The sequence below is a fragment of the Triturus cristatus genome, chromosome 5_2 (genome assembly GCF_964204655.1).
Source record: "Triturus cristatus chromosome 5_2, aTriCri1.1, whole genome shotgun sequence".
Classification (NCBI taxonomy): domain Eukaryota; kingdom Metazoa; phylum Chordata; class Amphibia; order Caudata; family Salamandridae; genus Triturus; species Triturus cristatus.
In genome coordinates, this window is record NC_140588.1 from 811,639,293 (window position 1) to 811,783,471 (window position 144,179).

The following is a 144,179-nucleotide window of genomic DNA, read 5'->3' on the forward strand; positions in this document are numbered from 1 at the left end:
GTCATTTGTACCATGTCTAGAGGTAAAGGGTGCTTTCAATTATATATCTAAGAAGTTTCTCGTTGTTTCTTTTCATCGAGAGGAATGCCACATGCAAGAAGCTGCCCTGAGCTGGGGTGCTCGTTGAACCCCGACTCCAGGCCTGTGTGCAGCCTTTGCCATTGCTGGACACGGAAGAGACTCGTTCCACTTACAACAATGGGGCTTTATGCGGAACATCCCCTGATATGTGCTGCTAACCTCCGTTCTACGTGTCACGATGGCAGTGTGTGGGCAGTGAGTGGCTGTTAATGCGTTAGGCCGGTGATGGAGTCTCCTGGCGGCGGTTCATGCGGTGCTTGGCGGGGGGAGGGCGGCAGGGGCAGGAAGGGTCAGGTGATGTTGGCCGCAATCGCTTGCTGCGGGGCCGGGGTAGGTTTTTTTTTAATTCAACAGCGTCCATTTGGCCGCTGGTGCATATTATATGATCCTCCTGCCCTGAGACAGTCTAAATCCAGCGTGTAATCTCTACAAGATTCACCATTAATATAAATTAAAACTTAAAAATCATGAATCATGGAATGATGGAATGACGTCTCGGAGCATGAAGTTGCTACGCACACACTAATAGAGAAGAACCATAGCATATATACCTTATTACTCATGAAATGGTTAACTGTTCGAACAAAGGACAGGCACTAGAAGATATTAAAACTCACACTTCCTTTAACGGGGGGGGGGGGCTTTGTTTGGGCAGCAATCTGTAAAGAACAAATGTATTTAAGAAATACTGCAAGTGCAGCATCGTAAAAACACTGATAACCCCGAACGAACCATCTGAGAGTACATTTTCATTCGGTCCCAAGATTTCTCAGAAGTTTAAATCCGGCTGTAGCCAGGTGGGATGAATAAAACGCGCGGATAACTGGTCAACATCACAAAGCTTGAATTGTAGCCATCTGGGACGTAAAGAGGAGCTAGCTATGTTTCTATTACGCGTTGGGCGCTCAATATATCGGGGAGAGGGGTATTTTAGTGTTGTGCATCGGATGGATAATTCCCGCTTTCAATAATATAGTGGTATTCCTAGAAAAAACAAACCGTTGGTAGAGAATCTTCAAGGTGAAAAAATGTGGGCTGCGGCCTGGCTAGTACATTTAAATGAGACATCCATAAGAAAAGCCAGTGCCTCTGGCGGTAGCTTTCAGTTGAACAGAGCTTCTCCGACACCTTGTTCGGTACAATGCCTTCCCATCTCCCCCCTCTTTTGTTACGGGACATGCCATTTAAACCCCATTCACAGGTGTGAAATGGGGTTAACAGGCCATTAAAAAGCACAAAAAGCAGATCACGAGCGGCAGGAAAGGGGGTAGAGAAACTGTTTGCCACAGATTAGGCGAAAAGCGGCGGTTCTGCATACCAATACGCCGGCCCTGCTTACTGAACACCGGAAATGGGAAGCGATAACTCGGCCAACCAGAATTAAATATGAAAGCGCGAGTGCTCCTGCCTGAAGCCAGCGCGCAGAAACCCTCTCTGGCCCGGGCTTCACGGCACCTGAGCGTCCGCACTAGATAGCAGGTCACAGAAAAAAAGTACTGTTTTATCCTGCAGGTAGTGGTTGATGTTTATCCAGTAAGGACACCTGGATGGTCAAATCTGGGTGAATAGGGGAGGTAGGTGTCACAATCAGAAAGTATATAGTGTTTTTGACACTTAGAGCAATGACATCACACGAGTGTCACTTACACAAGTTTTATGATTTGTTTCCATAAGTTACGAAGAGAAATCACGCAGGATGGGATACCATGGGCACTAAATTATACAGCCATCCCCTGACCGGAATTAATAGCAGCGACTCATTGGGGTGGAATAGGTCCCAGGGGCCCGGTTTCAGTATACCCGCTGCATTAGAGGAGAGGACGAGGCATAACGACCAGAGCTGCTGACCTTGGAACTGCGGACCCAGGTTCGAGGCTCGCGTCGGCTCAACGTCCTGTGATTCTGTCTAAATCGCTTAATCTCCTCGTGTCTGCAAAAAACAGCAACATGTCTTTTTGTAATGTACCTGGTGCTCACATGAAGCGCCCCAATACATTCGGGACCAGTTCGCGCTGTATAAAACTGCTAAAATTATATGTATATATAAATATATTAGTAGCTACGCCCATCGTTGGATGGGTTTATGCCCACTGAGCTCCTAAAGAAGCCACGATACATTTGACTATATTCGCTTTTATTTACTATAGATATATACATGATTTGCTGCAACGTAAAGAAATAACACTTCTAGGCACTGTGTCGACTCCCGGGATGTTGGAATATTTCACTAGTTTCTCTTTATCACTGCCGGTAAACAACATCATTTTCATCCATTATATATCAGGAACCTTATAATGAAAAACGACTCATATGCCCCTTTTTAAAACGTTGACTGGAGGAACAACTGTGTCCCAACTACGCTGGAGATGATTGGCGGGCTGGCAGAACTCGCTCGCGGTGCATTGTGGGCCTGGTGTTTTCTCTGGCTGCCTTTATTTCTCCTTCCAGTCATGCTGCAGACCCTCCTCTTGCAAAGACTGTGTGGGAGCTGGAGTCGAGATACATTCCCAGGGCCCTTATCCTTCCAGTCCGATAACCGCCCTTACCCCTTGAAAGATCCCATACCACAATTGACACACTTTATGTCCCTTAGGAACAAGTATCCTATTCCAAATGGTAAACGGCCACCACGGCAACAAGTCCTTACTTTCTCTATTTTGTTGCACAGGCATTTGCTATCTTCTCGGCAAAATCACATTTTCCCAATGACTACTCTTGTGCAGGGTTCGGGGGCGCTACATTACCACAGAGCTACTTTCATTCAAACACATTTTTACTGTCACCGATCAAGGTATGGAAAAGAGCAGGATGCCACACCTTTTGACCGCAATCTCCTGTTTCTTTGGTGATATTGCTGCACACAACTCAGGGGTGGGTATGAAGGTTATAAAGAATCCATTGTTACCCAGAATAAGGCCAGCACCTACAGTTCCTGCTTTGGACAGTGCAGTGCGGTTATTTTTAAAGGTCATTACCACAGAGGTCTGTGTGGAAGTTGCCATTTGGAGTTATTTTTGCGTCTAACTCTCCCATGACTGCTCTTCATGAAACTCTATGGCTGTTTGGCTACGGTGGTCATGGGTTTCTTTCAAGCAATACAAACACTGCGTGCTCTGTTCTCAACAAGGGCCCACCAAAATAAAATCAAAAGTTTGACCTTTGGCTGCCAGTAGTAGCCCAAAATCCCTTGGTTGTCTGGTGGGCCACAGAACGGAAGGAGGCCTTTCAGTCTGTTTGCAGGATTCCCTACCTCGCCCAGTCAGACCTTTGTTTTGTTAGAGGCTACTATGCGTGGCCATTTTTATAAGTATTCATTTCACATGTGCAAGTTTAATTTGCCACACATTCTTAGAGTAATTATTTGTTAGTTCTCTACTGGTTTTCATGAAATCATGGCAAAAAAGAAAAATGCCAACAATTTTCCAAAGTTTTTCCAAGGTGTGGCCAGAGGGTTAGTCATGGGTGCCAAGTTGCTCATTAGCATTGGCTCTCGTTATTAGCCCTTACAGTCTGTAAGTCAGGTAGGTAGATATATTGTCGTATGGCTTTTAATTCCTCAAGTAATACTGTGCATTGGTTGGACAACATAAACGTTGTACTGGTGCAAGACTGATTTTGAGCACCCCTCAGGATGTGGTGACCTATAATCCTGGTAGCTAACAGTGCACCATCTGCACCTCTAACCTACAGGGTAGCAAATGTGTGCGTAACCTCAGAACATGACAACCCTGATCTCTAAGGCAATTGTGGTAACAAATCTAGAACCCTTTCGCTCTGTTACTTATGCATACCCAAAGAGTTCCCCAAGAAATACACAACATGCAGTTTCAATATTTATTGAAGCACTCTGATCCTTGAGCAAAATACATGTGCTGCAATGATTAATACAAGGAAACAGAATAATATTAATAGCATTACGAGAATGGTGAAAAAGATGAACAAATCAACCATTTCGCAGATTACATAAAAATTATATGCTTGCACCGAAGTACTCTAATAGAGTGTACTACTACCTAGCACCTTATACCATATTGTGTCTCAGTTGAGTGGATCTGCCAAATCCCTGGGCGAGTGGTCTAACTCCCCATTACCTGTGGGTAAGTGTCAGCAAGCTTCCCGTCTTGTTGTAGGGTAGGACAGCATTCCTTGCATGTGGTGACAGGAATCAGCTGAGCTGGAATTCCAGCATAGACCAAGCTCTCAGTGCCAGTGAAATACTCCTCTGAATAAATAAAGGTTTGATGTCATATATATAATAACATTTGCCATATTACCATGTGAAAATTCCAGTCAGGCCTCTATTGTTCATTTTATTATGGTAGTTAAGTCGCTGAGCAGTCAAAAAACAAATAACATCTTGCATGCTGAATTTAGCCCTTGCACAAAATGTTCAAGGTGTCTTGATAGAATGCCTACAAAATGGTGTTGTAAGCAAACTGAGTTAGAAGAATGCTATCCTATATGTGCACGCAAATGAATGTGTATCAAATGTAATTGTGTTTATGGAGAGAAGGCAACTTAAGAATGTGTGCATGTAAAATGGCGATTTTTTAACTGGGCCTAATAATTCCACAAGACAATGTTGTACAGTTTAATATTTATGATTACCAAAGACTGCACCTACCTGCGCACAAGAGGACAGGTACCCACACATTTGACCTTTCTCCACTTCCAACCTAACAAAAAATCTTGAATTACTTAAAGAGAAGAAAACTGAAGAGAGCAGAGGTAAGGAACAGCAACGGCTATCCAGGTAGGGTGAACAAGGATGCTGAATTTGTGGAGGTAGACCCATTTTTTTCACAACCTGTGCCAGCAAAATTCAGTAAATGGAGCCTGTGTCCCAGTTTAAAGAGAGGATTGACTAATAACAGAGAGTGGCTTATTTTCATGTGTCCAATGCAAGCAGCTGCCTCATATTACATTTCTTTCCAAAGCGACACAAGGCCATGCAAATTAGACGTGCATGACTTTGTAAATATTACTGAAGCCTTTGCGCTGTCCTTGCCTCTGCTTGCATGATGCATGGACAACACAAAGGTTTCATGAATATCGGCCCCAGACTACAGTTCCAAAGTCGGCATCTCCGGCTGTAATGCCACATCTTCTCCCATATCACGTTCATGTGTTGCATTCTGTGGTTGAAGCAAAATTGTGGTCCTATCACTCTGGAATATCCCTTTTTCGTTTTTAAAATTTGCTTAATCCTAAATCAAGAGCAAGCACCATCATCTTCCTGTGTTTCAGCCTCCAACTTTTGTTAAAACTGCAAAGTTTGTGAACAATCTAAGTAAAAATATATAAAGAAGTGGTTTAGGTAAAAACAATTACCGCTATGTGTGTGCTCATTCATGCAGGCACTTGACTAACATTCCATACCAATGGTGAAAAGCGTGCTATAGAATTGCAGCATAACAAAAAAACTAGCAAAGTATAAATGGTTTATGTAACAGAACAAGTGGAGCCACATATGTGCTCGTCCATGGAAGCAGTTGACAGTATTGACATATCCAATACCTTCAGGGCTACCTGTATTAACTGTTCAAATCACTTTTCTCTCCACAGTTTAAACATCAAAATTATTTTATATTCTATTTTGATGCTATATATAGTATACCTAACTTACTTTTCACAATGGTGTACAAAGATTGAGGTGTCAAAGGGTAGGGAGGTGATCCACAAAGAACAGTGAGATGTGGTGGTCTGTAGTGGGCCAGGGATGAAAGTACATGGGCTTCAGATTATGGGACTGATTTAGAACTCAGCGGACTGGTTACTCCATCACAACGGTGATGGATATTTCATCTACCAACGTCCAAATCCCCTAGGATATAATGGGATTTAGATTTTGTCAGACAGGATATCCATCATCATTGTGACGGAGAAACGCATCAGCCTAGTTCTAAATTAGGCCCTATATGTATACCCGATCAGTGAAGTATTTATAGCTTTTTAATTTTTCTTGCAATCAGAATGCACAGGGAACTGTAGTTGAAGGAGATGCCATGGTGAAGAGCATAAAGCTTTGAACATAACAAAAATCTTGAACTAGGGCCTTTTGGACTGTGCACGTAGCCTGTGAACCTGATTAAAATGTGGCCCTATTTAAATGTCACTCCCTCTCAGCCTGATGAAATCTGACTGCTTTTTTTTTGTAGAAAAACACTGGGTCCTAATAATTGCAATCACTAAAAAATTTATATACAGGAAGTAAAGTGCCCCCCCCAAAAAAATCAAGATACAAGGTATACATAAAAAGTCAGAGGTTCACATTGTTCTAGTGTTCCAGCTACATAAAGAACTCTCTTGGAGCTAGATGTAGGTGGCTAAATACCGGTCAGTAACGCTGAATTCGCTAAATTTCTGCGTTACCGACCGATATTTAGCCATGTACAATGTAGGTAACAACAAACGCCATCGCAAATAAGGAATCGGTAAAAATAAGGGAAACCAGTTACCGATTCCTTAATTAGCGATTAGCAGACACCGAAACCCCCAAATACCGAATCGCTAAATAAGAAATCGTTAAATATCCCAAATCGATGTACCAAAAATCGGTAATACCGAAATTTCGGTATTTAGGAGTCCCTAATTACCACTGACTCAAAGCAGGTGGTAATCGGTGCACTGCATTTAAACAGCCCCAAAATGCAACAGTGTGAACACAATGGTGGCCCTCTATGTAATTGCAAGGCGGCTACATTTGCAAGCGCAGGACTGAGGATCTGGAGACAGGAGGAGCGCGTGTACAGACTGCTTGTTACACTGTTCCAACTGACTGAGGCTGAAATCCATGAGAGGTACAGGATAGACCCCCAAACCATCCTAGACCTGATACGGGACCTGCACCCACTCCTGGAGCATCAGACACCAAGGGCACACGCTATACCAACACATGTTCAGCACCTACTTGCATCAGGTAGTTACCAAGGGGTGATAGCTGTGGCAGGTGGGGTGTCCCAGAGTTGCCCGTCCCATTTCTTTAACACTTTCCTGGATGCCATGATGCAAAGAATGCATCACTACATACGCTTCCCCAGCACACAGGCAGAACCTCAGAAAACAAAAATGGATTTTTACCAAAAGGCACAGTTCCCACATGTTATAGGGTGCATCGATGGGACACACATACCAATCTGCCCACCTGCAGCTATATACATATACCGTAACCGAAAATCTACACATTCCATCAACGTGCAGGTTATATGCGATGCGGACCACATCATCACTGACATTGTAGCCAAATTTCCAGGGAGTACCCATGACTCCTACATATTCAGGAACAGTGGGATCTACACACGTCTGGCTGGGGGTGAATTTGGAGAAGGATGCCTGCTAGGTAAATCAATGTGACACAACCTGATGTATACCTCGAATGTATGTGTTAGTGACTGTTATTAATGGCACTTCCTTTCCCACTTAGGTGATAGCGCATATACCTTGCGGGCATTTATCCTGACTCCATACGTCAACCCATGCACCCCATATGAGAGAAGATACAATGTGGCACATAAATCTACACGCAACATTGTGGAGCGCACATTCGGACTCTTAAAAAGCAGGTTCCGCTGCCTCCACAAAAGTGGAGGTGCATGTCAGTACTGCCCCATCATCTGCTGTAGAATAATAGCAACGTGTGCCATGCTGCATAACCTTGCCACAAAGAAAGGAACAGCAGTGGAACTAACTGACCTTGAGGATGAGGGTGAGGATTGTCCACAGCCAGAGCACAGCGCAGCAGGTGTGGCAGCAGCACCAGATGGGAGACACAGACAGGCTGAAATCACACACAACTATTTCTGAGTAAGTAAGGAGACACAGCCAATTACTGTAAGTGAGTGACGGTGTTTAATTAGCATAGCACACAGACACAACATGAAGGGCTTAACATGCCAGGTCAAAATGAAATGCAGATTACAAAGGCGAAATGGGTTACATCACCCATATCGCAATACCATGTGATGGCTGGTATTACTTCCTGCACCCACGCGCTGCACTGCTGCATTCCTTGGGCACACTGTCCTCACTGGCAGTCTGTCCTGTGGCAGCGTTGTGACATTCGCTGCGCCTCCTGGACTCTGTTATAGGGGGCGAGAAGCTACTGCGGCTAGCAGCCTCTTCACTATCCCCCATCACCTGCACCTGTAGTAGCTACCTGGTTTATCTGTAGCACTTCGAGTGCACTGGTCACTGTGACCAGCCCCCTTGCCACATCACGGTTGCAGTGGGCCATCTCCTCCTGCATGACCACCGAGCACCTGCAGAGCAGAGAGGTGGCAGTGGAGAGGCGGTTCACTGCCTTAGTGTAGGTATCCAGTTTATGCCTCTCCCTGCGCCTCGCCAAATGGTCCTCATCCATTTTGCTTGCTGCAAAGCAGCCCTACTGCCTCGGACATGTCCCTCATGCCCTCAGCCACAGTATTGTTCATGCTACTGAGGCCCTTCTCGATTCGCAGCATGTTCCCATTCATTTGTACCATCTGCCCCTGGACTGACCTTATCGCTTTGCCTTGCAGGCGCTGCACCTTGAGCATGTTCCCCTCAAGACTGGCAAATATACTCTGATCCTCACCCTGTGAAGCTGGACTGGATGCCCTTGCCCTGAGGTGTCTGGCACCTGTCTGGCACCTGTGTGGGCACGTTCGGTGGGGGACTGTGTGACTGCACCGTTGGCATCCTCTGCCACCGTGGACTGTTGGCCTCCCATGCTGTCCTCCTTGGACACCTGCATGCCTCCTAGCTCTCAGTGCTGGTGGCGGTGATGGTGGTGGCAGTGGTGACGCTGGTGATGGTGGTGGTGATGGTGGTGGTGGTGGTGGTGGGGTAGTGTGCTCTGCAGGCGACAGGACCTCCTCCTTCTGTGTCCTCTCTCTCCTGGGTGCCTTTCCTGTGCTCCCCTCTGCAGCCCTGCGCGATGGCTCGCCTGTGGAGACAGAATGTACATTTGCTCACTTATCTGGCAGCATTTGCGCAATAATAAATTTCATGACTGCCAATCAAACTGACTGTCCTCCGCTTGCTAATTGCTGATGTGTGTCACATGCCTTTGAGTTCAGTGGACTGATTGTCATGACATGTGTTACTTCTGACTAAATCTCCCATAATGCATTGCTGGTTTTCAGTAAAACATGTACTGAGTGGGATTCATACGGCCTCATTGGGGATTGGTGTTAGGGAGTGGGGGACACAGCATGCTGTGCATGCATCTTACCTTGTCTGTTGCCAGCTCTGGCTGAGCTGTCTGCATCCCCAATCCCACTCACACTCTCTGGCTGGATGGTGGACTCCACCAGGAGCTCAAGGGCAGTTGGTGCATGTGCTGTGTTTCTCCCTTCACCTGTCAGGCTGCCTCGCCTTTGCAAGCTTCCTGAGGTAATACCAGCATTTTTTGAGGTCTTCAATGGAGCGCTGGGTTACTCCAAGGGCATTGATCCTTTCCTGGATGACCAGCCATATCTTTCTTTTCTGAGATTCAGGCACGTGGAGAGAATGCTCTCCAAAACGTTTGGCATGGTCCTTTGTGACCTCCTCAATAAGGACCTCAAGCTCCCTCTCACTAAATGTATGCTTCCTCTTGCGTTCACCTGCCTGCTTTGCCCTCTCCTGGTTGTCCATATCTGCTCTGTTGTCTCAGAAAAAAGTTGGAAGAGTTGCTCCTGAGTTGTTTGCTGTGCTCCCTGCCTCTCAAACAGCTTCAGGCTCAGTGCACCTTCATGTGTGTGGCCACTTCCTGTTTGTGAGGTAATGAGGAAGCACAGGATTGGCTGATTCGAAATGTACCAATTTTGGGAAATACCGATTCGCTAATTACCAAATCGGTGTTAAGGAATCGGTGATACAGTTTCAGTAATGCGGAATCGGTATTTTTTTGCCATTTTTTACTGAATCGCCGATTATTACCGATTCGGTAATTATTAATGATTTTTTACCTACATCGGAGATACAGAGTTCTTCATAGCGAATCGGTAAAATTCGCTATTAAGAACTCGGTATTTAGGAATTACCTACATCTGGCCCAAAGTTACGTCAGGAAAATAATTACCAAAATACCGAATTCTCTATGACTGGCTAACAGGAGAATAACTGAAAGCAATACACTTTTTTATTTAAGCTGTAAATCTACCAAGTAACTCACTGTCAAAATAAGTAAGTGGCTGACAGGGTAAGAAGACAGGAATCTATTCGGAGAACTATGATGTCCATGCCGATGTCCTATGAAGGTCTTGGTGTACAAGGGAAGAAGTGGCTGCTTACCTCATGTCTGGGATCATTTATCAATAGTCTTCAATGCCCCAAGAGAGAGTTCTATGTCAGAATATCAAGTTGAAAAAAGGAGAACATACAAAAATATTGAGTGTGCGATACTGACTATCACTATATTGCAAATGTAAGGATAGATAGGTAAGTAAATATTTGCTACTCCTAACCTATAATCTATTTATCAGGAAGATATATATCATCAAAATATGTAGCTGTGGAGTTAAAAAAATAAATCTATGCTTAGCTTTATGTAAACTTAGTTTGATAATAATTGCAGTTCACAAAATACACTTTTAATTCCACTACAACCTTAATAGTCCCAGTAGTGACAACACAGGTTTAAATACACTGAAGCCCAGTCTTGGAGTAAGTCAAGTGCCAAACATCCTCATCTACTGGTACTGCACTGCTCTCCAGAAATCAAGACAATCTGTAACATTAAATCCCATTGTAAATATTGTAAAATAAAATAAATTATGTATACATCAAAAATTTATATTCATAACTTTTTAAAGTAAAAAAAAAACAAAAATAGAATTACTTCTAAATTGTATCATTAATTTAATAACACTAACATTAATTTAAATTAGTTAGATTTAAACTAAATGAAAATGTTAAATTAGTTTACAAAGTCTAAAAATGAATAAAATTAATCAAAATGTAACCTGTAATCAGTTTTGTCATGCATGAAATAAAAATGAAGGTGATGTTGGTTGGTTTAAAGAATTGTTCAAAAAGAATATTTAAAAAATGAATGAATATATTAAAATTAATCTACAAATTGAAAAAACCTTAATTTTAAAGGGTAGAGTGTTATATATTTTTCTTTCAGCAGTCCAAGGTTAACAATTTTTAAAATTGTTTTGCATTTGTATTATATATTCAATTAATTGTATTTATTAAAACAAAGTAAGAAATAAAATGTATTAAATTTTCCTATATTTAATGTAGGGAGATATCCACCCTGGGAGGAGAGATCTCAGCAAGCAGAAGGAAAACTACTAAAAATAACTTTACACAGTTAAATTCAGATCTAGGAATCAGCACCCCTTCATTTGATGTGATGAAAATGACACCAAAATTAAAATCTCAACTTGGAAATGGGGAATATCAAAAGACTGGAGAGTTACACCTAAGTTAGGATTAGATCCACCCTTGAATAGATCTAAACACACGAGCAAACTTAACCTTTGTGAATCAGGTCACTATATTCTAAGGTGTTTCCCCTACTTGAACCCATCAAATAGTTACCACCAATCTGAAGCCTGAACAAATCTGCTGAGCTAAATGCAGTCCCCTTATGCCAATATATTACACACAAATGGCCATTGTTTGCTTTCACTCGCATGCCTCTGGCCTCAAGAATTATCTAGCTGCTGCCCATCACATGGAGGATGAATATTTAATCAGATATATTGAGGTCTAACTTACAACACACAAAATCAAGGGAAACATAGAACAGACGTGAGTTGTTATGTTATGTTATTGCAATTTATACAGCTCACAAATACTCTTGGGTGCCTTGACACTAGCTGAACTGGAGCTTAAAACCAGTACGCTCTAATTATTTAACAAAAATCCTAGTTATTAAAAATCCATGTTTCAAGTTCTTTCCTGTAGCAAGGAATGGATGGCCCTGATATGAGATAGGATGCTGTTCCATAGTTTTGTAGTATCAGTAACAAAACGTCTTCCACCCCATTTTGACTTCCTAACTCTGGGAATTGTAAGAGTATTAGATCCCAGAGAGCAAAGGGGTTTGTTGGGAACATACCACTGGAGAATGTGTCTCAGAAATTGAGGACCTATGTTGTGTAGATGTTTATGCACACAGAGGTTTAAATTTTACATGACTTCGCTCAGAAAGCCAGTGAAGCTTTGGGATTCCAAGAGAAATAGCATGGAATTTAGGCAGTTTTAACACTAATCTGGCAGCAGCATTTTGTAATGTTTTGAGCCTGTCGATGTGTTGTTCCTGAAGATTTAAGTAGAGGCCACTGCAATAGTCTTACTTTGATAGAACTAATGCTGTGACCACCTTAATTAAGGAGTTGATAGGGATGTATTGAATTTTTTTAATCATCCAGAGTAAACGAGGCAGATTATAATAATGCCGAAAACCTGCGCACCATAGTTTAACTTATTGTCAACATAAAAATCGAGATTCTTTGCTTTTAATACGGGAGTGGGAAAGGAGCCAATCTCATTTGAACACTAAAAAGGAGACCAGGCGGGGTACAGGTTGCCAAATATTACCACCTCAGTTTTCCCTGAGTTGAGAGTTAAACATCCAGGAACTGACTGATATCATACAGTCCTGCAATTGCATGGGAAATGTAGGGTCATTATTGAAAGCAGACACTACCTATTGAGTGTCATTGCATTGGAGGTAAGTGCAAAGTTGTATCTTTTTACCAAAGAAGTCAAATCCGTGGGACTAAGAGAGGATCCCTGAGGGACCCTGCAATTTAAGCTAAAAGCAGAGGACTCATAGTAGCACAAGGCCACTGATTGATTCCTGTTTGAGCGAAAGGAGGTCAAAAGGGCCAAAGCCTTGCCTTTTACTCATAGTTCAAATAAACAGTTGATCAAGATTTTAGGTTCAATGGTATCAAAGGTTGTGGATAGGTTGAGGAGGACAAAGGCAGCAGCGCCCCCCATGTCTACGGTGGCTCCTATTTCCTCTAGAACCTTCGTTCCTATTGGTCTTGGATCATAAATGCCTGATCAAAAGCTATGTTTTCACAAAGACTGTCACCCAATTGAAACCCAACCTCATCACCAATTCCCTGATCTGAAATATCCTTCAAATGCAAGGCCAAATGCTGGCTTAAATAATAACATCCAATAATAAAAAACCCATACAATAGCCTATTTTGAAAACCTAAGAATTAATTTCCTTACATCCACAAACTGCCTATGCCTACATGCATATTATAAATCATGACCCCTGTCTTACATGTGCACTAAGAAAACTGACCAACAAGTTTTTATAACTGATGAAAAGTGACCTTCCCGCTACAGAGGGAATTATCAATATATTTGTGGAATATCAATGTGTGGTCCCTATGGGGCTAAGAAAGACCAGCTAAAAAATGCTTCAAGTTTCCCAGGAAATCTGATGGAAGAGCTGACCCTACAATATTTGATTCATAAAAAAAAGACACTCATGTCCTTCATACATCTAACAATATATGTCTAATGTATCTCCACATTATGACTTCCTATACACGTAAGTACAATTTTATCCATTTAATTAATGGCCCACCCTTTGACAGAAGAAACCATTGTCAGGGTTTCATAAATTGATCCTCCTGACATCTAGTTAAATACCGATCCAAGAAAAAAGAAGGGTCTGGACAGCGTGAATATGTGCATGGTGCAGAACAATGTTATCCTACTAAGGCATGCACTAATGGAATCTATCCACAACCCTTTGTAGTGTGTGACTGGGACTATGGACTGTATCCATAGTTTTTTTGCTCACCATGCCATTCCAGTTTGAACCCAGCCATATGCAAATCAGTCTTGACCCTGTGCCTCCTGGGAACAGTCCAGCCCGAACTGCCAAGCCAGGTCCTCCCTGTACTGGAAACAAGCATCCTATCACCGGTTTCGGGGTTTCACCCCTCTTCAGCCAGGATAGCTTAATTCCAGTGGCATGGAGAGCACGGGACCCATGTCTGGGCATACCCGTCCAACTCGGGGTGACAAATGCAAAAACAACAGTTTATGGACAGAATGCAGAACAATGTCATACATTCACCCCAGTACAGAGATCTGGGCCTGGATCCATCGTTTTTTTTGCTCACCATGCCATTCCAATTTGAACCCAGCCATAAGCAAATCAGTCTTGACCCTGTGCCTCATGAGAACAGTCCAGCCCGAACTGCCAAGCCAGGTCCTCCCTGTACTGGAAACAAGCATCCTAGGACCGGTTTCGGGGTTTCACCCCTCTTCAGCCAGGATAATTTGATTCCAGTGGCATGCAGAGCACAGGACTTACGTCTGAGCGAACCCGTCATACTCGAGGTGACAAATGCAAAAACATCAGTTGATGTACAGAATGCAGAACAATGTCATACATTCACGCCAGTACAGAGATCTGGGCCTGGAGCCATCGTTTTTTGTTTTTTTTTGCTCATCATGCCATTCCAGTTTGAACCTAGCCATATGCAAATCAGTCTTGACCCTGTGCCTCATGGAAACAGTCCAGCCTGGACTGCCAAGCCAAGTGCTCCCTGGTATGCCCAGACGTGGGTCCTGGGCTCACTGTGCCACTGGAATAAAACTATCCTGGCTGAAGAGGGGTGAAACCCCGAAAGCGGTCCTAGGATGTTCGGGCTGGACTGTTCCCATGAGGCACACGGTCAAGACTAGGCCTGAGCGTAGTTCGCGAAGTAGCACTTCGCGAAGCTACGCAAAGTGAAGTTCGCACTACGCGAGCTACGCGTAGCACTTCGCGAACTGCGTAGTACCTTGTTCGCACTGTGCCAGATGTCGTTTTCAATGATTGCACAGTGCGGACAAGCAACCGGCACTGTGCAATCATTGAAAATGGCATCTTGCACAGTGCGAGCTGTAGTTTTCTGCTGCTCGAGTAGATTTTTACTCGAGATTCAGCTTTCTCAACGCGAACTGGTAGTTTCTCATCGCGAGCGGTCGCGAGCATACGCGACCACTCGCAATGAGAAACCTGACCTCCTCGCGTTGGGAATCTCGCTGGAGGTTTATTTTCCATGCTCGCGATCGCCAACTTGAAGTTGCTGATCGCGAACAAGGAAAAAGTCTCGCCGGGATGTCATTTTGCTTGCTCGCGAACGCCAACTTGATGTTGAGGACCGCGAGCAAGCAAAAAATGATCGCAGCACTACGCAACACTACGCTACGCGTGTTCGCACTGTGCTACGTGCAGTTCGCGTAGTGCGAAGTAGCGCGAACTTCGCAAACTACGCGAGCGTAGCGTAGTGCTTCGCCCAGGCTTAGTCAAGACTGATTTGCATATGGCCAGGTCTAAACTGGGGTGGCATGGTGAGCAAAAGAATTATGGTTTTAACCCAGATATCTTGACTGGGGGTGAATGTTTTGATTTGTTCTGCATTCCGTCCATCAATTGTGTGTCTTTTAGTTTTAGACTACAGGCATTTGAACACATGCACAAAAACATTTGCAGTACAAAATGCACACAGTGCCGCATTCATGACTAATATTGTGCGGACGAAATTCAAAACAACATTAGATATATCAAATGGATTCTTCTGCCAAAATATAGTGCTTGAAAGCACACATTTGACTGCATTTTCATAGCTCGGATCTCACCTCCAATTCTGTAGACTGCCCCAAGGGTACCTGAATAGCCCCGGGTGGTTCTCAGCAAGAGTAACAAAGTTACTTCAAAATTGTGATGAGGAGGCATTGTTCTATGCAGATAATATGTATCTGACAGATGATGAGCTATTGAATCACTTGCACAGGGTGAACAACAAAATATTGGGGTTTTGCACTGTGGGCTACACATTTAATCTTTAAAAAATCGAAAATTGCCATCCTTAATGTCCTATTTTTGGGTTATGAGTTATCAAGTGAAGGGAAAAGCCTGGTGGCTAATTTTTTTAGAAACATGTGCACTGCTCCAACCTCCAAAAACTCAGAGAGGATTACAGTCCTTTTTAGGATTTCTACATTTTGGCAGAACGTACATTTGGGATTTTGCAGAAAAAGTGAAACTTTTTTATGAACTAATTAGACCTGATTTTTCAGTTCGACATTGGACACTGGAACACACAGAAATGTTCTGTTCAATACAAGCTGATATGATAGCTTCCAAACACTTACACACACGTGTAAACACCATCAATTTGGTGATCTATGTAGTCATGGGTCAATCAGGATACACTTACCTAACCTTCAAAGAAGGCAAAACTGTACGCATTGCAAACAAATCACATTTGTATAGAAGCATGGAGATGCTGAAAAAATTCTGAAAGCAGTACAGACTGCTGTAGTGAGAGAAAGAGCACTAGCTCATGGGGAACATATAATTATAGTGACTCCGGTGCCAAGCTAAGAGGCTGTTACTAAAGCAAGCATTCCAAACGCAAAAGCACTGCATCAGTGATGGATACAATGGGCTAATTCTCTCACTGCAACAGATGAAGACTATAAAATTTGTTTCTACACTGAAAACACAAGCACTTCTGTAGTACGAACAAGAATATACTCTCCCAAATGAAATAATGCCTCTAAATCATTATGAATATATCATTTACACTGATGGATCTGCCCAGCCTGCCGTAGGAAGTAAACAGCAATACACCACAGCATGTGCGATTGTAAAGGGACATATGCAGGACGGCAAGTTCTGTCCTAGCGATACACAGATGCAGTCTCTAGGAGACTGCACAACACAGCTGGCAGGACTAAAAGCCCTGATACTGTCACTAAAAAATACGGATCGAGAATTCCCCACACTCATTTTGTGTGATTCGTTTTATTGTACCCAGTCGTATAATGAATATCTTCACTATTGGGGCCAAAATGGGGTTTGAGATTCCAAGGGTTGCACAATAAAGCACAAGTTGCTTTGGGAACTGGTGGCAGAGCTGAAACCAGGGTTGCCACAGGCTCATGTAATTTACACATTGAGTCATCAGCGTGTTTGCGTACGCGTTGAAGGGAATTCACTGGCATAAGAAGCCGCCAAGGGGACAGTGCGAACTACTGCCGTTGCTGCATTCATTCATTCTAGTATGAGAATAGAGGGACAGATAATGATAGCTGTAGACAGCTCAGCCTTGCCAAAAGGTTTTCCACTCAAGTGCTCCTACAAGTTAGATGCACAAAACATTCCATATGCTCAAATTCCAGGAGTGGGGGATAGAGTAATACCAAACATGGATCATAGATTAGGTTTAATTCTAGCTGCACACATGGGTCTGGGTTCAGCACATGAAGGTATCTCTGCAACTGTTTCATTACTGAAGCAGCGTTACTGCTGTTCAGGACTTGCTAAACAGACCAAGGGTTATGTCCTTAAGTGTGACATCTGCCAGCAGATGAAGGGTTCTACTGTAGCACTTGTGTAAACCCTTTGGCAGACCCCACTGACCTCAAGAACTTCAGACCAATCTACCTACTTCCCTACCTGGCAACATTAATTGAAATAGCTGTCAACAGCCAACTCGCCACCTTCAGCGACGAGAACAACATCCATAACTCCTCCCAATCAGGCTTCAGGAAGAACCACAGCACAGAGATCACCCTCATGGGCTATGGTAGCCTTCTGATGATTCTCTGTGAAGGCTTATGAGCCGCACAACCACCCTGCCCTCCCCCCAGTGTTTGAGACCCTTCCGGGTGTGTAGCTGCGCTTAACAAACCCCGATTAATTCATTAATAGCACGTCCACTAGAAACACCATTACTGATATCGGACAGACCTCTCGCATGTGTCTATTTGGACCACTGTGGACCCCTAGAATCTGATGGGACTTACAGTTACATCCTGCTGGCAGTGGATTCATGCTCTATTTTTCTGTGGGTTTGGCCTCAGCGCTCGAAGCCAGGGGAAGTTTGGGTGTTGCATTGCAGTACTCCTCTCCATATCATCCTGAGGGAAATTCAATTGTGGAGAGTTAAAACCGGGATTTAAAGAAATCCTTAACAGCAAGGGTAAGATGCTCGGGTGGCAGTTGGGTCAATCACCTATATGGGGTCCAGAGGGAACTTAATAACACGCCAAGAAGTGCCCTGGGGGTCGTACTCCATTCGAAGTCCTGTTTAGGATTAGAATGTTGGTACCTGACCTCGACTGTGGCAGCACAGTGGAGCATTTGACATCAATGATCATTTGCCTGTTTTACATGAACTCAATGAATTCCGGCCATTACAAAGCAACATCTAAGTAAAATACACCACCACTAGGGAAGTGAAACCTGTACCAGCAAGACCTGACTGGATCCCAAAGATTGAGGACCGAGTCAGAGAAAAGATTGTGGACCCAAAAACATTTGGGCCATCTTACAGAGCGTCTGTCCTGGCTGTCGAAGGATCCAGAACAGTACTTCTTACGCCTCTTCCCGGCAAGAAAGAAAAAAGATTTGTCTCAATTGTTCTGATCATACCACACTATGGAGTTGATTATGATGTAATTTGGAAGGCCTCCAGAAGGGATTCAGAAGCACCAAATCCGATTTGCAGCGTATGTTTCTGATCGAATCGTCCCCTGTTCCGAATGACCAAGTATGAGGCGAGGAAGGCGTCCGCACTGACCAAATCAGTTCCATAAACGAATCAGTGAGTCCAACTCATTCGGAGCCGATTCGTTCAGCTCAATGGGGCCAGCTTCCAAACGAGCGAGTACGATGCCCAATTCAGTCAGCCGTACCGACCCGGTTTTATTGACATGAAACGGCTGTGGGATTCCCACTTCGGGGGACTGGCACTCGGGGCCCTCCAAATCGGTCACAGGGGGGTACCTCTTGGATCCACCTTTCTATGCATGCACTGTATGGTGAGCAGCATGTGGTGCCCACCCCAGGGTGCCCACTTTTCCCCACCCACCCCTTTTTGCAATGGGAGATGTGTACGCATTCAGTACACAGGCTCCCATTGAGTTCAAGTGAGTCTGACCGAAACAACTCAGTAACTATACGGACACATCGAAATTGGTTGTTTGAAATCACAAAGCGCCATTAGTTCGGAAAGCTTTCCCGAACCGAGTTTTTCAGAGGGCTTTCCTTACGCCATTGTAATCGGGCCCTAAGTGGCCAATACTGAATATTAGACTGCATGGGCTTTTGGGTAGCATTAGATCTCCCCTCGCTACCATACAGGAAGTTCAGACAGAAAACTAACAATGTTTGAATATTCTACTCCAAGAAGTGAAGGAGTAAAGAACAATGGAATGAAACTTGTACTTATTGATATTGAATGACTTCCATTTCATAGGCGGGGATGGGCACTGACACGCCGCCGAGTATGGCGGTCGTACCGGTCAACTGAAGCCAGCGGAGAGGCGGGGCTGCCCCATGCACAAGAGTGATGTAACGCCCCTCGCCTCCCTTGTCTCAATCTTTCATTGGCTGTCGGGCGCGTGACCCGGAGGTGGCTGTTAGCGCTTCCGGGTCATGCGTTTTGAAAACGCCGGCAGAGCCGGTTGGAACCGGCTGCAGGCAAAATTGGCCTTAAAAAGCTGTGGAGCGGCAGGAGTGGTCTCTTTCTCCACCGCTCCACAGCCCAACCAGCAAGCCAAGGCCTCGATCGGAGGTCCCAATGAATTTTAGAAGAAGGGCAGCGAGCATTTGGACTGGGAGCTTCTACATCAGCGGGCCCTTCGGGCTGGGAACCGCGTGGGTTAGAGTTGACTCACCCGACCACGCTGTGTCACGTGGGAGTGGCTCCAGCCCGGGAGGCCCAGGTGAGAGGGGGCATGTGGGGGGGAAGTCATTTCTTCCAAGGGAACAGACTAAGCTGTACAACCAGATCTGAGGAGTGTCCCCGCTTATGTCTGCGATGTTAGCCTCCCCGGTGCCTCAAAAAACAGAGAGGGTCCTGATGTGAGGCAACGGGTCATAGGGTAGCGCTCTTACACCTTTGGGTCGATATTGCTCTATATAAATTTAAAGATCAGCAATGCAGGTGATGAAAGGTGGTATGTTTTTGGGTAAGAGATATGTGGTATTTACAGCGGGAGGCTGTTTTTGTCTGCATGACCGGTGGGGATCAATTAACGTAGGACTGCAGATCCTCTCATTGAACGGACTGGAGCATTTAGCCTTGAGGTCTGCCAATGTCTTTAATTCACTAGAAGAGCCAGTGCTAGATTATAGCACCACCTGGAAGACCTCGACGGTGTGGCCACGAAAACAGAGGCCAGATTTCTCGTTGGCAGACATCTCTCTGGGTTTCTCCTGATGCTGCACCATTAGGTTAGGGGTTGGGCGGTGAATCTAGGTAGCAGTATATAAAAGCATTTTTTCATGCCAGCAAACTTGTGAGAAGTTCAGCTAGGTGAAGTTTGCGAAGTATCCCAGTTTAGATTGACTTGCACCTTGAGGATGCTCTTTTTCTGCTTATTTGCTGTCTAATGTTCACTACATTGACAGATAATGTTCCTTTTCATCAAACTCAAAATAAGCCAATTGTGCAACAAGATTGGTGACTCCGCTGTAGGTGAACCAGGGTGAAGTGGGACCAAGGTGTAGAGGGGCACCAGTAATGGAGGCCTAGCGTGTGGTGTTCCCTTTTGGTCAGGGGGTGGGGGGTCGAGCAGCCAAGGGGCTCCTTCCACCACATGATGTGGGGGGGGCATTGCACAGGGATGAGGACAGAGGCATGTGCAGCGGCCGTTAAAAAGGGGGCATGGAGGGTCAGGCAGACGGTCTTGTTAGCGACCGGCAGACCCTGGACGCAAAATGAATGTGGACTCATGTATAGTTCCGATGGGTTAGATGGGGGTCCGATTGTTGTAAGTATTACGTCTGCTTCACATGCTGTAAGGTGTGTAACGTGTGGTTGATCCGCTCGGCATGGATTTACTGTGCACGACTCGCAAACAGGTTATTTTGTTTCCTGTGCGATTCTGAGGGAATCCCTTAAGAACATTAGCATAATGGCTTTGCGAAGGACAGCAGGATGTTTGGAGCTACGCGCTCGAGCAAGAGTCAGTATGATTATTGAGCGAGGTCCTTAAGAGCGATGGCATAATGGCGCGGCTAAAGGACAGCTGGAATTTTGAAGCATTGTTGGATCACACCAGTGTGTCTTTCTATTGCTTATCACACTCGCTTCATTTGTCACTACAGCAATTTCATAAGCATGGGTTTGTTACTTGGGCTTTCTGGCAGCTTTTCTAAGGTTCAACTCTAAGAGGGACTCTGCGAAGGACAGGAAGACTTTTGGAGCTACGAGATCGAGCAAGACTCAGTGTGATTTCTGAGCGAGGTCCTTTAGAGCGACGGCATAATGGCGCAGCTAAAGGACAGCTGGAATTTTGAAGCATTGTTGGAAAGGATCACACCAGTGTGTCTTTCTATTGCTTATCACACTCGCTTCATTTGTCACTACGGCAATTAAAAAACAAAATTGTGCACAAAGATAAGCACTGCGAGGGAACCGAAGGCCATGATGGCAGCCAGCACTCCCTACTCTGTCTGTTATTAGTGTATCATTGAAATAAAACGATGGACAAAGAATCTTGTTGTATGATATATATCGGGTCAGCATAAAATGGACCAGGTTTATTGCCAAATATGGCGTGTGAATTAATTCACTCTCCGTAGGGCTACAAAAATAGTTAAAATAATTCTTCCTATAAGGTTTAGGGGTAGTTCTAGCTGAGGCACGCTTTTTTAGCCCTACTGCGCCATGCTAATGCATGCATTAGTGTGCTGATCTTAAATAACCTCTTTATGGCTGAGAAGGAATCTTTAATGTCACCACCCCTGCATCAAATCAAAGTGCACTATATGGGCAAACATGGTTTATCAGGGAGAGCCTTCTTGCACATAGCACTTGAGCGTGATGCGCCCTCGCTTGGTTATCACTCTCCACCGTGACATCTTGCAGCTTCAAGAAGAGGCTGGCATGGGTTCCAGGACTGTTGAGAAGTTTACAGTAGGGTAAACTGTTGGATCAAAAAAGGGAAGGGGCAAAAAGTAGGTCTGACTTTGGCCCAATTCCGTCTGCTATTTCCCTCTGTATAGTACGCTGAAGCTGACTCTCCTCCAAGGTAGAACTGGTGCAAAGAGAGTGGTAGTCTCTGTAGGGTGAAATATAATTTCTAGGAGATCGCACTGAAACTTTACTCAGTGTATAGAAAGCATTGATATATGCCATCTTCCATGCATTTATGGTACAGTGGGGTAACAAATTAAAAAACAATTTTCCAAATCCAGGTATATACATGTCATTCATTGTAAAGATAGAATTACTTTTATCGTCTGGGAATGCTGTTTAGGTGACGACAAGGTTACTTCACGGAAAGAAACACTCAGCCTCCTCGCCGTACTATCGTGTTTATATCGTCGAAGTTTGGTGTATTTTATGTTATCCAAGGCCACTTACCTCATGGAGGCAGTCTAGATTCTACCACAACCCAATATAATTATACTATGTATAACTTTAGGGGCTTCATATAGCACAGCCTTCACTTGGAGAACCAGTGGGGTACTATATAGCAAAAAAAATATTCTGTTCCAAAGGGCAAATGAAACGTGTCATGTTCTATGTTCAATAAGACGGTGTCAGGAAACACAAATCAGGAAGTGGAGAGCAGTTGTACAGCAGAATAAGATGCAGAGAATTGCCCACTGCAAATGTCCTCTTTGCAAACTAGCAATTTGAATCCAATCAAGAGGCTGCATGCGTGGGCCGTTTAAGGCAGTGCTCCTTGCAGGCTGCACGGCCGGAGTGATGCTGCGGATCGGACATTAGTGTCAATGTGGTTTCCTTTTTCACATAAATCAACGAAGCTGGAGGCCAACTGGTTTTACGCACTCCCCCAAAGAGCGGCACAACCCTGTGGGAGTGTTCGGGGCTCCAAATAATTTTGTGTGCCATCTACAGCTGAAGGTTACTTGAGTTATACTCCCTGATGGGGATTCCCAGATTGCCTTTTTCCGCAGCCTGGGGCAGACCAGCTGCTGTGCAGGATGGTAGTGTAGTTGAATCCTGCTAATTGCTGGGATTTGCTCGATTTTTTCCAGGGGAATCGTGGCGCTCCTGCACAAGCAGGCAGGCCTGGGGCCAAAGTGAGGGGTTGCCAGGTTAGGGGCTCCTGTCTATGAGTTGGTGTGCCATTGAGGTGGCAAGGATTGGTCAGCTGTGCCAGAAGTACGCAGTGGCTGACCTCACTGCCACACACCCATACACGTGGGCGCGAGCTAAACATAGGCCCTTGGCCACCCGTGTCGGGGAGGTGCGTAGGAGGTGTCTGAAGGAGTTATCCTAGCAGGCAGTCAGGCCCCTGGCACAAGGACTAGCAAGGGATAGGTGCGGGGGTAGGGAAGTTCTGCTTCCGGTGGGCATGTTCTAGCGTTCTAGTTTCTGATCCCTTATCTACTCCAGCCCATAAATACCAGATGCTGCGTTCGCGCAACGGACGTGCGCAACGGACGCGCTCAGCGGGCGCGCCGGCGGCGCGCCTACAGCGCGCCTAAGGCAAGCCCGTCTGCGCCCGTCCGCGCCATGGGCGCGCCAGGGGCCAGTTATGCTGCCGGTTCAGGGCTGGAGGAGAAGGGAGGTAAGAGATTTTTTTTTTTTTTAAATATTTTTTTTACCTTTTTTTCCCCCTTTATTACAGGGCATGATCACCATAAGATACATAAGAAAAACAGAGTACTGCATAAATTCAATTTAACGGCTACAGCCAGTTATATAATAATAATGATTTAAACTAAGCAAACAATCATTCCACCCGGATTTTACATTAACATCCTTAGGGAATGAGCAAAGAGGACACCAAACTCAATAAGACAAAAGTTCAAATAATATCGTACCAACAATTTCTAATTTTCCTTCCACTTAATAATGGGATCCCAAATTTGTAATCCTAACTTTCTTCCCCTTTTGCCCTTCCTTGCATATATCTCCTTCTCCAGGTTATAAACTGAAAGTAGTCTGGCCAACCATTGATAGACCGTAGGTGGAGATCGTTCCAGCCAGGCCGAGGCAATACAAATTCGTAGAACAGCCATAGCCACGAACAAAAAGAAGCATGTTGGATCCCCTGCACCATCCGTATCTATCCCCAGCAGTATTATCAATGGGGTGAGAATAATCTTACTACCCAACAGTCTCCCTAAGAATATCTCTATGGCCCTGTGGAGCGGGGATAAATGCGGACAGGTAGCAAAGACATGTATTATGTCTGCCTCGGAACTATCACACCTGGGGCAAGTGGTTCCGGTCGTCCCTCCCCACTGCGCTATCCTAAATGGTGTATAGTATAGTGAGTAAATAGTTTTGTAATGTTGGGCCTGAAGTGTCGCTGAGCATAGTACTTTCTGTGCTAGTTCTAATGACAATAAAAAGCACTCCTGGCCCACTCCGAGTTTTTCGGCCCACTTATTTTGATATTTCAGGAGATCGTCTTCTTTATCCGCCATTAATTCAGCGTAAAGGCTTTTAATCGTACAGCTCACCCTACCCCGGATGATTTCCAAAACGTTATTATTCCCGAACCCGGCAGGTCCACCCTTCTTAGTTTTTAGAAAACTCCTAACTTGTAAGTATTTAAAAAAGCTTCTAGTTCAGGGCTGGAGGAGAAGGGAGGTAAGAAATTTAGTAGAAGCCAATTGATGGCTTTGAACACCGCTAGCTGTAATGGTGGTAAGAATTGGGCAGTGCTCCAGAATCTTTCCACGACCTATCCTGCCTGCAATTTCTGCCTAGGCAAGAAGGAAGACCTTCCTATTGTGTACCCTGAACGAGGAACTATTATTCAGGCTGCCCTCATTAATTCACGGTCTATGGTGAAAGATGCCCTTGATATTTTCGAACTTCTATCTGATGAGGGCCTGGACCTTTTATTTATTACCGAGACATGGCTTAATGATTTGTGTGCCCCTTCGATTGAACAGTCCATTCCGCTTGGGTTTAAAATCGCAAGACTGGATTGGACGTTTGGGAGAGGAGGTGGAATTGCTGTAGTATTTAGGGACACCTGGACCTTCTCCGGGGAATCCTCAGTGGGACTTGCAGAAGGAGAAGCCTTTGACTTTTCTATTGTTTTGTCCCCCCACTTCACCTTAGGTGGCACGTTGGTTTATCGCCCTCCGGGCCCCCCAGGTGGTTTTCTCAAGGCCCTAGATCAGGGATACTCATAGTACGGCCCGCGGGCCGCCCGCGGGCCGCCAGCGGCCCGGCAAGCCTTCCTTGGCGGCCCGCGGACCTTGCAGACATCGTACCTGTGCAAGCACCGCCGGTTGCAGCAGCGTGGAGCTATGGGGGCCGGGACGGGTGATTCTTTTAAAAGCCATTCACTTGTTAATAAGGCTTTGTTGTATTTCACCTCTTCTTAGCGCCCCTGCATCTCCCCTCTGAATGAGTGGAGATGCAGGGGCGCTAAGAAGAGATGAAATACAACAAAGCCTCATTAACAAGTGAATGGTCTTTAAAAGACCTGTGAAGTACTTGGGTGCAACGGCTGTGTGCGTTCCAGGGAAGCTGACTCAGCGCTGGGTGAGGTGACGGACAGGGGGCGGGGGGGGGGGGAAATGGTAAAAGACTTTTGTCCTATTTCAGCTCGTCATGGATGGAAGTTGCTAATAATCGTAAACCTAAGACTTATTTGTTAAAATGGCAAAAGGCTCTGTAGCCTTATTTTAATCCCAGCCTTATTTTAAGCTTCTACACATCGAATTATATTTTTCATGACATGTTTAATTTTCTTTTCAAAGGAAAAACAAGGTGTTCATTGAGAAAAGTGAATGCTAGAATTGCTACATGTTGCGCAGGTTGAAAAATTGAGTATAAATAGAGTGTTACCTATAGAGCAGGACAGACTGTTTCGTTAATTAGATAAAAGAGATATAAGCCTGATGTTGTGTACACATTAAATATATTGCACGTACAGTATCACAAGTCTCGTTACTGTTTAATTCAGGTAGTCCGTGATCTTTAGATATTTTCCATCTCTGTTGCCTCGATAACAAACCCATCATCGTAAGGTAGACACAAATGGCTCACCGCTGTCATCTCGCGGTGACTCCTCTTTTTCAAACAAGGTGTTGCAACTCCCTCCGTGATTTGTGGCTGCACTTTGAACCCTGAAGGTTACCTACTGAGGGCAAACAAGCCCTCGCTGAACAAATGGATAATGCTATGGGAGCTCCAAGGACTCCTTCATCTTTACAGGCCGATGTCCAAGGGATTCCTTCATATTCTTTTGGAAATTGATAAGAAAACTAATAGAAAAGTGGAGACAGAGAGGGAGGGGGACAAACGCAGTGAGTGAGGCAGAGGGAGAGAGAGAGAGATAGAGGAAGAGAGGGAGGAAGACAGGGAGAGTGATAGAGGGAGGGAGGGAGACAGAGCTAGATAGATAGATAGATAGATAGATAGATAGATAGATAGATAGATAGATAGATAGATAGATAGATAGATAGATAGATAGATAGATAGATAGATAGATAGATAGATAGATAGATAGATAGATAGATAGATAGATAGATAGATAGATAGAGATGTGTGAATGCCGGGTCTGGTGGCTCAGTGGACGAAGGCGTCTGCTGCAGGGGCCTGTGTTCAACCTCATGGTCACAGTTTTTTTGCTCTAGCCCCGCCCCCTCCCCCACTGACCCCGCCCCCACCGGTGCGGCCCTCGGCCTCAAACCACACTGTAAATTTGGCCCCCGAGAGAAAGTTTGTGGGTACCCCTGCCCTAGATGATGTGATCATTCCCCACGCTTTGCGTTTTCCCAGGCTCCTTCTTCTGGGTGATTTTAGTATTCATCTTGATAGTTTGGATGCCCCGGGCCCCAGGGAGCTCAATGACTTGTTTGATTTGGCGCACTTTACTCAGTGGATTAAATCGCCTACGCACCAAGGGGGTCATCTGATTGACTTGGTATGCTCTAATTTTGATTTATTAGCTTTGGATCCTCTGCCGATCACGTGGTCCACTATTTGCTGTATTTTTCTTGGTCGATAGGAACATTTTCACCCCGCTCTCATCCTGCCCATAATTTACAGTCTTGCAGGATTGATATTCCGGCCCTCTCAAAGACGGTGACACTGACTGAGCTTCCGTCTTCCAACGTCCTAGAGGATGCAATTGCCGGTGGCATTAAGACAGTGTCTAAAGCCCCCCCCACCTGTCGGCCTAGGGCTACCCTGCCCAATCCATGGTATTCAACCTCTCTTAGAGCTCTTAAATTGTCCTGTAAGGCATTGGAGCGGGTTTGGCGCCGAGACTATTACCCTTTGGCTAAAGCTACCCTACGCAAAGCCCAGAGGGTTTACTATGCAGCTATCCGTGCGGCTAAAAGTAGTTTTTATGCCGCCCGTATTGCTAAAGTTAGGAATAACAGCAAAGAGATGTTCTCGATTGTTAGTAGCTTTTTATCCCCTGTTTCTGAACAAACTCCCCTTCCATCCACACTGGAATGGTGTGAGGAACTGTCTTCTTTTTTTATTGAAAAGATCCAAGTGATCCAAGACAGTTTTGGCCTGGACCCCCCATCTCTGACTGATTCCCCCCTTCTGACTTCGTCGGCCCCCTCCTTTCCTTTCATTAAGTTTATACATGTAGAGGAAACTGACACCTTGGCTATTTTAAAATCTCTTAAATCTGGGTCCCCTTCCGACCCTGCTCTGGCCAGGGTGCTAGCCGGTGTTGCTGAGGTGATCTCTCTGGAGGTAAATAGAATTATAAATCTATCCCTGCAGACCTCCACGGTTCCAAGTAGCTGGAAGCAGGCTAAACTCCTACCGCTTTTGAAAAAATCCTCTCTTGATCCCACCAAACTAACCAGCTATCGCCCCCATTTCTCTTCTTCCAGCTATGGCAAAAATTTGTGAGAAGGTGGCTTTTCGGGAACTAGAAGCTTTCGTGGAATCTTCTGGCCTTCTTCACCCTGCACAGTCTGGGTTTAGGTCATCCTACAGTACCGAGACTGCATTGGTAGAAGTGGCAGAAGCTATACGGGAGTACCTTGATGCGGGCGGCAGAGCAGCCTTGGTTTTACTCGATCTTTCTGCCGCCTTCGATACGGTTGTTCATCGGCTACTCCTATCTACTGTGTCCAACATCGGTATTGGTGGTCCTGCTTGGGATTTGATAAAATCTTTCCTAGAGGATCGGTCCCAGCAGGTTTGGATGCCTCCCTTTTCCTCTACGGTGAGGAAGGTATCTACGGGTGTCCCGCAGGGCTCCAGCTTAAGTCCTCTGCTTTTTAATATTTACCTTACACCCCTGATCTTTCTGGCAGAGGAGCTGGGTGCCAAAATAATTGCCTACGCGGATGACACGCAACTTCTTTTCACATGGAAGGATTCAGATCTGTCAACTGTGGCTGTGCAGAACTGTCTTTCGGCAGTTTTTAGGTGGCTGGCTTCTGCCCAGCTGAAATGTAATGAAGAAAAATCTGAGGTTCTCTTGTATGGCCAATTTCCATCTAACTTTAGAGAATCTCTGTGGCCACCTGACTTTCCCCGTCCGATTTCGGAGGGTGTTCCTGTGAAAAATCTGGGGGTTTGGTTTGCAGAAGATCTACGGTTTACCCACCAAATGAATAAACTGGTTGGACTGTGCTTCGGCATTCTTAAGTCCCTGAGAAAGGTTCTGCCGCTGCTGCCTCAGTCAGCTAAGGAAACGGTGCTTCGTGCCCTTATCCTTGCTCGGCTCGACTATGCAATTGCTCTGTATCTGGGGATTCCAAGATATCTACTTAATAAATTGCAGACTATACAGAATGCTGCTGCCAGACTCCTGTTTAACATCTCAGGTAGACTTAGCGTTAAAAAACAACTTAGCGATTTGCACTGGCTGCCGGTTTTCCAAAGAGAGCAATTTAAAGCCCTGACTTTGGCGCACAGAGCACTGCATAATAGGGGCCCTCTTTATATTCAAAAGCGGTTTTCTTTCTATGCCCCAAATAGAGTGCTGCGGTCCGCCTTCTTGCGACGGCTGGCGATTTCTCGCTTTCGCAGGGCTCGCTTGGGTGGCCAGTCTCTTTCAGTTAAAACAGCCATCGCTTGGAATGCCCTGCCTCTGAAACTCCGAGTCATTCAAGATCTTAGGCTTTTTAAAAAACTATTGAAAACTTTTCTATTCTCAGGTGTGCTCTAATGGTTTTCCTACAGGGTTTTGCTGTCAGCCTCCGCGCCAGGACACTCTCGAGTATTAGTGCACGTTATAAGCATTGTATAACATAACATAACATAACATGTTGGGACAACCCCCGCACAAAACGCTGTGATGTAGTAAACTTGCCATGTCAACACATGCCAAGGAGGGTGCAGGGGGTGGGGAAGTTCAGCTTCCGGTAGACATTTTGGGCCAACCCCGCACATGTGCAGTGTCCGGTGCCCTGCGCAAGGCCCTCCAGTAGGCGGATGGGCTCACATCATCACATAATCAACTTTTGGACGGCTTTCAGTCTCCTGGTCCTGTCACACAGGAGAGAAGCCCATGGGGTGTTCAGTTTCTTGCTCATATTTTGAGAAATTTGGTTCTTGGTTGGAGTAGGTTTGGAAAAGTGATGGAACACCGAGCGGTGGGCATTACTTAGACGATTTCCTGTTCTTGGGGGCTCCGCGCTCACCAGAATAATGTTGTTCACCCGTGCGAAAGTTGGGCGTCACCCTTGTCGAAAGACAAGACATTGAGGCCATTCACAGAATACGAATTTCTGGTTATCGCAATGGATGCTGTAAATGGGGTATCTTGCCTCCCCTTGGTGAAGATGGAGGTTTTCACTGGGGAATTGCAGGATTGTTTGAGGAAGGAGAAAGGGACCTTACACCAGCCCCTACAGGCAGTGGGCAATCGGACTTTGCTGTGACATAAGCCATAGCAGGGGTTTAACAGGTGAGCGCAGTACAAAGGATTGGTTGGGGTCCTCTGCTTGCTACAAGCGCCATGTGCGCGCTGCGTGCTCCGAGGGAGTGCTACTCTGTATTGCTGAACTGTCAGCATCTAACATTTCTCCATGTCCTGTGCTGCGGGAAGCGGGGCGGCAGCTGGTAGCAGGCAGAGGTATTTATTTGCTCACCTGTTGATAAATATGCAATTTTCATGTTGGTAATGGTAGCCTGTTTGTTGGTTTGTTGCAGTTGCCACATACTGTTCTGCAGGAAGGAAGATTATGAAAGCGTACTCACCATGGGATCCCGCCATGGGCTGGGTACCCGCCTGGGGGGCAGAAGGAAACGGATGTATAGATTGTTGATCATTTCTTATGGTGAACAGTTTTTAACACATGTTTTTGTTGCAAGCGACCATACACCGGGCACGGCAGGCAGGTCGTAGTATTTCTTTGGGTCCTCAATCATTCAGTAAAAAGGGGATCAATAAACGTCTTGAAAATGTTTTCACACCCCATCATTGCAAACGATCGAACATGGGGGCAAAATGGGCTGCAGTTTTTTCTGCAAGATGGGGTACATCTTTGCAGATTGGAAAATGTAATATTCTTAGAGAATCTTTGGTAGTGGGGACACGGAGCAGGACATGACCTTTCTAAAGGCAGCGGGGGAGGTCAGATAGATGTGCAATTATACTGGCCTGTGGCGGTAAGATCATGATTTGTGAGCATAGTTTGCGGTCCTTAGCAGGCATCACCAATGTCAAATGGGGACGCCAGAGGGGGGGACAGATGGTCTCTCATGGAACTCCAGGGGCAGTTACAACCGGTAGGCTGGAAGGGTGCGGGGGAGGGGAGTTACGCTTCCAGTAGGCTGGTTGGCCACCCCGCACATGCACAAGGGCGCAAGTAAGCTACGTATAACTGCATGGGCCCCTTATGGAGATAACATTGAGGGCGTAGGGGGTGCCAGGGGTGTGAGGTATCCTCCTGGATAACTGGCCCCCCCTGCACAAGGTCAATCCGGTAAGAGTTTGGGACCTAGCTTGATCTGGATCTGGGGCCAGTCATTGACCTTGCCATAGGCTCAAACAAGGATACGCAGAGAGATAATGGTATGTTGTTGAACAATTAGCTTTTGATAGGAATGGCTATGTATTAGAAACAAGTTAAGGGTAGCCAAATGACATCCTGTGCCTATCAATGTGATGGACTGGACTTTCTGCGTATTATGTACATAATGGAAATATATTAATGTTTTATTATTGTTATGTAATAAATACGGCCAGGGTTTACAACCCTTAATCCAAGCTGGTGTTGTTGAAATTGTTTGCCATGAGGTAAGAGGGGCAGTAAGCTGCGTTGGAGCTGGGAAAAAGAGACCCCAACCCCAAGGGTATGGAGATATGGGAGGAGGTGTAAGAGGCCGTTCCTGACCATATTCAAAGGCGGGGACAGACTGGGACACGCCACCGAGTATGGCGGTCATGCCGGTCCCCCGTAGCCGGTGTGGAGGTGGGGCTGCGCCGCGCACAAGAGTGACATGGCGCCCCTCGCCTCCCTTGCCTCAATCATTCATTGGCTATCATGCGCATGACCCGGGGCGGCTGTTAGCGCTTCCGGGTAATCCGTCGTGAAAACGCCAGCAGAGCCTGTTGGAACCGGCAGCAGGTGAAATTGGCCCTAAAAGGCTGTGGAGCGGTCTCTTTCCCTGCCGCTCCACAGCCCAACCAGCAAGCCAGGGCCTTGATCGGAGGTCCCAATGAATTTTACCCACCCACCATCCCCTGAGGCATAAGTTTGGGGAATGTTTTTAGTTATGTACTTTACTTCTGTTAAATAAAGAATTGTTTGTTATTAACAGGTTTTCATTTTCAGGAAGAAAATTTGTCATATTATATATATGCTATTCCTTGGTCAGTGGTAAGGTCATGATTGGTGAGCATAGTTTGCGGTCCTTAGCAAGCATCACCATTGTCAAATGGTGACACCCGAGGGTGTAGAGATGGTCTCTCATGGAACTCCATTGGCAGCTACAACCAGTAGGCTGGAAGGGTGCGGGGGAGGGGAGTTCCGCTTCCAATAGGCTGGTTGGCCACCCTGCATGCCCACAAGGGCACAAGTAAGCTACGCATAACTGCATGGGCCCCTTATGGAGATAACGTTGAGGGCCTATGGGGTGCCCGGGGTGTGAGGTATCCTCCTGGGTAAATGGGCCCCCTGCGCAATGTCACCCTGGTAGGAGTTTGGGACCTCGCTTGATCTGGATCGTAGAGTATTATAAATGGGGTAGCCCGTAGGACCACTGGAACCAGGTAAATAATGGTACAAGAAAAATGGTCACAGTAGCTAGCTGATTATAGATTCATGTACGTGGAATTTAATTCACAACCATTAAATAATTCAAAACGTCACAGCAAAAAAATGATTAACTGTGATTTAATATTGCATCATAGAAAATAGAATTAATCAAAACATATGAATATGACCATTTTTCTTGTACCTTGATCTGGATCTTGGGCCAGTCATTGACCTTGCCGTAGGCTCAAACAAGGAAACGCAGAAAGATAATGTTATGTTGTTGAACAATTAGCTTATGATAGGAATGGCTATGTATTAAAAATAGTTTAAGGGTAGCCAAATAACATCATGTACCTATCAATGTGATGGACCGGACTTTCTGTGTATCATGTACATAATGTAAATATATTAATGTTTGATTATTGTTATTTAATAAATACGACGGGGTTTACGACCCTTATTTCAAGCTGGTGTTGAAGTTGTTTGCCTTGGGGGAAGAGGAGTGGTAAGCTGCGTTGGAGCTGGGAAAAACGGCACCCAACCCCTAGGGTATGCAGATATGGGAGGAGGGGGACTCGGCCGTACCTGACCATACTACAAATGACACACAGATCTCAATTCACCGACATCTTTGTGAACATGTCTTGGACGGAGACATCTGCCGGTTCTACAAAACCTAGTTACATAAAGGGTAAACCCAATGGCACTGGGACCTGGGTATTGTACACTACAGTAAGGGATGGTCCCAGTAAGTACTATTTACACAGGAAAATAATATAAAGAAAAACTAACAAAACATCAAAAGACAATACATACAAAGATTTAACTGAGTAGTGTTATTTAATCACACCCTCATTTTCACAATTGTTATGCAGAATACACTTATTATTATTAACAATGTGCCCAGAAAGGAAGGACAAGGGTAAGTGGAAATTGGTGAACTGTGTGGGGATATAGTGTTGTGGAAGGACAAAAGAATTGGTGCAATTCAATGATTCGTATTCAACGTACAAGGTGGGCTTATTATTGAGCCACTGTAACATAAGAAATTTCATAGTTAACATTGGCCAAGCTGTTTGGTAAAACACAGTACAGAAATATCCGTTGTTTTAAAGTTGGCGTAAAGAGAAGTGTCGACGTTTCGACCCCAGAGATGTGTAGGTAAATGTTCCTCAGGACTGTGTGGGGGGATTTGGGCACCTAAGGTACAATTTAAAACGTGTTAGGGATGGTAGTCTCCACAGAGACAGAGAGACTTAAAAACATAAAACTAATGGAAAAAGAGGTCCTCTAATTTACCCTAAAAGACCAAATCATGAAGAAAACAGGCACTGTGGCTCATTGAAAGGAGAGCATGGTAACTGCATCTGCAAAAGTAAGATGTTGTTCGTCTATGAGTCTCTTGCATGAATGCAGAATGGGCAACATACCTATAATTCAACAGGTATTATCTAAGGTAGTGGCACTTTATACACTTACACTTGTAAGAAACAATCTAGCATGCATGGTAATGGACAACAAACTTACAATTAAACAGGTATTATCTAAGGTAGAGGCAAATTATACACTTACACTTATTAGAAACAATCTGAACATGTCCCATCCGGGCCATATGATTCATAACAGCCGTGACCACCAGCTGGGGCCAATGTATAAAGAATATACTAATAACAACCAAGGATCAAAGTACACCATCCAAAATTACACATGACCGTGTCACAACCCAAACCTGTAAGCGGTGGAGATCAGCCATCTCATAATAGGTCAACATATGGTACCGCAATTACCTGGTCTACTCCCAAAACGTGTGTCCCACGAGGGCACTGTAAGAATCCAATAATACAATGAGTTGATTTAAGAAGATAAAATAGTTTATTCCAGGAATAAGGATCCCATCCACAAGTAGCCTGTCTTCAGGATAACATCAAGGCTCCAACTGACCCCACATCTTAGTCACACAATAACATTCAGAATCACCTGGCAACAAGTATGGAACTCTAAGATAAGCAGGATGCTGCAGGCACTCAATCTGGGAAAAGAGGGAAATTGTATGTAAAATCTGCCGCGATATGCGCAGTACGAAAATACCACGATTGCAGAGAAATAAACTCACCACTCCTCGGTGGTCTGGAATGAGTCAGGGAACAAATACGTCATATGTGACCGGACCTGGAAAAGTAACCGCATGCTACAGGTTACAAAATTGGCATGTGATGTTAAAAACCCTAGCCAAATCTAACCAGACTAGGGAGCACACCGCTCTATGTTCTTACCGCTAAAAAGCTGGCTGTTCACCGGAACGGGAAAATCGGGAGACAGGCAACTCTCCTGGCTTGTATAGATGAAATGGTGCGAGTGTCACGTCACCGTGTGGGCGTCACGCTAGTGGGAGCTGCATGCTGGGAACGCCATCATTGCGTGGTCGTCAGGGGCATAAAAATAAACGATGGACTCAGTGTGTTGTAAGTAAATCGGGCGCTAAGGTTTTATGAAAGCCAACAATGAAAGATAAAATGACTCATTATATGGGTATGCAGGAACAACATTAAGTAGTTCAAAACGAGGAGAAAGGATCTGGGGGAAACGTCATAGCTCTAAAATGTATAAAGGGCCATACCCAGAAACTTACTCATCAGTATTTGTTCATAAAATGACTCGTTGTATGGGTATGCAGGTATAACATTAAGTAGTTCAAAACGAGGAGAAAGGATCTGGGAGAACGTCATAGCTCTAAAATGTATAAAGGGCCATATCCAGAAACTTACTCAACAGTATTTGTTCATATTTCACATACAGTACGTTTAAGCATGAAAACACATCAAGTAGCAAATTAAGACATTAATATATGTATTCACACCACAGTTACATTATCTTACAACTTGGTTGTTGTACATAAATCAATCAAAGAGATCGAAAATGTAGCAAGTGGGTTACATATTGTCACAAATCGATTGTATGTACCAGGTAGTTAAACAGTAAGAGTGGGCTGTGAATAGCGTCAGTGCAATTGAGTGTGTTTCCAAATGTAATATATCACATAAATATGCCCCGGGCTCATTGGGGAATAGGGAAAGCCTGAAAGATGTTTATACACTGCTCTGCCCTCATGTAAGACATGCTAGCTGGGCATAGCTAGAGTCTTGTTCGTTGAGTCCATGAGTAATAGAGTCAAGACATGTCATCCATTTGCCCTCTCTTATGTTAAGGATCAGTCCCATGTTACCCCCTCTGGGGCCCATGGTCACTTTCTCAAACACAACCCACTCAATTTCCTCAGGTCCATGGTTTTTCATTCTGAAATGGTCCACCATAGGTGCCCCTTGAACACCACATCTTATTCTACTGCAATGTTGCAGTATTCGTGCTTTGATATTTTGTTGGGTTTGGCCCACATATATGAGTCCGCATGGGCACTTTATGCAATAAATTACGTTGCTAGTGTTGCAATTGGTGAATGACTCCAGATCAATGATATTCTGTCTATGCACAAATCTCTTTGTTGGAATGGTCATTTGACACGCTTTACATTGTCCGCACTTAAAATGGCCAAGTGTTACTGGTAGATTCCAAAGGGTCTGTAAGGAAGGTGTTGTAGGACTCTCAAGAAAGGAACGAACCACATGGTCTTTTCCACTCTTCGCCTTCTTGAAAGAGTGTATTGGGGGGTTTGGTTGTTCAATATCATCAGATATCAGATTCCAATGTCTATTGATTATCTTTCGAATGGCATTACTCTGGGTGCAATATGTAGTCATGCAGATCATCCTCTGAAGGCTGGTGTCACTCCTATCCTTTACAGTCAATAGATCTTCTTGTGGGCTAAACCAAGCCCACTTTCTTGCTTTTTTAATTAGTCGTTTTGGGTAGACGTTTGCTCAAATCATCAGATTCCATCATGTAGTCGTCTTTTCTCGAGCAATTCCTGCGAATCCGTAGGAATTGTCCCACAGGTAAATTGTCTCTTAGACCACGGGGTGGTGGCTATTGTAGCGTAAGAGTGAGTTCCGCTCTGCTGGTTTTTGGTAAAGAGTAGTATGTAATCTGTTCTCATCTTGGAAGATGGTAATATCAAGAAAATCGATTCGTTTGGAATCAGACTGCATCGCAAATTGAATATCTTGATTTTGTAAGTTGAGCCAGATGTGGAATGCATCAAGCTCAGCATTGGTACCTGTCCACAGCAAAAAACGTTGTGATCATGTTGTGATGTGGGTTATTTGTATTGAGGACGTAAGTTCTTTCAAAGTCATCCATAAAGATGATGGCCAGATCTGGGGCGAATGCTGTCCCCATAGCCACTCCCTTTGTCTGTAAATAGAAGCTCCCTTGGAAGAAAAAGAAATTCTTCATCATGGCAATAGAGAGTAGAGCCACTAAAAAGTCCATTGGTACTGTCATTGGTGCTGGTCGTCAGTCAAGTGCGTGCCGAATAACTTCAAGGGCTGCCATCTGGGGAATGCTGGTGTAAAGTGATATGATATCACATGTTAACAACAATTGTTGGTCAGAATCAAAAGGAATTTGTTCAACCAGATGGATCGTCTGGAGGGTGTCCCTCAAGTAGGTCTCTGTAGTTTCCGCTATGGGCTTCAAGAAAAAAATCAATATATCTGCAAAGAGGTTCTAGCATAGAACCGCAACAAGAAACAATGAGCCTTTCTGGTGGATTGGTCATGTTTTTAAGGATCTTTGGCAAAGTGTATATGGTGGGGAGCAGAGGGTCTTTCTGATTCAAGTATAGAAATTCATGGTTGCTTAGGAAACCGTGTTTTTTACCTTCTGTAGTCAGAGTCAGGATCTCCAAAGGTATGGAGATATGGGAGGAGGGGGATTCGGCAGCACCTGACCATACTACAAATGACACACAGATCTCAATTCAGCCTAACACCAACCTCTATGTGAACATGTCTCGGACGGAGACATCTGCCGGTTCTACAAAACCTGCTTAGCTACCAAAAGATAGATTGAACTGCGTCTGGCTACTTCATTGGTTTTGATGCTTTCTCTTTGGATCCAAGTGAATTCATGTTACCACCACCGCCTGTTACTCATAAATAACAAATAAGTGATTTCTGCCTTTGGCTGAAAAAGACTTCCCTTGTTTCTCCCTTGCTACAGCTCTCGATTGCTGTAGGTCCTCTGTTCCTAATCCCCTGTATAGGTGTAGTGACTGTTTTTTTCCTGCTCCTGAATGGTGCAATACTTCTTAGAACGCTCTGCAGTACAACATGTGAACTTGGTCCTGAAGCAGCATGCATCATCACACTGTGAGAGACCTGTCCTTAGTGAACATTACAGCAGTTCCAGTTCCTGAAGGAATAGTTTGGGGGCAGGGTTTCATTTAATGTATATGGTCCAACTGAACTTTTAAAAATACAACACTTCTTTAAAATTTCATTAAGTGATAGCATCACCTTCAGTACTTTCTCTGATGATTGGGACTTTGAAACTAAATACCATGCTTTCTGATTTAGAACAATCTGCTGCATTTTCCAGCCATGAATTTTATGATGATATCTCAAATTTTGACACCATGTTTTGTTACCAACACTAGGTCCATCATTTATTGCACAAAGCAAGTATCCCACGTAAAGTTTTCTCAATGGGAACATTGTCTAACACCAGTGAAAGGTAGTTCAGCTACATTTGCACAAAAGTTTGCTTATTTTTCTGGGATTAATACATCAGACCCGACCACTTTTTATTACAAGTTTGCACCTACAACTGCACAGAAAAATATGCTCACTAACACAAAACAAATATGCTCAGTTTCCTCTCTTTTCCAGCTGTCTGTTCAGGGTTTCAACTTTTGGAAAGACACTATAGAAACAACATCTGTCTGGGGAACAAAAGCTTGGCAGGTACAGGGAACTGAGGCCTTGTTTAGAGCTAACCTCATACCACATCAGATAATATTCCTGAACAACACAGTGCAACAGACTTCCTGTCATGGGTTAGCCAAGATCAAGGACTATAACACAACACAAAATCCCTCGCTTTGAGTAATGGCAAAATTATACACTACATAATGAGGACACATTAGATGACATTCTACATGATGATTTGTACAATTCATCTGACCCCAATTGGAAGGGATGGTTGGTTTGGCCTATTGACACAAATAAGTGTCAGTCAAGATTGAAGGGTAACACCAAAGGGTTTAGTGCCCTTAGGCATGACCAGCATTATGTACAAACTGAACACTCGGGTGGTGACACATTTTAGTGTTGGGAAGTTGTGCCTAAAGTGGCTAAGACCCTCAACACAGGCCAGGTGAAACAACACTTACTCTCAGATGAAATGGATTTCAGGGATTTCTTGTTAGGTCCCCAGAAGCCATGTCAGAAACACTTATTATACGCTATTTACAAAGAGGTTTGGAAAATCTCTCAACAGGAAGCTGCTGAGAGACTATGTGAAATTGATAGGATTAACCTAAAAAAGGCACTGGCAGTGGTTGACAATGGTATGACGACATTATCATCCAGGATTTATTCACTGGGCAACATTGTGTCTTCTGCAATAGATATAATGGAAGAGGATTTGTCTATATTACAACATGGACAACCGCAATTGCGCTCCATTTATTATTGAGCTGGATGCTACATTCATTGCGTTCTGGTCACATGCCCTGGTGATATATCAACAGTACAACTCTGTTTTCTGTATATAACCTAAAAGAAAGACAGACGACAATGGCACGTAGAGATGCAAGGTATACAATGCTGCACATTGAAAAATTGGACCATTTACCTTTTACTTTGACTGAGTCACCTTCCACAGAATGGTTAATCCATGGCCATATTACTCTGCCGGTCATGACATTCCAATTTCAATACTGTCTACAAAATCACCTGGTAGGCAGGTATGAAGCATTGGGACAGGGAAACATACATGAGTCCTTTGGTTTGCTGTACAGATTTAGATTTAGATGAAGATTTCCTTAGCAGTTCAGACTGTGAGAGTTTTTTAAGTGGGTCTATAAATTGTCAGGATATTTTGCCTCACAGAGTCTGTAATGCTACAATTGCAAACCTATCATGTCACTTGAAAAGATACCCATCTGCCGTGATTCATCTGGTGTTCCAACTGCTCTAGAATGGGAGCAATTTGATGTTGAATGATCAAGGTTGTTGTTGCTGTGAACGCATGGTACTCCATCTGGGTGCACCTCGGCTTCAGGAGCTAAGCAACCATTGGTTCATATCGTTCAGATCAATCTAGGTTGACTGCATCTTGCCTGTGCTCCGCTGCCTATTCTGCAGATACAAATGCATGTTGGACATATGTCTAAAACTTCCATCACATGTGCCAACGGATGATGATGTACTACTGGATCCCTTAAAGGCCCATGTATTGCAGTGTCCACAGTGTAATTCCATGTTGATGACGGCATTCTTAGAGCCTCCACGAAATGCTTTAGCTCCTGGTGGGCCGAACATCAGCTCTACAAAAAAAAACACAGGTGCCGAGTGTTCCTCAGAGGCTGCTGCAGGAACTGAAGATGATCACCTTTGCTCCATTGACCTGATACAAGAGGTGTTAAAGGATCCGTCTGTGAATGCAAGCGACAGTGATGTTGCGTCTCCCACACAGGACACATAAACATTTCGCTCTCCATGTGCTTGGAACGATTCAGCTTTTTTTGCAAAACAAGCCAAATTGAAATTCAAAAACATTTTTTTGCTTTAATTTTTCTCTCTTGCTCTCACTGGGCACCATGGCTTTCGATGTGCTCAGTTGGTGTAACAGTATATTGACTATTGTGGGGGACTTATAGAGCTTTTTAAATTTCTAACACAATTTTTTACATATACCTATGTTTTTAGATGTATTTACACTGATTTTATTTAACAATGTTTTATGCTTTTTAGACAAGCATATTTTAGCATCAGTTTACCGTTGACGACCTTCGGATGAGGAGTGGTTGTTATGACCCCCAATTTACCCCAATATAGGCCTAGCTAGCAATACGACCTTTCTACCTAGATTTGTTCTACCTTGCTCTACATAACGGTTCTGGCACTGACCTTTTACCTGGTTATGTGCTGAATAAATGCTGATCAGTTTTCTCTGAAACTGGCCTCATTTATTATGCATGAGGATTCCTAGTATCATATCTTAATCCCCTGCCCAGGACGTACACAGTAGAATTACAATCTTCTGCATAATAACTCTTTTCAAAAGTCATAGCTAACGTCATCCTTTGATGACAGGTCCACTATACATAATGGCAAGCCATTTTATATCTTGGTAGAACCCCTCAGGGTATTTTGTGGGTATAAAATAACCACATATTCGCTGAGGAACCAGAGGAGAAGCTTCCATGCAGACACTAGGCGCTGAGGTCCCGGCCTGCAGAAGCTCCAAAACGCAGTGGTCTGACATCCCTTGCAGGGTGTCCAGCTCAAGGCCAAGACGGGGTCCTTCTTTCTGTCCCATCAGGTAATGGGGTTGGCTCTTTCCTAGGGGATTCCTGGCTTTACACCTACATACATATTAGGTGCACTTAGGTAGGAGTTGCATCTTAGAAGTACGCTCGATTACTGCCATTTATCAATATGCCTGCATATATTTACTGCTTTATCACCATGGTAGAATACTACCTTTTATTTACTCTGTCTGTGCTTGTAATCTTATAAATCTGTTTTTGTCTATTGATTGTATCAGCAAACATGTTTTGTACTAGAATGACGCTGTTTCTATAAATGCTTAATGAAAATGTCCCATCATTTATTCTGTATATTTCTCTGAGACAAAGTGAGCACGATTTACTGAGCAAAAGGTACTGTACTGCTTCCACGTTCCCTGAAGCATAAAGGGTTGTCATGTTCGATAGTTGCCAGAAACTATTTGCTCCTTGGTAAAATTTGGGGGTTCATGGTGGCACTGTGAGCTGCGTGATCTAAAGGCTAACACATCCTTTGGGGTTGTCTGGAATCAGTCTGGATACCAATCCCTTAGTTTATGTTGTCTAAACGTACAAATCCTATGTATTATTAGGAACTACACAACAATGACCTCACATAATACATCACTCATGACATCATTGGTGACATCTCAAATCACAACACTGATGACATCATCAGTGATAGTGAGTGTTTAAAAAAGTTTATGAGTGTTAAATATGTATACCAAGGTGTATTGGTGAATCAGTAGGTGTATGAGTGCCTGTATGGATGACTCAGTGGGTGCGTGACTGACTGTATAAATGAGTGATTAGGTGTCTCAGAGAATGTATGGATGAGTGACTAGGTTGTGTGAATGTCTGTATCATTTAGTCACTTGGTGTCTAAGTGACTGTATGGGATAGTGAGTGGGTACATGAGTAGCTGTATGGGTGATTGATTGGTTGTTTGGGTAGCTGTATGAGTGTATGAGTATCTGTGTGGGCAGGTGAGGGGGTGTGTGACTACCTGCATGGATGAGTGAATGGGTGAGTCAGTGCATGTATGGGTTAGTGAGGGCATCTGTGAGAGGCTGTATGGGTGACTGAGCATCTGTATGGCTGTGTCCATGAGTGAATGGTTGTGTCAGTGGTATACGGTGAGTAGCTGCCTATGTGAAAAGCAGCATAGGTTAGTGTTGGAGCACATGAGTGACTGCACGGGTGAGTGAGTGATCGTGAGAGTGGCTTTATGGGTTAGTGAGTATGTGTTAGTATCTGTATGAATGAGTGAGTTGGTGTGTGTATAACTGTATAGGTGAGTAAGTGGCTGTGTGATTGACTCTATGGGTGAGTCAGCAGGTGTGTGAGTAGCTCTATGGGTGACTGACAGTGTGTGAGTGGCTGTGTAGTTGTATGAGTGGATATATCAGTGGCTGTATTAGTGAGTGAGTTCGTGTGTGAGTGGCTGTATGGGTGACTGAGTCGATGTATGTATAGACCTACGAATCAGTGAGTTGGTATCTAATTACTGGTATGGGTGTGCCAATGGTTAAGAGAATGGTAGTGTGGAAGTTGGACTTGGTGTATGAAAGGTTATATTGATGTGTGAGTGGGTGTCTCAGAGATTTTGTGAATTATATCATCAGTGATGTCATTTGAGATGTCATCAGTGATGTCACGAGTGATGTCACTGACCATGTCATGAGTGATGTAATATGTGAAGTCATAAGCAGTGTATTATGGGGGCGTGAGGTATAGTTAGCTCAGCTAACTATAACTGATGAATTTCTTTGGCTTTGTACAAGTGAAATGTTAGTCTAACTATAATATCTCAGTTTTTTGTGAATTTCTAAGAATTGTTTCAAATTCTATTTCCTAACTATAACATTCCTATAACCTTTGTTTTTTCAGTGAATTTCTAACATTGGCAAGTAACAAATCCACATGTGAACCCAACTTGTGTGCACCAAACTAATTTGCAGAGATACTACCCAAACATATGGAGTAAATCTCAAAAGGAAAATAATGGAACAAATCGAGGAGATTGATTAACCCCTTCAGCGCGGCGCGGATTTCCGCGCCACGCTGAAGATTCCGTGCGCGGGCGGGGCCATGACGGAACGGTTCCGTCATAAGCACAGCCCAACCGACGTGCATGACGGAACCGTTCCGTCAAGCGCGTCGAAGGGGTTAACAAACCTTCATCCAAAAAGATGTAATGTTAGGACAAAGAAAAAAGGAATGTAAATATGTGCCAGGAGTATTTGTGCAGGTCCAACAATCAGGGGATAGATCGGGACTGTATTTGGAGATAGAAAATGGGGTTAAACATAACCTCTGATAGAAGTAATATAGAGTTCCGTGTGTGTACAGAAAAAGTGTGCTGCAAATCCGATTCCCATAAAAGTTCAACCTTACTCTTAGGGCGATTAGGAAGAGAAAAATGTAGATATGGGAAGCCCAAACATACGGGGAGGTAGATAGCGGATCTAATGAAGGAGAAGAAGATCAAGAAAGAAGAGTGTACTGTTGAGTGAAGAGCGTTCTTAAAGATTCGTACTGAAGAGAGGAGGTAGCGGGCAGGCAAAATTTTATTTGGACTTCCTGAGAGGAAAGAAAATGCATGCCTCGAAACAAATGTTTAACTTGGACTTTCCCTTTAGCGAACCAATCCTTCCAGAAAATAGTACGGTTTGAAAGTTTAATGGATGTATTATGCCATACAGAAGAATCTAGGAACACTTGCAGAGATGATAGAGATTTGGTAAGGACTCGGTAAATGGTCGATATAAATTGTGAAATGGTTGGGGACTTAAACGAACGAGGGGAATGCGAAAAATTAGCAAGCAAAGAAAAAGTAAGAGGTGAATAAAGGAGTCCTCCAGTCTATGCTAAACTGATATAAATGGTGCTTCCAAGGGAGAAAGATATGGTTAAACTTGACGTATTAGAAAAGAAGAGTGGTACTGTCAGAAGTTTGGAAAATTAACACCACCCCTTAGGTGCAGATAAAGAGGACAAAGAGATGCAGGCTTTCCCATTATTCCATTGGAGTTTACTTAGAGTACTATTAAGAGTTACAAAGAATGTTAATGGAAGCCTCAATGGTAACATGGACAAATAGAAGTTAATAACAGGGAGCACCATCATTTTAATTGTGTCCAACCTACCTCACCAAGATAGATATAAGGGTGACCATTTCCCTGACATATGAAGCCCTTTCAATAAATCATCCTCCAAGTTAAGTAGAACCTTTTTGGCGATTGAAGAGGAGTATTTTACCCCCAAACAAGTAATGTAATTGGTGTTCCATTTGAAACCTGTATCTGCGAACATGTTTTTTAAACAATATTTGTTTAGTGGGATAACTTCAGATTTTGTAATCTGACAAGATGGTGTATAAAGATAAGATGTCAGTAAAAGCAGGTAGAGAGACAAGAGGATCAGAGACATATAACAAAATGTCATCAGCATAAACTGTGAATTTGATTTCAATGGATTTGTGAATAAAACCCCGGAATAAGGAAAAGTGTCTTAAAGCATGATAAAAAGGTTCAAGGGATAATATAAAAAGTAAAGGAGAAAGAGGGAAACCTTGATGGGTGCCCCTTTGAAGAGTAAAATATGAGGATTTGGATAAATTAACACAAGCATTTGCAATGCAAATAGGTCTTGCATTTGTGAGTTAGAGCTATTGACATTGTAAATGGCAATGTTTTTTACCTACACGTTTTATTTTTGGAGTGAATGTATGTAGTGTGCAATCCCTTGGAAAGGTCCTGCACTTCGTAATAAATATATTGGAAAAGACGCAAAGTGTGGATTGTGTCAACAATTGCTTGGCACGTAGCTCATGGGTGAAGTGTCCCCACACATGCACACCATGGTGCTTTACTAATGTGAAACTCATTAATAAAAGTAGTGCTTACAGACTAACCAACGCGATCGGGATTGGAGCACGTGAATCCGAATCCCGGCTTCTCTTTCATTTTCTAGACTCTTTGACTCACTCTCCTGCGTCTTGGTTATCCCCCCAAAACTGGGAGGCAATGAAGTTTGCCAAGGGGGCGGGGTTGCAGGGGGGCTTCGTGGGTACATGAAAATGTCTTCATTGCCTAGTTGTCAAAGGTCGCTCAGTGCTATTAGTTAAAAGTGTGCAGTTTTCATTAAGATATTAAGAGTACTTTACTCGCATCTATGAGAAAATCGACATTAACTAAACAAAATGCCAGAATGCGTGTCAGTTTTCACAGTGTTTTAGACAGTACTGGTTTCTTAGTTTCATTGCGTTCATTTTTGTATTTACTCTTTTACACAGCATCCAAAGTAGGTTACCTAACCCCAAAGCACAGAGTTGTTAAATGACCCATAGAAGGGAGTGGTTTACAGTTGAGCAAATGTGTTCAAATGTAATTTTGGTAGTGCCATGGAATGATCGGCCAATGAGGTACTCGATGAGCAGGTATTTAACTACATGTTCAAAATGTACAGTATTGTGGCTGTTGTTTGTTTGTACACAACCAGCTCTCTGAATGTGTTTATTAACATAGAGCTTCATCTACCAGACAGTTCTCACAGAGAGGCGACTAAAGCACAGAACAAAATGTATTCATTTATCCTGAGTGTGAAGGCACCCGGAAGGCTTAGGTGCCTGCCTGGAGAGGCTAGGGATCCCAGCGCTTCTACAGACTCTGCCATGCTCCTCTTCACCAGCAGGGCACAGCTCAGAATCTGCCGCTTGTGCTAAGAATAGGTGAGGGGGATGAGGTTGGGGCATGAGGGAGTTGCCGGCAGATTTCCAGGTAATTGAAAGTGATGATTCTGACGTGAGGCAATGGAGACTGACTTTGTCTGTTTTTCTGCACCAGTCTACTTCTCTACCATCTACCTGTGCTCACTGTCATGTATCCATTCACCTCTCTTTGTTAGAAGTGCGCGAGCCAATATATTAATTAACAGGTATAGCCAGCTGGAGACGAGCCAAGTGTATACGAGCAAGTGGGCGAGCCTTGAAAATGATTGGCATGTTAATCATACAGTAAACATGATGTAAATGTGTCATAATGTCTCTTCAGAATTCAAAAAAGTGCATTTCTTTAGCGCGTCACCTCAGTACACAAGATTATAGCACTGAATTGAGAGGAAGTTATTAAAAGTGCTTGTTTTAAGCATGAGTTAAAACACTGCTGCTCCTCCCGCCTGACAACAATGTCATTTGTGAACTAAGCGGCGTCAGTTGCCATGCATACCCCGAATGTTGCCTAGAGTCTTATTATATTTAGAGTAACAATAAAATCTAGTTAATTAAACACGAGAAGTGTTTGTACAGCACACATCTTGAACTCGCATATTTCAAGGAGGCAATAATAAAGATGAAAATGGAAGTGCCGGCAGGCAAGAAAACATGAACAGGAGTGGGGGGATAAGGGGAGGGTGAGAAGTCATAGACTGAGGGAGGGGGCGGTGGGGTGGAGAGACAGGGAAGAAAATAGTGTTAGGAGTAAAGGGGCCAATAGCTGTGGAAGGATACAAATGATGAATGAGGAGGGACTAAAAAGCCTCAAACCATTTGGAAGGCAGCATTTAAGACAAAAGCCAATGGGCAGAGAGTGGGCGGAGCTTCTACGAAGCGTCCACACTACAGTATATACTGCATGCCTCAGTATATACTGCATGTCTCACAAAGTGATTGGAGCGCATTCGCGCTACAACGCTAGGCGAGACCTAAAAGAAAATAGTGTCAGGAGTAAAGTGGCCAATAGCCATGGAAGGATACAAATGATGAATAAATAGGGACTAAGAAGCCTCAAACAGCAAAAAACTGCATGCCTTGCAAAGCGATGGTAGCACATTCGCACAGCAACGCTAGGCGAAACCTAAAAAACAGAGGTAGTTGGAGAGGAGTAGAGCAAACTTATAAAATACATAATAACATGGCCAAAACCATGCCATTTAAGTGCCTGCATAATAAAAAGCCAGTGAAGGCGATCACAGGCTTTTTCAGAATCTAGGGAGATGGCTGCTAATGGGATGAACTCCTAGAAGCAAGATGAATGATATTGAAAAAGGTTCTGGAATTATCAGCCAAAGTTCTACCCCTAACAAAACCGGTCTGTTCGGAACCGATCAGGTCTGGAATTACCTGGTTACTGCGAAGGGACAACACTTAAGCAACCATTTTGCAGTCTAGATTTATTAGAGAACTAGGGCGAAAGTTGGCACAAGATGAAAGGTCTTTATCCTTCTTTGGAATTAATCAGATCATAGCTTCTAGAAAAGTCCCACGGGCCTCGTTATGAGAAATCAACTGCTGAAAGATAGATAGGAGATGTGCGAGAAGATCTGTGAAAAGCAGAAATAAAATTCTGCAGTAAAGTCATCAGGGCCAGGAGCCTAATCTTTAGGTAGCTGAGCTAAAGCTAACTTAATCTAGGAAAGGGGCAGATCTTGATCCAAAAAGGAACAATCAGGAGAAGGAAAGGAACGACGAGGTAGAGAATCGAGAAACAAATCCAAGGTGATGTCTGAGGGAGAGGACTCAGGGGTATATAAACTCTTATGAAATTCTGTGAAGCATTGTAATATCTCTTCATCTTTAAAAAGATTGATACCTTTATTATTAACTATTTCGGATTTTTGAGATTTGACTTTCAAGTAGTTTGCTCGCAATTTACCAGATCTATTGCATCCACTGTAGAATTTAGAGTTGATCTTTAGTAACGTCCCAGAGGCTTCCTCCGTCAATTTCCTAATAAAATTTTATTTAACCTAAACGAGCTGTTTAAGAGTAACTTCATTATTAGAAGAATAGTATGCATGCTCAAGTTGCCTAACAAAGATAATAAGGAAGAGGATTCCTTAAGAAGTTTTTTCTTCTTGACAGCCACGTAATCAATGATAAAACCTATGGCTGTCGCTCAAAATCATCCCAGACAGTATGGAATAGTATGTCTGGGCTGTTGTTGGTAAGAAACAATTCTTATAGAAAACCTTTGAAGCGCTCTATAAAGATAGGACCTTTAAGTATATAATTGTTAAAGCTCCATCTATGGGGTTTAGAGTGTTCAGATGACAAATCTCAATCAATAAAAACAGGCGCATGGGAGAGAGAGAAAACGTTGTTTATTTAGACCATAGTCTTTAAACAATACATAAAACACTTTTGGGATCCTAATATTGGTGACAGTATGAATTCAATGATAAATATATAAATAAATCAACATGCATTAAAAAAAAAAGTAACACCCTCAGGCAATCATAGTTCATTTAACACAATTTACAAAAGTCTAAATCCATAAAATTCTCATTAGTGGAAGGTCGCTAAAAACATTTAAGATCAATGCCCCTCCTTTAATTTCTCCCTTACAAAGTCTTTTGTTGCTTTCAAAAATGTTCCCAATGCGATTGTAATGTCTAGAGATGGCATATCCATAAGTAAACAAACTGCTTGGGCGTGTGAACTAACCTTGTATTTTAAAAATATTGGACGTAAAATCAGGCGCATGGTCAGATATAAGTATGGTTCCAATTTCGACATGAATTAGGTTATTGAGAAAATGAGGAGTCAAAAACTGTAATCAATTTGAGATTTGGAATCGTGTGTGGCAGAGTAAAAGGTGAATTCCAAACTATCTGGGTTATATATCCTCCATGCATCTACCAAACCTCTTGAATGGGCAGTGTTTGTAAAAGGTTTTTGAATTTTATTTGGGATATATCTAGAGGTAGATTTCCTGTCAATGAAAGGACCCACAGCCTGATTACAGTCTCCACCCACCAAGAGATTGGAGTTAGAACCGGAATGAAAGATATGCAACATGGACTGCCAAAACTGTGCATCTATTCCAGTGGGACTATAAATGTTAAGGAGGGAAAGAGGGATACCATTTAATGACGAGGTGAAGAAGACGCCATTTATCATCAGCATCCCTGTCCTCCTTTTGTACAGTTAAGGAAAGGGACTTATGAAAAAGTGTCACCCCTCGGTTCTTTCTTTCCCTAGCTGGGGAGCAATACACATGCCCCACCCAGTGCTTTTTAAGAGCACTAATATCATTTTCATTAAGCTGGGTTTCTTGTAACATGACCTTACATTGTAATCTCGATAAATGAGTAAGTACTCTTTGTTTCTTAATGGGTTTACGCAAACCCTTCACATTCCAAGACACAATACGAACATTATTAGTCATAATGAGAAGGGAAGAACATTAGGAGTAACCATGAGCATTCTAAAATTGATGACAGTATGAATTCAGCATGCAAAAATATTAAGCCAACATGGAAAACAAGCATTGGCATAGCCAATAGGTCTTGCCTTTGGGACCTTATAAGTGTTTAGCCATGCAACACTTGATGTTGTTGCACCAAGGATATTGTACTGGATAACTAAACACTTATGAGGTCCCAAAGGGGAGACCTATTGGCTATAAGAGGTAGAGAGAGGTAGAGAGAGGTAGAGAGGGCAACCCCAAACAGGAGTCAGACCAAAAGACTACAAAGCAAGCAGCAACATACCTGTGCTGCCTCCTGTTTTCAAGGCCTGTCACTACTCTGAGTTTGTGGCATAGGTAGCCTGGGAGGTTCTGCTGGTCTCTGCGAACGTCACTCTCTGTGGGAGGTTACTGGCCTCTGACTTCCACACAGAGCCTTAGAAGGTCCTGGTTCTTGCGACGCCCCCTTGTAGGGTACAGAGGTACTGGCGTTGCCCCTGTGCCACCCGTCTTGCCTCTGTACGTACATAGATAGATATAGTCACTGTCAGGAAATGTAACCAATGTCGGTCCTCCATACCACACGAACACCTTCACAAGTGAGGAGGTCTATGTTTTTATACAGACTGCGGACTCTCCCCGAAACTCTTCTCCGTGAATTTACTGTGCCTGATTTCTGGCCAATGTGCTCAAAGGTTTAAATTGGATTTTGCACACACGAGGTGCAAGGCGGTATTTGTCGCGTGTGGTCATTTCATGAAAAGAAAATTGATCTGCTAAGTTTTTTTTTATGAGAATGCAACAAATTCAGTCTTTTTTTTCAACTGGGGAAGGACTAGGTACGCGGTAGAGTTGTGCGGTCCCCGGTCACGGAGCTGCCGAAGATCAATGAATTGATGGTCAGATCACAGGATGCGAGAGCTCCTACTTGTCGAAGTGAAATAGTGAAACAAAGTGAGGGGTACATCGCTCGTTGTGTGGTGGTTTAAGATTCATTCCGATACCAGCAACACAGTCAAAGAAGAAATGGACTACACAAACAAATGAACATATAAGTACAGGGTCAATACATAAAACCCAACTTTCTTTTTGTCGCTATCATTTTATCTATCTATAATTTTGAATGTTTGCAAATAGATAGATGGTGACAGAGTAGAGCTATAGCGGCACAAATACATTACATGAGAGAAAAGGGACAGGTGCGTGGACAGCGTACAGACAGATAAAGTGATATCGGACTTATATGCAGAACTCTTGGGTTACATGTGAATGCAGATAAACGGACTGTCACATGGATCAATGGACTTTAGACAAGCAGATACACGTGTAGACAGTCACACAAATCACTGGAAAGGCAGACAAGTATACATGGGTAGACAAACATAACTGAGTAGAGGAATGGATAGACCGACGGACAGTTGGATAGACGGGCAGGCAAACAATTAGACGGATAACGTAGTAAACAGTGAGACAAGTAAACACCCATACAGATAAAGTTGCAAACGTTGAGATACCCGGCAGGTAAACAGAAGAGGAGAAAGAAACACAAAAAACAAATAAACGACAGACAGGTACATGAAAAGATTGGTAGTTGAAAGACTGAACAAACTGACAGGCAGAATAAACAACAGGAAGATAAAGGGAAAGACACAAAAGAAGCAGACAGACAGAAAAATTAAATCAGAGAGACGCTAATAGATAAAGCTGCGGTATCATGGCTACCCCCATGACTCGACCCCTTTTCTTATGGCACTTGTTGCTCCCCAGTTTATGGGTCCTCGGAGTACATCTCGTCCAGTTCCAGCACAGTTCTACCCACCCTCGGGTAGAAAGAGTGAGTGAGGCATTGTAAAATATTAGGGAGCCGCCATCCCATGACAGCACTGGGGAGAAAAAGTGGGTGAAGCGTGAAGGAGTGAAATATTTTGCATAAGACATATTGATCTAATTCAGGGTTTGAAAGGACAGCGCAAGAGAAAGAGACAGAACAGCAGCAGCCTGCTGATATAGAAAAAATTGTAAAGTTTACGGAGCCGCTGAAAAGAAATCGGTGAATTATCGAATACTTTCAGCATGAGGTGGCAGCTGGGAGGCATCGTGTTCAGTAAAGTGTTGGGCATGTGGGGCCGATAGTAAAAGTATTGTATTATTTGTATCACGGATTTGTGGGAACTGGGCAGCAGGGAAGGAAACTAAAAAGGGCCCAAGCCTCCTGGAGATGCCAGCTGTGCGCGCCACACCACGCTCCATTCTTAATGACATGGTTGCCAAGTGACTCGACTTCACTATTGAATATGTCGCCGTCGTTTGTGCCCATGTGGTTCCTTGTGTGACTGGAAACTCTGTGCTCTTCAGGGAATGGCACAGAAGCATTCTGTTTTATTTTTAGTCCTGCCTGGGAGCTCGGATTGACTTTTACTGTGCGTAAAGAGCCCGAGCTATTATTATGCAGAGCAGGCCCCGTCAGGGATGCCGATACCTGCCGCTGCACCTTTGTGCGTGCGCCAACGAGGCGGGCTACAAGAGAACCTGGCAGAAAAACTCGACATAGGCATTTTGGTCACCTTAGCCTTTTTTCAAGGTGTTGTGGGCGCATCGTCAAATACACTATGAACGCTGGCGAAATTCAGTGCTTTAAGTATAATCTTCGGGGCTTTTGAGTTGGCACTTCTGACTGGGTCAGAATGGGACTGAAAGTAGGCCAGGGCACTAAAGTAAAGGCAGGATAGACGAGAGACCTGGGAAAAAGTAGGAATCTGCAAGCGGCAAAGCGGCTGTTATTCCAACATGCAGAGAAGCCCAGGAGTTGTGCGCGCATGCGCGCGCAGTCTGCTCTTTTTTGAAGCACTGCACTTGTGCTTGTGGCATGCCCCATGCTCTCTCCCGCAAGCTGGATGCCGCCACAAGCACGAGTGTGTGCTTCCAAAAAGGGCAGAACGACGGCTAAAGGTCCTCCTAGGCAGCGCCTGCGCGCTGTGTATGCGAGACCTAAAAATGTGCAAAAGAGGGGAGAGAAGAACTACAATTCAAAGAATAAAGAATGAGAAAAAAGACCAAGGAAAGAGCAGTAAAAGAAAGAGGAAAGAGAAGAAGGTGTGAATGATAGAAAAAGAGAAGTTGACAGGAAGCCAAGAGACTTCAGTCAAAGTAGACAAAGTACACTTCCATTGTGAAGGAAACAACATGAAGAGGTAGGGAAATGCAAAAAGGAAGACAGACAGCAGAGTCAGCGAAGTCAAAGAGAAATGACGAAGACCACTAAAAAGGTCAATGAATATGAATAGAATAAGGAGCAGCAGTTATGAAGAGTAAGCAGAGTTGAGCCTAATAGATAAATGGTACATAAGACAAACATAAGAAATGTGCATATTTAATGAAGGAAGTAACACTTACCAACATATGAAGTGGAACTATAAGCACTAGGACTAGGAAGGGAGGCACTGGGAGGAAGGAAAATCAAGGAGAGATATCTTTGCTAGACAAGAGACATCTGTAAAAGAGGAACCACAGAATTATTAGGTAGAAGCAGCCTGAGAAGGCAGACAAGCAACAACCACAGATTAAACAAGAGAATAGAGACAATAGCAATCAGTTCCTGTAAATTGAAGAAATGTTATGAGAATACAAACTAAAACATGTTAAGAGAGTCCATATTCAGGATTTCCCAAAGTCCATGTCTTTACCTTTGTGGTGAAAAATAAACTGTCTTAAATCCTCTGGGCAGTCAATTGAGTAGGTCCTTTCTTTGTAACTGACTTAAAAAAAAACAAGGATGCTCTAGACCATATCAGGCATTCATGGAACGAAGAGCAGGATGTAAGGAAAGGAACTCCTTACGACAGGCGGCAGTAGCATGAGCCACATCCTAAGAAAAGAAATCTCTCTGGCCAGACCATAGCATTTGCTTTCTCCGCTTAGCCGCGGAAAGAACCATCAACAAGTCAATATATTACAAAAAGAGGACAATTATCCCTCTGGAGCCACTGGCTGGCGATGCAGAGGAAGACCCTCCAAGTTTGGGTCCAATGCGGTGCCCACGTTGCAGGTTAAGATTAGTACCTTCCTTAAGGCAAACTATTTTAGGAATATGAATTTTAAGAAAGGCAAGCATGTCAGATCCCTCCTCCCCTTCAGGAATACTATAAATTCTAAGGTTATTGCATCTGTTGCGATTCTCCAAGTCCTCCATTCGTTGTTTAAGAAGAACTATTTCTTTGGTCATAGCATCAACTTTAGGGAACACGTCCTGAACATCACTGATCTTTTGCTCCTTCACAGAAACTCTAGACTCTGAGGGCCATATTATCAAGGAACATCAATAACATTATCGCCGCTTTAGTGGCAGGAAACTGCTGCTAAAGCGGCGATAAGGGGCTTGATAATATGCCCTTGTGAATTCCCATAGAAGCCCAGGTTCTGGTGTGTTATCGCCGTTCCTTGATAATATGGCCCCAAATTAGACAATTTCTCCTCTAGTCTCTGAAGAGTAGTATTGGTGTTGATAACAAAAAGTTTCAAAAGTTTTCTTTCCTCCATGAGGTCATCCAGTGTTATGGGTAATGGAGATTTTGTGAGAGAACGAGGCTCCTTCTTTTGGCGTTTTGAGGCAGCAATAGTGGAGTCTTTGCGATGGAGGACATGTTTGCAGAAGCACCCTTTTGACTGGAAGAGGAAGGAGGTTCCATGGAGAGAAAAGAAAAGATAAGGCACGTAATGCACCACAGCCTCAAAGATCACCCAGAGATGAGGTGCGCACTTTAATTCAAAAAGCTCCAGGGGAAATCCAAATTCTGATGAGAATTCATCTGGGAACCAGTCTAGCAACTCTTGTGAAAAAACAATGAATTTAAAAATAGGTGAGAGGCAGAAAAAAGCAAAAGAAGCCCATGAAAAATCACCATTGGTAAACCAATAAATCTGAAATGATTTTAAGTCAACAAAAAGGGTTAATTTGACTAGTGTTCTGCCAAACAGTAGGTAAAACCTATTCTAAATATGTTTAAGGCGTGCCATAATAACCAGAATTGCGCGTCAGCACATGCAGGAGCCGTTCACTGCCACATTCCGCGGTCTAGAACATGGCGGCCTCAATTGTCAATTCTGAAGAGACCGTGGTGTGGGGGATCGAAAAATTGCTTAGTTGAAGCAAAAAAAGAAAGCTACCTGTGCCCCCGTGTCCGCGAGTTCAGAGCCTCAAATCCATGTTGCATAGAGACATGTGCTGCAGCCCTGAGTAAATTGAATGACTCCATAGGTACTGGATGGGTGATAGGTTCACTACAATGGTACTCCCTGCATAACTAGATAAGTGCAGGAGTAGTGCCTGAGTGTTTGAATGAGTGGATTGGTTGTGCCTCAGTATTTCGATGAGTGCATGGGCTGTAAGTGGATGTTTGAATAAGTGCATGGGTTGTGCCTGGTTGTTTGAATGACCGCATAGGTGCAGCTTTGGTGATTATATAGGTAAATGATTAGTTCCTTGATAACTGGATGAATGCATGGGTAGTGCCTGCATGTTTCAGTGACTACATAATTAGTGCCAGCATGATTGGAAGAGTGCACGTGTAGTGCCTTTCTGATTGAATACGTGCATGGATAGTGTATGAGTGATTCGATGACTGCCTGAGTAGTGGCTGGGTGATTGGATGAGTGCCTGAGTATTGCCTGGATGGCTGTGAAAATTGCTGTTAGGTACATAACAGTTGAGACTATATCTGTGCCTCATTGTTTAAGTCCTTCTGTCAGTATCAAACTACCTGTTTTAGTGTATCCATCCTTTTCTAATGAGCTGTGTGTGAGTGAAATCTAGATATCACACTAGATATATAATAGGATACATGGCTCTCTAGGAGCATACAATGCTCTGTTACCTGGGGGCATATTATCAAAGGGCGACGATAATAATATCACCGCTTTAGAGCCCGTTTTCGGGCGCAAAACAGCGATAATATTATCGCATTATCATCAAGGGCACGCTAGCGCCTGATTCCTTGATGTATCGCCCCTTTTTCACACGCCTCGCATCGATAATGAGATGCAAAAGCGGCGTGGCTGTGAAAAGCAACATGGGATAATATCGCGAAGGAAGCTTCGCGATATTATCAAGGAGGGTTAGCAATAAATAAAATCACGTTAAGTATGCCTTAACTCAGGAATTTAACGTCTGTTAAATTCCTGACTAAGGCATACCTAACATGGGGGTGGATTGTGTGGCTAAGACCACAGGCCCTATCATCTTGGATATCACCGTTTTCCACCATGGAAAACTGCGATATCCCACCTATCTCTGGAATTTTATTGCCCCGGCGATGCGCGTTGTAGGTAACGCGCTAACCGGGCGATAAATTCCAGAGATAGCCGGCGATAAATATGCAAGCGCTAAGTGCGCTTTGCGATATTTATTGCCGGCCCTTGTTAATATGCCCCTCAGTGTGCACACGCATGGGTACGTTTCTAAAACTGAAAACAACATTTCTCACTTTTTCAAAGCGCAATACCTAATTTCTCAAATATTTCTTGTGTAATTAAAACATATATTCAGCATTTCTCAAAGAAAGGTTAAGCTAGCACAAGAACACTCAAGAGACATTCTGCACCATTCACCCTCCTGAATTTTAAACACAGCATAGTTAAAGAAATTCACCACCCTAACATGTACATGAACTTTTCAACTGCTTTAAAGAACATAGTTCACTATGTAAACATATATGTGATTTCATAATAGATTTACACCTTCAGGCCATCTTTCCAAAACTATATAGTTCTCTACAACTTTGAGTAAACACAAGAGTCTCCTCGTACATATAACAATCTGCAACCAGAAAAACCATATCTCACCATCTAAACATATGCAAACCGGTCATATAGGTTAAAAAACACCTTGACAAACACTTCCTAAAACATACCTAAGTAGTATTACTATTTTATAATTCAAATACAGGCTCAGAACAACATCTTATCTTTTATTCATGACTGCACTACTCCTGTTTAATAATGTTATCTTGAAATTATCTTGAACACATACACTGCCAGGTACAGTTCCTCTGATATATATTTTTTATATCACTGTGATGTTCTTTTAAAAATCAAACTCCCATATACATCTTCCTTTCTAATGTACATTTTTTAAATAATTAAAAAGTTATGTATATACCAGTGAATTGAGTTTGTGGATTATATTGCTCTTTTTGGATAGTTTTGGCACTGTTAAGATTTGTAAAAACTAAGCACAAGAATGGTACACCACTTTCATGCAAAGCAACTATAAAATGGCAACCTCTTCAACTTTCCACTCTATGATCATGAGAAAGGCAGCAAATGAAATCATGCCTTTCATTTTAGACTACTCTATCTCCACTTCTGAATGGTTAGCATCTGCTAACCCTTTCCCTCTCTTTGAAAATGAAGTTCCTGTCTCTGAGTGTTCGCATAAAAAAATCGGGAGTCCAAACCTATATTTAGCTTTAGTTGTTTAAAATTTAAATACTGTACAACAGTTCATTGCGTAGTCCTGAGTTAGAAATTAAAGTTTATCAATACTTAAACTGTGTCATAACTCCTCAACTTAGAAAAAAATGTTCTGTCTCTTTAATATCCTTCACCCCAATACACTCTTAGATCAGTGTATCTAGAAACCCAGCAGAACCAATAGGTCACATGTTCACATCACTTTTCAGAAGCAACATGCTACCCCCAAATGAGATACAGCAGGTGTGGTTTATTCAGCGCATTCAAAACCATATCTATGTCCGTATTACATTTCTTGTTTTACACAACAGCCAATAATAGGACTTCTTCCTAATGCATCCAACATGCTACCTAGTTTTATTCACCTATATGCTGGCAGCATCCAATGAAATATATCTTTAAAAAAAAGAAAACTCATCCACTTTAACTGCTTTTCATTTGGAAAACTACCTCATTCAGCTCTAGCCTTCTCCTGACTACTATTGCTCCTTCACTTCAAAATGCCTAGAGTGTGGATTGTTGGCCACAGCTATGTCTATTGGGCTAAAGAGGCAACAAAAAAGATGTATTGACAGGGATTTGGGTTTGCTAAATGTGTAGATTACTTGGTTTGTCCAGAGAGGGTTAAAGTTTCATCAGTTGCAGGATTTGGTTAAAACCATTGTGTATTGCGGAGCTCCTCACCTCATGATTGTACACTGTGGTGGCAATGACCTAGGCATATTGACTGGGGTAGGGCTGTAAATCCTGCTGCAGGATACCTTTGCTGAATTGATGTTGCTTTTCCCTCACACTGCCATGGTGTACTGTAATATATGGTACACAAAGGGAGTCACTGTTACTTGTAGTGGATGAAAGAGGAAGAATCTTTTTTCGTGTGCTACTCTATCTGTGGGGGACAGTGTGTCCTCTTCATAATGCCCCCACGCACCCCGAAGGATATCATGATTCATCATTTGGGCTTTGCTCCTCATCGGGCCAGCACTGCAGAGACAGGGAGAGGCACGTAGGTGGATCAGCCCTGCTACTACGGGAGAACCTTCCCGAGTACCCTCACTGATCTCATGAGGTCCTGGCTCTAATATAAGGGGAAACGCTACTCCCTTCTACAAACTTGGTGGCACTGGTTAGTTCAGGCCACCACTGATACTAAAATTGACCTTCCTTTGGTCCTGAAGAAGTGCTTTGGATCTCCTTCTGAGGCCACATACAGCGCGAAACATGTTGACCGTTATATATGTCCATTAGGGATATATACCCAGCTACAGAGGGACATTATATCCCCATAGAGCAGCACTACACACTTTGTTTTAACAATGACAGAGGGATCACCCTAATAAATAGTACCCACTCTCCCTCCAGTCATTTTTTAACGCACCACTTTAGACTTCACTGCTACTTATACCCACGCACCCAAACAGCTTCTCATCAAAAGATCTCTGATAAAGAGATCCTTCGGGGGACCTGTGGGGCATTGCAGCACCAGCTCGACGAGGAGCAAAGCCCAAATGATGAAGCATGACATCCTTTGGGGTGTGTGAAGGCATTATGATGAGGACACACTGTCCCCCACAGATAGAGTAGCACACTAAAAAAAGTTTCTTCCCCTTTCATCCTCTACAAGGAACAGTGACTCCCTTTGTGTACTAGTTACTTTTCAGGAGCAAGGGTCACTGGACCTAATAATCAGCTCCTAGTGTCCCCACTCCCTATAAATTTGAGTACTTTAATATATGCCAAAGTCAAAAATGGAAGTGGTCAAATCAATTCTGTCGACAGATTGACAAAGCTAGGAAACATGTCAATAAAACTGTTTGTGCATTCCTCAGAGTTATATCTATAGCAACAACCTGCATTTTGACATGCATGGAGTTTATAAAAATTATGGAGTGCACTTTACAGATGAAGGAGACAAGGTGTTTCTAAGTAACCTGAAACTCTGTATCCGGTCTTATGTGTAGCTGCCAGATACACATAATCAACACAATGGCTATTGTCAGAGCCACTCTAGAACCCGAAATATTGTTATTTTTTTTGTAAAGATCCTTTTTTTAGTTTTTGGGAATCTTTGCAACGACATCGCAATGGTCGCGAATAAGTCACAAAATCCCAAAACTAAAGCAGACATTCAACGGCCACCAGTACATCCAAAAATAATAACTAAAATAACGCATTCTAAACATTTCACTACACATATTACTATACACATACTTCAGAAACATGTTTCAACTCATGTTTTTGTGTTAAGTTTCTTAAAAAACCATCTTTGAAACCTATTTCCCATTTTTATGGTTATTTGGGACGTTGCAATGACATTGGTAACCTCGACAATCGTGCCTTTTTTTAAAGTGTCAAATACATATATGCAGACATATTACAGTATTTTACACACTAGGGGTTTATTTCTGAATTGTCTAAACTCATGTTTTTCTAGTGAATTTTTATAAAAACCATCTCGAAAACCTATTTTCCGTATTTGGGGTGACGCCAGGAGTCACGATGATGTTGGTACCCGCGATCAACACAAATACATCATGGAAATGCTAAGCAAAAGCAGGGATTCAATAGTGACCACCACATACAAAATTGATAGCTATATAATTGATTCTGAATTGGTATGTGAATGGGTGTGTAAGTGACTGAGTGGATAGGTGAATGGGTTCATGATTCTGTGAGTGGATCTATGAGTGGGTGTATGAGTGTCTTAGTGGGTCTGTCTATCAGTGGGTTTGTGAGTGGAAGCATAAGTGTCTCAGTGCGTGAGTGTCTGAGTGTGTCTGTGACTAGGTGCATGAGTCTCTGAGTGGGTCTGTGACTGGGTGCATGAGTCTCTGAGTGGGTCTTTGACTGGGTGTAGTAGTCTCTAAGTGCATCTGTAAGTGGGTGCATGAGATTATGAATGCCTATATGAGTACACACATGGGTCTCCGAGTGAGTTTTTGAGTGGGTGCATTATTGTCTGATTGGGTATGTGCCTTGGTGTATGAGTCGCTGAGTGAAATATATGAGTAAGTGAATGAGTCTGTGACTGTGACCAACAAGGGTGTATATATAGATACTTTTGTTTTATAATATTCACAATGATGTTGTGATAGCCGAGACGTCCCTGCAATGATAAATTGGGGGGGGGGGCACGCTGGCGCAGCGTCATCATGTATATCACACGTGATTTAAAAAATCAATTTTGGACACATAACTTTAGTCACTAACACCCCCATTTCGCAAACATGGGGTCAGAGTTCCTCCACACTGATCCCTTATGTTAGCTTTCACAGAAATGTTCAGTACCAGGAACCATCCAGAATTGATAAAATGGTGGCCACAACTTTCTGTTCAGAGTGAGCCCAGCCAATCACAGCATTCCTGTTGGCGTGCGCATTAGCGAGCCACCGTAATGTTGTAGCAAAATGTCTCTGATCACCGTGAAATAGCTGCGAAATATCCATGGCCAGAGATATCATTATATTGTTCGGATTTATTTTCACAAAAACTACTGAACAGGTTTGCACCAATTTAAAAAAAGCACAATCGGCGTAACAACAACTAACTATCTGCCAAATTTGGTGAAATTCTGTCTGGCGGTTTGGGCTGTAGGTTCAACAACGTGTTTCTATGGGAATTAACATTAGAAATTCACCCTTATTTTGCACCCCTATTTCTCAGTCTCCACTGCACAGACCATCCTGAAACTTTCCATGACACACAGAACCCACTTTGACACTTTTTTGGAAAAGTTCATGAAAATTGGTCAAACTGTTATGTCACTGACCATGTCATGAGTGATGTAATATGTGAAGTCATTAGCAGTGCATTGCAGGGTCGCGAGTTATAGTTAGCTGAACTAACTATAACAGGGGAATTTCTAGGGTTTTGTACGAGGGAAATGTCCAGCTAACTATAACACCCCTGAAACCTATGGTTTTTTCAGTGAATTTCTAAGGTTTTTTAAATGCCAATTCCTAACTATAACACCCTTGAAACCTTTGATTTTTTCAGTGAATTTCAAAGGTTTTTTAAATGCCAATTCCTAACTATAACGTGCATGAAACCTATGGTTTTTTCAGTGAATTTCAAAGGTTTTTTAAATGCTAATTCCTATCTATAACTTATCTCTGAAGATATCATGAAAAGCATTCTTTTTTAAAAGTAGGGTGCACATTAGTTTTATGGAAAAGCATCTTTGTGATTGGTTAAGAAAAAGCAGTTTCAACGTGGAGTACATATCATAGGATAAAATTTGCTCAGCTCAACCACACCTGCTACTTGCATTTGGAAGGCACTGTTCGAACTTAAAACAATCGTCAAATTTTAACCTGCACGTGTCATTAAATGTTCAAGAAAATGTTACAAAAAAATATCGTAAAGTTTTTAAAAATTTACGAAATTTTAACCTGCACGTGTTGTAGAATATTCTAGAAAGTGTGTTGATAGAATACGTTGCACTTCTGACTTCTATGTGTTGCTGAATATTTAAAAAAACGGTTCATATGGAAAATTAAAAAGAAACCAATAGAGAAGTTTTGAAACCTAAAAGAATCAAGGAACTATTCTAATTTATTCTTTACATGTATTTATGTGTGCAGCAACAACATTATAGACACAACAGCACCAGGAAGAGGAAGAAGCAGGGAGTGGGGGGAGGGGTGGAGATGGGCAGAATGGCACACATGCACAATTAAGTACAGCACAAGTATAGACAAACAATGGCCAAAATGAAGCACATCAACAAGGAGCACAAGTCACACAACCTGCCAACATCACACCACTGAACGAGCATAGACGTGAAAACCACGCTGCATTCATACAGGATGTGTACAAAGGCCAGTCGTTGGTGTTGTGGGATGGCTGCAACTGTGGTCATCAGGGATGGGATGCCCAGCATGTGGCACATGGTCGAGTTCACTGTGTGTTATGCTGCCAAAAGGCTGCTCCTCCCTCCCACGAGTCCCCACACTTTACGGTGAGCTGTTGTATCTCCTGCACTTGTACGGCACGCCATTGTAATGCCTATTTGCGCATGTCCTGCTACATTCCAACAACAACATCACAGTGCCGTTTGGAGGTGGTACATGCCACTTTACAACATCGACTGCTGTGGCTCTTGTAACATGCCACACCAGAACACAGAGACACACTTACCGCACTTCCTGTACACGGACATGTCCGTGACACCCCGTTCCCCTTGCCGGATAGGCACACCCCTCCACTGACCTGTGAACCCAATATCAGCACATGCCAGTTGTGCATGCAGGAGGATGCGTACGTAGCTACACATCCAGGCTCACTGCCAACGCTGAGGTGACAGCACACTGTGATGTTGCAGGGCTCGTGCCTATCATGCTAAGACAATGACCACAGGGACACACTTACTAAGATATGGGTTTGGGGGGCATTGGCTGTACTGGAGTTGTTGAGATGAGTCTTCTGGCCCTCATGGGTATCCCTGTTGTTATAATCTGCTCTTGTTCCCTTCCCTCTCTATTTCCCCTCCCCCCCTCCTTTCCTCCGCATATTGGTACTGCCCAGCCTTAGAATGTTGGGGCTGAAGCTCCTGTTGGAATGTTGGATCTCACTACGAGAGGCTGAAGGATCCGCATGAATAAACTTCCATCTCCTGACTAACTAAACTTTGTGGAATTTATTACAGCATTTTATTTGGCGACGAGCTGTCTTACCGTGCTGGGGACGGTCTGGATCCTTCCCCCAGTGCCCTACCGCCTTTCGTTGGACTTCTCTGGCAGCGTTGTTTCCTTTCTTGCCATCGTTCGCATGGTTGGTGGAAAGGGGAACTTTCTCGTCTGACTCCGTCGTTGAGAGTCTCCGGCTGCTGGGCTCCTTCACGCCTTCCCCGGACTCCGTCGATGAGAGTCTCCGGCTGCTGGGCTCCTTCACGCCTTCCCCGGAGTTCGCTGCCTGCGTGAGTGTCTCTTCACGTTCTTCTTATGAGACTGATCATCCCTCCGGTGAGTCCCTGCCGTTTGCTGCCCGGCGCTGCTCCCCGGACTTGCTGTCCGTCCTGGCTGACAGGGAGACGCCTGTTTTGCCCCCAGTGAGATCGCATGCTGGCTGCTGAGTACCGTCGCTAAGGAGTGTGCGCTGTATAGGGAGGCTGTGTACCGGATGGTCGGGGAAGATTGTGCTGCTCTTCGTGTGCGTGGAAGTTTCAGCGCTGAGGCGACGTCGTTTTCTCCTCACAAACATCCTGTTCCTGGTGTTTCCGCCTCTTCTCAGACTGATTTCCACAGAGGACGCTCCGCAGTGAGACACTGCTCTCTGTTTTCTCTTACTTCTGCTCCTCCTGCTGGTGAAATATAAAATTGCACTTTTCTTCCCTCATCCAGCCTGCTTCGAAATTTTCGCTGACAGGCTCAGCTCATGGAAATGTAGTGTCTTTATTTAGTACTTCCCACGTTAGACTGTTTCCATTATACTGTGGGTTGGTGTACTGGTGGTTTCTTGTCATTTCTACTTCTACTTCAACCTTCTGTGAATTTTTTCATAGTTAGCCTTTCCCCACGCTATACTCTTTATCCTCATCTCAACCCACCCCTATTTCCTCCTTTTGCCATTTTCTTCCTTTATTTCTGCATTTTCTTCTTCTACTACTCTCCATCATGTCTGCATTCGCTATGTCTCAACCCCCCCCATTCCTGGATGAGAGTGGAGATCCGGTGATCCCATGGAAAAAATGGGTAAACCTGTTTGAATCTTACCTTATCGCCATTGGTGGGGACAGATTTTCGGCGGTGCGTAAACAACATGTTCTACTGCATAATCTAGGAAAGCAAGGGAGGGATATTTTTGATGACCTGCCAGATTATAATGTTGAAAATGCTAATGAGGGGGCTGGGGGTGAGGGTGATGTCCAGTATGTGTATCAGTTAACGTTATTGAAACTGGAAGCTCAATTTGGTGACAAAATTAATATTGTGTTAGAACGCCACAAATTTTTTTTGAAAAGTGATAAATTATATTGCTGTTCTGAGAGGTTTAGCCTCTACGTGTGAGTTTGGTATATTAACTGAGTCACTAATCAGAGATCAGCTAGTTAGATGTACCTCTAACAAGAAGATACAAGAAAGACTTCTTGCAGAAGCCCCTGACTTAAAACATGCTATTGATATTGCTAAAAGCATAGAGCATACAGCGTACTGCATGAATGAAATGAAGGAAGCGGGGGAAGTAAAACAAGTAGCGGAGAACAGTGTACACAAGATCTCCAGTAAAGTCCACAAACACAAACCTTTACCTTCCAGTCCTGAAGCACCTACAGCATCAGGGAACAAGCCAAAATGTTATAGGTGCGGAAATCCTAATCATCTGGCCAACAGCGTAAACTGTCCTGCAAGGGGCATTGTTTGCAGCAAGTGTAAGAAAAGAGGCCATTTCTCTAAAGTATGCCACAACGCAGTGAACAGTGTCACCCACATGATAGGCAGTGATCTGGATCCACAACTACCTAGCGAGGATATTGTTTTTCAAGTATCTAATTTTTCGGAATGCAACAGCACTCCTTACCCCAAGTGTGAAATATTTCTGGACAATGTAAAGTATGAGGTCTATGCAGATTCCTGTTCCCCATATACACTTGTGAATGAAGCTACATTTCAGGCTAATTCGGGGACAAGGGAGTATAGTCTCTTACCTCCAGATGTCAAACCAGGGGGTTATAATCAAGATCCAATACCACTAGTAGGAATGTTACTCATGAACATTAATTTTAAGGATAGATCGACCGTGGGAAAAGTCTACATCACAAGGAATGGTTCCAACCTACTAGGGTGGAAACACCAAAAGAAGTTAGGAATCAGACTAGACCCCAACGCGTCGGAACCTGTGTACCTTATCGACAGGACCAACATTGGGATGGAAATCTGCAATCGTTTCCCAGAGGTGTTCACAGACAAACTCGGACTCCTAAAAGGCTTCCTCCACAAAATCAAACTTAAAGCCGATGCCAGACCTATCATCCACAAACCAAGGTCTATCCCGCTGTTGACCAGAGAACCGCTTAAGAAGGAGCTGGACAGATTGGAAGAGTGCAAGATCATAGAGAGGATTGAGAGCTCTGAATGGTTGGCGCCCATCGTCGTAGCAGCCAAAGGTGGAAACAAGGGGATCCGTCTATGTGTTGACCTTAGGGATTTGAACTCTAACATTTGGGTGGACCGACACCCCCTCCCCAACATTAATGAAATGCTGTCTGCCATCCATGGAGCTAAAGTCTTTACTGTCCTAGACCTATCCTCGGCTTACCACCAAGTCGCTCTCCACCCGGATTCCAAGCCCCTCACTTCTTTTATAACCCCGCATGGAGCTTATCAGTTTTCCAGATTACCATTTGGCCTGGCTTCTGCTGCGGCAGTGTTTCAACGCGTCATGCAGCATATTCTGCAAGGTCTGGGAAAAGTTCTCTGTTTCCAGGACGACATCCTGATTCACGGCTCATCAGATGAAGAACACAATAAGACTCTAGAAGCAGTGTTGACCAGACTTAGTAAGGCAGGTTTCACCACTCAGAAAGACAAATGCAGAATCGGGGTGGAATCTGTAGTCTATCTTAGTCACACCATCTCAAGTGAGGGAATCAAACCCAGATCCAGTCTGGTGGACTCTGTTAAATTAGCCCCGGCACCCACCAACAAGGATGAACTCAAATCGTTCCTGGGGCTGGCGGAATACATGTCAAAGTTCGTCAAAAACTTTGCGGATCAGGTGTGTCCCCTCAGAGAGTTGCTGAAGAAGGGGTCTGAATTTGTTTGGAAGCAAGATCACCAATCAGCCTTCCAACTCATCAAGGAGGCCATCGTTGATGCACCTATCTTGAGTGCTTTCGATCCTAATGCTAAAACCACCCTCACCACAGACGCTAGCGCTAAGGGATTGGGTGCTTCACTCACGCAGAGGACGAAAGGTCAAGAGACAGTGATTGCTTTCGCTTCCAGAACTTTGAGAGACGCCGAGCTGAACTACTCGACGATAGAGAAAGAAGCATTGGCGTGCTACTGGGCCATAAACCACTTTAAATATTTCTTGTGGGGCATCCCGTTTGTGCTGAGAACGGACCACAAACCCTTAATACCGTTATTCTCCACTAAGCGCCTGGAAAATACCACCCCACGAATATCTAAATGGGTGCTGAGTCTGCAAGGGTTCAACTACACCATGATATACGTCCCAGGAAGTGAGAATAGGGTAGCGGACTGTCTCTCCAGACTACCAATCACCAATGGGAACCCGATGCAAAACCCTCTGGAGGAGACTATTCTTTTGGTGGAAATCCCGGCCATCAATCGGAGTGGGAGAAATCCATGAGTGATGATAGTGACTTAGCCACATTAAGGAATATGATTCACAGTGGTTGGCCTGTTAACAAGCAGGAGGTGCCGGAGTCTGTTCGGCATTTTTGGCCGGTGCAAGATGAATTATCCATCGTTGAGAACCATATTTGTAGAGGAAGCAAGATCATTCCTCCGAAAAACATGTACGAAAGAATAATACAGATTGCCCATGAGGGCCACCCGGGGAGGAGCATGACGAAAAGCAAAATCAGGCAACACTATTGGTTCCCCGGGATGGATTCGCGAGTGGAGGAACAAGTAAAGAATTGTGCAGCCTGCGGTTCCTGCGACAAAACCAAAGTTGTCCGTAAGTCTCCACTATTCCCGGTGGAGGTCCCCACCGTACCTTGGGAGAAGCTGGGATTGGACACAATTGGTCCCTTAAACCTACTAAACCAATCTAATAGATTCATGTTTGTTCTTATAGACTACCACTCTCATTGGATTGTAACAAGAATGGTATCTTCCATCACGACCGCGTCGCTATTGGACTTCTTGAGAGACACCTTTTCTAAGGAAGGTATTCCAGGGGTCATAATAACGGACAATGGTGTTCAATTCGCTTCAGAGGAAATGAAGCAGTTTATGTCCACGCTGTCCATCACACATCTCAAATCCCCACTGTATTGTCCCAAAGCCAATGGTCTGGTGGAAAGGGCGAACAGGATGATAAAGGACACCATCCAGCTCGCATTGAACTCCCAGGTTCCAGTGGAAGACGCCATAAGGAAAATGCTGTGGTCATATCATACATCGCCCAATGCTGTCACGGGTGTGTCACCTTTTGTTTCTCTCAAAGGCAGGAACCCGGGTTCCAAACTTACTCCTAACTGGCTAAATGGTGGATCCCCGGTGTGGGTGGATAGAGACGTTGGGCGGGAGAAAACTCAGAAACATCAACAAGAGTACAAGCTCAGGTACGACAGTCGTTGGGGAGCATCGAACAAAAGGTGGAGAGAAGGCCAGTGGGTGGTTGTTAAGAGGCCGTCCCTGTCCAAATCCAAGATCTCCTCATTTTCCATACCACTGAGGATAACTCGGGTTAACAACAATTCAGTTGTGCTGGAAGACGGTGGCATGTGGAGTATGGACAACATAGCTAGTTGTCCAAGCACTACTGGTTCCAAACCCACTTATGAGATGGATCTAAGTCTTGAAACGCCCAGTAGTAGTGGACTCAAGGTGACTAGAGTACGTAAACCCCCAAGTTGGCAATCCGACTACAGAATGGGATCTTAATCTTTCCATCTTGTCTCATTCTCCCTACCCGCTGGTGTTAAAGATGCTCTCTTTCGTAGGGTATTGTGGGGGGATTGCATTTTATGTATTTCTCTATCGCCTTATATTGTGGAAAACGTTTATTCCATGGTTCATGTCTCTTGGAACATTTGTAATGTTTATTACTCTCCTCTTTGCTTTTAGAGTTAAGTAATGTTTATTAGAGGAGTTTAATTGCTGTGTATATTTTTCTCTGCTCCGCAGGGAGATGTGTTATAACCTGCTCTTGTTCCCTTCCCTCTCTATTTCCCCCCCCCCTCCTTTCCTCCGCATATTGGTACTGCCCAGCCTTAGAATGTTGGGGCTGAAGCTCCTGTTGGAATGTTGGATCTCACTACGAGAGGCTGAAGGATCCGCATGAATAAACTTCCATCTCCTGACTAACTAAACTTTGTGGAATTTATTACAACACCTGTATCATGCTCATTGACTTTATGGCACCTGTGGGTGTTCTGGTGTGGCTCTTGGCTGTGTTCCCTTTCATGGTGCAGGTAGTTGTCCTGCTTAACACCAGCAGAAAGCAGGTGTAAAATCCCTGGTGCTAACGTGTCTTATCGCCGGAATTTGTTTTGCATTGCAATTAGTGTGAAAGTTGTGATGTGATTTTTTTCGTATGCAGAACAATATACGAACTGAGCAGTGTATCTCGTCAAGATCCAGCACCTGATGCACTATTCCCAATCAATATAAATACAATGAGATTTCTTAATAGATTTTGTGTGTACACTGTAAGTGCAGCCAATACCTCAGTGCAATACAATACAGGATTTTAGTATTTAGAATAAATCGCAAAGGTGCACCTCATGTCTTTTTGCACGGGAACGGCTACTCTCCATTTCATTATCAGCACTTTAACGGAAGTAAAGTTGAGATAAATCTAACACACTATTCAGAAGTTGGTGCAAACTACAGATATCACTAGTATTCCAGCGATAAGTCCCCCAAAATTTAACAACATGGTGGACTCCATCAAATAACAGTAATAAGAACAAGAAAGAGTCACACAGTAGTTAAGACAACAACCAAAAACATTATTAATGTTTTTTTTCTAACTGTTTTTTTAATAATAATAAATATATAAAGGATAAACTATTTTCAAATTTTATATTTTTATTAACATAAATATAAACAATAAACTAATAAACAAAATGTAACAACAATAATACAAAAGAACAAAGCAGAACACTCCTGTGGGAACCACGGATGTCGACGACAGACCTGAAAAATCAAAAAGATTGTTAAAAAAACAACAACATGGTATTCTTAACAAAATACCACAAGAAATAAATCACATATATATAAAATGTATACAGCTAACAACATTTTATAAGTTTAACTTACAAAAACTGTAAATGTTGCCGCTTTAAAATATTTACCAAATCTGAGGAATTTTTTTTGCAGAAGGCACCACGCCCACAACGTTTTTCATCAGTGGTGAATTTATTTTTTATTTTTAGCAAGGGGCAAACAAAGACCAAAGCCACCTTCTTCATTCGCAAGATTTGCCAAAGAGTTCTGTTACGAGGGGATCCTAACAAAAAATACTCGTGCAGCACAGCAACTATGATGAAACACCTAAGGACCCTTCATCCAAACAATCTTGCACGAGAAGAGTGCAAACAGATGAGAAACACTCCTGTTCTGTATCTGTAAAAAAGAATCACAAATAAATGTATATTAATAACTTTCAAATTTATACTATTCCATTACTGTACAAACACATTTTATATAAAAACTGACTAAGAAACTATAGCCCTGAACCACAAGTGTGACGATCGTTAAAACACTACATGCATAGTGCATACTACTTTGAAGCAGTTCATGCCCTAAAGCCTACCTCACTAAAAGACTACATGCTAACTGACTAAATGATTACAGTACTATAAGGAGACACACTGGGTGAGTGACAGGGTGTTTGCTAGAAGAGTATGAATACTAACTAGAGAATTGAAGGTGTGAAAGACAACTGTGTAGGTGATTAGAGGCCTGCATCAATACTGCATAGGCATTTAAAGCAGTCCAAGTGCTAAGGCCTGGCTCACTTCATGACTACTTGGGTACTGACTGAATGATTAGAGTACAGCAAGGAGAGTGCCTAGGCGAATTTATAAGTGCTAGGATTTTCGCACAGGGAATGGATTAGTATTTGGTACTGAATGAGTCACTAGAGGAGTGCAAAGGCAGTCACAAGTGCTGGACTGTATGGATACTGACTAGGACATTGAAAGTGTGAAAGACACGTGTCTAGGTGGTTAGAAGACTGCATGCGTAGTGCATAGGGGTTTGAAGCAGTCCATGTGCTAAGGCCTGGCTCAGTGTATGAATACTTAGGCACTGACTGAATGATTAGAGTACTGCAAAGATAGTATCTTGGTGAATTTATAAGTGTTTGGGTTTTAGCACAGTGAATGGATTAGTACATGGTGCTGAATGGGTCACTAGAGGACTGAAAAGGGAGTGACAGGGTATTTACTGGAAGTGTATGGATACTGACTAGGGAATTGAAGGTGAGAAAGACAATTGTGTAGGTGGTAAGAGGACTGCATGCATAGTGGATGAGGGTTTGAAGCAGTCCATATACTAAGGCCTGGGTCACTGGATGAGTACTTGGGTACTGACTGAATGATTAAAGTACTGCAAGGAGAGTGCCTGGGTGAATTTATTAGGGTTTGGCGCAGTGAATGGATTAGTACATAATGCTGAATGGGTCACTAGAGGAGTGCAAATGGAGTGACAGGGTGTTTGCTGGAAGTGAACGGATACTGACTAGGGAATTGAAGGTGTGAAAGACAAGTGTGTAGGTGCTTAGAGGACTGCATGCATAGTGGATAGGGGTTTGAAGAAGTCCATATGCTAAGACCTGCCTCTGTGCATGAATTCTTAGGCAGTGACTGAATCATTAGAGTACTGGAAAGAGACTGTCTTGGTGAATGTATAAGTGTTTGGGTTTTGGCACAGTGAATGGATTAGTACATGCTGTTGAATGGGTCTCTAGAGGACTGCAAAGGAAGTGACAGGATATTTCCTGGAAGTGTATGGATACTGACTAGGGAATTGAAGGTGTAAAAGACAAGTGTATAGTATGTTAGAAGACTACATGCATACTTTATTGACATTTGAAAAAGTCTATTTGGTACTTAGAAACTGACTAAATAATCAGACTACTTCTACAACAGTGCTTCGATAAAACTTTTAAATTTTCAGTTCTACCACAGTGAACAGAATAGTACATGGTACTGCACCTTAGTGTCAAACCCTGACTCATTTTATCAATGCATAAGCAGAGACTAGCTTCTAATGCTACTAAAACTTGACAACATGAGAGGTTTTAAATTAGTTATCTGTCAGCAAATACACGATGTTACCAAATGCCTCTCTCACAGTGGTTCTCAAATGCACACAGACTCACAGTGTGATTCTAGACAAGCACCACTATCCCTAGGAGTTTACCAAAACTCATTCACTACAGTGGAAGTGGTAAGCGAACTGCACACAATCTTCATATTTCAGGACTGCACTTTTATGTCAAAGCCTGACTTATATAATCAAAGCATAAGTAAAGACTGGCTTCTAATGCTACTAAAACTTCACAACATGACCGGTTGTAAGACAGGTATATGTCAGCAAATACACGATATTACCAAATGCTTCTCTCACAATCCTTACCCAAATGCACACAGACTCACAGTGTGATTTTAGACAAGCAACACTATCCTAGGAGTTTACCAAAACTCATTCACTACTCTGGAAGAGTTAATGGTACTGCACACAATCTGCATATTTAAGTACACCACATCAGTGTCAAAGCATGACTCATTTAATCAACGCATAAGCAAAGACTGGATTCTAATCCTACTAAAACTTCACAACATGACACGTTTTAAAACAGTTATCTATCAGCAAATACACGATGTTACCAAATGCTTTTTGCACAGTGGTCCCAAATACACACTAACTCACAGTGTGATTCTAGACAAGCACCACTATCCCTATGAGTTTACCAAAACTCATTCACTACAGTGCAAGTGGTAAGGGAACTGCACACAATCTACATATTTCACAACTGCAATTTACTGTCAATGCCTGACTCATATAATGAAAGCATAAGCCATAACTGTCTTCTAATGCTACTAAAACTTGACAACATAACATGTTTTACAACACTTATCTGGCAGCAAATACACAATGTTACCAAACAGTTCTCTCACAGTGGTTCCCAAATGCACACAGACTCACAGTGTGATTCTAGACAAACAACACTATCCCTAGGAGTTTACCAAAACTCATTCACTACAGTGGAAGTGGTAAAGGAACTGCATACAATCTACATATTTCACAACTTCACTTTAATGTCAATGCCTGACTAATTTAATCAACGCATGAGCAAAGACTGGCTTCTAATGCTACTAAAACTTGACAACATGACAGGTTTTAAAACAGTTATCTGTCAGTAAATACACGATGTTACCAAATGCTTCTCTCACAATCCTTACCCAAATGCACACAGACTCACAGTGTGATTTTAGACAATCAACACTATCCTAGGACTTTACCAAAACTCTAGAAATCAATCCTTAGCACACGTTTGATTTATATATTGCTAATGAGTATAGCGTGTGTTACAAGTAGGCATGTACATAAAACAGAAATTAGTCCTTCTTCTTCTTGGTTGTTCTTTTATTTGTATGACTCTCTTTAGTCAGTCTTAAGCATCCACAAGCCAACACGTGTTTCGTCGCTTGGTGGGAGATTGGTCCCACGACTTTTTCAAGGCTGTGTTACATGTGAATAAAAATAAGAAAACAAAGAAAAGTATATGTCCTTTGTAACTTTAGAAGTTATATGCAAAAAAGTCCACAACACCCTTCTGATGGGAAACAACTACCGGTGTAAAAACTAACAATATCTGTATAGAATTATATCATACGTAAGAGTGAACAGGTAAGAACACATGTTAAGATCTGTAAAACAAAAGAACATGGATTTGTCTATGATCCTAATAGAAATGGAGAGAGCTGGTGGTAAGTTGTGGTGGTGTGAGAGATTAGACTATACCATCATTGATATGTGATGAGCAGTGAGTCGTTGATAGTATCATTCGCAAGTGAAGTGCTACGTTTGTGTATATGCTCACGGTCAAACTTAGGTGCTTAGAGTGACTATGATCGAGTGAAGCATTTTTTTCCTACCCCCCTGGTGTTATCGTGACCACCGTGATTTAAAAGAATGTATTTTAAATTATATCTACCTATTTTCAGATTATATGTAGCATCTGAAAAAGTTGAAACACAAGTAACAATGAAAACGCATCAGATGAGCTCAAAATCCTGTCATCTGTGTATATATACATATATCTATTTAATAAAATAAAACATACTTAGTAAGCGGGGATATTTCCAAACCGCAGATTGTTTCCAATATGACGGCGTCACTCTTGTCAAAATTTCCGTATTTTTGCTCAGTGCTGAAAAATTATATAAGAGGAGCTCTAATTAGAAGTGGTTGGTAACTAATCTGTGCGAAAAGAATATACTTGTAACTGACCAAACTCCCGCCAATAAATTTTAGCGCTATGTAACTGTTGGGGGATTGTAGTTAAATCATCTCACCCTCTATCAAAATTCAAAGTGATTGGCAAATTATATCGTACCGTTCTTCTCATAACGTCCCACATAGGACAAATAGTAGTTTAAAGTTATCCGAGATTAAAATCTGACTCGTTCTCATATCGTGACAAGACTCCAGTCTCCCTTGAAAAAAATTTTCTAGCTAACTTCCCTCCATCGTGTTAGTCACAGAGCCCCAAGCCATGGCTGATCCTTTTCCCATTCACGGTCCGTAACGACTAAACTTGTGTGAAGTCACGGTATCTGTTAGCAGAAAGCTCACCTTATATCACTGTTATGCTGGTATTTGCGTGACGCCTGTCGAGTGTGTCCGGAGTCGAGTGCGCTCGTTCTAATTTGAAAACTTCCGTATTTGAAGTTGATAAACAACGTCGTGTGATCACGTTTGGTGTAGAAATCCCGTTTCCCAAGTCAATGCGCGAAATGGAAGACGGGCTAAGAATGTCTAATGAGAATTTGGTGGCCATCTTGAAATGTTATAACCAAAGCTAAATATAAGTCATTAATCCGATTATCCTATATAGTATGGGCCAGAAGACAAGCTAATTTCTGTGCCCCATGCAAATTGGTGAAAGTCGGTGAAAATATCGTTTCGAGAGGTCTCTCCATCAATTAGACTCATTACGAAGAGGAGCTTTAAGATTTGTTGCATTAAAGCCTATTCGAACATTATTATGACATACTGTTCATTGAAACCTGTTAATTAAAGCAATCACAATTTGAAAGTACAGCAGAGAATATGGGAGCGAAGGTTACCAATTTGAAAGAAAATTGGACATCAAATATATATCAAACAGAATGTTAACGTCTGGATCCATTTCATAATGTATATTTGACTCAATATGTCTGTCAGCTGGGCTCAACACAGTATAAACGCATCAACCATGTATTGCTGTTACAATAAAGTTGTCTGTCTATTAATCATAGTAATAGTTCCATTCTAGTATTAGGTACAAAATATTGTAATGAATATGAATATAACGTAATCAAATTTTATCACATGTTAGAGGAGCAGGAATTGGTTCGCTGTGATATTCAGTGTTTATCAGAAAACATGAGCAACGGTATATTATTTCCCCAGGAAATAATGTAGTTCATGGTCTATATTAAGACCCTGTTCTACACTATGAAGTTTAAGAATCCAAAGGGCCTCTTTCTGTCTTAGTGTGAGTTCCCTGTTGCCTCCCCTTGGGTTACTAGGGACATGTTCTATTCCGTAAAACTTAAAGTTCTGATTTGAAGATTGTGTGGAGCAGATTGACATGTGTGCTGCTAGGAGATATCTCATGTCTCCCTGTTTGACTGCCCTTATATGTTCCCCTATTCTTTCTCTCAGTGGTCTAATCGTGCTACCGACATATTGTTTTAGGCATTTGCATTCGATTATGTATATTACAAATTTAGTCATGCAGTTGATATTGAAACCCTCTGTCTTCTGAATGTTATGTTTGGTTTGTCCGTAATAGATTCTTTAAGAGTGTTGTCTGACTTGAGTAGATGCCAGTGTTTGTTCAGGCTTTTTCTCAGAAGCCTGAACAAACACTGGCATCTACTCAAGTCAGACAACACTCTTAAAGAATTTATTACGGACAAACCAAACATAACATTCAGAAGAGGGTTTTCTTTGAGGAACATACTCAGCCCCAGTAACCCTAAACCCATCAAGAAAACGAATTGGTTGAGTAAACGGACAAAGGGTTTCTATATATGCGGATACTGTAGCACATGCAAATGGGAAGATGACAAAAAAACAGAGTTTGTAGGACCAGGGGACAAAAAATTCAAAATTCATACCAATATCAACTGCATGAATATGTATATTACAAATTAAGTGTTTTGCACACTTCTGTCATTGGGCTACATCTGGCTGATATTTGTGCTGCATTTGGGAACTTTTGTCTCTGGTGGCCATCTTGGGAGATTTATTTGTTATGAAGTTTCCTAATTTCCTCATTTACTGCAGTCTCCTCAGTAGGAAATGCTTTCAGTTTTTTACTTTGATTCCATCAAGAAGGTATTCAGATGTGTCACACATTTGCCATAAATTCTGAATGTTAGCACTCTAGTTGCTCATTAGATCACTGTAGTAATGCTGCTGCTCACCACAGAAGTGTGCTTCTGGTATTAAAAGTGCATGTTTCAGTCTGCATATCAGAATTTTTTAATGAAATTGAAGAGGATTTGAGAAGTCACTCAAAATGTGCCCTAATTTTTCTTTCTTCAGCACTAATCATAATTTCTATGGCAAAATGAACCCCCTCATTGTGTTCCTTTTTAAGTTAAATGTTTTAAGTGTTACCAGTTTATTCCAATCAAGATGGCTTCAGGTGTGCCATACATTTGTCATAAGTAAGAGCTCTAGTTGTTCTTAAGAACACTCTGGGACATTCTGTCATTGGGCTATACTTGGGCTACATCTGGGTGATATTTGGGCTACATTTGGGCTCTTTTGTCTCTGGTGGCCATCTTGGGAGATTTATTTGTTATGAAGTTTCCTAATTTCCTCATTTACTGCAGTCTCCTCAGTAGGAAATATTTCCAGTTTTTTACTTTGGTTCCATCAAGAAGGCATTCTGATGTGTCACACATTTGCCATAAATTCTGAATGTTAGCACTCTAGTTGCACATTAGATCACTGTAGTAAAGCTACTGCTCACCAGGGAAGTCTGCTTCTGGTATTAAAAGTACATGTTTCAGTCTGCATATCAGAATTTTTTAATGAAATAGAAGAGGATTTGAGAAGTCACTCAAAATGTGACGTAATTTTTCTTTCTTCAGCACTAATTATAATTTCTATGGCAAAGTGAAGCCCCTCATTGTGTTCCTTTTTAAATTAAATGTTTTAAGTGTTACCAGTTTATTCCAATCAAGATGGCTTCAGGTGTGCCATACTTTTGTCATAAGTAAGAAAGTAAGCGCTCTAGTTGTTATTAAGAACACTCTGGGACATTCTGTCATTGGGCTATACTTGGGCTGCATCTGGTTGATATTTGGGCTACATTTGGGCTCTTTTGTCTCTGGTGGCCATCTTTGGAGATTTATTTGTTATGAAGTTTCCTAATTTCCTCATTTACTGCAGTCTTCTCAGTAGGAAATACTTTCAGTTTTTTACTTTGGTTCCATCAAGAAGGCATTCAGATGTGTCACACATTTGCCATAAATTCTGAATGTTAGCACTCTAGTTGCTCATTAGATCACTGTAGTAAAGCTAGTGCTCACCAGGGAAGTCTGCTGCTGGTATTCAAAGTGCATGTTTCAGTCTGCATGTCAGAATTTTGTTTATCAAATAGAAGAGGATTTGAGAAGTCAATATGTGCCCTAATTTTTCTTTCTGCACCACTAATCATAATTTCTATGGCAAAATAAACCCCCTCATTTTGTTCCTTTGTAAGTTAAATGTTTTAAGTGTTACCACTCTATTCCAATCAAGATGGCTTCAGGTGTGCCATACTTTTGTCATAAGTAAGACAGCAAGCGCTCTAGTTGTTATTAAGAACACTCTGGGACATTCTGTCATTGGGCTATACTTGGGCTACATCTGGGTGATATTTGGGCTACATTTGGGCTCTTTTGTATCTGGTGGCCATCTTGGGAGACTTATTTGTTTTGAAGTTTCCTAATTTCCTCATTTACTGCAGTCTCCTCAGTAGGAAATACCTTCAGGTTTTTTACTTTCATTCCATGAAGAAGACATTCAGACGTGTCACACATTTGCCATAAATTCTTAATGTTAGCACTCTAGTTGCTCATTAGATCACTGTAGTAAAGCTACTGCTCACCAAGGAAGTCTGCTGCTGGTATTCAAAGGGCATGTTTCAGTCTGCATGTCAGAATTCTTTTATGAAATAGAAGAGGATTTGAGAAGTCAAAATGTGCCCTATTTTTTCTTTCTGCAGCACTAATCATAATTTCTATGGCAAAATTAACCCCCTCATTTTGTTCCTTTGTGAATTAAATGTTTTAAGTGTTACCACTTTATTCCAATCAAGATGGCTTCAGGTGTGCCATACTTTTGTCATAAGTAAGACTGTTAGCGCTCTAGTTGTTCGTTAGAACACTCTGGGACATTCTGTCATTGGGCTATACTTGGGGTACATCTGGGTGATATTTGTGCTACACTTGGGCTCTTTTGTCTCTTGTGGCCATTTTGGGAGATTTATTTGTTATGAAGTTTCCTAATTTCCTCATTTACTACAGTCTCCTTAGTAGGAAAGACTTTCAGTTTTTTACTTTGATTCCATCAAGAAGGCATTCAGCTGTGTCACACAGTTGCCATAAATTCAGAATGTTAGCACTATAGTTGCTTATTAGATCACTGTAGTGAAGCTACTGCTCACTAGGGAAGTCTGCTGCTGGTATTGAAAGTGCATGTTTCAGTCTGCATGTCAGAATTCTTTTATGAAATAGAAAAGGATTTGAGAAGTCACTCAAAATGTGCCCTAATTTTTCTTTCTGCAGCACCAATCATACTTTCTATGGCAAAATGAACCCCCTCATTTTGTTCCTTTTTAAAGTAAATGGAGCAGGGAGGGGCGGTCAGCAAAATCACCCGAGGGCAATACTAGTCTATGTTGGGAACTTCTTGCTTAGGGAGGAGATTCTGAGCAAGGCAAGATCAGACAGTAGGAAGACTTTTGAAGGCAACACTTTTTTTGCCAGGCCTGACTTCTGCCATTTCACCGTAGAGAGGAGATGGAAGTTAAGGCAGATGATTGCTCCCTTTCAAGCCCTGGGGTTGGAAGCATATCTACTGTACCCGGCTAGGCTTAAAGTGGTTGTGAGGGGGAAAATTTGGATGTTCAACTCTGAGATCAAAGCTGAGCTCTTCCTGGAGGAAATGAGGAAGCAGAAGGGAGGATAGGAGATATGGGTATCTGCATACACAAAAGTACCACCTGAGTATAGATGAAAGTGTTAGGGATAAAAAGGGTAACACAGCATAGGTAAGGTACTTGGCGGGAGAGGGATGCGACTAGTGCAACTGAAGGCGGGCACACATAGGTCTGTTGACCTATTTGCCTGTAAGAGGGAGGGGGGCGGAGGGAGCAGCACAGGGGGGGAGAAGGAGGGGGTGGAGGCAGGGGGGGAAACAGCAACAATTGTGTTTTTTGGTAAATGATAAGGTTTGGCACATTGCTACTTACGTAGGAAATACTGGATGTACACAAGCTGATTTGAAGATGGCGAATAAAGGTTATCTCTGGCCGGATTTACGAACATCAACGATATGGCATGCAGGATAGCATCAATTAATATATGTGGTCTCAATGAGCCGCGTAAGAGGATGAGAGTAGCAGCGTATCTGAAACCTATGCGATTAGACTTGATATGCCTAAAAGAGACTCATATAGAAGCGGGGAGGACATATCTTCTGGAGCAACTAGGGTTTAAGGTATTGGCTTGCACTAAGCAGGGGTTTAGGACCAGAGGGGTAGCAATTCTGTGTAGGCAAAGGGATGTGATTGTAGGGAAGAAAAAGGAAGATCAATGGGGTAGATGGGTTATTTTAGAAGTATGTTTTAGGGGCCAGAAATTAACTCTTGTTTCAATTTATGGTTCTACGGAAGACGACCCAGATGTATTTCAGTTCCTTGAAATTGAGTTAGCTCAGTGGCCTGAGCCCATAGTATGCTGTGGAGACTTCAACATCCATGATCTAGAGAGCTCATTTACACGTCCAGATGCGATATATCGGGGTAGGAAGAGGAAAGTATTTAGGGCATTAGCTGATATGGTCACACATAATGCCCTGGTCGACCCTTGGGTGAAGCTACATCCTCACCTAGATGGCAGCACCTTCTTCCCCGCCCCACATAAGATCATGGTTAGGCTGGACTACTTTCTGATATCTAATTGCCTGCTCTCTGGATCACAAGTGGAGAAACTACCTAGGGTGATTTCAGATCATAGTCCGGTTATTCTCACTATCAAAATTAATCAAACACCCAAAATACCCTCACAGTGGACTTTTGAGAGAGGCCTGCTAAAGGATCCTGTATATAGGGAGCATATGACAGCTTGGATTAAATTCTTTTGGGATGTTAACAGGGCGACAGCAGCTCCAGGAGTGGTCTGGGATACTTTTAAGGCAGGAGTACGGGGAGAAACAATTAGTTTTGTTCTAGGAAGACAAAAGAGAGAAAGAGACAAGAGAGAGCAGGTTGGGCAGAGACTATTAAGAGAGGAGGGGAATTTAAGTAGGGCCATAGTACAAAATTTACCTTTAGAAGAGTACCTGCTTAAAATTATAGTTTTAAAAGCTGAAGCAGTGGAAGGGTTGGCTAGACAAGCTGCAGATAATTTTATGACAAAGAAGGAAAAGACGTATGAACTTAGTGAGAAGGTGGGTCGAGTTCTGGCTAGCAGAACCAGGCAGAGAGCTGCTGCAGCGGGAATAAAGGAAATCAGGGATGCATATGGAAATATGGTTATGGATTCTGATCTAGTAAGGGAAGTGTTTAGAAAGTTTTACGCAGATCTGTATACCCCAGAGGGTCCAACAAGACTACGAGAGGTTGAAGAATACCTGAGAGATATTTCTCCACCGATAATGTCCGAAGAAGATAGGGAGCTATTGGATGGGCCCCTACAATTGGAAGAACTCAACGAGGCCCTTGGTAGCTTACCAGCTGGTAAGGCAGCTGGACCAGACCAAATTCCGCTTGAATTTTACCAAATATTTAAAAAAGTGCTTGTGGCAGATATCTTTTTAATAATGCAACAAGCTCAACTAGGGGAATCCAGTCCGGAATCATGGGGAGGGGCTGACATAATTGTAATTTTGAAAAAAGGGAAGCCACCAGAAGCACCAGGATCATATAGACCAATCACACTAATGAATTCGGATATTAAAATATATTCCAAAATCCTAGCAAAGAGGCTGGCTGGGATCATTGAGCAGTTGGTAACCCCCACACAGCATGGATTTATTCCTGGAAAAGGGACAACGCAGCACGTTAGGACTGTTGTTACGATGCTCAACTCCGCAGGAATCCTAGGGGATCCTGTCGCAGCACTTTTTCTAGATGCTGAGAAGGCATTTGACAGGGTCTCCTGGGATTACCTTTGGCAGGTCATGAGGTGGTGCAGGATGGGGGAACCTTTTGTTAAAGCCATACGGATACTTTACAGTAACCCAATAGCGAGAATTAGAGTAAATGGAGGGCTGTCAGATACAGTTAAAATCGCTAGGGGGACTAGGCAGGGTTAACCCTCCTCTCCCCTCCTTTTTGCGTTATATCTCGAACCGCTACTGCGACGACTGGAAGCTAATCAGGGGATACCACCGATGAGGGTAAACAGCTGCACGGTAAAGACTTTAGCCTATGCAGATGATATAGCTATTTTAACGCCGAACCCCACTCTAGCTATAACGGAGGTCGAGACAGAGGCCCATCTGTTTGGACGGATATCGGGCTATAGTTTAAATAGATTAAAAACGCAGATTATAAAAAACACTTATGCTATATGTAATGATGACAGGGTGGTTAACTCGGCAGTGTATTTAGGGGTATCATTAGTGTCGGATTTGGATAAAATTGTAGAAATGAATTTGACCCCCTTGATTGATAAGGTGAAGAGAGATCTGGAGAGGATGAATAACTTACATCTTTCTTTACTGGGATGTATTAACGTGATTAAAATGCTGATTTTGCCCAAATTTTTATATTTCTTTCGCTCTATCCCTCTGGTCTTTGAAGCCAAATGGTTTAATATGCTAGAGAGAGTACTAAATAGGTTTATCTGGGTGCATGGGAAAACCAGGCGGGCTTATAGGTATATGACTCTCCCAAGAGAAAGAGGGGGATGGGGGGCCCCTGATTTTAGGTTATATAAAATGGCTGCAGCACTACAGTATATGCAGGGGTTAATTGGGGGTCACGATCATGTCTACGGAAGTCTACTCTATAGATGGGAAATTGGGAGCACTAACGACTCTGCTACAAAATAAACAGGCCCTAACCCACAACAGGGACGCGGGATGTGGATGCAGCCCTATTATCGACAAACTGGCTACTTTACCATCAATGTTGTCTGATCTATGCATGCAACTAAAAAATCCGTTGCAAAGTAATACCAACTACTTTTGCTCTAGACAAACGGACGTAGAACTAGATAAGCACTCCCTTGAAACTTGCACTTCAATCTCAATCGGCAAAACAAAAAACATAGGCTTAACATCGTTCGGGAAAAATGTTTCTCGGGGGGAGACGGACATTTCGATTAACAAGAAATTTAACAAAGTAATACAAGAAACGGGAGAATCAATAGATCTATGTCCTGTAGCTCAAATAGATGACAAGGTTGTGAAGAAACCTAACGCTAAACAAAGGAGGGCAAAACAACGTAAAGGTAGAAACCAAAAATTAATCGTTGCTCACGAAGGCTTCAGGCGTCTCTTTGGGTCAACGTCTCAATTTAATGAACAAGAACCCAACTCTGTGGATAAGGTCAACGAAAAAGAAGTAATAGAGTCCGACAAAACTACATCACTAAATGCTTCACTCAGAGTCTCTTGCATACCGCCATTATCACCAGCGAATGGCAGTAAAATTAAGGAGGGAGAAAAAATCCAGACAGTAAAGCAGAATACCACGGATCTACCAATTATGGCTACCAAAATGACTTCCTTAAAATCACATGGAATTAACCATACGGTAAAAAACGTCTTGATAATACAACAGGCATCACAGAATGGAGACCTTAAAGACACAAATGACAACGGATCGCTCCCAATTAGACAAACATCACAATCCATTGACACAAGTTCAACGAATAGAAATAACATCATAAAACTAAAAAGGGAAGAAGGAACTGGAAATGGGAATGCTAAATCAACTACTGCAGAGGAAATCCGCAACCTTGGAGGGCGGAAAGCTGTCCTTCCCATACCAGAGCAAGCACCACTGACCGTAACACAAGGACATGAATTCGTACAAAGTCACTATAACGAACACAATAACGAACCTAGTTACACGGACACATTGAAAGATACATCAAAAGATTCATCAAATATTGTCTGGTTTACCCCAGAGTACATCTCAAAAGGCAAATATGATATCTTGAATAGAGGTAACATCTTACGACTGTTAGCTCATATTCCATCTTTAACAGGTATCACAACTCAGGACCTGGATTCTATTCAATTTCAATCGGAAGCTGGCACGAAGGTCGAAAAAACAAAAGCAACATGGACAACACCCTTAGTTGCACAAAAAATCTTGGCAGAAACTAAGACCTTTAAAGATTGGGGAATAACAACTGCCCCATTTACAAAACCGAAATATCCTGATCTATTAATTCCGGTGGTCGGAGTAAGAGAACTGCACTCCGCTAACGGGAAGGTACAAACTGTACTTAGAGGCGCTAAAGGGATGGAAGGAGCAAGTAGTGCGGAAGATCTTAGGGTTACGGGTTGTACCCTTGCCGGCACTTCACCTACCTTTATCGACCTAAGATGGATCTCAAGAACAATAAACAATCAGATAAACTGACAAATGGGAATTCACAAGGAAATAAAAAGGCAAAGCCAATTAAAAATATGCTCATGGAACATTAATGGTCTCGCTTCCAAAATGATTGATTTGGATTTTGTAAACTATTTACAGTCCTTTGACATTATATCCCTACAAGAAACATGGCAACTAGAACCTCCACATCTGCATGGATTTCTTCGTTTTTTTACCAGTGCAGTGAAAACAGCAAAATTTGGTCACCTACAAGGGGGGTTAGTGTCTTATGTCTCGGTTGCAAGTGGCTATGATGTTAAGGACTTAGGCCTTTCTTCCCCAGATTTAAATGCAATATACTTGTCTTCCTCAACTCAAAACAAGAAAGGTCTCGAGCTAATATTAATAAACGCTTATATCCATCCGAAAAGGAAAGGAAAAGCCACAAAGGATCTATACAAATGCCTTGATGACATCATAACTGACACTTTAACAACTGATATCATGATTACCGGGGATTTTAATCTCAACCTGATGGGAATCTCATCGAGTGACGTGAGCCGCAATTTAAATATAGCCTGGAATATTCCACATCAAGAGGCTACACTAACATCCTCACAATCCAAGCTTGGAGAGGTGGTTTTAGAGACCCTTGAGCATTATAATCTTAGAGCACTGAATGGGAGACTCAGTGGAGACACTCCGCCAGCGTTTACATTCTACTCTACAAGAGTAAGTAAAATTCTGGATTATACCTTTATGTCACTATCTCTATTCCGCCACATTGCTTCATTTAAAATAGGGGAAAAAGCTGACAGCGATCACTGTCCCCAGGAAATTATATTTAATATCATGAAACCAAAACTCGAACAATCGTTGGTACCAAACGAGTCAATTTATACCATCAATTACAAAAGGATCAAGTATTCAGCAGTAATGGATGGAGATATAGAAGCAAGAGCAAAGCAACACTTTGAGGAGCGAATCGGGGCAAGCGAGGTTCAGAAATGGGAAAGCTTTACATCCAACATGGCAGGTTATACCACAACCCTGAAACTCCAATACGCAAAGAAGGCTAGCAACATGCTCCTTCTCACAAAAGATCATAGAACTAAAATAAAGAGCATAAAAAAAAACATCGCACGTACAATACGCCAACTTAGACACCTACCAAACGACATAATAAGACATTCCCATCTGTTAGAACTAAAATCATCTTTAAAGAAAACCAAAAGGGAAGCAAATAGATCAATTGAGGAAAACCTGTGGGCAAAATTACACTCTGATATCAAGCTGAACGACGGGGCAAAATTTTGGAAAACAATTAACTCCTTTATGAATCCTGGGCACGAAGGAGTCTCTTCAAACATTAGTGAACAAACATGGGTACACTATCTCAAAGACCATTTTTCACTACATAATACTAATAACTCGATGACAGCTGCTGATGACAACAAATTATTTTCCTTGAGTGATATTAGACACAACCAGACAGCACGAAGCGCCGATATAGGTTCAATGAAACTTCGAAAACTAATTGAGCGCCAAATTAAAAAAGGGAAGCGGGACGGGGCGCCAGGCCCGAATGGCATTCCCCCTATTTTGTACAAATTGAACGAAAAGGAATGGGCTGGAGCCCTTCTACCTCTGTTTTTGGAAATCAAACATTTAAATGCTTTACCTGCCTCCTGGAAGGGTTCAATCATCTCCCCAATATTTAAGGCAGGGGACAAAACTCTTCCAAATAATTATAGACTGGTTGCCCTCATGGACAATGAAGCAAAATATTTTGCTGGAATCCTTTTGGAGGAACTGCAGGCCTGGGCTTCAGAATATTCTCTAATCCCAGCTAATCAGACCGGATTTGCCAAAACTGTCGGGACATCAACAAACATTTTGGCTATGGGTCTGTTAATTGATAAGGCAAAAACATCTAAAATGCCAATCAATTTGTGCTTTATAGACTATAAGGCAGCCTTTGATCATATTAATCGTAATCTTTTATGGGCCAAACTACAGAAGTGGGGGATACCAAAGCCTCTATTAGATATGTTGATTAATTTACATAGTGACACATGGGTACAGGTTAAGCTGGGTGACGGCTCTCATCTGTCGAGACGCATCACAACAAATAATGGTCTAAAACAAGGATGCGTCTTGGCCCCTACACTATTTAACCTGTTCCTAGGAGACCTCACTCCGTTGCTCAATAACTGCAATTCTCATGCACCAAAATTAGGAGGCCAAATACTGTCCTCATTACTATACGCAGACGATTTGGTTTTAATTAGCCACACGAAAGTAGGGATGCAAAATCTTATTGATGCTACAAAAAGATATTCTGATGAAAACCAATTGTCAATCAATTTGAACAAAACAAAAACGATGTCAATCAACAAAAAAAGAAAGTCATTGAACAGTTGGTTTTGGAATAAAAAACGGATAGAGGATACAAACATGTATAAATATCTAGGGGTCATAATTGACAGTGGTGGCCAGTTTATCCTACAAAAAGAAACTATCAGAGGAAAAGGTATTGCCATAGGAGTCTCGCTAAAAAAATTAAACGGAAAATTAACTAGTCCATCTCTTTTCCCCATAATACAAGTTATTCGCTCAAAACTCTTGCCTACTATTACTTATGGCAGTGAAGCACAACGAGGAAGAGATGCAGGAATTTTGGATAAAACTGTGGCATCAGTATATAGGATCATTTTTGGTCTACCTAAATACACATCCCCAGCCCAAATGAGATTAGAGTTTGGAGGTCACAAACAGGCGCTTGCAAGACAGGGCGCATACATAATTACGTGGGATAAAATCAGGAAGGCAAAACAAGGGTCTCTTAATAGCCTTTTATGGACAGAATTACAGCAGAATCAAGTATCCCAGGCTGCTAACTATCTGGCCAAAAGCCTGGTGACCCTAGGCTTAAAGGAGCTATGGAATACTTCCACCAATCATTCAACTATTAAAAGACTGGTAAAGAAAACAACAAAACACCTATCATGGATAGAAGATAAGGAGTCAGTTGCCAGGAGATCACATGGGTGGTTTGTCTTAAACTCCTATTCAAATCAAGGTCTACAGAGTTATTTCAATTTGGGCTACTCAAGATTTTTAAAGCTGAAGTTTCTAAAACTCAGAATGGGCCTGATCCCTTGTAGATGCCATCTTCCACATTGGCAGAGGGACAAAGGGGATGCCCTCTGTCGGCTATGTGGTAAGGCAATTGAGGACATGCCACACCTCTTATGCTCCTGTGAAAAACTGTTAGAAGTAAGGAAACGTTTGCTTAAATCTTTGTTTAACCAACGAGGAATTCGCACCCGAAGGAATGCCGTGCTTGCCTGTTTTTCCCCTGACGATTTGCGGCTAAACTGCAACTTGGTGAAATTTATGAAAGAGGTGGAGATAAGGATGCAGAAACCTGTTTTTTAACTTATCTTGGAGTCACTTGATAGTATGAACTGTACACAATTATATAGTTTTATTGTAAAACTTATCAAAGTGACGGAAATGATATAATGAAAGTCTTAATCTGGAAGATTTTATTATTTTAGACTGAATTTAAGTATGTGTTGGGTAACGTAGAGAATGTATTTGTTTTATCCTCTTTTTATTTTTATAATGTGGAATTGCAATGGTTTTTATTAACTGTGCAAATAAAATTTACTTACTTACTTACTTACTCTATAGTACTGGGGGCAGAGGCAGAAAATAACTTCTTAAACAGGGTTGAGTTTGGATACCATAAAAGGACTAGATTTAAGACTGTAGTGGCAGCATATAGGATATGGAATGTCTTTCTAAAAAAAATGGGACTCGGAAGATACAATAGATATACCAGGCTCTATAAGAATAAATCCTTTCCTACAGAAGTATTTGCTGATCCGATAATGGCAAGATGGTCTCAAAAAGGGATAGTACAGATTGGAGACTTAATGGACGAGGAAGGGATCGTACAGTTTGCAGACCTTACCTTTAAGTATGGTATTGAGAGAAAGGACTTTTTTAAATATTTACAGTTAAGGAGTTTTCTTTATCGTAAGCAGGGTGGTAGTGCGGGGTTTAACAGTAATGAAGTACTGGAGAAAATAAAAATAGGAAGGGACTGCACAATTAGATCCTTTTATGCATTCTTAGTAAAAGGGAAGATGGATGATATGGAGAAAGTCAGTAATAAGTGGGTTGAAAAATTGGGGGGGAAGCCTGGAAGTTTTCAAGAATCCTTGAACATGGGTTGTAATATTTTGTGCTCGGGTCCCCTACAATCGCAGCATTACAAGACTTTATTCTCATTGTACCACACCCCCGCCAGAATAGCTAAATGGGGAGGCTCCACTGGCACCACCTGTCCCCGATGTAATGCAGGGGACGCAGATATAATTCATATGTTTGCTACCTGCCCCCAGCTGTATAGTTTGATTGAAAAAGTAGAAGATTTTCTTACTAACACACTTGACATACGAATAAAATTGACACCTTTGAGGATTCTGTTTGGGAGAGATAACCAGGATGGACCTGAATATAAGGAATTTATGTTTATGGCTACTGCAGTTTTGAGGTTGACGATAGCAAGAGCATGGTTAGAAAAGATCCCCCCGGGAATGCAAAGATGGTTGGCAAATTTATTAGCTAGCTATAACCTTGAGAAAGCAATATATGCACGTAAGGGGAAAAAGGGGAAGAAGGCTAGGGTTAAAAATTTGGGAACCAATAGCGAAGTGGAAAGAGACTATGGCATTACACGATACTGCAACACAATATGCAATATAGGTTTATTTGCTACCTGTTGTTTAATTTGTGCTCTTTGTTAGTTGATATTGTCTAAATTTTAAATCAGATAAAGTGAAATTATGGATGTTTTTTCAAAATTGGCTGGAAAATGTACAAATGTAAAGTATGTAATACAATGTGTATACTGAGAAAAAGGGGTAAAATAATAAAAATATTTTTTTAAAAATTAAAAAAAAAAAAAGGAATGTATGGGAGAATTTTCCTGATCATATTTAGGGTGTGAGAAGAAGAGGCAACCACTGCTGAAACTTGAGATCCAAAATCAAGTATGTCGTCAATAAAAAAAAAAAAACTTTTGGTTTTAGTCACAGGTATGAGGGGAGCTGAGCTCATCAAGCCACCAGGCGTGCGACCATGAGGGAGAAAGACTCCCAAATAGTACTACTTCAGTTTTTCCAGAATTGAATTTTCAGACAGTGTTTATTCATCCAGGAACTGATCGCTATCATGCAGTCTTCAAATTGTAAAGGTCCAGTGGGGTCATTGTTAAAAGCTGAGACTACCAATTGGGTGTCATCAAAAAAAAAAACAAAAAAAAGATCACTGAAGTAAAGCTACTGCTCACCAAGGAAGTCTGCTGCTGGTATTCAAAGTGCATGTTTCAGTCTGCATGTCAGAATTCTTTTATGAAATAGAAGAGGATTTGAGAAGTCAAAATGTGCCCTCATTTTTCTTTCTGCAGCACTAATCATAATTTCTATGGCAAAATGAACCCCCTCATTTTGTTCCTTTGTAAATTAAATGTTTTAAGTGTTACCACTTTATTCCAAACAAGATGGCTTCAGGTGTGCCATACTTTTGTCATAAGTAAGACTGTTAGCGCTCTAGTTGTTCGTTAGAACACTCTGGGACATTCTGTCATTGGGCTATACTTGGGGTACATCTGGGTGATATTTGTGCTACACTTGGGCTCTTTTGTCTCTTGTGGCCATTTTGGGAGACTTATTTGTTATGAAGTTTCCTAATTTCCTCATTTACTACAGTCTCCTTAGTAGGAAAGACTTTCAGTTTTTTACTTTGATTCCATCAAGAAGGCATTCAGATGTGTCACACAGTTGCCATAAATTCAGAATGTTAGCACTATAGTTGCTTATTAGATCACTGTAGTGAAGCTACTGCTCACTAGGGAAGTCTGCTGCTGGTATTGAAAGTGCATGTTTCAGTCTGCATGTCAGAATTCTTTTATGAAATAGAAAAGGATTTGAGAAGTCACTCAAAATGTGCCCTAATTTTTCTTTCTGCAGCATCAATCATACTTTCTATGGCAAAATGAACCCCCTCATTTTGTTCCTTTTTAAATTAAATGTTTTAAGAGTTACCACTTTATTCCAATCAAGATGGCTTCAGGTGTGTAATACGTTTGTCATAAGTAGGACTGTTAGCGCTCTAGTTGTTCTTTAGAACACTCTGGGAAGCTGCAATAGAACACAAAGGAATCAACTGACAGTACTTGTTTTACTGAGAATGTCAGACTTCATTCTCACATGACTGAGAAAGATAATGTGAATTTACAGAAAATATGCTCTCAGTTTAGCTTATAGATCACTCTCCAAACCTCTGTGGGAAAAGCATGAGAAAATAGTTTTCTCTCTAACAGGATTCATGGTATCACAGCAGAAGGCTTTTTCACATGGTAAAATCACCTTAGAACACACCACAATTCCTAAAATGAGTATGGTACCATCAGCAAATGATTTATAATGTAACTAAAGTCTTAAAACCTTCTATTAACTGAAATGCTTTTTAATGAGGTGCTATCATGTATATTAGTCCCAAGATGGCTGCCAACACTTCTTGGATGAAGTACTGACAGCCAACCAGATCTCACGATGAGATGTGTGGTTAGGCTCCGCCCAGATATATCTATCTTTTTATCTCTAATTTTCTCAGGAACTACTGAGCGGATTTACACAATTTAAGCAAAAGGCACGAGTCTGAAGTGAGGACTACCTCTTTGCCAAATTTGGTGTAATTCCGTTCTGAAGTTCGGGCTGTAGCTGCGTCAACAGGTCCTATGGGAAAATGCATGGGGAAAACGCGTTTTGGGCCCCCCTTTTTTCTCGGCCCCCGCTTCACGAATCACCGTGAAGTTTTCAGGATAGGAGCGGACCGGAGCTGGACAAAAGTTTGGAAAATTTTGTGAAGATTCGTCAATCGGCACCAACGTTATTCCATATAGAATGTTGCGGATTTCCTATGGATAATTGGTCCTAACTATAACTACCTACTGGCGACAGCCAGTATGTAATATATATATATATATATATATATTCACTGAAAAAACCATGGGTTTCACACACGTTATAGTTAGGAATTAGCATTTAAAAAACCTTAGAAATTCAGGGAAAAAACCATAGGTTTAACACATGTTATAGTTAGCTGGACATTTTACTCGTAAAAAACCAATGAAATTCCCCCCGTTATAGTTAGTTCAGCTAACTATAACTCGCGCGCCCGCAATGCACTGCTGATGATGTCACATATTACATCACTCATGACATGGTCAGTGACATCACTCATGACATCACTGATGACATCTCAAATGACATCACTGATGACATCACTGATGACATCATCCAGTGAATGTGTGTTTTTCTGAAAATTAAATATGTTTTATATATGTATATCTCAAGGTCAATGGAAGAATAAATGGGTATATAAGTGTCTAAATGGATGATTTTTATTTGAAAAATTGATTGTGTAACTGACTGATTAAGTGTATCATAGTGAATACATGGCTTAGTGAGTAATGTTTAAATATTTAAATATCTGTATCAGTCTCTCTCTTTGTGTATAAGTGGCTGCATGGGTTGGTGAGTAACCTATATAGACATGAGTGTCTATATAGGTTATTTGTTGGTTTTTTGAGTATCAGTGTCTGATGTCTGTATGGTTTGGTGGGGGGTATTACGTAGTGCATAGGTGCATGAATGAATGACTCAGTCTTTGTATGTGTTGAAGTCAGCATGTGTGCAGGACTCTATGGGTGCATGAGTGTGTGTATGGGTGTGTTAGTGAGTGATTGACTGTCTCTATAGTGTCTTTATGAGTAACTACATATGTTTTAAACTAGTATATGTGACTATTGGTGTATATAAGTGAGTATATGTGAGAGTGAGAGATTGAAAGAGTTCCTGAATGAATAAGTATGTGGTTCTATAAGTGATTGTTTAAAAGAGTAAGTATGTGTAAGTTTCCGTAAAAGTAAGTGTGGTGGTGTGTGTATAACTGTATATTTAAGTAAATGGATGTTTGATTCTTTATTAGCATGAGTGACTATGTGTGTGAGTAACTCCATGGATGAGTGGCATTGTGTAACAGGGTGTATAGGTGTATGAGTACATATGATGAGTGAGTACATGTATGAGTGACTGTATAGGACTGTTGGTGAATGAGTGGATGTGTATGTGAATCTTAGAATTACTGAAGAGGTTGTTGTAATTGGTATTGGTATGTCCATTGTTTTGAAAATGTTAGTTTGTATTTTTGAGTGTGTGTATCAAAGGTTATATTAGGGGAAGAGGAGCTCTGCCACTCTATCTCAAGGATGATGTCATCAGTGATGTCATCAGCGATGTCATTTGAGATGTCATCAGTGATGTCATGAGTGATGTCACTGACCATGTCATGAGTGATGTAATATGTGACGTCATCAGCAGTGCATTGCGGGCGCGCGAGTTATAGTTAGCTGAACTAACTATAACGGGGGAATTTCATTGGTTTTTTACGAGTAAAGTAAGTTTTTTAAATTATTTTATGTCCACTTTTTTTTTTTTATAAATTCTTGGGGTGCGCGCTCTGAGCGCGCACCTAGTACTATTTCGTAACTTTTTTATGAATTCCGGCGTACGTTATTTACGTACGCAAATATACTTAATGGTGCGCGCTGGGAGCGCGCACCCAGTACGTATGCGTACGTACGTACGCATGCGTCCTACGCCCTCGACGCGGTTTACTTCCGCATACGCTAAAATTATGCGCAATAACGGTCGCGTATACGCGTGTTCAACGTATGCGCGCTAGGTACGCGTATATGACGTATGCACCTTCGCGTTTACGCGTTCGTGCATACGTCATCGCGGGGTGCACGCACGGAGCTTGCGCAGTGCGCGCACCTCGGGTTTATACATAATAAAACAATATTTCTTATTGGTTATCATTACTTTCAGTTTCTAATTGTATCAATACCACACCCAATCCCCTCATGGCAAGTCATGTGATCAAGAATCTTCACTTTTGATTGGTTTGAAGTACTTTCTGTTCCAGATTCTTCCCAAACCACACCTACTCCCCTCATTATTAGTTCTGATTCCTTTGGAGAAGGAGCTATTCTGTTGTTGAGAGACAATGGCTGAACAGCAACCTACTTCAGACAGTGAGCAGGACACTCTTGAGAGGCAGAGGAACAGGAAGCAGAAAGACAGCTTTATATGGCAGTTTTTCACTTTTCCAGAGAATGAGAAAAAGGTAAATGCACCGAAAGTTACATGTGTACTTTGTAAAAAAGTCTTATCTCGTGGGAATCCTAACAAGAAATATTCTTTTAGCAATCACACTATGTTGAGACATGTTTACAAAATGCATCCAGTATCTTATCGTCGAGCTTCTGGAGAAAACCCTCCACCTGCTCAGCCGACGACATCAGCAGCAGCTCAGCCGAGCACATCTTCGGCAGCTCAGGGAAGCACTTCAGCTGCGATGGTGCCTTCACCTGTTTCTTTACCTCTTGTTGGTCCACCTTGTTTGGCGAGGTTGTCTACACGGTGCACTGATTGCGGTTCTCTTATTTCTGTGGGGGAGACCAGTCTTGATCTCCTTCAGAGAAAATTTGATGCGCATACGTGCACTAGGCCATAGATGTTTTTTCTTTTTTTGCGTTTTTCTCTTCCTGTTTCCCTCCATTAACTCAAGGGCTCTTTTAAGAGCCACTTATAAACTTAATCAAACAAATTTTGTTTTTAGAATTTTTTTTTGAAATTGTTTTGAGGTGCGCGCACCCTGCGCGCACCCATGTTTTTTTTAATTTTTTTTTTTGAGAGACTACAATTAAAAATTTAAAATGTGATTGTACAGAAGTACAAACCTCAAAACCCCACTCGCTTAAATGCGTTTTTTTTAAATTTTGCTTTATTAAGTTTTTTTTCGGGTGCGCGCTGGGTGCGTTAACCTTTTTTTTTGCCCTACAAGGTCCTACTTTAACCCCCTTACAATGCCTACTGGGTCTATTTCTAACCACTCTGCCCCCTTTTCAAGTTCTCCCCCTTTGTTTATCACCCCCTCTTTATGCGATTGACAAAATGGCGTCCGCCGCTTCCTGATTTCCACCGATTCGAATGTTTACTAAGATCTAACAACCAATCAGAATTGCGCTCGCGCACGGCGAGGTGCGCGCATCCAGCGCGCACGGAGCGCGCTTATATATATATATATTGATTTAAAGGCTATTTTCTCAGAATCTACTGAACAGATTTACACCAAACCTACAAAAGGCACTTCCTTGACCTGGGGACTACCTCTCTGCCAAATTTCTAGTAATTCTGTTCAGCCGTTCGGGCTGTAGCCCTGTCTAAAGGTCCTATGGAAAAATGCATGGGAAAAACGCGTTTTGGGACCCCCCTTTTATCTCAGCCCCCGCTTGACGAATCCCCCCGAGACTTTCAGGGTAGGAGCGGAGCGTAGCGCCCCACCTATTTTGAGAAATTCGCGAACATTCGTCGACCGGCGCCAAAGTTATTCCAAATAGAATGTTGCGGATTTCCTATGGAAAAGGGGTCCTAACTATAACTACCTACTGGCGACCGCCAGTAGGTAATATATATATATATTACCTACTGGCGGTCGCCAGTAGGTAGTTATAGTTAGGACCACGTTTCCATAGGAAAACCTCAACATTCTATTTTGAATAACTTTGGCGCCGGTCGACGAATCCTCGCGAATTTCTCAAAATAGGTGGGGCGCTACGCTCCGCTCCTACCCTGAAAGTCTCGGGGGGATCCGTCAAGCGGGGGCTGAGATAAAAGGGGGGTCCCAAAACGCGTTTTTCCCATGCATTTTTCCATAGGACCTTTAGAACGACCTACAGCCCGAACGGCTGAACAGAATTACTAGAAATTTGGCAGAGAGGTAGTCCCTAGGTCAAGGAAGTGCCTTTTGTAGGTTTGGTGTAAATCTGTTCAGTAGATTCTGAGAAAATAGCCTTTAAATCAATATATATATCTGAGCCAGCTTACGGTACGCTTACCGTACGCTTACGGTAAGCGTACGGTGGCGTGCGCGAGCGCGATTCTGATTGGCTCTTAGATCTTAGTAAACATTCGAATCGGCCGAAACCAGGAAGCGGCGGCCGCCATTTTGTGTATTTCACTCTGAAAAAAAAGAGTGAAAACAAAGAAAGGGGGCAATGAGGAGAGTTACAGACCCCCTAACAATTGTAAGGGGGTCAAAGAAGGACAGAAAAGTACAAAAAAAACATTTATTGATTTTAAAAAAAATCACGGGGTACGCGTACGGTAAGCTCACGGTAAGCGTACGGTAAAAAAAATAAAAATAAATAAATGAAAATCAGATTTAAGAGTTTAGAAATTAGGGAGCTCTAAAAAGAGCTGTTGTGTTTATGGAGTCATTTTTTTAGTGGTACTTACAAGTAAGTACCGATGCAGAGTCTAAGGTTCAAGAGGAAGACTCTGTTCCCTTCATCATTGAAGTGCACACCATCTCCTCTATAAATGTCTTGCATGTCGTAACGCAAGTTGTTGTGGTAAATGGCACCCATACCATAGTCACGGAGGAAAGCAGAAACAGATTTGTTGACGTGCTTTCTTGCTTTGTCAATCTGTGGACAGAAATGATTGGACCAGTTCCATTTTTGCCTTTGGCATATGTTGGAAAACACAAAGGCAGTTTTAGGGAAAAGTGTAAACAGTTGTGCAAAGGTGTCCTTCATAAGCATTTCCAGACCTACCCCAGTCAAAGTGCCTAGGTCATTGCCACCACAGTGCACTATTATGAGGTCAGGGTGTTGGATTTGCATGAAGGATTTCACCAATGGCATCAATTGGTGCCACTTTAACCCTCTCTGACCAATCCATTTAATGTCTACATTTGGCAAAGCAAGGTCTCTCACCATATCTGTTTTCTCTGCAAACTTTTCACTCCAGAAGACATAGCTGTGCCCTACAATCCACACTGTGAACATCTTCAAAGGAGAACTGGATGCACTCAGGAGGTGTCTTTCAGTAGAATGGCAATATGAAAATAAAGACAGTTTGGAAATGGAGGCATACATATTTTTTACAAAACAAAAAGAACTGATTGGCTGTTTCATACCATTCTAGAATAAAAACTAGGCTGTATGTGAAAATTAATAGAAGCATGTTTTGTATTGGTACAAAAAAATGTGTAACCAAAGAACAGTACTATGGATTTGCAGTTAGGATTGAAAAGTCAAGCACTCTTGCTCTGTGGAATTGAAACATTGTGTGTCGAACTTCTGACCTAACTGCACACAGCAGTGTTCCATGAGCTGTTGCTATGGTAGCAGGCAGAAGTCAAGTTGGGGGAAGGGTACTAGGCAGAAGTCAAGTTGGGGGCAGGGTACTTTTGGAAAAGGGTTGGTTTTCAACCAATAGAAATGTGTCATTACATTTGAAAAAAAGGGGGAAGCACTGAGATTTGAAACTTACATGTATATGTGTGGAAAAATAGAGGGAAAGTTTGCCATTATCTGGTTCTGCTGAGAGGAGAGAGGTGTACAGAACAGAGATCCTGGCTCTGATAATCTGCTGTTTGAGTGACACATTTCTTTCACAACTAACTAAATTTAAAGGTGAGTTTACAGTTTGAGAGGGGATGTATGTGGTAACTTGAGAAATGAATAATAGAAATGGGAATTGTTTTTGTTGTAGTTACACATGGTGGATTCATAATGTGTCAGTCTGTAAAAGAGATTTTCACTTGGCCCGAAAAAAAAAGAGCAGTAAGTGTGCTTTCAAATTGGCAAAGAAATTTCGTTTTGGCACTTATGTGAAAACATGACTCTGTGTGCATAGAAGAATTATAGGCAGAAATGTATTGCGTCTTGCTCTGGTGATTTCACAGTTGCAGTAGATGGAAAAGAGGAGCGAATTTTTGGGGGAAGAAGCAGAGGCTTAGCACACACCCATGTGCTTGCCATGTATAGTCATGCACAGTAATTAGAAGCGAGTGGGGTTTTCAGGTTTAAGTCTGTAATGCAAATACATTCAGCATCACTAAGGCTGGTTGCCCCTGCTGGAGTGTAGGCAGTCACAGAGAATACACACGGTGGTGGTCTGAAAAAAAAACAGCTTGGACATGTGCATTTAAATAAATTTAAAAAAAAGGTTTCAGAATGTGTCAGTCTGTAAAAGTGATTTCAAAGTGTAAAAAGAGATTTTCACTTGGCCCAAAAAAAAAAGAGCAGTAAGTGTGCTTTCAAATTGGCAAAGAAATTTCGTTTTGGCAATAAAGTGAAAACATGACTCTGTGTGCATAGAAGAATTATAGGCAGAAATTTATTGCGTCTTGCTCTGGTGATTTCACAGTTGCAGTAGATGGAAAAGAGGAGCGAATTTTTGGGGGAAGAAGCAGAGGCTTAGCACACACCCATGTGCTTGCCATGTATAGTCATGCACAGTAATTAGAAGCGAGTGGGGTTTTCAGGTTTAAGTCTGTAATGCAAATACATTCAGCATCACTAAGGCTGGTTGCCCCTGCTGGAGTGTAGGCAGTCACAGAGAATACACACGGTGGTGGTCTGAAAAAAAAACAGCTTGGACATGTGCATTTAAATAAATTTAAAAAAAAGGTTTCAGAATGTGTCAGTCTGTAAAAGTGATTTCAAAGTGTAAAAAGAGATTTTCACTTGGCCCGAAAAAAAAAGAGCAGTAAGTGTGCTTTCAAATTGGCAAAGAAATTTCGTTTTGGCACTTATGTGAAAACATGACTCTGTGTGCATAGAAGAATTATAGGCAGAAATTTATTGCGTCTTGCTCTGGTGATTTCACAGTTGCAGTAGATGGAAAAGAGGAGCGAATTTTTGGGGGAAGAAGCAGAGGCTTAGCACACACCCATGTGCTTGCCATGTATAGTCATGCACAGTAATTAGAAGCGAGTGGGGTTTTCAGGTTTAAGTCTGTAATGCAAATACATTCAGCATCACTAAGGCTGGTTGCTCCTGCTGGAGTGTAGGCAGTCACAGAGAATACACACGGTGGTGGTCTGAAAAAAAAACAGCTTGGACATGTGCATTTAAATAAATTTAAAAAAAAGGTTTCAGAATGTGTCAGTCTGTAAAAGTGATTTCAAAGTGTAAAAAGAGATTTTTACTTGGCCCAAAAAAAAAAGAGCAGTAAGTGTGCTTTCAAATTGGCAAAGAAATTTCGTTTTGGCACTAATGTGAAAACATGACTCTGTGTCCATAGAAGAATTATAGGCAGAAATTTATTGCGTCTTGCTCTGGTGATTTCACAGTTGCAGTAGATGGAAAAGAGGAGCGAATTTTTGGGGGAAGAAGCAGAGGCTTAGCACACACCCATGTGCTTGCCATGTATAGTCATGCACAGTAATTAGAAGCGAGTGGGGTTTTCAGGTTTAAGTCTGTAATGCAAATACATTCAGCATCACTAAGGCTGGTTGCTCCTGCTGGAGTGTAGGCAGTCACAGAGAATACACACGGTGGTGGTCTGAAAAAAAAACAGCTTGGACATGTGCATTTAAATAAATTTAAAAAAAAGGTTTCAGAATGTGTCAGTCTGTAAAAGTGATTTCAAAGTGTAAAAAGAGATTTTCACTTGGCCCAAAAAAAAAAGAGCAGTAAGTGTGCTTTCAAATTGGCAAAGAAATTTCGTTTTGGCACTTATGTGAAAACATGACTCTGTGTGCATAGAAGAATTATAGGCAGAAATTTATTGCGTCTTGCTCTGGTGATTTCACAGTTGCAGTAGATGGAAAAGAGGAGCAAATTTTTGGGGGAAGAAGCAGAGGCTTAGCACACACCCATGTGCTTGCCATGTATAGTCATGCACAGTAATTAGAAGCGAGTGGGGTTTTCAGGTTTAAGTCTGTAATGCAAATACATTCAGCATCACTAAGGCTGGTTGCCCCTGCTGGAGTGTAGGCAGTCACAGAGAATACACACGGTGGTGGTCTGAAAAAAAAACAGCTTGGACATGTGCATTTAAATAAATTTAAAAAAAAGGTTTCAGAATGTGTCAGTCTGTAAAAGTGATTTCAAAGTGTAAAAAGAGATTTTCACTTGGCCCAAAAAAAAAAGAGCAGTAAGTGTGCTTTCAAATTGGCAAAGAAATTTCGTTTTGGCACTTATGTGAAAACATGACTCTGTGTGCATAGAAGAATTATAGGCAGAAATTTATTGCGTCTTGCTCTGGTGATTTCACAGTTGCAGTAGATGGAAAAGAGGAGCGAATTTTTGGGGGAAGAAGCAGAGGCTTAGCACACACCCATGTGCTTGCCATGTATAGTCATGCACAGTAATTAGAAGCGAGTGGGGTTTTCAGGTTTAAGTCTGTAATGCAAATACATTCAGCATCACTAAGGCTGGTTGCCCCTGCTGGAGTGTAGGCAGTCACAGAGAATACACACGGTGGTGGTCTGAAAAAAAAACAGCTTGGACATGTGCATTTAAATAAATTTAAAAAAAAAGGTTTCAGAATGTGTCAGTCTGTAAAAGTGATTTCAAAGTGTAAAAAGAGATTTTCACTTGGCCCAAAAAAAAAAGAGCAGTAAGTGTGCTTTCAAATTGGCAAAGAAATTTCGTTTTGGCACTAATGTGAAAACATGACTCTGTGTGCATAGAAGAATTATAGGCAGAAATTTATTGCGTCTTGCTCTGGTGATTTCACAGTTGCAGTAGATGGAAAAGAGGAGCGATTTTTTGGGGGAAGAAGCAGAGGCTTAGCACACACCCATGTGCTTGCCATGTATAGTCATGCACAGTAATTAGAAGCGAGTGGGGTTTTCAGGTTTAAGTCTGTAATGCAAATACATTCAGCATCACTAAGGCTGGTTGCCCCTGCTGGAGTGTAGGCAGTCACAGAGAATGCACACGGTGGTGGTCTGAAAAAAAAACAGCTTGGACATGTGCATTTAAATAAATTTAAAAAAAAGGTTTCAGAATGTGTCAGTCTGTAAAAGTGATTTCAAAGTGTAAAAAGAGATTTTCACTTGGCCCAAAAAAAAAAGAGCAGTAAGTGTGCTTTCAAATTGGCAAAGAAATTTCGTTTTGGCAATAAAGTGAAAACATGACTCTGTGTGCATAGAAGAATTATAGGCAGAAATTTATTGCGTCTTGCTCTGGTGATTTCACAGTTGCAGTAGATGGAAAAGAGGAGCGAATTTTTGGGGGAAGAAGCAGAGGCTTAGCACACACCCATGTGCTTGCCATGTATAGTCATGCACAGTAATTAGAAGCGAGTGGGGTTTTCAGGTTTAAGTCTGTAATGCAAATACATTCAGCATCACTAAGGCTGGTTGCCCCTGCTGGAGTGTAGGCAGTCACAGAGAATACACACGGTGGTGGTCTGAAAAAAAAAACAGCTTGGACATGTGCATTTAAATAAATTTAAAAAAAGGTTTCAGAATGTGTCAGTCTGTAAAAGTGATTTCAAAGTGTAAAAAGAGATTTTCACTTGGCCCGAAAAAAAAAGAGCAGTAAGTGTGCTTTCAAATTGGCAAAGAAATTTCGTTTTGGCACTAATGTGAAAACATGACTCTGTGTGCATAGAAGAATTATAGGCAGAAATTTATTGCGTCTTGCTCTGGTGATTTCACAGTTGCAGTAGAAGGAAAAGAGGAGCGAATTTTTGGGGGAAGAAGCAGAGGCTTAGCACACACCCATGTGCTTGCCATGTATAGTCATGCACAGTAATTAGAAGCGAGTGGGGTTTTCAGGTTTAAGTCTGTAATGCAAATACATTCAGCATCACTAAGGCGGGTTGCCCCTGCTGGAGTGTAGGCAGTCACAGAGAATACACACGGTGGTGGTCTGAAAAAAAAAACAGCTTGGACATGTGCATTTAAATAAATTTAAAAAAAAGGTTTCAGAATGTGTCAGTCTGTAAAAGTGATTTCAAAGTGTAAAAAGAGATTTTCACTTGGCCCGAAAAAAAAAGAGCAGTAAGTGTGCTTTCAAATTGGCAAAGAAATTTCGTTTTGGCACTAATGTGAAAACATGACTCTGTGTGCATAGAAGAATTATAGGCAGAAATTTATTGCGTCTTGCTCTGGTGATTTCACAGTTGCAGTAGATGGAAAAGAGGAGCGAATTTTTGGGGGAAGAAGCAGAGGCTTAGCACACACCCATGTGCTTGCCATGTATAGTCATGCACAGTAATTAGAAGCGAGTGGGGTTTTCAGGTTTAAGTCTGTAATGCAAATACATTCAGCATCACTAAGGCTGGTTGCCCCTGCTGGAGTGTAGGCAGTCACAGAGAATACACACGGTGGTGGTCTGAAAAAAAAACAGCTTGGACATGTGCATTTAAATAAATTTAAAAAAAAGGTTTCAGAATGTGTCAGTCTGTAAAAGTGATTTCAAAGTGTAAAAAGAGATTTTCACTTGGCCCGAAAAAAAAAGAGCAGTAAGTGTGCTTTCAAATTGGCAAAGAAATTTCGTTTTGGCACTAATGTGAAAACATGACTCTGTGTGCATAGAAGAATTATAGGCAGAAATTTATTGCGTCTTGCTCTGGTGATTTCACAGTTGCAGTAGATGGAAAAGAGGAGCGAATTTTTGGGGGAAGAAGCAGAGGCTTAGCACACACCCATGTGCTTGCCATGTATAGTCATGCACAGTAATTAGAAGCGAGTGGGGTTTTCAGGTTTAAGTCTGTAATGCAAATACATTCAGCATCACTAAGGCTGGTTGCCCCTGCTGGAGTGTAGGCAGTCACAGAGAATACACACGGTGGTGGTCTGAAAAAAAAACAGCTTGGACATGTGCATTTAAATAAATTTAAAAAAAAGGTTTCAGAATGTGTCAGTCTGTAAAAGTGATTTCAAAGTGTAAAAAGAGATTTTCACTTGGCCCGAAAAAAAAAGAGCAGTAAGTGTGCTTTCAAATTGGCAAAGAAATTTCGTTTTGGCACTAATGTGAAAACATGACTCTGTGTGCATAGAAGAATTATAGGCAGAAATTTATTGCGTCTTGCTCTGGTGATTTCACAGTTGCAGTAGATGGAAAAGAGGAGCGAATTTTTGGGGGAAGAAGCAGAGGCTTAGCACACACCCATGTGCTTGCCATGTATAGTCATGCACAGTAATTAGAAGCGAGTGGGGTTTTCAGGTTTAAGTCTGTAATGCAAATATATTCAGCATCACTAAGGCTGGTGGCCCCTGCTGGAGTGTAGGCAGTCACAGAGAATACACACGGTGGTGATCTGAAAAAAAAAAAAAGCTTGGACATGTGCATTTAAATAAATTTTAAAAAAAGAGCAGTTTGTGTGCATTGAAAATGGCAAAGAAATTTCGTTTTGTGACTATTGTGAAAAGAAATGTAGTAATATATTTAAATACAATAAAGGATTTTTTTTTTAGTTTTTTTCAGGTATTGCTGAAGAACAGTGAACAAAATTTAAGATGCCTACAAAATCTCGAGTTCAAAAAACGCTAAAAAAAAAACTATATTTGAGGACAACTGGAGGACCAAAGTTAGTAGAAGATGCTGATGTTGGGAAAAAGAAAAAATCTTCTGGTAAGCAAAAAAGACAATTCCTAAACAAAATATTGAAAACAAACAAAAATGTACAAAATGTCTGTTCTCGGAAAAATGTAACAAAACCTACAGAACAGCAAAAAATTGAGGATTTAGTTAATGCAAATATACCTTCTGCAATTGAAAAGTTTAACATAAACAGAAAAACAGCATTTAAAGAGATACGTAGAAAAATGTTTCAGAGAAGAGTTATGTCCAATTTGATAAAGGATATAAAGAAATATAAGCAAAAGGCTAAATATTATAAGAGAAAAAAAGAAATTGAAGCCATTGCAGCAAAAGCATTAGAATTAAAAAGGAAACTATTCATATTAATTTTGAATAGGATGCGTACATTAGATAAAATGGTTAATGTACTGAAATCACAAAGCAAAAGCAAAAGAGTAGTGAACAGAACAAACTTTTGTAAAGTGTTTTTAGGAAAGTGGATGCATAGTTCAAGTAGTGAACCTTTTTTTAATGAAGAAAGCTATTTTCAAAGTAATAGTTTGCTGCATGCAGTTGACACCAGAGGTCGTTCATACGAAGTAAAAAATGGTTGCATAATGGAGAAGGAGATAATGGTTCCAAGAGATGAGGTACAAGTGATGGCAGATGAGGCAATGGGGAGACGTCCTAAAGCCCCAGTGTACACTTGGAATTGTAGTAGTATTTGCACTGTGCGTCAGGAATCTATTGACAGATTTCGAGAGTTTCTAAGAGAATATAGTAAAAAAAGTGTAAAACAAAAGATTAAGGTGCTTCAAAGTCTGGATCCATGCAGAGTGAGAGAGAATACTGGTTTGCAGGGTCATTCTCTTGCTTGTCTATCTAGAAAAGTGTGCAATAGTGTTTTCCATCATTTTAGGATGCTGGCTGTTCATCATACTGAAATGAGAAAGTTTGTGAGACGGTTGTATTTTGCCAAAAGTCCAGCAATAAAGTTAAATGAATTGAATAGGGCTCTGTTCCGAGGAACGGTATCAGATGTAGAGAAGGTTGTTGATGAAATTCAGTTTTGTTACTTTGGTCCTGAACAAAACAGTGCAGAGAAGGACACAATAAATGAGGCAGAAGTGGAAGAGAATGTAGAACCCTCTGTAAGTAACACATTTAATGATCACATAACAAAATTTGCAATAGTCTCTAATGAAAGACCAAATGTTACTTGTATTTGTTGCCGCAGAACTCATTATAGAAAACAAACTAGGAATGTTGATCTCTACAGAAAGAGTGAAAATGAAGATAATTATAAGTGGATGGATTTTGCCACATATATATTTCTTGAAAATTGTTTTGAATTGGGTGAAGATCAGCGTATTTGCAAATACTGCTACAACAAGTTAGAGGAAAATAGAATGCCGACCAGAGCTGTACATAATAATTTAGAATTGGATGCTATTCCTGCTGAACTTTCTGAATTAAATACATATGAGTCTATACTCATTCAATGTGTTCATCCGTTCCAGACCATAGTACGTATGGAGCCCAAAACTGGTAAATTACCTCCTTCAGATTTACTGAGAGGTTTAAAAGGTAGAGTGGTGTATTTGCCCTTGGATTTGAAAAAAAATATGGAAACTATTGATGCAGATACTTTGGAAACTGAACCATTAATTATTCTGGTTAATGGTGTCCCTACAAAGAATAAGAAGATTTGGCAGGAGCTGGTAGATGTGCGGAAAGTACAAAGAGCAAATTTGTATTTGAAAAAAAATAACAAATGGTATGAATCAATTTATATAGAAGAAGAAGAAGAAGAAGAAGATTTACAAGGAGACACAGAAACACCAACTGGACAAATTGAAAAAGTGGACAAGTCAAAGGAAGAAGAAATTTATGAACATTTTAGCATACATCCTCTCCATTCGAAAGAAGTTATGGGAGACAATATTGATCTCTTTCAGATGAAGAAAGCAAAAGGAAATCCTGTGAGTGTATGGGAGGAGAGCTTGGAAGCTCGATGTTTTCCCCAGCTGTTTCCTAAAGGAAAAGGAGGACGATACGATGAACGTCCGGAACAGATTCCAGCTTCTGAGTATCGGACTACAAGACTATATGCTGAAGATCCCAGATTTCGACAAAGTATCCCTTATTTGTTCCATCTTTTATTTGAAAGCGACTTGTCTGCACTGTCTTATGCAGTAAATCACATTTTAAAAAGTGGAGTACATTTACAAAATGTGTCTGCTAAGGATTTTATGGAGAAAGTGCAGCACCGAGATGATCATTTGGAAACACAACTGATCAATCTGATGGCTTGTCAGCGTGGGACAAATGAATATTGGTACCGACGCCATGGTGAACTAAAATGCATGTTACGCAACTTAGGAACACCAACATGGTTCCTTACCCTAAGCTGCGCCGAGTACGCTTGGGATGATTTACTGGATTTTCTACGAGAGGCCAATTCAAACATTGAAAACATCGAATACAAGACAGCAGGAGAACTGTGCTCATTGGATCCGGTTAATGTTTGCAGATATTTCAATCATAGATTTGAGGCTATGATGTCCTTCATCTGCAATAAAAAAAATCCACCCCTTGGAGAAGTAGTGGATTTCTTTTGGAGAAAAGAGTACCAGGCAAGAGGTGCTCCTCATATTCATATGCTGCTGTGGATCAAGGATGCCCCAAAGTTTGGAACAGATACTGATGAAGCAGTGTTATCTTACATTGAAGAATATGCAACATGTGCTATACCTAAAAACACAGAAGAGAACAAGTTAAAGGAGCAAGTTCTACGTTTCCAAAGTCATCGGTGTGGAAAATACTGTCGACGGAAATACAAGAGCAAAGAAAAATACTACACTAAATGTCGATTTGGATTTCCTAGACCTGTTCTTACAAATGGAAGAGTCAACAGTTTTATGTCAGCTGTGAGACATACTATCACAAGAAAATCACCTAAGAATACCTACAACCTTAAAAGAAAAGAAGAATCAAAAAATATAAATGACTACAACCCAGTCATTTTATCCATGTGGAACGCTAACATGGATATACAGTATGTTGCTGACAATTCCATTGCTGTTGCTCGATATGTAACGTCTTACATTACGAAATCAGAAAAAACAGAATTGAAGGAAATGTGGGAAGAGATTTCTCACGAGAAGACTGTCAGTAAGAAGCTGTACAGTTTTAGTTTGAAGATGTTATCGCATCGAGAAATTGGATCCTACGAATGTTCAGATAGGTTATCTTCTGCAAGTCTCTACTCGAAGTCAAGAAGAATAATTTGGGCAAGTTTAGGCCTTGCAGCAATGAGAAATCGGGTACTGAAATCTGTTGGAGAAATTGAATATTTGGCCGAGAATGACCCAGAAAGTACAGACATATTGAAAACAAACATGTTGGACACATATTATCCCAAGAGAAGTCATCATCTGGAGAACATGTGTCTCTATGAAGTGCTGCAGAACTACATTTATTCACGGAAAGCTGCAGAAGACATCAACAGTGGAAAATATAAAGTTGTTGGTGAAGAAGGATGTTTGGTGAAGCAAACCAAAGGAAGTTTGATAAATCACCGGAAGCTGAGTTGCGACACTACCGACAAGAAAGAATTTTACTACTTGGCTCTTTTACAGTTGTTTAAACCATGGCGTACAGAGGATGAACTACTGGGAGAATTCCAGAGCTATGAAGATTCTTTTAATGCTTGCAAAGACAGCATACAATGCAGTACATTCTCAACTTATCTGCAAATGTTAAATGAAGAAATTGAACAGGAAACTACAATTGCAGCAGAAATAGCTAGAGACAGTTCTCAGGACAGCCAAAGTTCAGGAACATACAGTCAAGATCCCCTAGGACAACCAATCGTTGAAAATGAAGCATCAATAGCCATGAATGAAGTGGAAACGGCTATGAATCAAGCTCAAGAAGAATTTATAGACTTAGAAAATTTGGAAAGACAACTGAATCAAGAGCAGCAACAAATTTATGAAGAGATCAAAAACAAAATTGATCACGGATTTCTACATATCAAAAAAGAGTGCTCATGCACATCATTTCATCCAATCAGGATGTATGTAAGCGGACAAGCTGGCACTGGAAAAAGTTTCCTAATTAAAGTCATCAGAAGCTACCTAAAGCAAAAAACGGATTCTACTTTGTCTTGTGTGGTTACTGCTCCAACTGGGTTAGCAGCATATAACATAAAAGGAATCACCTTACATCGTTTGCTAATGTTACCAGTGGAGCATGAGAACAAAATACAATTCAACAAGCTAACTGGAGAAGCATCCTTAGAAGTGTCAAGAGTATTGAAGAAGATGCAAGTTCTCATTATTGATGAGGTGAGCATGGTATCAAACTTAATGCTTGCCTTTGTGCATTTAAGAATGCAGCAAATTTTGAAGACAGACTATGACGTGTTATTTGGTGGAAAACACGTCATAGTTTTTGGGGATCTTTTGCAACTTACTCCAGTTAAAGGACAACCAGTGTTTAATACTGTGACACATGAAGACACGAAGAAGTCATTGGGAAGCATTGGAAATACAAATATTTGGTCCTTCTTTGAGTACAAGGAACTTACAACTAATATGAGGCAAGCAAACGATGAAGAATATGGAAGTATTCTGAAAGATATCAGAATTGGACTACTCACAGAAGTTGGCAAAAAAGCATTACAGAGTCGGCTGCTACATAACTTATTTCCAAAGGAAGAAATAGTTGCAGAGAAAATATACAAGAATATTGCAGAAAACAAAAGTGTCATCTGCTTAATGCCAACTCTACGTGAATGCTCAATATTTAATGAGGAGCTTTTGAAATTGGAAAATGAAGACATCATGAAATTGGAAGCAGTGGACAAAATTGAGGATGGAAGAATTACTGTCACAGTAACAGGCAAACTGAAAAATAAATTGGACTCACTAGAGAAGAATATCTCCAAAACAGCAGGATTAGAAAAAAATCTATATGTTTGCATGAACTGTAGAGTGTTTTTAAGGAGAAATTTGGATGTTGAAAAAGGCTTAGTGAATGGAGCGATGGGAAGAGTTGTGGGTTTTATTAATTATCAGAAAAAAGATGGAATTGAATGTTTAAAAATAAAATTTGATCAGATAGAGGAAGTTAAAGACATTTGTCGTTGTTCAGTTCGTTTCATGCTTGTGAAAGACTTATATGTACGTAGGAAGCAGTTTCCGTTTTCACTAGCATATGCTGTAACTATCCACAAGTCTCAAGGATTGACTGTAGATTGTGCATTTGTGAACATTGGTTCAACTGTGTTCAAAGAAGGTATGGCATATGTAGCTTTGTCACGAGTCAAAACATTATCAGGTTTATTCATGATTGACTTTGATGATTCAAAAGTTAGTGCTGATACAAACTGTGTAAAGGAGTATAATAGATTAAGAAGAACCTATGCTCCTCATTTAGGTCAGTATCCTGTGTTGGAGAAACGTGTAGTTTCTCGTAAAAGGAGAAATGAGAATATCTGTAATGAAGATGTAGAGAAGAGGAAAAAAAAGAGGAGTGATGTAATTGCAAGCAAAAAGAATAAGGAAAATGAAGAACAGGTTGTAGGATGTCATTTTGAAAATAGCTCTGGTGTCAACTGCTACGCTAATGTAGTGCTGAATGTTGTATTTTATCTGGAAAGTTTGCAAGAGCAGATAATAGTAAATCAGGGAAAAAGATTCTGTTCAGAGCTCAGTCTCCTTTTTCAAAAGCTGAGTAAAGATAAAACTCAAATAGAAAGTGCTACTGACATTAGAAAACTTTTAGATGTATGTTCAGGACGAACACAGTTTTCTCAAAATGTACAGCAAGACGCACAGGAATTCTTGTTGTTTTTTCTTCAGGTAGTGGAAGAAGAAGGAGTTCCCATTGACATTTTTTTTGGTCTCTCTTATAAATGGGAACATAGTTGTGAAAATTGTTATAATATATGTGGCTCTATTGTTGATAATGAAAGGTTTATTTATTTGACATTGCCAGAGAGTAAAACAGTCACTTTTGCAAAATTAGTTAAAGATGCTAATCATAGCATGAAATGTGGTGAGTGTAATTCTGACATGTTTTCAACATTAATTTTAAGGGAATACGGACAGTATGTAATTTTAATGATGCAACGATGTAGAGCTGATGGTTCAAAATTGGATACTTTAATAAAGAAGTTTACAGGACAGCAATTATCAATTTCAGGAAAAACTTTTGTAACTGTTGCAATAATTTTCCATGATGGACCTACTGTTACTTCTGGACATTACACAGTTTATCTTAAATGTGAAAAAGGCTGGACACTGTGTAATGATTCCCAATTGATTTTCAAACAACGTTTGCCTTTTGATTTAGCAAATTCCTATCTAATCTTTCTGAAACCTAAATTTTAGAGAGACTTGGCAAGATGTGGACAAAATAATTTTACCATTTTACTGGATTACCATTGCAATTTTGTAGAAAAAATATTTTTTAAAATTATCATTTGGCCTAAAGGAAAGATAACCAATTGTAATGTGGACTTTTTAAATTTTTCATGCAATTTTGAAAAACCAATAATTTAGAGATAAACGGTAACTTCTGCACATTTTAAATTTTGGAATGCTATTGGACTGCCATTGGAAATTTTTACAAAAATGATTTAAAAAATTACTATTTGGCCATGTGGAAAAGTAAGCAATTCTATTGTGGACTAAATAAATTATTCAAAAAATTTTTGTGAACCAAAATGTTACAGAGAATCGGTGAGATCTGGACAGATTAAACTTTAGAATTTTAATGGTTTTCCCTTGGAAATTTATTCCAGGGAAAAAAAAAAATACAATTTGGCCTAAAGGAAATAAAATCAGATGTATTTTGGAGTTATTTGAGATATAATATTGTGATTATACTCCTGAAACAAAAATATCAGACGGTATTTTAAAGAAAAAAGTATTGTTTTTAGATGATATTTTTTAAGAATAATATGCATTTCTGTAATGATAAGTTTAAGTGAGAAGAGATTCTGGGCTTTTTTAATACAATCTTTGAGATTGTTATTTTTTTTTGCCCGCTGTAAAATGATGAATGCAATTGCTTTCACAATTTATAGTGAAATGCAATATATTCTGAAAACAGCAAAAATAAGGCAAAAATATTTTTTGGTAAAAAATGTAAATATGTGTACTGTATTATAAAATGGTTTAAAGATATTAATACTTTTTTCTTTTTTTTCAGATCGATATAGAAAATTTTCGTAAACTACAACCATTTTAAAAACTATTTTTTAAAAAACAAATGAATAAATATTTTTTTCAGTGAGTATGGTAAGTCAATAGTAATAATTGTAGTCTTTCAAGGACCTTGTAATGTGAAAAATGATTTTTAGTGTTTTTTTTAAAAAATAAAAAAAAAGGTACGCTTACCGTACGCGTACGGTAAAAAAAAAAAAAAAAAGTTTTTTAAAAAAAATGTAAAAAAAAGATGAAAGATAAGGTTGGCTCTTAAAAGAACCGTTGTGTTCATGCAGGGACAGAGGAAAGGAACCATGGGAAAATCATTCAAAGCTACAAATGTGCTGATCTATTTTGTTATTCACTAGGGAAACACTGGTCTCCCTATAACAAATTAGAGCTTTACAAAATGTGCAATGAATATCAACCTTCCGAAATCGAGGGTTCATTTCCAGAGGGCCAGCAAAAGGAGATTCTCCCCCCACAGATGAAGGGCTCACCTGAGCTGCAGAAGAAGGAGTAAGCTCTGCAGGTGATGGTCCAGGCTGAGCTGCTGTGGATGTACTGGCTCGTCTTTCTGAAGAGTTACCTCCAAAAAGTTGAGCATGTGTCCTTTTGTGTACATCCTTGAGGTGCCTCATCATGGTGTGATTCCCAAAGGAATACTTCCTGTCAGGATTACCTCTAGAAAGTACACGCTGACACAGCTTGCAAGTAACTAAGGGTGCATTCACCTTTTGCTGGCCTTCTGGAAAAGTAAAATAATCCCAAACATAAGAAGGTTTTACTTTCCTCGCTCTCTGCCTCAAGACAGTGCTGCTGGTGCTAGCCTCACTCTCAGAAGAGCTCTGCTGTTCTGCCATCGTATCCCAAAGACAAACCAGCTCCTTCTCCCAAGGGATCACAAGCAGAAATGAGGGGAATGGGTGTGGTGTAGGAGAGTTCTAGAACTGAAAGTAGTTTCAACCAATCAAAAGTTGTGTTTCAAGATCACATGACCTACCGTACGCTTACGGTACGCTTACGGTACGCTTACGGCAAAAAGTACGCGTGCGCGTAAAAAAGACACGCGCTTGCGCGCATGCGCATAACAGTCATTTCCCGGCACTTCCGCGTAACGTGCGCGTGTTGCGTAAGCGCGCACGCGTCCCACGCGCAGTACGCGCGCTACGCAAAGTACGTAACTATACGCAAGCAGCGTAGATAGATTACGGACGGTGCGTAAACCGTACGCTTACCGTGAGCTTACGGTACGCGTACTATAAAAAAAAAAAAAAAAAAAAAAAAAAATCTGGAAATAAATGTCACTTGTTTATTTTAAAAAATTTATATAAAATAAATATTTAATGATTTTAAAAAAATAAACATAGTCTTTATAAAAGGTAAAAAATTAAATTAAAAATATGTTTGAAAAAAATGAAGAAAAAAAACAAAAAATAGCATTTAAAAAACCTTGCAAATTCAATGAAAAAAACATGGGTTTCACACACGTTATAGTTAGGAATTAGCATTTAAAAAACCTTAGAAATTCACTGAAAAAACCATAGGTTTCACACACGTTATAGTTAGGAATTAGCATTTAAAAAACCTTAGAAATTCAGTGAAAAAACCATAGGTTTCACACACGTTATAGTTAGGAATTAGCATTTAAAAAACCTTAGAAATTCAGTGAAAAAACCATAGGTTTCACACATGTTATAGTTAGCTGGACATTTTACTCGTAAAAAACCAATGAAATTGCCCCGTTATAGTTAGTTCAGCTAACTATAACTCGCGCGCCCGCAATGCACTGCTGATGACGTCACATATTACATCACTCATGACATGGTCAGTGACATCACTCATGACATCACTGATGACATCTCAAATGACATCACTGATGACATCACTGATGACATCATCCTTGTGATAGAGTGGCAGACCTCCTCTCACCTTAATATAAGCTTTGATACACACATTCAAAAATAGAGACTAAAAATTTCAAAACAATGGACATACCAATACCAGTTACAACAACCTCTTCAGTAATTCTAAGATCCACATACTCATCCACTCATTCACCAACAGTCCTATACAGTCACTCATACATGTACTCACTCATCATATGTACTCATACATCTATACATCCTGTTACACAATGCCACTCATCCATAGAGTTACTCACACACATAGTCACTCATGCTAATAAAGAATAAAACATACATTTACTTGCATATACAGTAATACACACACCACCATACTTACTTCTACGGAAACTAACACATACTTAGTCTTTTAAACAATCACTTATAGAAACACATACTTATTCATACAGGAACTCTTTCAATCTCTCCCTCTCATATATACTCACATATATACACCAATACTCACATATACTAGTTTAAAACATATGTAGTTACTCCTGAAGACACTATTGAGACAGTCATTCACTCACTAACACACCCATACACACACTCATCCACCCATACAGTCCTGCACACATGCTGTCTTCAACACATACAAACAGTGAGTCACTCATTCATGCATCTATGCACTACGTAATACCCCCCACCGTACCATACAGACACTCAGACTGATACTCAAAAAAACAACTAATAACCTATATAGACACCCATGTAGCTACTCACCAACCCATGCAGCCACTTATACACAAAGTGAGAGATACACTTAATCAGTCAGTTACACAATCAATTTTTCAAAAACAAATCATCCATTTAGACACTTATATACCCATTTATTCTTCCATCGACCTTGAGATATACATATATAAAACATATGTAATTTTCAGAATAACACACATTCACTGGATGATGTCATCAGTGATGTCATCAGTGATGTCATTTGAGATGTCATCAGTGATGTCATGAGTGATGTCACTGACCATGTCATGAGTGATGTAATATGTGACGTCATCAGCAGTGCATTGCGGGCGCGCGAGTTATAGTTAGCTGAACTAACTATAACGGGGCAATTTCATTGGTTTTTTACGAGTAAAATGTCCAGCTAACTATAACATGTGTGAAACCTATGGTTTTTTCACTGAATTTCTAAGGTTTTTTAAATGCTAATTCCTAACTATAACGTGTGTGAAACCTATGGTTTTTTCACTGAATATATATATATATATATATATATATATATATATATATATATATATATATATATATATATATATATATATATATATATATATATATATATATATATATATATGTATATATATTATCTACTGGCGGTCGCCAGTAGATAGTTATAGTTAGGACCGTGTTTCCATAGGAAATCCGCAACATTCTATTTGGAATAACTTTGGCGTCGATTGACGAATCCTGGCGAAATTTTTAAAATAGGTGGGGCGCTCCGCTCCGCTCCTGTCCTGAAAGTCTGGGGGGGATTTGTCAAGCGGGGGCTGAGAAAAAGGGGGGGTCCCAAAACGTGTTTTCCCCATGCATTTTTCCATAGGACCTTTAGTCCAAGCTACAGCCCGAACTGCTGAACAGAATTACTTGAAAATGGCAGAGAGGTAGTCCTCAGGTCAGGGATGTGCCTTTTGTAGGTCTGGTGTAAATGTGTTCAGTATTTGCTGAGAAAATAGCATTTAAATCAATATATTGGTAATATGGTAATATGGTGGTTACATGACTGTAAACATTCGAATCGGTCGAAATCAGGAAGTGTCGGCCGCCATTTTGTGTGTCTCACACTGATAAACAAAGGTGGAGAACGTGAAAAGGGGGCAACGAAGAGAGTTGCAGACCCCCTAGCGTTTGTCAGGGGGTCCAAGAAGGTCCCAAAAGTATAAAAAATACATTATTATTTATTTTTTTTAAATCGCAGGGTGCGCGTACGGTAAGCTTACCATACGCGTACAGCAGAAAAAAAAACGATTAAAAAAAAAGTAAAAATCAAATTTAAGTACTTATCACTTGCAGAAAAAAAACAGTAGTAAGTGTGCTTTGAAATTGGCAAGCAAATTTCATTTTCTGCCTAGAATCACACCATGAGTCTGTGAGCACACAGGAATTGTTGTCAGAGATGTATTTCGTGTCACTCTGGTTCTTTTAGAATTGCATTGGTAGGAAAGGGGAGGTTTTGGATGTTGTCAGAGATTTTATTTCTGTTGGCCTGGTTCTGTAAGAATGCCATTTGTAGGAAAGGGTCAGCTGTTTTTTTGGGAACTGTGATGGTTTCCATTCAGCATAAATCAGTATCACACAAATGGGAGGCAAATGATAACACATTTGAAATAGATATAGTAGATTTTGCTACTAAACATGGAATGGGTGAGGTTGGTCCTACATATACAAAACTTCAATTAACCCTTGCCACACATGTACTTTTACATACATTACTACAATGTTTATGTTGTTATGGATGTATCCATGCATATGTCTCTTGCAACTGAAAATAAACAGTCTGCAGAAGCAGACTCTTAGCACACACCCAGCTGTTTATCCTGTAGAATCATGCTTAGTATTCACAAGTGAGTGGTGTTTCAGGTAGCAGTGAGTAACGCTAATACATTCAACATCACTCAGGCTGATTTCTTTTGCTGGAGTGTAGTCAGTCACCAAGGTTACACATGTTCATGGTCTCAAAAAGCTGTTTGCACATGTGCTGTTTTCTGTTTCTGAAAACTGTAATGAAAATGTATCAGACTGTTAGAGTACTTATCACTTGCAGAAAAAAACAGTAGTAAGTGTGCTTTGAAATTGGCAAGCAAATTTCGTTTTCTGCCTAGAATCACACCATGAGTCTGTGAGCACACAGGAATTGTTGTCAGAGATGTATTTCGTGTCACTCTGGTTCTTTTTGGATGTATCCATGCATATGTCTCTTGTAACTGAAAATACACAGTCTGCAGAAGCTGACTCTTAGCACACACCCAGCTGTTTATCCTGTAGAATCATGCTTAGTATTCACAAGTGAGTGGTGTTTCAAGTAGCACTGAGTAACGCTAATACATTCAACATCACTAAGGCTGATTTCTTTTGCTGGAGTGTAGTCAGTCACCAAGGTTACACATGTTCATGGTCTCAAAAAGCTGTTTGCACATGTGCTGTTTTCTGTTTCTGAAAACTGTAATGAAAATGTATCAGACTGTTAGAGTACTTATCACTTGCAGAAAAAAACAGTAGTAAGTGTGCTTTGAAATTGGCAAGCAAATTTCGTTTTCTGCCTAGAATCACACCATGAGTCTGTGAGCACGCAGGAATTGTTGTCAGAGATGTATTTCGTGTCACTCTGGTTCTTTTTGGATGTATCCATGCATATGTCTCTTTTAACTGAAAATACACAGTCTGCAGAAGCAGACTCTTAGCACACCAGCTTTTTATCCTGTAGAATCATGCTTAGTATTCACAAGTGAGTGGTGTTTCAGGTAGCAGTGAGTAACGCTAATACATTCAACATCACTAAGGCTGATTTCTTTTGCTAGAGTGTAGTCAGTCACCAAGGTTACACATGTTCATGGTCTCAAAAAGCTGTTTGCACATGTACTGTTTTCTGTTTCTGAAAACTGTAATGAAAATGTATCAGACTGTTAGAGTACTTATCACTTGCAGAAAAAAACAGTAGTAGGTGTGCTTTGAAATTGGCAAGCAAATTTCATTTTCTGCCTAGAATCACACCATGAGTCTGTGAGCACACAGGGATTGTTGTCAGAGATGTATTTCGTGTCACTCTGGTTCTTTTAGAATTGCATTGGTAGGAAAGGGGAGGTTTTGGATGTTGTCAGAGATTTTATTTCTGTTGGCCTGGTTCTGTAAGAATGCCATTTGTAGGAAAGGGTCAGCTTTTTTTTGGGAACTGTGATGGTTTCCATTCAGCATAAATCAGTATCACACAAATGGGAGGCAAATGATAACACATTTGAAATAGATATAGTAGATTTTGCTACTAAACATGGAATGGGTGAGGTTGGTCCTACACATGCAAAACTTCAATTAACCCTTGCCACACATGTACTTTTACATACATTACTACAATGTTTATGTTGTTATGGATGTATCCATGCATATGTCTCTTGCAACTGAAAATACACAGTCTGCAGAAGCAGACTCTTAGCACACACCCAGCTGTTTATCCTGTAGAATCATGCTTAGTATTCACAAGTGAGTGGTGTTTCAGGTAGCAGTGAGTAACGCTAATACATTCAACATCACTAAGGCTGATTTCTTTTGCTGGAGTGTAGTCAGTCACCAAGGTTACACATGTTCATAGTCTCAAAAAGCTGTTTGCACATGTGCTGTTTTCTGTTTCTGAAAACTGTAATGAAAATGTATCAGACTGTTAGAGTACTTATCACTTGCAGAAAAAAACTGTAGTAAGTGTGCTTTGAAATTAGCAAGCAAATTTCGTTTTCTGCCTAGAATCACACCATGAGTCTGTGAGCACACAGGAATTGTTGTCAGAGATGTATTTCGTGTCACTCTGGTTCTTTTTGGATGTATCCATGCATATGTCTCTTGTAACTGAAAATACACAGTCTGCAGAAGCAGACTCTTAGCACACACCCAGCTGTTTATCCTGTAGAATCATGCTTAGTATTCACAAGTGAGTGGTGTTTCAGGTAGCACTGAGTAACGCTAATAGATTCAACATCACTAAGGCTGATTTCTTTTGCTGGAGTGTAGTCAGTCACCAAGGTTATACATGTTCATGGTCTCAAAAAGCTGTTTGCACATGTGCTGTTTTCTGTTTCTGAAAACTGTAATGAAAATGTATCAGACTGTTAGAGTACTTATCACTTGCAGAAAAAAACAGTAGTAAGTGTGCTTTGAAATTGGCAAGCAAATTTCGTTTTCTGCCTAGAATCACACCATGAGTCTGTGAGCACACAGGAATTGTTGTCAGAGATGTATTTCGTGTCACTCTGGTTCTTTTTGGATGTATCCATGCATATGTCTCCTGTAACTGAAAATACACAGTCTGCAGAAGCAGACTCTTAGCACACACCCAGCTTTTTATCCTGTAGAATCATGCTTAGTATTCACAAGTGAGTGGTGTTTCAGGTAGCAGTGAGTAACGCTAATACATTCAACATCACTAAGGCTGATTTATTTTGCTGGAGTGCAGTCAGTCACCAAGGTTACACATGTTCATGGTCTCAAAAAGCTGTTTGCACATGTGCTGTTTTCTGTTTCTGAAAACTGTAATGAAAATGTATCAGACTGTTAGAGTACTTATCACTTGCAGAAAAAAACAGTAGTAAGTGTGCTTTGAAATTGGCAAGCAAATTTCGTTTTCTGCCTAGAATCACACCATGAGTCTGTGAGCACACAGGAATTGTTGTCAGAGATGTATTTTGTGTCACTCTGGTTCTTTTAGAATTGCATTCGTAGGAAAGGGGAAGCTTGTTTTCTGGAAATGTGATGGTTAGCATTCAGCCCAAAACAGAATCTCAAATGAGAGGCAAATGCTAGCATATTTGAAATCAACATGGTAGATTTTTCTTCCACTCGTGCAATGGGTCATGGAGTTGCTACATGCTAAAAACTCATATTAACCCTTACCACACATGTAGTGTTACATACATGTTAACAGTGTTTATGCAGTTATGTAAGGGTCCATTCAAGTCTCTCTTGCACCTAACAGTAGACAGTCTCCCGAACCACACTCTTAGCAGAGAGCTAGCTGTTTTTCCTTTACACTCATGCTTACTAATCAGCACTGTGTGGTGTTTTAGGTAGGAGTGAGTAACGCTAATGCATTGAACATCACCAAGGCTCATCACCTTTGCTAGAGTGTAGTCAGTCAGCCAGGTTACACATGTACATGGTCTGAAAAAGCTGTTTGGACATGTGCTCTTTTCTGCCTCTCTAAACTATAAGGAAAATGTGTCAGACTGTTAGAGTAATTATCAGTTGCAAAAAAAACATTAGTAAGTTTGCTTTTGAATTGCAAATCAAATATCGTGTTCTGCCTAGAATCACACCAAGAGTCTGTGTGCACACAGGAATTGATCTTAGAGATTTAATTCGTGTTGGTTTTATTGTGTTTTTCACTTGTAGGAAAGGGATAGATAGTACTATAAGATTTGAAAAGCTCATAAAAAAACATAGTAATATATTTAAATTACAAAAAGGTATTTTTTTTTAGTTTCTTTCAGGTATTGCTGCAGAGCAGTGAAGGAAATATAAGATGCCTATAAAATCAAGAAAGCGAAAAGAACAGAAAAAACATGTATATTTGAAGACAAGTGGAGGACCCAAGTTAGTAGTTGAAGATGCTCATGTTGGAAAAAAGAAAAAGTCTTCTGGTAAGCAGACAAAGGAATTCTTTAAAAATATATTCAAAAAAAGGAAAAATGTAAAAAATGTCCCCATTGGAAAAACTGTTTCAAGTAGAAAACAATAGGACAAAAGTGAGAATTTACTAAATGCTAATGTACAAGCAGAAGCAATAAAGATTGACTCAAAAAGAAAAACAGCATTTAAAGAGATCCGTAGAAAAATGTTTAAGAGAAGAGTGATGTACAATTTGCTAAAGGATGTGAAAAAATATAAGAAAAAAGCAACATTTTACAAGAGAAAAAAAGATATTGAAGCCATTGTAGCTAAGGCTTTAGAATTAAAAAGAAAACTATTCATTTTAATTTTGAACAGGATGCGTACATTAGAAAAAATAATCAATGTAATGAAGTCACAAAGCAAAACGAAAAGAGTAGTGAAAAGAAATAACTTTTGTAAAGTGTTTATAGGAGAATGGATGCATAGTTCAAGTACTGAACCATTTTTAAATGAAGAGAGTTATCTTCAAAGTAATAGTTTGCTGCATGCAGTTGACACCACTGGACGAGCTTATGAAGTAAAAGATGGTTGTATAATGGAAAAGGAGAAAATGGTTCCAAGAAATGAGGAAGAAGTGATTGCGGATGAGGTTATGGGGAGACGTCCTAAAGCCCCAGTGTATACTTTGAATTGTAGTAGTATTTGTACTTTGCGACAGGAATCTATTGATAAATTACGTGAGTTTTTAAGAGAATATAGTAAAAAGAGTGTTTTCACCATTTTCACCATTTTAGGATGCTGGCAGTTCATCATACTGAAATTAGAAAATTTGTGAGAAGATTGTATTTTGCTAAAAGTCCAGCACTAAAGTTAAATGAGTTGAATAGGGCTCTGTTCCGTGGAACTGTATCAGATGTTGAGAAGGTTACTGCTGAAATTCAGTTAAGTTACTTTGGTCCGGAACAAGAATGTGCAGGGAATGACACAGTTATTGAGGAAAATGTGGAAGAGAATGTAGAACCCTCCGTAAATAAGAAATTTGAAGATCAAATGACAAAATTTGCTATCATCTCTAATGAAAGACCAAATATTACTTGTATTTGTTGCCGGAGAAGCCATTATAAAATCCAAACAAGGAATGTTGATCTCTACAAAAAAAGTGAAGAAGAAGATAATTATAAGTGGAAGGATTTTGCAACATATATATTTCTTGAAAATTGTTTTGATTTGGGTGAAGATCATCGTATTTGTAAATACTGTTACAACAAGTTAGAAGAAAATAAAATGCCAGCTAGAGCTGTACATAATAATTTAGAATTGGTTGAAATTCCTGCAGAACTTTCTGATTTAAATACGTATGAGTCTATACTCATTCAATGTGTTCATCCGTTCTAGACTATAGTACGTATGGATCCCAAAACTGGTAAATTACCTCCTTCAGATTTACAGAGAGGTTTAAAAGGAAGAGTTGTCTATTTGCCATTGGATTTGAAAAAAAATATGGAAACTATTGATACAGATACATTGGAAACTGAACCATTAGTTATTCTGGTTAATGGTGTACCTACAAAGAGTAAGAAAATTTGGCAGGAGCTGGTAGATGTACGGAAAGTACAAAGAGCAAATTTATATTTGAAAAGGAATAATAAATGGTATGAATCAATTTATATAGATGAAGATGAAGAAGATTTACTAAGAGACACAGACACACCAACTGGGCAAATTGAAAAAGTGGACAAGTCAAAAGAAGAAGAAATTTATGAACATTTCAGCATACATCCTCTTCATTCAAAAGAAGTTATGGCAAACACTATTGATCTGTTTCAGATGAAAAAAGCCAAAGGTACTCCCGTAAGTGTATGGGAGGAGAGTTTGGAAGCTCGTTGTTTTCCCCAGCTGTTTCCTACAGGAGAAGGTGGACGATACGATGAACGTCCAGTCCAGATTCCTGCTTCTGAGTATCGGACTACAAGATTATATGCAGAAGATCCCAGATTTCGTCAAAGTATTCCTTATTTGTTCCATCTGTTATTTGAAAGTGACTTGTCTGCACTATCTTATGCAGTAAATCACATTTTAAAAAGTGGAGTACATCTACATAATGTGTCTGCTAAGAATTTTATGAACAAAGTGCAGCAGCGAGATGATCATTTGGAATCACAATTGATCAATCTGATGGCTTGTCAGCGTGGGACAAATGAATATTGGTACCGACGCCATGGAGAATTGAAATGTATGTTACGGAATTTAGGAACTCCTACATGGTTCCTTACCCTAAGCTGTGCAGAGTACGCTTGGGATGATCTTCTGGATTTTCTTCGAGAGGCAAATTCAAACATTAAAAACATCGAATACAAGACAGCAGGAGAACTGTGCTCATTGGATCTGGTTAATGTTTGCAGATATTTCAATCATAGATTTGAGGTTATGATGTCCTTCATCTGCAATAACGAAAAATCCACCTCTTGGAGAAGTTGTGGATTTCTTTTGGAGAAAAGAGTACCAAGCAAGAGGTGCTCCTCATATTCATATGCTGTTGTGGATCAAGGATGCCCCAACATTTGGAACAGATGCTGATGAAGCAGTTTTATCTTTCATCGAAGAATATGCAACATGTGCTATACTTAAAAGCACAGAAGAGAAAAAGTTAAAAGACCAAGTTTTACGTTTACAAAGTCATCGGTGTGGAAAATACTGTCGACGGAAGTACAAGAGCAAAGATTAATTCTACACAAAATGTCGATTTGGATTTCTCAGACCTGTTCTTTCAAAAGGAAGAGTAAACAGTTTTATGTCAGCTGTGCGACATACTATTACAAGAAAATCTCCAAAAAATACGTACAACCTAAGAAGAAAAGAAGAGTCAAAATATATAAATGACTACAACCCAGTCATTTTATCCATGTGGAATGCTAACATGGATATTCAGTATGTGGCAGACAATTCTATTGCTGTTGCTCGGTATGTCACATCGTACATTACTAAATCTGAGAAAACGGAATTGAAGGAAATGTGGGAAGAGATTTCTCATGAGAAAACTGTTAGTAAGAAGTTATACAGTTTCAGTTTAAAGATGTTATCGCATCGAGAAATTGGATCCTACGAATGCTCAGATAGGTTATCATCTGCAAGTCTGTACTCGAAATCCAGAAGAATAATTTGGGTAAGTTTAGGCCTTGCAGCACTGCGAAATCGGGTACTGAAATCTGTTGCAGAAATTGAATATTTGGCCGAGAACGACCCGGAAAGTACAGATATTTTGAAAACAAAAATGCTGGACACGTATTACCCAAAAATAAGTTGTCATCTTGAGAACATGTGTCTCTATGAAGTGCTGCAAAACTACATTTTTTCACGGAAAGCCACAGAAGACATCAAAAATGGAAAATATAAAGTCATTGGTGAGGAAGGATGTTTGGTGAAGCAAACAAAAGGAAGTTTGATTAATCATAGGAAGCTGAGTTGCGACACTACTGACAAAAAGGAATTTTACTACTTGGCACTTTTACAGCTGTTTAAACCATGGCGTACAGAGGACGAACTACTTGGAGAATTTCAAAGCTATGAGGATTCATTCAATGCATGTAAAGATACGATTGAATGCAGTACTTTCATAAATTATGTGCAAATGTTAAATGAAGAAATTGAACAGGAAGCAACAATTGCAGCTGAAGTAGCTAGAGACAGTTCTCAAGACAGCCAAAGTTCTGAAACGCTCAGTCAAGATCCCCTAGGACAACCAATCGTAGAAAATGAAGCTGCAATAGCCATGAATGAAGTTGAAACAGCTATGAATCAAGCTCAAGAAGATTTAATAGACTTACCAAATTTGGAACAACTGAATGAAGAACAACAACAAATTTATGAAGAAGTCAGAAAAAAAATTGATCACGGATTACTACATGAAAATAAAGAGTGCACATGCACATCATTTGAACCAATCAGGATGTATGTGAGTGGACAAGCTGGAACTGGAAAAAGTTTCTTAATTAAAGTCATCAGAAGCTACCTACAGCAAAAAAGAGATTCAACTTTGTCTTGTGTTGTTAGTGCTCCACCTGGGTTAGCAGCATATAATATAAAATGAATTACCTTACATCGCTTGCTAATGTTACCAGTGGAGCATGAGAACAAAATAGAATATCACAAGCTTACAGGAGAAGCATGCTTCGAAGTTTCAAGAGTGTTGAAGAAGATGCAAGTTCTCATTATTGATGAGGTAAGCATGGTATCAAACTTAATGCTTGCCTTTGTGCATTTAAGAATGCAGCAAATTCTAAAGAGAGACTATGACGTGTTATTTGGAGGAAAACATGTTATAGTTTTTGGGGATCTTCTACAGCTTACTCCAGTTAAGGACAACCAGTGTTTAATACTGTGACACATGAAGACACGAAGAAGTCATTAGGAAGCATTGGTAATGCGAATATTTGGTCGTTCTTTGAGTACAAAGAACTTACTACCAATATGAGGCAAGCAAACGATGAAGATTATGCAAGTATTCTGAAAGATATCAGAATTAGACTACTCACAGAAGTTGGCAGAAAAGCATTACAGAGTCGGTTGCTACATAATTTATTTCCAAAGGAAGAAATAGTTGCAGAGAAAATATACAAGAACATTGCAGAAAATAATACTGTAATCTGCTTAATGCCAACACTACGTGAATGCTCGATATTCAATGAGGAACTTTTGAAATTGGAAAAGGAAGAGATTAAGAAAATGGAAGCAGTTGATAAAATTCAACATGAAGGAATTACTATTACATTAACAGGCAAGCTGAAAAATAAATTGGATTCTCTAGAGAAGAACATTTCGAAAACAGCTGGATTAGAAAAAAATCTATATCTTTGCATGAACTGTCGAGTATTTTTAAGGAGAAATTTGGATGTTGAAAAAGGTTTAGTGAATGGAGCTATGGGTAAAGTTGTGGGTTTTGTGAAATACCAGAAAAAAGATGGAATTGAATTTTTAAAAATAAAATTTGATCAGATTGCAGAGGTTAAAGAGATTAGTCGTTGTTCAGTCTGTTTTTTGCTTGTAAAAGACTTATATGTACGTAGGAAGCAGTTTCCATTTTCTCTAGCAAATGCTGTAACTATTCACAAGTCTCAAGGATTAACTGTAGATAGTGCTTTTGTAAACATTGGTTCTACTGTGTTCAAAGAAGGTATGGCATATGTTGCTTTGTCACGAGTGAAAACATTATCTGGTTTATTCATGATAGAGTTTGATGACTCAAAAGTTAGTGCAGATGCAAATTGTGTAAAGGAGTATAATAGATTAAGAAGAAGCTATGCTCCTCATTTAGGTCAGTATCCTGTGTTGGAAAAACGTGTTGTTTCTCGGAAAAGGAGATTTGAGGATATCTGTAATGAGGATGTAGAGAAGAGAAAACAAAAAGAGACTCATGTGATTGCAAGCAAAAAGAAAAAGGATAATGTTGAAGAGGTTGTTGGTTGTCATTTTGAAAATAGCTCTGGTGTCAACTGCTACGCTAATGAAGTGTTAAATGTTGTATTTTATCTTGAACGTTTGCAAGAGCAGATAATAGTAAATCATGATAAAAGATTCTGTTCTGTGCTAAGTCTCCTTTATGAGAAGCTGAGTATTGATAAAACTAAAATAGAAAGTGCTACTGAAATTAGAAATCTTTTAGATATATGTTCAGGACGTACACAGTTTACTCAAAATGTCCAGCAAGATGCACAGGAATTCTTGATGTATGTCCTTATGGTACTGGAAGATGAAGGCATAGATATTGAGAATATTTTCGGTCTCTCTAATAAATGGGAACATACTTGTGAAAACTGTTTCTACACATGCAGCTCTAATGTTGATTCAGAAAGGTTTATCTATTTAACATTGCCAGAGAGTAAATCAGTGAGTTTTAGTAAATTAGTTAAAGATGCCAATCATAGCATGGAATGCTGTGAATGTAAATCTGACATGTTTTCAACGTTATTTTTAAAGAAATATGGACAGTATGTAATTTTAATGATGCAACGTTGTAGAGCTGATGGTTCAAAATTGGACACTTTAATAAAGAAGTTTATAGGACAGCAGTTATCAATTTCAGGAAAAACGTTTGTTACAGTTGCAATAATTTTCCATGATGGACCTACTGTAACTTCTGGTCATTACACAGTTTATCTTAAATGTGAAAAAGTCTGGACACTGTGTAATGATTCTCAATTGGGTTTTAAGCAACGTTTGCCTTTTGATTTAGCAAATTCCTATTTAATTTTTCTGAAACCAAAATTTTAGATAGAATTTACAACATCTGTACAAATCATTTTTGCAATTTTATTGCATTACCATTGGAAATTTCATAAAAAAAGATTTTAAAAATTACCATTTGGCCTAAAGGAAAGGTAACAATATGTATTGTGGACTTCTTTGACACAAATTATTTTGGTGATTATGCTTATGCAACAAATATTTTAAGACGATATTTAGTGGAAATAGTTATTGTTCTTAGATGATATTTTTAAAAAATATGTTACATTTCTATAAAGGTATGTTTTAGTGAGAAGAGATTCTGGGCTTTTTTTAAACAATCTTTCCCCGCTGTTAAGTGATGAATGCAATTGCTTTCACGATTTACAGTGAAATGCAATATATTCTGAAAACAGCAAAAAAAGGGCAAAAAATTGTTTATAAATATGAAAATATGTGTACTGTATTCTAAAATGTATTATTAAATATTAATACTTTGTTCTTTTTTTTCAGATTGAGAAAAAAAAATTACAAAAAAAGAAACCTTTTTTCTAGCAATTTAAATGAAGCATTTATTAATAAATACGTTATTTTGTTGGTCAGGTAAGTGTGAAATTTCTGTATTTATCACACATTTAGTTTCATGCTCCCTTTTTTTCACTTCTCCTCTCTCTGCTTTTCTCATTTCCGTTGTACTCCCTCAAGGGCCTTGTAGGGTAAAAAAAAAATTTCATCAGTTAAAAAAAAAAAATGCGCGTACCGTACGCGCAGGGTAAAAAAAATCAAAAATAAAAAAATTAATTAAAAAAAAGTTGTGAGGTAAGGTTGGCTCTTAAAAGAGCCGTGGTGTTAATACAGGGACAGAGGAAAGAAAGAATGGGAATATTAACAAGGACCACAGATGTGCTGGTCTATCTTATTGTTTATTAGGGAAACACTGCTCTCCCCCATGAACAATCAGACCATAACATCTGGTGCACCTCATTTGTACCCTCTGAAATCGAGGGTTCATTTCCAGAGGAGCAGAAGAGGGTGATGCTCCCACCGCAGAGGAAGGGCTTGGCTGAGCTGCCGAAGATGTACTCGGCTGAGCTTCTGCGGGTGTGCTCGGGTGACTTACTGAAGGGTTTGCTTCAGAATGTCGAGCAAAAGTCCTGGGATGTACATCCCTAATGTGTCTCACCATAGTGTGATTACCAAAGGAATACTTCTTCCTTGGGTTACCTCTAGATAAGACACGCTCACAAAGTGAGCAGGTGACTAATGGAGCATTTACCTTTTTCTGCCCCTCTGGAAAAGTAAAATAGTCCCAAACAAAAGAATTCTTTTGTTTCGTCCTTCTCGGCCTGATGATGCTGCTGCCCTGCTCACTCTCAGAAGAGGTCTGCTGCTCTGCCATTGTATCCCAAAGACAATTCAGCTCCTTCTCCTAAGAAATCACAAGCAGTAATGAGGGGAATGGGTGTGGTGTAGGAAGATTCTAGAACTGAAAGTAGTTTAAACCAATCAAAAGTGTTGTTTCTTCATCACATGACCAACCGTACGCGCACGTTAAGCTTACCGAGCGCGTACGGTAAAAGTATGCATGCGATGTCATTTGAGAAGTCATCTGTGATGTCATGAGTGATGTCACTGACCATGTCATGAGTGATGTAATATGTGACGTCATCAGCAGTGGATTGCGGGTGCGCGAGTTATAGTTAGCTGAACTAACTAAAACGGGGGAATTTCATTGGTTTTTTACGAGCGAAATGTCCAGCTAACTATAACATTTGTGAAACCTATGGTTTTTTCATTGAATTTGCAAGGTTTTTTAAATGCTAATTCCTAACTATAACGTGTGTGAAACCTATGGTTTTTTCAGTGAATATATATATATATATATATATATATATATATTCACTGAAAAAACCATAGGTTTCACACACGTTATAGTTAGGAATTAGCATTTAAAAAACCTTGCAAATTCACTGAAAAAACCATAGGTTTCACACATGTTATAGTTAGCTGGACATTTTACTGATAAAAAACCAATGAAATTCCCCCGTTATAGTTAGTGCAGGCAACTATAACTCACGCGACCGCAATCCTCTGCTGATGCTAATACTGTATTTAGACACTTATTTGCCCATGTCTTCTTCCATTAAATTTTAGCTATACATATGTTACAAATATTTTTTTTTCATAAAGACACATATGTCATCAGCAGAGGATTGCGGTCGCACCGCGTGCCAACTTTACGCAGTTAGTGCCGTGCACGCACGGTGGGCACGCAGTGCGCTACGCGCACCGCGTTCCCACGTTACGCTGGATGGGCCATGTACGCACGATGCGCTTCGCGCTCCGTGCGCACGTGGAGGATATATTATGCGCTTCGTTGTGAAAGGTAATCTTTTAAATTACGCGTTTTGGGACCCCCCTTTTTTCTCAGCCCCCGCTTGACGAATCCCCCCGAGACTTTCCGGGTAGGAGCAGAGCGTAGCGCCCCACCTATTTTGAAAATTTCGCGAGGATTCGTCGACCGGCGCCAAATTTATTCCAAATAGAATGTTGCGGTTTTCCTATGGAAACAGGGTCCTAACTATAACTACCTACTGGTGACCGCCAGTAGGTAATATATATATATATATGTATATAATCTACTGGCGGTCGCCAGTAGATAGTTATAGTTAGCACCGTGTTTCCATAGGAAATCTCAAAATTCAATTTTGAATAACTTTGGCGCCGGTTGACGAATCCTCGCAAAACTTTCCAAACTAATGGGGCGCTCTGTTCAGCTCCTACCCTGACAGTCTCGGGGTGATTCGTCAAGCGGGGGCCGAGAAAAAAGGGGGGTCCCAAAACGCATTTTCCCCATGCATTTTTCCATAGGACCTTTAGACACAGCTACAGCCCGAACGGCTGAACAGAATTACTTGAAATTTGGCAGAGAGGTAGCCATGAGGTCAAGGAAGTGCCTTTTGCAGGTCTGGTGTAAATCTGTTCAGTATCTCCTGAGAAAATAGCACTTAAAAGCATATCAATATCTATACGCGCGCAGGGTGAGCGAACTGTGCAAGCCCTGTGCGCGCACCTTGCCGTGCGCGAGCGTAATTCTGATTGGTTGTTAGATGTCAGTAAACATTCGAATCAGTCGAAATCAGGAAGTGTCGGCCGCCATTTTGTCTGTCGCACTGAAAAGGAAAGGTGGAGAACGTGAATACGGGGCAGAGTAGGGAGTTCTTGACCCCCAAGCCATTGTCAGGGGGTCACAGTAGGACCACGAAGGGCAAAAAAAATGAATTTAATTTTTTTAAAAGACATCGCGAGGTGCGCGCACTGTGCGCGCACCCGAAAAAAAACATTAAAAAAAATCGAAAAAAAAATCAAGTTTAAGTGTTTAGATATTAGGTGGCTTTAAAAAGAGCCCTTGTGTTCATTGAGTGTTTTTCGGTACCTACAAGTAAGTACCGATGCAGAGTCTAAAGTTCAAGAGGAAGACTCTGTTCCCTTCATCATTGAAATGTACACCGTCTCCTCTATAAATGTCTTGCATGTTGTAACGCAAGTTGTTGTGGTATATAGAACCCATACCATAGTCTCTGAGGAAAGCAGAAACAGATTTATTGACGTGCTTTCTTGCTTTGTCAATTTGCGGACAAAATTGGTTGGACCAGTTCCACTTTTGCCTTTGGCATATATTAGAAAAAACAAAGGCAGTTTGTGGAAAAAGTGACATCAATTGCAGAAAGGTGTCCTTAATAGGCATTTCCAGACCTACCCCAGTTAAAGTGCCTAGGTCATTTCCACCACAGTGCACAATAATAAGGTTAGGCTGTGGGAGATGTAGAAAGGTTTTCACCAAAGGCATTAATTGGTGCCACTTTAACCCTCTCTGACCAATCCATTTAATGTCTACATTTGGCAAAGCAAGGTGAGGTGTTGAACATCCAGGAAACAGATGACAGGAGCGAAGTATGCTTTGTAGGTTCTTTATTGTAGAAGGTATCCAAGAGACCCCATCCTTCAACTCCCAACAGCAACTGACTTTCTGTATTCAAGAGGTAACATTCTCCCTCAGGTGCATTCCACACTAGAATGCCACAACCCAGCATGACATAGCCAGGTGACATATACACACTCTAGAATGCCACATCGCCTCCCTCTTTTCACTTAGAACACTACATCACCTCCCTCTTTTCCAAACGAACCAAACCCAAAACCAAAATAAACACACAAATAAAATGCACCATATAAAATAATAAAACTTAATTTTGAAATCGTTGAGGAACTCTCCTCAACCTGACAGGCCTCGATGATACAGGAAGTGAGGGAAGAGAGGGAACCGGCAATGCATGAGACAAACCTTCTTCCACACAACTAGAAGGACATTTTGCGATCCTGTTAAGATACCAAACTCTATGATCTTGGGTTCTGACAGCATTACCTAGAAGTCTGGTTACTTTAATTGGTTGGCCAAACTTTGACTTCCCAAACTTCCTTTCAGGCAGCTTTACTCTGACCCAATCACCAACCTGAATAACAGCTTTTTTAACTCCCTTCCTGGTGTCATACAACTCCTTTCTCTTTATCATTTTATCCATTTCACGATCCCTCCAACCTTCAGTTTTGTCAATAACACCACCTGTTTCCAACCTTCTGGATGTCACCCAAAGAGGATTCACCTGCGTGCTAGGCACCCTTCCTCTAAAAAGAGTAAAAGGAGATACTCCAGTAGAGGAATGAGGAGTGACTCTATACTCGTATACTTTTTTATTGACCGCCTCCTCCCAGTCATACTCAGACATTAATGCCAACTGCATGGCCTCCTTGAGCACCCTCACAAACCTCTCAACAACCCCATTACATTCGGGATGATACAAAGCAGCCCGTTTATGTGTAATCCCTCTTTCACTGAGGAACTCCTCCACCATCCTGGACACAAACTGCACACCATTGTCAGTCAACACAGATGCTGGCAAACCCTCACCAGAAAATAGATCATCGAGAAAGTTAGCGATCGCAGCAGAATCCACACTGTTTACTATTTTAATGACTGGCCACCTCGAGAACATATCCACACAGACCAAAACATACTGATCTCGAGACTTCACCTTGACCGGTCCAAGAATATCAACAGCTATGTCAGTCCAAGGACCACTTGCTTGCTTCCTGATAATCATGGGTTGAGTCCTGCATTTAAGAACCTTGTCACTCCCCGCACACTGAGGACACGCGCGCACCAGTCTCTCAACCATAGTGTCCATTGCAGGCCACCAATAAACCTCCCTCAGTCTCTCCTTTGTCTTTGCAATGCCCATATGACTGGAATGTGCACTCTCAACTAACTTTTGGCGCACTACCCCAGGAACGACCAGTCTACTTCCTCTAAAGAGAAGCCCATTTGAAAAAGATAACTCTTCTCTAACATTCCAAAAACCTTTAATCTCCTCATCACACATGTGTTTTTCACACCACCCATCACGGACAAAACAGACCACACGCTGAAGAACAGCATCATCCCTCATTACTGCATTCCATTCTTCCTCAGTAACCACCCCCTGGGTGACTAGACACACACTCCATTCATCTCCAGAACATTCACCAAGAAAACAATCTTCCTCATCATCATTTTCATCAGAGACCGTGGTGCCACCAAGTCTTGACAAACAATCTGCAAGAATATTGTTAGCCCCTGGCAAATAATGAACATCAAATTCAAAATCCTGCAACGCCACAACCCATCTCCTTATCCTATGTGACACACGGTCAATCCCCTTTTTTCCAAAAACTTCTTTCAACGGTTTGTGGTCAGAGACTACAACAAACTCTTTACCCCACAAAAATTTCCTCAGTTTACGAACAGCCCAGTACACTGCTAGAGCCTCTTTCTCAACCACAGAGTAGTTACACTGTGCGCCTCTAAGAGGCCTGGATATGAATAAAATGGTATTGTCCCTTGCTTCACCAGACTGTAGTAACACCGCACCCAGTCCTTTAGAGCTGGCATCAGTCATCACATAAGAATCTTTCATAGGATCAAAACTGGAAAGGTTAGGAGCTCTATTCAGACAATCTTTAATCAAATCAAACTCAGCATTACAAGATTCATCCCACTTGAACTCACTCCCTTTCTTTAGCAAAGCCCTGATCTTTTCTGTATTCTGAGCAAAACCAGGAACAAACTTATTATAAAACTCTGCCATCACCAAAAATTTTGTGAGTTCATCTCTACTCGCAGGATAATTCAACTTACAAATGGCTTCTACCAGAGAAGGTTTTGGCCTGATCCCTGATCCAGAAATCACGTGCCCCAGGTACTCAATCTCTTTTACATCAAATTTGCACTTGTCCAATCTGAGGGTGGGGCCAGAATCCTCCAACCTAGAGAGAACTTGATTTATCCTTTCATTGTGTTCTCCCAAATTCGACCCATACACAAGAATGTCATCTTGATAGATTTTGACTCCACCAACATCCCGTAAAGCATTCTCCATCACCCTTTGAAACACTGATGCAGCTGATATTAAACCAAAGGGCATTCTAAGAAATTTAAAGGTGCCAAACGGCGTGATAAAAGCCGTCAAATCTTGGCCCGAGGGGTGGAGTCTGACCTGATGGTAGGCTGAAGATAGGTCTAGTGTAGAAAAGTGTGTGGCCCCACTTAACGAGGATAACATTTCCGTAATGTTTGGAAGAGGATAATGATCCACAATCACAGCTTTATTCAATTCTCTCAAATCAATACATAATCTGGCCTCTCCGTTGGCCTTCCGGGCCATAACTACCGGAGAAACCCACTCCGTGGCTTCAATCTCTTGAATGACCCCACCATCAAGCAATTTTTTCAACTCATCCTTCATCTTGTCTCTTACCAATAAAGGAACATTCCTGACTTTGGCCACGACAGGAATGGAATCCTTTCTTAGTTTAATAAGATGTACATACTTTCTAAGGCACCCTAGTTTTTTCTCAAAAACTTTAGGAAACTTACTTATCCATACACTGTTATCAGAGATGGAAGCAACTGTGGATAAATCTCTCAAGCACACTGAAGGAGATTCATTAGGATCTAAATAAACCCCAAGATCACGTTGGTGTGACCAACTGATCAAAGAATCCCCTTTCATTGAGACATAAATCTTCCCTGCCGTGATCCTTCCTTTAAAATCTATTGTTCCCATAAAATATCCCAAAAGGTTTATAACTTGACCACCATAACCTCTAGGAATAATATCTGGTTTAAATAGTTTCACTTTTGTGGATAGACATTTTTCATAAAAGATTTTTGGTACTAAAGTGATCGTGGCACCAGAATCAAACAACATGTCTACGTGATTATCATTAACCAGCACTTTTTCTATAGGTCCATCTGCCACTTGACTGCATATTTGAGATACAATCAGATCACCCTCATCTTGCTCATAGATGTCAACCTCCCTCACATTTTTTGTATTTTTGCTAGACCTACAGCACTTAGACAAATGCCCCTTTCTTTTACAAATGGAACATGTGGTTTTCCATCCAGGACAGTCTTTGAAATTAGCTACATGTCCTGTATTTCCACACCTAAAGCACTTTACTTTACCAGTTTGTACCGATGACCTGACTAGTTTGTCGGAATCCTCAGATCACTTTGCTTTGATTTCTTTGACATCAGTGTTCACGCTTTTGTCAGTGTCCGAACCCTTTTTTATAGCTTCTGAACATGCCTTAGAGTGTTCGTGCATTTTTAATGTGGTGATAACTTCTTCTAAAAGTGGATTGTCTTTTTGCCAAAGAGCATCTTTCACATTCTCAATCGAAGAACCCAACATGAGCTGATCTCTAAGTCTTTCCTCCAAACTACCAGCGAACGAACACGTGGAAGCCAGTTTGCGCAATGCTGTAACGTACTGCTCCACAGATTCATCATGCCTTTGAACTCTCTTGCCAAAATGATATCTCTCTAAAATCATGCTCATTTTGGGTAGGTAATGTAAATCCATTTTTTTAATACAAATTTCGTACTCATTGAGGGAGTCCCCATCAGGTAGGTCTGGGAGGTGTTCAAAAACTTCTTGGCCCTCTGAGCCTAGGCAATGTAAGAATAGAGCCGATTTTCTTTCTGCACTCAGGGACGTACTACAAACCCTGGCGTAATTGGCAAAAACCTTTTTCCATTTTATCCATGGAATGGTGGGATCACCAGGAGCGGACAGAAAGAAAGGCGGAGCAGTGACGTTCTGCATGACCGCAAAGAGAAGAAATGAGTAGCAAATAGCAAAAGATAGAATGTAAAATAGGTAACAACGCAACAAAACTTCTCTTTTATCTAAAATAAACAGTTGTGTCTGTCTGCAACACTTAACATACCTATACATATTTTTAAACCATGAGACATGCACATCAACACCTTGTAACCCCTAAACTCCTCACTCAAGCAAAACAGAAAATGATCTACAAATGAAGAGATATAATAAGCTGAGCAGATCAGCGCAGGGAAAGACAACGAGGCTGTGCAGATCAGCGCTGTCACTAATAGTCAAGAAAAGGTATCATAATCCTATAAATGATCTGCAGTGAAAAACCATAAAGCTGTGCAGATCAGCGTTGCCAAAATGATTAAATAGCTGACAGTACCTTGATTTTTAGCCCTGGAACCTCTAATAGCCTCCGCTTCCGTGTGCTCCGTTTCAGTGCGTTTTGAACATGTACGGAGTGACGTCGATATTTCCTCGGTTGCCAGGTAACTGTAAACAGCTTGTGCCCAACGCGGAGTGAGTTGCTAGGCAACCCTGCGACTGCGCACGAGCACCCTGAGATAAAAAACAAACAAAAAAAAAAACTTTATTCGTGCCTCTGACAGTGTCCGACCCTTTTCTTCGGGATTCTTCGGTACAGCAGCAAACAGCACGGCACGGTGGGCAGCTGCACACCGCAGATGCTCTCCAACGGCCACGTAAATCACTGCGGCAGCGATCGTGGTCCCGGTAGGACCTCCCACACGCTTTGATGATCGGTACTGAAACCACAGCGGCGGTGTGCGAGAACTGAATCCGAGGCAGCTTGAAGTCCAAAGAAAACGCCGTGAGAAAGTAGCAGTGAGTTGGGGTCTCTTGACAATTTCCACTCGTCACCAAAATGAGGTGTTGAACATCCAGGAAACAGATGACAGGAGCGAAGTATGCTTTGTAGGTTCTTTATTGTAGAAGGTATCCAAGAGACCCCATCCTTCAACTCCCAACAGCAACTGACTTTCTGTATTCAAGAGGTAACATTCTCCCTCAGGTGCATTCCACACTAGAATGCCACAACCCAGCATGACATAGCCAGTTGACATATACACACTCTAGAATGCCACATCGCCTCCCTCTTTTCACTTAGAACACTACACAAGGTCTATGAAAATACCTCTTTTTTCTGCATACTTTTCACTCCAGAAGACATAGCTATGACCTACAATCCACACTGTGAACATCTTCCAAGGAGAACAGGATGCACTCAGGAGGTGTCTTACAGTAGAATGGCAATATTAAAAGAAAGACAGTTGAAAAATGGAGGCATACATGCTTTTTTTAATAAAAAGAACTCATTGGCTGATTCAAACCATTTTACAGTTAAAACTAGGCTGTATGTTTACATTTTTAAAAGCATGTTTTGGATTGGTTCAGAAAAATGTGTTCCCACTGAACATTACTTTGGATTTGCTGTTAGGTTTGAAAAGTCAAGCACTCTTGCTGTTTGGATTTGAAACATTGTGTGCTGAACTTCTGACCTCTCTGCTCACACCAGTGTTCCATGACCTGTTGCCATGGTAGCAGGTAGAAGTCATGTTGGGGAAAGGGATGATTTGGAAAGGGGTTGAAAGTTGCAACCAATAGAAATGTGTGATTCCATTTGAAAAAATGTGGGAAGGACTGTGATTTTACATTAACATGTATATGTGTGAAAAAAAGAGAGGGAAACATTGCCATTTACTGGTTGTGGTGAGAGGAGAGAGGTGTACAGCTCTGAGATTCTGGCTCTGATAATCTGCTGTTTGAGTGCCACATTTCTTTCTCAACTAACTAATTTTAAAGGTGAGTTATGAATTTGAGAGGGAATGTATGTGGAGCATTTTGATATAAATAATAGAAATGTGATTCTTGTTTTAAAGTTGTGTTTTACATTTTATGTTTTGGAAGATATTTAACTGCCTTGAACTTGTCAGATAATATGGAGTATGTCTTCACCATAAGTAAAGGTGTATTGGTATCACCCAGGAATAATGTTTTCTGCCTAGAATCACACCATGAGTCTGTGTGCACACAGGAATTGTTATCAGAGATTTAATTTGTGTTGCTCTTGCTCTGTTAGCCTTGCACTCGCAGGAAAGGGGCAGTTTGTTTTCTTAAAGTGTGATGGTTAACATTCAGCAGAAATCACTTTCTCACAAATGAGAGGCAAATGCAAACACATTTGAAAATAGCATGGTACATTTTCCTACCACTTTAAAAGTTGTGTTTTACATTTTATGTTAAGGAAGATATTTAAGTGCATTGAACATGTTAGATATTATGGAGTATGTCTTCACTATAAGTTAAGGTGTACTGGTATCACCCAGGAATACTGTTTTCTGTCTAGAATCACACCATGAGACAACATGCACACAGGAATTGTTGTCAGAGATTTAATTTGTGTTCCTGTTGTTCTGTAAAACTTGCACTTTCAGGAAAGGGCCTGGTATCAACCAGGAATACTGTTTTGTGCCTAGAATCACACCATGAGACAGTGTGCACACAGGAATTGTTGTCAGAGATTTAATTTGTGTTGCTGTTGTTCTGTAAAACTTGCACTCGCAGGAAAAGGGCAGCTTGTTCTCTTCAACTGTGAGGGTTAGCACTCAGCAGAAAGCACTATCTCACAAATGAGAGGCAAATGCTAACACATTTGAAAACCACAGGGTAGATTTTCCTTCCACTCCTACAATGGGTGAGGTAGTTCCTACATGTTCAAAAGTCCAATTAACCTTTACCAAACATGTACTCTTACACACATATCTGCAGTCTTCATGCAGTTGAAAAAGTCTCCATGCATATCTCTCTTGCAACTGACAATACACAGTCTCCAGAAACACACTCTTTGCACACATGCAGCAGCTTCTCCTACACTCCCATGCAAAATACTCAGCTCTGTGTTGTGTTTCAGATAGCAGTGTATAATGCAAACACATTCAACGTCACCAAGGCTCATTTCCTTTGCTCTACTCTAATCACTCACCCTGTAACACATGCTGATGGTCTCAAGTAACTGTTAGGACATGTGCTCTTTTTTGCCTCTCTAAAATATAATGGAAATGTGTGAGGCTGTCTCAGTAATTATCACTTGCTCCATCCATAGTACTAAATGTGCTTTCAAATTGCCAAACGAAATATCGTTTTCTGCCTAGAATCACACCATGAGTCTGTGTGGACAGAGGAATTGTTGTCAGAGATTTTATTTGTGTTGCTGTTGTTCTGTAAAATTTGCACTTTCAGGAAAGGGCCAGCTTGTTTTGTTCAAATGTGTTGGTTAGTACTCAGCAGAAATCACTATCAAAAAAATGAGAGGCAAATGGTAACACATTTCAAATCAACAGGGTAGATTTTCCTTTCAATCTTGTAATGGGTGAGGTAGTTCCTACATGTACAAAACTCCAATTATCATTTACCAAACATGTACTCTTACACACATATCTGCAGTCTTCATGCACTTGTAAAAGTCTCCATGCAGATCTCTCAGGCAACTGACAATACACAGTCTCCAGAAACACTCTCTTTGCACACATGCAGCAGCTTCTCCTACACTCCCATGCATAATACTCAGGTCTGTGTTGTGTTTCAGATAGCAGTGTGTAATGCAAACACATTCAACGTCACCAAGGCTCATTTCCTTTGCTCTACTCTAATCACTCACCCTGTAACACATGCTGATGGTCTCAAGTAGCTGTTAGGACATGTGCTCTTTTTTGCCTCTCTAAAATATAAGGGAAATGTGTGAGGCTGTCACAGTAATTATCACTTGCTCCATCCATAGTACTAAATGTGCTTTCAAATTGCCAAAGGAAATATCGTTTTCTGCCTAGAATCACACCACGAGTCTCTGTGCACACAGGAATTGTTGTCAGAGATTTAATTTGTGTTGTTGTTGTTCTGTAAAACTTGCAGTTTCAGGAAAGGGCCAGCTTGTTTTCTTCAAATGTGTTGGTTAGCACTCAGCAGAAATCACTATCAGTAAAATGAGAGTCAAATGGTAACACATTTCAAATGAACTAGGTAGATTTTCCATCAAATCTTGTAATGGGTGAGGTAGTTCCTACATGTACAAAACTCCAATTAACCTTTATAAAACATGTACTCTTACACACATATCTGCAGTCTTAATGCAGTTGAAAAAGTCTCCATGCAGATCTCTCTTGCAACTGACAATACACAGTCTCCAGAAACACACTCTTTGTACACATGCAGCAGCTTCTCCTACACTCCCATGCATAATACTCAGCTCTGTGTTGTGTTTCAGATAGCAGTGTGTAATGCAAACACATTCAACGTCATCAAGGCACATTTCCTTTGCTGTAGTCTAATCAGTCACCCTGTAACAAATGGTCATGGTCTCAAGAAGCTGTTAGGACATGTGCTCTTTTTGGCTTGTCTAAAATATAAGGGAAATGTGTGAGGCTGTCACAGTAATTATCACTTGCTCCATCCACAGTACTAAATGTGCTTTCAAATTGCCAAAGGAAATATCGTTTTCTGCCTAGAATCACACCATGAGTCTGTGTGCACACAGAAATTGTTGTCAGGGATTTAATTCGTGTTGCTCTTGTTCTGTAAGACTTGCACTCGTAGGAAAGGGGCAGCTTGTTTTCTTGAACTGTGATGGTTAGCATTCAGCACAAATCACTATCAGAAAAATGAGAGGCAAATGGTAACACATTTCAAATTAAGTAGGTAGATTTTCCATCAAATCTTGTAATGGGTGAGGTAGTTCCTACATGTACAAAACTCCAATTAACCTTTACCAAACATGTACTCTTACACACATATCTGCACTCTTCATGCAGTTGAAAAAGTCTCCATGCAGATCTCTCTTGCAACTGACAATACACAGTCTCCAGAAACACACTCTTTGCACACATGCAGCAGCTTCTCCTACACTCCCATGCATAATACTCAGCTCTGTGTTGTGTTTCAGATAGCAGTGTGTAATGCAAACACATTCAACGTCACCAAGGCTCATTTCCTTTGCTCTACTCTAATCACTCACCCTGTAACACATGGTCATGATCTCAAGAAGCTGTCAGGACATGTGCTCTTTTTGGCTTGTCTAAAATATAAGGGAAATGTGTTAGGCTGTCACAGTAATTATCACTTGCTCCATCCACAGTACTAAATGTGCTTTCAAATTGCCAAAGGAAATATCGTTTTCTGCCTAGAATCACACCATGAGTCTGTGTGCACACAGGAATTGTTGTCAGAGATTTAATTTGTGTTGCTCTTGTTCTGTAAGACTTGCACTCGTAGGAAAGGGGCAGCTTGTTTTCTTCAACTGTGATGGTTAGCACTCAGCAGAAATCACTATCTCACAAATGAGAGGCAAATGCTAACACATTTGAAAACCACAGGGTAAATTTACCATCAAATCTTGCAATGGCGGAGGTAGTTCCTACATGTTCAAAACTCAAATTAACCCTTACCACACATCTACTCTTATACGCATGTCTGCACTCTTCATGCAGTTGTGCAAGTTTCCATGCAGAGCTCTCTTGCAACTGACAATACACAGTCTCCAGAAACACACTTTTTGCACACACGCAGCAGCTTCTCCTACACTCCCGTGCGCACTACTCAGCTGTATGTGGTGTTTCAGATAGCAGTGTGTAACGCAAACAGATTCAATGTCACTAAGGCTCATTTCCTTTGCTCTAGTCTAATCACTCACCCTGTAACACATGGTCATGGTCTCAAATAGGTGTAAGGACATATGCTCTTTTCTGCTTCTCTAAAATATAAGAAAAATGTGTCAGGCTGTCACAGTAATTATCATTTGCTCCTCAACAGTAGTAAATGTGCTTTCAAATTGCCAATGAAATATCGTTTTCTGCCTAGAATCACACCATGAGTCTGTTTGCACAGAGGAATTGTTGTCAGAGATTTAATTCATGTTTCTCTTGTTTTGTAAGACTTGGACTCGTAGGAAAGGATCAGTTCATGTGATAGGATTTGAAAAGTTGAAAAAAAAAATTAGAATGAATTAAATTTACATAAAGGTATTTTTTTTTAGTTTTTTGCAGGAATTGCTGAGCAACAGTGAAAAAATATAAAGATGCCTATAAAGTCAAGAAAGAGAAAAGAAAAGAAACAACAAATATATTTGAAGACAACTGGTAAAAAAAAAAATAGGAGGAGAAGTTTGTGTTGGAAAACAGAAAAAGTCTTCTGGTAAGCAAACTAAAGAATTTTTAAAAAATATCTTCAAAAAAATGATCGAAAGATAAATTCAAACAGTGTTTCAAGTACAAAACAACAACAGAGTCGACAGCAAAAACAAAATGCTAATGTAGACTCAGAAGTCAGAAAGAGTGACTTAACACGGAAAATAGATTTTAAAAATATTCGTCGAAAAATGTTTCAGAGAAGAGTGATGTTAAATTTGCTAAAGGATGTGAAAAAATATAAGAAGAAAACCAAATTTTATAAGAAAAAGAAATTAATTGAAAGTATTGTTACCAAGGCATTAGAAATAAAAAAATACAATGAAGTCACAAAGCAAAAGGAAAAGAGAAGTCAAAAAAAATAACTTTTGTAAAGTGTTCTTAGGAGAATGGAAGCATAGTTCAAGTACTGAACCATTTTTTAATGAAGAGAGTTATCTTCAAAGTAATAGTTTGTTGCATGCAGTTGACACCAATGGTAGAGCATATGAAGTTAAGGATGGTTGTGTAATGGAAAAAGAGACAATGGTTCCAAGAAATGAGGAAGAAGTGATGGCTGATGAGGTTATGGGGAGACTTCCTAAAGCCCCAGTGTATACTTGGAATTGTAGTAGTATTTGTACTTTGTGACAGGAATCTATTGATAAATGATGTGTGTTTTTTAAGAGAATATAGTAAAAAGAGTGTTAAACAGAAGATTAAGGTGCTTCAAGGACTAGATCCATGCAGAGTGAGAGAGAATACTGGTTTGCAAGGATACTCTCTGGCTTGTCTATCTAGGAAAGTGTGTCAAAGTGTTTTTCACCATTTTAGGATGCTGGCTGTTCATCATAGTGAAATGAGAAAGTTTGTGAGAACATTGTATTTTGCTAAAAGTCCAGCACTAAAGTTAAATGAGTTGAATAATGCTCTGTTCCGTGGATCTGTATCGGATGTAGTGAAGGTTACTGATGAGATTCAGTTTTGTTACTTTGGTCCAGAACAAGAAAGTGCAGAAAATGACACAGTTATAGATGAAAATGTGGAAGAGAATGTAGAACTTACTGTTAGTAAAAATTTTGAAGATGGAATGACAAAATTTACTATCATCTCTAATGAAAGACCAAATCTTACTTGTATTTGTTGCCGGAGAAGCCATTATAAAATTCAAACAAGGAATGTTGATCTGTATAAAAAAAGTGAAAATGAAGATAATTATAAGTGGAAAGATTTTGCAACATATATATTTCTGGAAAATTGTTTTGAATTGGGTGAAGATCAGCGTATTTGTAAATACTGTATTAACAAGTTAGAAGAAAATAGAATGCCAGCAAGAGCTGTACATAATAAATTAGAATTGGTTGAAATTCCTCCAGAACTTTCTGATTTAAATACGTATGAGTCTATACTCATTCAATGTGTCCATCCGTTTCAGACCATAGTGCGTATGGAGCCAAAAACGGGTAAATTACCTCCTTCGGATTTACAAAGAGGTTTAAAAGGAAGAGTTGTCTATTTGCCATTGGATTTGAAAAAAAATATGGAAACAATTGATGCAGATACTTTGGAAACTGAACCATTAGTTATTCTGGTTAATGGTGTACCTACAAAAAATAAATAAATTTGGCAGGAACTGGTGGATGTACGAAAAGTACAAAGAGCAAATTTGTATTTGAAAAAAAATAATACATGGTATGAAGCCATTTATATGGATGAAGGTGAAGAAGAAATACTGGAAGACACAGGAATACCAACTGGGCAAATTGAAAAAGTGGATAAGTCAAAAGAAGAAGAAATTTATGAACATTTCAGCATACATCCTCTTCATTCTAAAGAAGTTATGGGAAACGCTATTGATCTGTTTCAGATGAAGAAAGCAAAAGGAAATCATGTGAGTGTATTGGAGGAGAGCTTGGAAGCTCGTTGTTTTCCCCAACTGTTTCCTACAGGAGAAGGTGGACGATATGATGAACGTCCAGTACAGATTCCTGCTTCGGAGTATCGGACTACAAGATTATATGCAGAAGATCCCAGATTTCGTCAAAGTATTCCTTATTTTTTCCATCTTTTATTTGAAAGTGACTTGTCTGCACTATCTTATACAGTAAATCACATTTTGAAAACTGGAGTACATCTACATAATGTGTCAGCAAAGGACTTTCTCAACAAAGTGCAACAGCGAGATGATCATTTGGAATCTCAATTGATCAATTTGATGGCTTGTCAGCGTGGAACTAATGAATATTGGTACCGACGCCATGGAGAATTGAAGTGTATGTTACGGAATTTAGGAACTCCTACATGGTTCCTTACCCTGAGCTGTGCTGAGTACGCTTGGGATGATTTACTGGATTTTCTGCGAGAGGCAAATTCTAACATTAAAAACATACAATACAAGACAGCAGGAGAATTGTGCTCATTGGATCCGGTTAATGTTTGCAGATATTTTAATCATAGATTTGAGGCTATGATGTCCTTCATCTGCAATAAAAAAATCCACCTCTTGGAGAAGTTGTGGATTTCTTTTGGAGAAAAGAGTACCAAGCAAGAGGTGCTCCTCATATGCATATGCTGTTGTGGATCAAGGATGCCCCAAAATTTGGAACAGATGCTGATGAAGCAGTTTTATCTTTCATTGAAGGATATGCAACATGTGCTATACCTAAAAGCACAGAAGAGAAAAACTTAAAAGAGAAAGTTTTACGTTTCCAAAGTCATCGATGTGGAAAATACTGTTGACGAAAGTACAAGAGTAAAGATAAATTCTACACAAAATGTCGATTTGGATTTCCACGACCTGTTCTTTCAAAAGGAAGAGTAAACAGTTTTATGTCAGCTGTGCGACATACTATTACAAGAAAATCGCCTAAGAATACCTACAACCTAAGAAGAAAAGAAGAGTCAAAATATATAAATGACTACAATCCAGTCATTTTATCCATGTGGAATGCTAACATGGATATACAGTATGTGGCTGACAATTCTATTGCTGTTGCTCGGTATGTCACATCTTACATCACTAAATCTGAGAAAACGGAATTGAAGGAAATGTGGGAAGAGATTTCTCACGAGAAGACTGTCAGTAAGAAGCTATACAGTTTCAGTTTAAAGATGTTATCTTATCGAGAAATTGGATCCTACGAATGCTCAGATAGGTTATCATCTGCAAGTCTGTACTCCAAATCCAGAAGAATAATTTGGGTAAGTTTAGGCCTTGCAGGAATGCGAAATCGGGTACTGAAATCTATTCGAGAAATTGAATATTTAGCAGAGTTCGAACCAGAAAGTACAGACATTTTAAGAACAAACATGTTGGACACATATTACCCACAAAGAAGTCATCACCTTGAGGACATGTGTCTTTATGAAGTGCTGCAGAACTTCATTTTTAAACGGAATGCCACAGAAGATATCAACAATGGAAAATATAAAGTCAGTGGCGAGGAGGGATGTTTGGTGAAGCAAACAAAAGGAAGTTTGATAAATCACCGGAAGCTGAGTTGCGACACTCCGGACAAAAAGGAATTTTACTACTTGGCACTTTTGCAGCTGTTTAAACCATGGCGTTCAGAGGACGAACTACTTGGAGAATTCCAGAGTTATGAAGATTCCTTCAATGCTAGCAAAGACAGCATAGAATGCAGTACTTTCACAACTTATGTTCAAATGTTAAATGAAGAAATTGAACAAGAAGCAACAATTGCAGCTGAAGTAGCTAGAGACAGTTCTCAAGACAGTCAAAGTTCTGGGACATTCAGTCAAGATCCTCTAGGACAACCAATCGTAGAAAATTAAGCAGCAATAGCCATGAATGAAGTGGAAACAGCTATGAATCAAGCTCAGGAAGATTTAGTAGACTTAACATATTTGGAGCAGCAACTGAATGAAGAACAAAAACAAATTTATGAAGAAGTCAGGAAAAAAATTGATCACGGATTACTACATGAAAAGAAAGAGTGCTCATGCACATCTTTTGAACCAATGAGAATGTATGTAAGTGGACAAGCAGGAACTGGAAAAAGTTTCTTAATTAATGTAATTAGAAGCTACCTACAGAAGAAAATGGATTCCATTTTGTCTTGTGTTGTTACTGCTCCAACTGGGTTAGCAGCGTATAACATAAAAGGAGTTACCTTACATCGTTTGCTAATGTTACCTGTAGAGCATGAGAACAAAATACAGTACCACAAACTAGCAGGAGAAGCATGCTTGGAAGTTTCAAGAGTATTGAAGAAATTGAAAGTACTAATTATTGATGAGGTAAGCATGGTATCAAACTTAATGCTTGCCTTTGTGCATTTAACAATGCTGCAAATTCTGAAGACAGAGTATGACGTGTTATTTGGAGGAAAACACGTCATAGTTTTTGGGGATCTTTTGCAACTTACTCCAGTTAAAGGACAACCGGTATTCCATACACTTACACATGAAGACACGAAAAAGTTGTTAGGAAGTATAGGCAATGTAAATATTTGGACATATTTTGAGTATAAGGAACTCATTACCAATATGAGGCAAGCCAATGATGAGCACTATGCAAGTATTCTGAAAGATATAAGAATTGGACTACTCACAGAACATGGCAGAAAAGTATTACAGAGTCGATTGCTGAGTAATTTGTTTACAACAGAAGAAATAGTTCCAGAGAAAATATACAAGAAAATTGCTGAAAAAAATACTGTAATCTGCTTAATGCCAACACTACATGAATGCTCTGTATTCAATCAAGAACTTTTGAAATTGGAAAATGAAGAGATCATAAAACTGGAAGCTGTGGATAAAATTCAACATGAACCAATAACTATTATATTGACAGGCAAATTGGCTACTAAATTGGATTCTCTGGAGAAAAACATTTCAAAAACAGCTGGTTTGGAAAATAATCTTTATGTGTGTATGAACTGTAGAGTAATTTTAAGACGTAATTTGGATGTAGAAAAAGGTTTAGTGAATGGAGCTATGGGTAAAGTTGTGGGTTTTGTAAAGTACCAGAAAAAAGATGGAATTGAATTCTTAAAAATAAAATTTGATCAGATTGAAGAGGTTAAAGTTATTAGTCGTTGTTCAGTTCGTTTTTTGCTAGTGAAAGACTTATATGTACGTAGGAAGCAGTTTCCGATTTCTCTAGCATATGCTGTAACTATTCACAAGTCTCAAGGATTAACTGTTGATAGTGCTTTTGTAAACATTGGGTCTACTGTGTTCAAAGAAGGTATGGCATATGTTGCTTTGTCACGCGTTAAAAATTATCTGGTTTATTCATGATAGACTTTGATGACTCAAAAGTAAGTGCTGATGCAAACTGTGTAAAGGAGTATAATAGATTAAGAAGAAGCTATGCTCCTCATTTAGGTCAGTATCCTGTGTTTGAAAAACGTGTTGTTTGTCGGAAAAGGAGATTTGAGAATATCTGTAATGAGGATGTACAGAAGAGAAAACAAAAAGATAGTGATGTGACTGCAAGCAAAAAGAACAAGCATTTGCAATGCAATAGGTCTCGCATTTATAAGAGTTTGAGCTATTGGCATTGTAAAATTACAATGCCTTTTATTTATGTTTTGGTTTTAAAACAAATAAAAGGCATTGTCATTTACAATGTCAGTAGCATTAACTCGCATAAAAGCAGTGTGTGGAGTGCAGCAGTGTGCGGCGTGCAGCAGTGTGCGGTGTGCAGCAGTGTGCGGCGTGCAGCAGTGTGAGGCATGCAGCAGTGTGAGGCATGCAGCAGTGTGCGGCGTGCAGCAGTGTGCGGTGTGCAGCAGTGTGTGACGTGCAGCAGTGTGTGGCGTGCAGCAGTGTGCGGCGTGCAGCAGCGTGTGGCGTGCAGCAGTGTTTCGTGTAGCAGTGTGAGGCATGCAGCACTGTGTGGCGTGCAGCGGCATGCAGCAGTGTGCGGCGTGCAGCAGTGTGCTGCGTGCAGCCGTGTTGTGAAGCATGCAGCAGTGAGTAATGCAGCAGTGTGCAGCAGATCGGTAAATATTAACTTGTACTCTCATTTCAACCCTGTGACCTAAATTTTTATGAGTGCCTAACATTTTCCTTCAGACCCACCAAGCAGCCACCCCTAGCAGACAGGGCTCATTGCCTAAAACTATCCTGGGATTTGAACCCGCGCCGCGGTCAGTAGTCACACACAATGGAAAAGTTAATACATCAAGCCGTTTTGTTTGAGCGAGTCGCGCGCGCCCTCCGCGGGTGATCATGGGTAAAGTGCGCGCGATTACACAGACGCAGGCACCTGCTGTCCCTTCTCGCAGACGCTTTTATAAACAGATAAGCTGAGGGGTGTCGTGGGGGAGTGACAGCTGACAGTCTCGATGGGATATAATGCCGGACAGACAGGGTGACGAGGGGCATGCTCTCCTCATACGTAATCTAGTCCATTGCCTTATTCTACCAGACACTTTCAATTTCTTTCCCTTTTGACAGTCAGTGAAAAAGTTCCGGGGAGCAACACGTTTTAGAAACGGAGAGCGGCGGTGACGTGTAGAAGTGGTTAGCACGTGAGGGAAACAGTCTCAGGCACGGATGGGAAAAAAACAGTGTGCATAGGACCAGGTAGGGACAGACGAGAACAGATAGAGCCACAAAAAAAAAATAGGTTGTGATATACATAAGAGGAAAGAAGCGATGATTAAGGGACAGAAATTGGGTTAAATCGCCGGGGACAGACGAAGAGATGGCGTAATGAATGGCCAGAATTGCCTGCTTTGGAACTGCATGTGGGGGGAGGGGGCGGCTAGGTTACAAGAAGGGCTGGGCGAGAAGGGAGGGGGGAATGTCAGCAACAGAGGAGCCCGCGAAAGTGAAAGTGATCGTGATTACGATCGCTACGGAGGACAGACACATGGCGCTGCGCGCGTGCACGTTCACGTGCACTGTAGCTTTAGGCCACGGCAGCACTTTGAGAAGCCCACATATAAAATGTCTCTTCGAGCCTTTGGCTCGCGAGACCTAAAAAGGACAGTGTGGAAGAGGTTGTTGGTTGTCATTTTGAAAATAGCTCTGGTGTCAACTGCTACGCAAATGTAGTACTGAATGTTGTATTTTATCTTGAAAGTTTGCAAGAGCAGATAATACTAAATCATGAAAAAAGATTCTGTTCTTTGCTGAGTCTCCTTTATGAGAACCTGAGTAATGATAAAAAATAAAATAGAAAGTGCTTCTGATGTTAGAAATCTTTTAGATGTATGTTCTGGATGTGCACAGTTTACACAAAATGTCCAGCAAGATGCACAGGAATTCTTGATGTATATCCTGATGGTACTGGAAGATGAAGGAGTAGAAGTAGAACATTTATTTAGTGTCTCTTATAAATGGGAACATTGTTGTGATAACTGTATGAACACAAGCAGTAGTAATGTTGATTCTGAAAGGTTCATATATTTACCATTACCAGAAAGTAAAACAGTGACTTTTAGTAAATTAGTTAAAGATGCTAATCACAACATGGAATGTTCTAAATGTAAATCTGAAATGTTGTCAACATTATTTTTAAGGAAATATGGACAGTATGTAATTTTAATGGTACAACGTTGTAGAGCTGATGGAACACAATTGGAAACTTTACTAAAGAAGTTTGTTGGTAATCAATTATCTATATCTGGAAAAACTTTTGTAGCAGTTGCAATAATTTTTCATGACGGTCCTTCTATAACTTCTGGTCATTACACAGTTTATCTTAAATGTGAAAAAGGATGGACACTGTGTA